Below are 144179 nucleotides of genomic sequence, written 5' to 3'. Positions count from 1 at the left end.
TTGAATGCACTGTATATCGATGTGTGCCCGATGCCGCCCCTCATCAAGTGCGCCTATAGGCTATTTAGTGTGGTCTCAATCAAATGATCCATAGCCTATAGGCTATATTAAGTGCATGCTGGGAGAGCAAAGTTATATTTATCCGAAAATTCACTTCCTTCCCGAGTCTTTTGCGCTGCTGGGATGGAGTAAATAAAACTACGCTGCATTACACACTGCAATGGATATTCCAACCCTGAGACCCGGCCTGTTCTGCTCTTACTGATCAAAACCTTTTTTTGTGCTGCCTAACCAATGACTGTGCTGTGTAGGCCTACGATGGCAGTTCAGGAGGAGAGTCAAAGGCTTCTTCCCAAAATAATTGTTGGTTTGGCTTAGTCCAAAAAATGCAAAATCGTGCGTGTGGACTAGCCTATATGTTCTGTTCAGTTTGAGAAGGAGAGCGCGAAGATGAGTTTTGCAATGGAGCCCTCTTTGTCTGGAGAACTAAATGAATGGTTCCAGCGCTGTAGGATCTGAAATCTATTACGCTTTGTTTCGGGACAAACCGTATCACTCGGAGTTCCAATGTGGCAATTGTTTACTTGCCGAGGATTATAGGCTTGAGGTGGCTTCCTTGATCACGCAGGTCGCCAGCCTACGTAAGAAACTGGGGAAAACACAGAGTGGAATGTTTACATTTTCTAATAAGCATATACCCATTAAGAAAATAACTTTAAAAACAGTTAAATCCCTGTGGATTGATGAGGAATTAAAAAATTGAGGGATGAGGCGAAAGGAACGGCAAATAAGTCTGGCTGCACAACCGATTGGCAAACTTACTGCAAATTGAGAAATCATGTGAATAAACTGAATAAAAAGAAGAAGAAACAACACTATGAAACAAGGATCAATGACAAAGAATGATAGTAAAAAGGTTTGGAGCACCTTAAATGACATTTTGGGAAAAAAGGCAAAATCAACTCCATCATTCACTGAATCAGATGGCTCATTAATCACAAAGCCAACTGATATTGCCAACTACTTTTAAAAAAAAAAATCATTGGCAAGATAAGCAAACTTAGGCATGACATGCCAGCAACAACTGCTGACACTACACATCCAAGTATATCTGACCATATTATGAAAGACAAGCATTGTAATTTTGAATTCCGTAAACTGAGTGTGGAAGAGGTGAAAAATTATTGTTGTCTATTCACAATGATAAGCCACCGGGGTCTGACAACTTGGATGGAAAATTGCTGAGGATAATAGCGGACGATATTGCCACTCCTATTTGCCATATTTTCTATTTAAACCTACTAGAATGTGTGTGCCCCCAGGCTTGGAGGGAAGCAAAAGTCATTCCGCTACCTAAGAATAGTAAAGCCCCCTTTACAGGCTCAAATAGCTGACCAATTAGCCTGTTACCAACCCTTAGTAAACTATTGGGGAAAATGGTATTTGACCAGATACAATGCTATTTTACTGTAAACAAATTGAAAACAACTTTCAGCATGCTTACAGAGAAGGGCATTCAACAAGCACAGCACTTACACAAATGACTGATGATTGGCTGAGAGAAATTGATGATAAAAAGATTGTGGGGGCTGTTTTGTTAGACTTCAGTGCAGCTTTTGACATTATCGATCATAGTCCGCTGCTGGAAAAACGTATGTGTTATGGCTTTACACCCCCGGTTATAATGTGGATGAAGAGTTACTTATCTAACAGAACACAGAGGGTGTTCTTTAATGGAAGCCTCTCAAACATAATCCAGGTAGAATCAGGAATTCCCCAGGGCAGCTGTCTAGGCCCCTCGCTTTTTCCATCTTTATTAACGACATGCCACTGGCTTTGAGTAAAGCCAGTGTGTCTATGTATGTGGATCTCAACACTATACATGTCAGCTACTACAGCAACTGAAATAACTGCAACAATTAACAAAGAGTTGCAGTTAGTTTCGGAATGGGTGGCAAGGAAAAGTTAGTCCTGAATATTTCCAAAACTAAAAGCATTGTATTTGGGTCAAATCATTCACTAAACCTTAAACCTCAACTACATCTCGTAATGACTAATGTGGAAATTGAGCAAGTTGAGGTGACTAAACTGCTTGGAGTAACCCTGGATAGTAGACTGTCATGGTCAAAGCATATTGATACAACAGTAGCTAAGATGGGGAGAAGAATGTCCATAATTAAGCGCTGCTCTGCCTTCTTAACAACACTATCAACAAGGAAGGTCCTACAGGTCCTAGTTTTGTCACACCTAGACTACTGTTCAGTAGTGTGGTCAGGTGCCACAAAGAGGGACTTGGGGAAATTGCATTTGGCTCAGAACAGGGCAGCACCCTTAAAAGTACACAGAGAGCTAACATTTTTCAAGTCCCTCTTTGCTAACAGTTTTCAACCAAGATACCGTTCGGTTGTATCTTGTATCTAAGACCGCACTCAACGAGCTGTATAAGGCCATAATTAAACAAGAAAATGCTCATCCAGAAGCGGCGCTCCTAGTGGCCGGGGACTTTAATGCAGGCAAACTTAAATCCGTTTGACCTCATTTCTACCAGCATGTCACATGTGCAACCAGAGGAAGAAAAACTCTCGACCACCTTTAGTCCACACACAGAGACGGGTACAAAGCTCTCCCTCACCCTCCATTTGGCAAATCTGACCATAAATCCATCCTCCTGATTCCTGCTTACAAGCAAAAACTAAAGCAGGAAGTACCAGTGACTCTCTCAATACGGAAGAGGTCAGATGACGCGGACGCTATGCTTCAGGACTGTTTTGCTAGTACAGACTGGAATATGTTCCGGGATTCATCCAATGGCATTGAGGAGTATACAACTTCAGTCACCGGCTTCATCAATAAGTGCATCGACAACGTCGTCCCCACAGCGACCGTACATACATATTCCAACCAGAAGCCATGGATTACAGGCAACATCCGCACCGCGCTAAAGGCTAGAGCTGCTGCTTTCAAGGAGCGGGACACTATGCCGGATGCTTATAAGAAATCCCTCTATGTCCTCAGATGAACCATCAAACAGGCAAAGCGTCAATACAGGACTAAGATTGAATCCTACTACACCGGCTCTGACGCTCGTCGGATGTGGCAGGGCTTGCAAACTATCACGGACTACAAAGGAAAACCCAGCCGCGAGTTGCCCAGTGACGCGAGACTACCAGACGGGCTAAATGCCTTTTATGCTCGCTTCGAGGCAAGCGACACAGAAGCATGTATGAGAGCACTAGCTGTTCCAGACGACTGTGTGATCACGTTCTCCATAGCCGATGTGAGCAAGACCTTTAAACAGGTCAACATTCACAAGGCTGCGGGGCCAGACGGATTACCAGGACGTGTACTCAGAGCATGTGCGAACCAACTGGCAAGTGTCTTTACTGATATTTTCAACCTCTCCCTGAACGAGTCTGTAATACCTATATGTTTCAAGGAGACCACCATAGTCCCTGTGCCCAAGAAAGCGAAGGTAACCTGCCTAAATGTTACCTTCGCGTAGCCATGAAGTGCTTTGAAAGGCTGGTCATGGCTCACACCAACACCATCATCCCAGAAACCCTAGACCCACTCCAATTTGCATACCGCCCCAACAGATCCGCAGATGACGCATTCTCAATCGCACACCACACTGCCCTTTCCCACCTGGACATATGGAACACCTATGTGAGAATGCTATTCATTGACTACAGCTCAGCGTTCAACACCATAGTGCCCACAAAGCTCATCACTAAGCTAAGGACCCTGGGAATAAACACCTCCCTCTGCAACTGGACTTCCTGACGGGCCGCCCCCAGGTGGTAAGGGTAGGCATACAACACATCTGCCACGCTGATCCTCAAAACGGGGGCCCCTCAGGGGTGCGTGCTTAGTCCCCTCCTGTACTCCCTGTTCACCCACAAATGCGTGGCCAAGAACGACTCCAACACCATCACTAAGTTTGCTGATGACACAATGGTGGTAGGCCTGATCACCGATAACGATGAGCAGACTATAGGGAGGAGGTCAGAGACCTGGCAGTGTGGTGCCAGGACAACAACCTCTCCCTCAACGTGAGCAAGACAAAGGAGATAATCGTGGACTACAGGAAAAGGAGGACCGAACACGCCCCCATTCATATCGACGGGGCCGTAGTGGAGCGGGTCGAGAGTTTCAAGTTCCTTGGTGTCCACATCACCAACAAACTATTATGGTCCAAACACACCAAGTAAGTCGTGAAGAGGGCACGACAATGCCTTTTCCCCCTCAGGAGACTGATAAGATTTGGCATCCTGACCGGTTGCATCACCGCCAGGTATTGCAACTGCTCGGCATCCGACCGTAAGGCGCTACAGAGGGTAGTGCGTACAGCCCAGTATATCACTGGGGCCAAGCTTCCTGCCATCCAAGACCTATATACTAGGCGGTTTCAGAGGAAGGCCCAAAAAATGGTCAAAGAGTCCAGTAACCCAAGTCATAGACTGTTCTCTCTGCTACCACGCGGCAAGCGGTACCAGATCGCCAAGTCTAGGTCCAGAAGGCTCCTTAACAGCTTCTACCCCCAAGCCATAAGACTGCTGAACAATTAATCTGCACATTGACTCGGTACTGGTACCCCCTGTATATAGCCTCATTATTGTTATTTTATTGTGTTACTTTTTATTTTTTACTTTAGTTTATTTGGTAAATATTTTCTTGACTCTATTTTCTTAAAACTGCATTGTTGGTTAAGGGCTTGTCAGTAAGCATTTCACGGTAAGGTCTACACCTGTTGCATCCTAAGTGTTCGGATTTTAAACACTAAACATTAGTCATCTCTCAGAGTGAAAAAGATGTGGGAGGGGCTGCATTATCATATTTCCCAGCATATTTTAATGCAGGTTGATTTTTAGAATAGTTGGTTTTAATATCTATGTTTCCTCATACAAATTGATTGATTAATTGATTTTGTACTAAACAAAGATAAATAATTTAAATTTTTCTAAACTCGTCCAATCTGTAAGGGGTTGACTTACTGCACACATTACTGAGATTGTTGTTCCAGTTTAGATGGTTTAGGTAGTCTTTTTTATTAAGTTTTTCACCATAGTAGTCATTCTGAGTGCAAGTTGTGGGAGATGCAATAGTCAAATTGTTGGATATCCTCCCTCTGGCTTGATTCTGATAGGAATTACTAATAACTTCACAAACCAGCGTGTTGTGACTTGCAGGTCTGATGTGGCTCATGAGCCAGGATTTTCAGACCACAATGTCGAGGATAGCTAGGCCATAACTAAAGGCCTTATGAAACATATACTACGTGGTTTTACTTTTAATTCACTTACAGGCACTTGGTGAAGGCTACAGATTAAGTAGTCTGTGAATGGAACAACTATGTTTCTGTCACTAACAAACACAGTCATGGGTGGGTATTTCTCACATTCACTTGAAAGGCATGCTGGAAAATATGCAAATAAGGCTTTACACACTACAGTAGTCTTTAAAACAGGGCTCTCTAACCCTGTTCCTGGAGAGCTACCGTCCTGTAGGTTTTCACTCCAACCCTAATCTAGGGTATCTAATAATTAGCTGGTTGATAAACTGAATCACGTTAGTTACAACTGGGGTTGGATTGAAAACCTACAGCACAGAAGCTCTCCAGGAACAGGGTTGGAGAGCCCTGGTTTAAAACCTAAACGCCTTATGCTGAATAAACATGTGTATGTGTTTAAAAAGTGTTACAGCAAATAAACATGTTCTTGTGTTTACAATCTAAACACTGTGATGCGTTTTCATTGAAATTCTACATTTTAGTCATTTAGCAGACGCTCTTATCCAGAGCGACTTACAGTTAGTGAGTGCATACATTTTCATACTGGCCCCCCGTGGGAAACGAACCCACAACCCTGGCGTTGCAAGCACCATGCTCTACCAACTGAGCTACAGGGGCCTATAATTCTAAATGCATTGATGTGTTTATAAAGTGTTACAGGAAAGTGTTTGGTTATGTGTTCAGTTCCTAAACACTTGGTTTTACAGTGTAGACCTAACTTTTAAAAGTACCATGCTCAGATTCATAATGACGTCTCAGATTGTATGATTTGCAAACAGGGACAGTTTAGTTGCAAACAAGACACACTGATTTGGCATTGGCAAAATATGATAACATGAACGCATAGGCCTATCTCTCTGTCCATTATTAGGCTTTCATTTCGATATTTGTGTCGTATTAACAGAGGTGTACTACTAGCCACCTAGCAATTTTTTGAAGTTGGCTTTAAATAGACCAGAGAGGTTCCCAATCTCCCAACATCATAACTAGCTACCAAGAAGCCATTTCAGGGTATCAGTCAAGTTAGAGTAGGGGTGGTGGATGGGTTAATCATTTTAAAATATATATAACAAAAGTTAGAGTAGCTAATTTTGTCAGGGTTGAGTGTAGTGGGAACGTGGAATCACACGCAGGACACAGAGATTAAAAAAACAGATGTCTTTAGTGAAGTCCGTAGAACACGCCAAACACGGCAACAGGCCACAGGCGAAACAAACGCACACTAGACTGTCCAAAGTAAGAGCGCACAACGTGCAGGACTCTCTTAAACAACACGAAATAAAGAGAGCACCAAACAGAGGACCAAACAACAACACGTGACAATAGAACAATTACACACAACACCTGACCAAACACAAGAGAACTAAATAGGGTGCCTAATGAACACTTAACAATAAACAGGTGTAACAAACAGACAAAACCAATCAAACATGAAACATCGAACGGTGGCAGCTAGTACTCCGGAGACGACGACCGCCGAAGCCTGCCCGAACAAGGAGAAGGAGCCGCCTCGGCCGAAACCGTGACAGTACCCCCCCCTTGACGCGCGGCTCCAGCCGTGCGCCGCCCCCGGCCTCGGGGACGACCAGGAGGACGCGGAGCAGGGCGCGTAGGATGACCACGATGGAACTCGGTCAGAAGAGACGGGTCTAGGATGTCCCTCCTCGGCACCCAGCACCGCTCCTCCGGGCCGTACCCCTCCCACTCCACGAGATATTGGAGACCCCCCATCCAGCGTCTCGAATCTAGGATGGCCCTAACAGTGTACGCCGGAGCCCCCTCGATGTCCAACGGGGGCGGAGGAGTCTCTTCTATCTCAAAGTCCTGGAGTGGACCAGCTACCACCGGCCTGAGGAGAGACACATGGAACGAGGGGTTAATATTTTTGTAATCAATGGGCAGTTGTAACCTGTAACACACCTCGTTCAATCTCCTCAGGACTTTAAAAGGCCCCACAAACGGCTGACCCAGCTTCCGGCAGGGCAGGCGGAGGGGCAGGTTTCTGGTTGAGAGCCAGACTCGATCTCCAGGTGCGTACACTGGCCCCTCACTGCGGTGGAGGTCGGCGCTCGTCTTCTGTCGACGGATGGCCCGCTGCAGATGGACGTGTGCAGCGTTCCACGTCTCCTCCGAGCGCCGCACCCACTCATCCGCCGCAGGGGCCTTGATCTGGCTCTCATGCCAAGGTGCCAGAACCGGCTGGTACCCTAACACACACTGGAAAGGGGTTAGTTTAGTGGAGGAGTGGCGGAGAGAGTTCTGTGCCATCTCGGCCCAGGGCACATATCTCGCCCACTCCTCCGGCCGGCCCTGGCAATATGACCTCAGAAACCTACCCACATCCTGGTTGACACGTTCGACCTGCCCATTACTCTCCGGGTGGTAACCCGAGGTAAGGCTCACCGAAACCCCCAACCGTTCCATAAACGCTCTCCAGACTCTGGAGGTAAACTGGGGGGCCTCGATCAGACACTATATCCTCGGGTACCCCGTGATGCCGGAAGACGTGAGTAAATAGAGCCTCAGCGGTCTGTAGGGGCAGTAGGAAGACCCGGCATGGGAAGGAGACGACAGGCCTTCGAGAACCGATCCACAACGACCAGGATGGTGGTATTCCCCTGTGAGGAGGGAAGGTCGGTAACAAAATCCACCGAGAGGTGAGACCAGGGTCGTTGTGGAACGGGCAGGGGTTGTAACTTACCCCTGGGCAAGTGTCTGGGCGCCTTACACTGGGCACACACTGAGCAGGAGGAGACATAAATCCTCACATCCCTGGCTAACGTTGGCCACCAGTACTTTGTACTAAGGCAGTGCACTGTCCGGCCAATACCTGGATGTCCAGATGAGGGTGACGTGTGAGCCCAATAAATAAGCCGATCCCGGACCTCGAGCGGGACGTACAGTGGGGGAAAAAAGTATTTAGTCAGCCACCAATTGTGCAAGTTCTCCCACTTAAAAAGATGAGAGAGGTCTGTAATTTTGATCATAGGTACACGTCAACTATGACAGACAAAATGAGAAACAAAAATCCAGAAAATCACATTGTAGGATTTTTTATGAATTTATTTGCAAATTATGGTGGAAAATAAGTATTTGGTCAATAACAAAAGTTTCTCAATACTTTGTTATATACCCTTTGTTGGCAATGACACAGGTCAAACGTTTTCTGTAAGTCTTCACAAGGTTTTCACACACTGTTGTTGGTATTTTGGCCCATGCAGATCTCCTCTAGAGCAGTGATGTTTTGGGGCTGTCGCTGGGCAACACAGACTTTCAACTCCCTCCAAAGATTTTCTATGGGGTTGAGATCTGGAGACTGGTTAGGCCACTCCAGGACCTTGAAATGCTTCTTACGAAGCCACTCCTTCGTTGCCCGGGCGGTGTGTTTGGGATCATTGTCATGCTGAAAGACCCAGCCACATTTCATCTTCAATGCCCTTGCTGATGGAAGGAGGTTTTCACTCAAAATCTCACGATACATGGCCCCATTCATTCTTTCCTTTACACGGATCAGTCGTCCTGGTCCCTTTGCAGAAAAACAGCCCCAAAGCATAATGTTTCCACCCCCATGCTTCACAGTAGGTATGGTGTTCTTTGGAGGCAACTCAGCATTCTTTGTCCTCCAAACACAACGAGTTGAGTTTTTACCAAAAAGTTATATTTTGGTTTCATCTGACATTCTCCCAATCCTCTTCTGGATCATCCAAATGCACTCTAGCAAACTTCATACGGGCCTGGACATGTACTGGCTTAAGCAAGGGGACACGTCTTGCACTGCAGGATTTGAGTCCCTGGCGGCGTAGTGTGATACTGATGGTAGGCTTTGTTACTTTGGTCCCAGCTCTCTGCAGGTCATTCACTAGGTCCCCCCGTGTGGTTCTGGGATTTTTTGCTCACCGTTGTTGTGATCATTTTGACCCCCACGGGGTGAGATCTTGCGTGGAGCCCCAGATCGAGGGAGATTATCTGTGGTCTTGTATGTCTTCCATTTCCTAATAATTGCTCCCACAGTTGATTTCTTCAAACCAAGCTGCTTACCTATTGCAGATTCAGTCTTCCCAGCCTGGTGCAGGTCTACAATTTTGTTTCTGGTGTCCTTTGACAGCTCTTTGGTCTTGGCCATAGTGGAGTTTGGAGTGTGACTGTTTGAGGTTGTGGACAGGTGTCTTTTATACTGATAACAAGTTCAAACAGGTGCCATTAATACAGGTAACGAGTGGAGGACAGAGGAGCCTCTTAAAGAATAAGTTACAGGTCTGTGAGAGCCAGAAATCTTGCTTGTTTGTAAGTGACCAAATACTTATTTTCCAGCATAATATGCAAATAAATTCATTACAAATCCTACAATTTGATTTTCTGGATATTTTTTTCTCAATTTGTCTGTCATAGTTGACGTGTACCTATGATGAAAATTACAGGCCTCTCTCATCTTTTTAAGTGGGAGAACCTGCACAATTGGTGACTGACTAAATACTTTTTTTCCCCACTGTACGTCCGACCCACCGGACACTGTGGAGGGCTAGGGTCGGTGCGTAATGCCCGCTCGATCTCCGCATCGACCTCCCATACCACCGGTGCAACCAGACAAGACTCAGGTAGTATGGGAGTGGGCTCCACGCACCTCTCCTCTGTGTCATACCGCCGAGACAGGGCATCTGCCTTCCCGTTCTGGGACCCAGGGATGTAAGTGATCTTAAACACAAACCGGGCTAGAAACATAGTCCACCGAGCCTGGCGAGGATTCAGTCTCCTAGCTGCTCGAATGTATTCCAGGTTACGGTGGTCAGTCAGAATGAGAAAAGGGTGTTGAGCCCCCTCAAGCCAATGCCTCCACACCTTTAGGGCCTGTACCACGGCTAACAGCTCCCTGTCCCCTACGTCATAATTCCGCTCCGCCGGAATGAGCTTTTTCGAATAAAAAGCACAGGGGCGGAGTTTAGGTGGTGTGCCGGACCGTTGTGAAAGAACAGCCCCGATACCGGCTTCAGACGCGTCCACCTCCACTTGGAATGGTAAAGTGGGATCCGGGTGCGCCAGCACTGGAGCCGAGGTAAACAGGTCCTTCAGTCTCCCAAAAGCCCTGTCCGCCTCAGCTGACCGCCGCAAGCGCACTGGACCCCCCTTCAGAAGGGACGTTATGGGAGCTGCCACCTGTCCAAAACCCCGGATAAACCTCCGGTAGTAATTCGCAAAACCCAAGAACTGCTGCACCTCTTTAACCGTGGTTGGGGTTTGCCAATTACGCACGGCTGACACACGGTCAACCTCCATCCTCACGCCTGACGCAGACAACTGATAACCCAAAAAGGAGACCGACTCCTCGAAGAACAGACATTTCTCGGCTTTGACATACAGGTCATGCTCCAACAATCTCCTCAATACTCTGCGCACCAGGGCTACATGCTCGGCCCGGGTAGAACTGTACACCAGAATATCGTCTATGTACACCACTTCTACCTGCGCCTGCATGTCCCGGAAAATCTCATCTACAAAGGATTGGAAGACTGATGGAGCATTCATTAACCCGTATGGCATGACGAGATACTCGTAATGACCGGAGGTAGTACTAAATGCTGTCTTCCATTCATCGCCCTCTCTAATGCGCACCAAGTTATATGCGCTCCTGAGGTCCAATTTTGTGAAGAACCGTGCCCCGTGTAATGACTCCGTCATAGTCGCAATCAGCGGGAGTGGATAACTATATTTCACAGTCACCTGATTGAGACCGCGGTAATCAATACACGGACGCAAACCTCCATCCTTTTTCTTCACAAAAAGAAGCTTGAGGACGCGGGTGAAGTGGAGGGCCGTATGTATCCCTGTCTCAGAGACTCGGCAATGTATGTCTCCATTGCCCTCTTCTCCTCCTGTGACAACGGATACACATGGCTCCGCGGGAGCGCAGCTCCTGCCTGGAGGTCTATCGCACAATCCCCCTGTCTATGAGGCGGCAACCGTGCCGCTCTTGTCTTGCTAAACACGAGTGCCAAATCCTCATACTCAGGTGGAATGTGCAGTGCGGGCATCTGGTTCGGACTCTCCACCGAGGTCGCCCCTACGGAAACACCCAGACATAGCCCCTCACACTGAGCAGACCACCCTTTAAGAGCCTTCTCTCGCCACGAAATAGTAGGATCATGGGTAATCAACCAGGGAAGCCCCAGTACCACCGGATACGCAGGAGAGTCGATCAGATAGAGCTGAATCGTCTCCTCATGACCCCCCTGCGTCTCCATCCTAAGTGGCGCTGTGACCTCCCCTAATCAACCCGGATCCTAACGGACGACTATCTAGGGTATGTACAGGGAAAGGATTATTAACCGGAAGGAGGGGAATCCCTAACTCTACACAGAATATGCGATCTACAAAATTCCCAGCTGCGCCTGAATCTACTAGCGCCTTATGCTGGGAACGAGGTGCAACCTGTGGAAAACAAACAGGTATAGTTATGTGTACGACAGAAAGCTCTGGGTAAGTGGGGCGCCTACTCACCTGGGAGGACTCCCCAATGTGTGGTCTGCCGTCTCCTCCACCAGGGGACCCTCCCCAGCACCTAGCCGCGGTGTGCCCTCCACGGCCACAGTTGGTGCAGGGGACCCTCCATTCCACCCTCCTTCTTCTCCTTCCTCTAGCGCCAGCACCTCCGAGCTCCATCGGGCTCGGCTCGGAGGCGCTGGAGGGTGGAATGGGCGACCCCCACCTGGGACGTCCGCGGGTAGCGAGCAGGGTGTCCAGCCGAATGGCCATGTCAACCAACTGGTCAAATGAGAGTGTAGTATCCCTGCACGCCAACTCCCTGCGGACGTCCTGCAACGGAAGTGGTCTATGAGGGCCCGCTCATTCCACCCTGCATCTGCCGCTAGAGTCCGGAACTCCAGCGCAAATTCCTGAGCGCTCCTCATCCCCTGCCGGAGATAGAATAGACGCTCCCCCGCCGCCTTCCCCTCTGGTGGATGGTCGAACACTGCACGGAAGCGGCGGGAGAACTCCGCATAGGTGATAGTGGCGGCGTCTATTCTCCTCCATTCGGCGTTGGCCCACTCCAACGCCTTGCCGGTGAGACAGGAGATGAGGGCGGAAACGCTCTCGTGTCCCGAGGGCGCCGGGTGTACGGTGGCAAGGTAGAGTTCAACTTGTAACAGGAACCCCTGACACCCGGCAGCGGTGCCGTCGTACGCCCTCGGGAGCGAGAGCCGAATCCCACTGGGTTCCGGTAGTTGGACGGGCGGGCTGACCGATGGTGATGGTGCGGTAGGTGGGGGTGTGGGTACCCCGCTGGTCTCCCATCGATGGAGGGTGTTCATCACTCGGTCCAGGGCGTGCCCGATTTGGTTGATACGATCCTCCTGACCACGAAGGCGCTCCTCCATGATCTCGGTGGGTGCAGGTGCTCCTGCTGATTCCATAAGATGGTGTGTAATTCTGTCAGGGTTGAGTGTAGTGGGAACGTGGAATCACACGCAGGACACAGAGATTCAAAAAACAGATGTCTTTAGTGAAGTCCGTAGAACACGCCAAACACGGCAACAGGCCACAGGCGAAACAAATGCACACTAGACTGTCCAAAGTAAGAGCGCACAACGTGCAGGACTCTCTTAAACAACACGAAATAAAGAGAGCACCAAACAGAGGACCAAACAACAACACGTGACAATAGAACAATTACACACAACACCTGACCAAACACAAGAGAACTAAATAGGGTGCCTAATGAACACTTAACAATAAACAGGTGTAACAAACAGACAAAACCAATCAAACATGAAACATCGAACGGTGGCAGCTAGTACTCCGGAGACGACGACCGCCGAAGCCTGCCCGAACAAGGAGAAGGAGCCGCCTCGGCCGAAACCGTGACAAATTTGTCAAACTATTTTAGCTGGCATGGCTGCTGGCAAGGTTGGTAGACTTTAGAAGAGCAAGCAATAATTAAATGTACTGAATATGATTCACATTGATTTCAATCTTTTCCACAGATTTTAGCAGAGATTCAGAGAAGCATATTTTGTTTCTTTAAAAAAAGAACCACCAGTCAGGAGGATACAGATACGTAGAAGAGATGGCGGCACTGAGGAGGGCGCGCGTCTTGCCAGTTCCTGCTCGACATTGCTTTTTTATGGCAATTTTTGCGTTATTTATAACTTTGAGTACGAGAGTGCGAACTTTGAATGTTCGTGCAATAATTTACTACGACTGACAAACACTTCTGGATCATGAATCGGAAGCTACACACTTATCTCTCAGCCTCCCAGAATACTACATTACAGTTATGCTAAAATGTTTATTCTGTTCTCCTGAGCCATTTACTTTATGTTCATATTCTTATCTTTTATTATTTATTATTGTTGTTGCATTTGTCGAAAAGGAACCTGCAAGTAAGCATCTCATTGGACGGTGTATACCATGTCTATCCTGTACATACAGACAACTAATAAAACTTGAAACTATAGACAGCTCAAGAGATATGCTTAGATATGCAGAAAAATCGACATATTTTTTTACATAGAATTAAGCATAATGATTATGGCTTTAGATTGCAGGAAAAAGCTGTTTCATGTGTTTGAAAAATGACATATTCTCCAGTTTCAGGACAGGGGACCTAAACCCCCACCGGACCACCCCCCTGCTATCCTCACGTACTTTGTGCCCCCTCAGATTTTTGGGGTGCATGATGCCCCTGGGTATAAAAAAATATTCTGCTAAGTTCTCCAGTCATGTGAAATGACCTAGAGTTGCAAGAAAGGTTTATAAAAGGCAATGTTTTCTCGGACCTTGGTGAACCAAAACATAGAAACACCGGGATTAATGAGGGACAACAATATGACAATGCCCCGGCCCTAACTGCATGAGTAGTAATTTAATAATAATCTTCTTGTCCCTCTTTTGTTTCTACCCTCTGTAGTGCCTTGCGGTCAGAGGCCGAGCAGTTTCCATACCAGGCGGTGATGCAACCAGTCAGGATGCTCTCGATGTTGCAGCTATAGAACTTCAGGATGTTATGAAGAATGATCAGATGAATTGCAATTAATTGCAAAGTCCCTCTTTGCCATGAAAATGAACTTAATCCCCCAAAAACATTTCCACTTCATCTCAGCCATGCCACAAAAGGACCAGCTGACATAATGTCAGTGATTCTCTCGTTAACACAGGTGAGACTGTTGTCGAGGACAAGGCTGGAGATCACTCTGTCATGCTGATTTTGTTAGAATAACAGACTGGAAGCTTTAAAAGGAGGGTGGTGCTTGGTGCCGTCATCATTGCTTTGCACAAAAAGGGCTTCACAGGCTGTATCCTTATTGCTGCTAGTAAGATTGCACCTAAATCAACCATTTATCGGATCATCAAGAACTTCAAGGAGAGAGGTTCAATTGTTGTGAAGAAGGCTTCAGGGCGCCCAAGAAAGTCCAGCAAGCGCCAGGACCATCTCCTAAAGTTGATTCAGCTGTGGGATCGGGGCACCACCAGTGCAGAGCTTGCTCAGGAATGGCAGCAGGCAGGTGTGAGTGCATCTGCACGCACAGTGAAGCGAAGACTTTTGGAGGATGGCCTGGTGTCAAGAAGGGCAGCGAGGAAGCCACTTCTCTCCAGGAAAAACATCAGGGACAGACTGATATTCTGCAAAAGGTACAGGGATTGGACTGCTGAGGACTGGGGTAAAGTCATTTTCTCTGATGGATCCCCTTTCTGATTGTTTGGGGCATCCGTAAAAAAGCTTGTCCAGAGAAGACAAGTTGAGCGCTACCATCAGTCCTGTGTCATGCCAACAGTAAAGCATCCTGAGACCATTCATGTGTGGGGTTGCTTCTCAGCCAAGGGAGTGGGCTCACTCACAATTTTGCCTAAGAACACAGCCATGAATAAAGAATGGTACCAACACATCCTCCGAGAGCAACTTCTCCCAACCATCCAAGAACAGTTTAGTGACGAACAATGCCTTTTCCAGCATGATGGAGCACCTTGCCATAAGGCAAAAGTGATAACTAAGTGGCTCGGGGAACAAAACATGGACATTTTGGGTCCATGTCCAGGAAACTCCCCAGACCTTAATCCCATTGAGAACTTGTGGTCAATCCTCAAGAGGCGGGTGGACAAATAAAAACCCACAAATTCGGACAAATTCCAAGCATTGATTATGCAAATCAGTCAGGATGTGGCTCAGAAGTTAATTGACAGCATGCCAGGGCGGATTGCAGAGGTCTTGAAAAAAAAGGGTCAACACTGCAAATATTGACTCTTTGCATAAACTTAATGTAATTGTCAATAAAAGCTGTTGACACTTATGGAATGCTTGTAATTATACTTCAGTATACCATAGTAACAACTGACAAAAATATCTAAAAACACTGAAGCAGCAAACTTTGTGAAGACCAATACTTGTGTCATTCTCAAAACCTTTAACCACGACTGTACATACAAAAATAAAAAAAATCTAAATAGGACCAGATAGGGGTTATTTGGCTTGTAACTATACTGGAACCCTTCCTTCTGCTATATATAACCCTTTTTTGAAGGTTCAATAAAGAACCGTGCTCATAAATGGAACCTGTACGGTGCTATAAAGAAACATTAAAAAAATATATTTAAAAAACATTACAAAAAAGAGTCCCTTTTGTAGAACCTTTTTTTATGGTTCTTTATAGAACCTTTATGGAGAATGGTTCTATGAAGAACCTTTCTCAATCTGAAAGGTCCTTTGTAGATCCTTTTGAAAAACCATACAATGTTTTTTATCTGGTCAGCCACATTATATTGTTAAAATTATATTATAAATTTATTGTTGTGTTAATTGACAAGTTAGATCAAGTGAGCTACCTCTGGAACAACTGGGTGTCCCTGAGGAGAGAATTGAGAACCAATGACTGATTTAGTCAACCATTCTCAATTGACCCAAGGCCATACACAATGACCATAGTAATATAAAACATGCAATGGCATAACACAACACATTAGATAAACTGGAATGACACTCTCACTCACGGTTGCAAAAAATTAGCTTTGAGAAAACCAAGCCACAAAATATTCTAATGAGCCGCCTCCCCTACATTTTAATGATCACTAAAAGAGCAAAGAACCCTTTTGTGAACTGCAAATAACAATTGAAGAGCTCAAAGGGTTCTTTGACTCATTATGGTTTCACATCACCCTTGCCAAAGAACCCTTGAGGCACCCTCATTTCGTTGTGTGTAGGGTTGCAACATTTTCATAACTTTCCCCAAATTGCCTGGTTTTCCAGAAATCCCGGTCGGAATATTCAGTGTTCCCGTTAATTCCCTCCTGATTCCAGGTTTCTTCCAACAGAGATTTCTGGAAACCCTGGGAATTAAAAAAAAAAGTGTTTTTATCCTTTTATTTCTAAAAAAGTGTATATATGTTTTTTACCCCTTTTTCGTGATATCCAATTGGTAGTTACAGTCTTGTCCCATCTCTGCAACTCCCGTATGGACTCGGGAGAGGCGAAGGTCGAGAGCCATGCGTCCCCCGAAACATGACCCCGCCAAGCCGCACTACTTCTTGACACACTGCCCGCTTAACCCGGAAGCCAGACGCACCAATGTGTCGGAGGAAACACCATACAGCTGGCGACTGAAGTCAGCGTGCATGCGCCCGGCTGCCACAAGGAGTCGCTAGAGCGTGATGGGACAAGGACATCCCAGCCGGCCAAACCCTCCCCTAACCCGGACGACGCTGGGCCAATTGTGTCTCACGGTCGCGGCCGGCTGCGACACAGCCCGGGATCGAACTCGGATCTGTAGTGATGCAGTGCTTTAGACTGCTGCCCCACTCGGGAGACCCCGAATTTTGGTAAAGTTAACAACATTTTACAACCATACAGACCTGGGGCAAAAATAGTTAATTAGCTACTCGAACAGAAATGGTTAGGCTATTATTTCCTTTGATATTCAAATACAGGTTTCAGGTCTGTATTTAAATCATTGTTAAAAGTAGTTACTTTCTGAGATCTGTATTAAAATAGTTTTTCTTAAGTAATTACTTTCTGGGATCTGTATTCAAATAGTTGTACACTCTTAGATAACAAGGTGCTATCTAGAACCTAAAAGGGTTATTTGGCTGTCCCCATAGGAGAACCCTTTAAAGAACCCATTTTGGTTCCAGGCAGAACCCTTTTGGGTTCCATGTACAACCCTTTCCACAGGATTCTCTGTAGCTCAGTAGGTAGCGCATGACACTTGAAATGCCAGGATAGGGTGTTCGATTCCAGGGACCACCCATGCGTAGAGAAGATATATGTACACAGTCGCTTTGGATAAAACTCTGCCAAATGGCATATATTATAACCAAAAAGGGTTATCCTATAGGGACAGCCATGGAACCCTTTTATCTAAGAGTGTAGTCACCTCCAAATGATAGTCAACTTTTTTCAAAAACATATTTACTTTCCACAAGGCATATTTTAAACTATAGTTATCACAGGTCTGATATGCTGCAGTATGATTACAGTATGATACAGTCTTCCATCAGTGAAGCGGTATCAATGGTTCTCTATACATTTATTAATCAGGTAAATTGCTTGAGTTGTGCATTTACCAAGACTTTATTCACAGTTACAGAGTGTTACTGAATACCATGGGCACCTGACACTAATTACTTGTTATTCTTGTTCAAGATCAAGCTGGAGCTCAGTTCACCTAACTGGTTCTCAAAAATGCACCTGTCAGTCTGACCTTGACGTGCAAATCACAAATCAGAATATCTCTCTTACATGCTGACCACACCGCCCGCGTTGAGTGCGCGATCATTGCAAAATAAAGGCGCTGCAAGTCCCACCTCTCCCATCTCCTCATTGGTTTTTAGGAGCATATACCCACGTGGATGATTGAAAGATTAACTGAGGTCCACACTCCAGTCCAGTTGGTGGTGGTAAAGTTAGTTGGTTAAAGTTGGTTGCCAACCGCCATATAAAGTCCACAGAAGAAGAAGAAGAAGAAGAAGAAGACTGAAAGAGGATAGATTACTAGAAACTAACTAGGTTTCCCCTTTTATCTGTGGATTAATTGTCGGAGTAGATAACACATGATTTAGTGTGACTCAAAATGGGTCAAAATTCTACAAAGATCTTGTGTATTTCAGCTAAAATAACAACCCAATGTTTATATCCCAGGACAAATTAGCTAGCAACAGCATGCCCATTAATGTTTCATGTGTTTAGACCTGTCCCCAAATTAATATAGTTGGTTCAGAGTTCGTTTTGATATTTCAACCTACGTGTCCGGATCGTGTCTGGTGTGGATGTACAAAATCAACATGCATGCAATGGCGCACGTGAACGCACGCGCATGCCCGGTCTAGTCAGCGTGTTAATGCCCCGGACTCACAAGGCTTGGCTTAATTGGCTGATGAGAAAGGGGGTGTAACCAATAAGGTAGTTCAGTTGCTGTGATTGGCCAATTTTGGAATAGTCTGATCTCCACTGTTAACTCTTGCACTGACTGTCCAGTAGTAAGGTGCAATTTGTTGGATTTTGACTAAACTTGTTCCGACTAAACTATGAATGTGTAGTCATATACTGTAATGTTTGAATGGTGTTAGTGGTGCAGATAAACTAGCCTTACCTTCAACAACCTCTGCAACAGCCTCTGCAACAGCCACTTCCACTTCCTCTGCGCTCTCAGCCACAACCTCGGCCTCAACAACTTCCTCAGAAACGGCTACAGGTGCAGCAACCACCTCAGAGACTACTTCAGCTGCGACCACTTCCTCAACAACCACCTCCGGTGCAGGTGCCTCAGCATCAACATCAGCAAAGGGAGCAGGTACTTCGACAGGAGCATCTTCTTCAATGGGAGCAGCTACTTCAACAGGAGCAGCTACTTCAACAGGAGTGGCTACTTCAACAGGAGCAGCTACTTCTTCAATAACTTCATCTGAAAAGGCTTCTTCATGGTAAATATGGGCATGGTTGTCTGCAACGCCGATGTCAAGGTGTCCCCCTTCCCCTGAGTCATCTCCAGGGAGTTCCTCTCCCATAACCTCCACCTCGGCCTCAGCCACCTCCTGGGCACCCACAGCCCCGAGGAGAGGGCTCTGGAATGAGCACAGGAGCACCAGCGTTAGGCCCACCATCCACTTCACAGCTACCATCTTGTAAGAATCAGGGGAAGAGCTTCTACCAGGGAAGAGCTTATTTGCCAAACCACAAAGGATGAGTAGGTTTGTCCTTTTTGTAACGTGTCACCAGAAAAAAACACACCTTTTCTAATTTCAAAACCGCGTAATCCATGGTAATATTTGTCATATTCCAGACAAAAAGTGTTGGGAAAACAGAGGACACAGTGAAACAGGGATGTGTGTGTGTGTGTGTGTGTGTGTGTGTGTGTGTGTGTGTGTGTGTGTGTGTGTGTGTGTGTGTGTGAGTGTGTGTGTGTGTGTGTGAGTGTGTGAGTGAGGGTGTGACAGGAGCACATTTCTGGGGGAATGCTTCTGATACACTTAAGCCTGTGTATTGGAGTAGGGGGGTAAATAGAGGGACGGAGAGAAGCAGAGAGATAGAGGGAGGGAGGAGAGAGACATATAGAAATAGTGGCCCAGCTATCAAATGAGAGAGAAGGGGAACAGAGACAGTTATGTCAAAAAAATATATACAGTGGGGAAAGAAAGTATTTAGTCAGCCACCAATTGTGCAAGTTCTCCCACTTAAAAAGATGAGAGAGGCCTGTAATTTTCATCATAGGTACACGTCAACTATGACAGACAAATTGAGTAAAAAAAATCCAGAAAATCACATTGTAGGATTTTTAATGAATTTATTTGCAAATTATGGTGGAAAATAAGTATTTGGTCACCTACAAACAAGCAAGATTTCTGGCTCTCACAGACCTGTAACTTCTTCTTTAAGAGGCTCCTCTGTCCTCCACTCGTTACCTGTATTAATGGCACCTGTTTGAACTTGTTATCAGTATAAAAGACACCTGTCCACAACCTCAAACAGTCACACTCCAAACTCTACTATGGCCAAGACCAAAGAGCTGTCAAAGGACACCAGAAACAAAATTGTAGACCTGCACCAGGCTGGGAAGACTGAATCTGCAATAGGTAAGCAGCTTGGTTTGAAGAAATCAACTGTGGGAGCAATTATTAGGAAATGGAAGACATACAAGACCACTGATAATCTCCCTCGATCTGGGGCGCCACGCAAGATCTCACCCGTAGAGTCAAAATGATCACAAGAACGGTGAGCAAACATCCTAGAACCACACGGGGGGACCTAGTGAATGACCTGCAGAGAGCTGGGACCAAAGTAACAAAGCCTACCATCAGTAACACACTACGCCGCCAGGGACTCAAATCCTGCAGTGCAAGACGTGTCCCCCTGCTTAAGCCAGTACATGTCCAGGCCCGTCTGAAGTTTGCTAGAGTGCATTTGGATGATCCAGAAGAGGATTGGGAGAATGTCATATGGTCAGATGAAACCAAAATAGAACTTTTTGGTAAAAACTCAACTCGTCGTGTTTGGAGGACAAAGAATGCTGAGTTGCATCCAAAGAACACCATACCTACTGTGAAGCATGGGGGTGGAAACATCATGCTTTGGGGCTGTTTTTCTGCAAAGGGACCATATGACTGATCTGTGTAAAGGAAAGAATGAATGGGGCCATGTCTCGTGAGATTTTGATTGAAAACCTCCTTCCATCAGCAAGGGCATTGAAGATGAATTGTTGCTGGGTCTTTCAGCATGACAATGATCCCAAACACACCGCCCGGGCAACGAAGGAGTGGCTTCGTAAGAAGCATTTCAAGGTCCTGGAGTGGCCTAGCCAGTCTCCAGATCTCAACCCCATAGAAAATCTTTGGAGGGAGTTGAAAGTCTGTGTTGCCCAGCGACAGCCCCAAAACATCACTGCTCTAGAGGAGATCTGCATGGAGGAATGGGCCAAAATACCAGCAACAGTGTGTGAAAACCTTGTGAAGACTTAAAGAAAACGTTTGACCTGTGTCATTGCCAACAAAGGGTATATAACAAAGTATTGAGAAACTTTTGTTGTTGACCAAATACTTATTTTCCACCATAATTTGCAAATAAATTATTAAAAATCCTACAATTTGATTATCTGGATTTTTTTCTCCACATTTTGTCTGTCATAGTTGACGTGAACCTATGATGACAATTACAGGCCTCTCTCATCTTTTTAAGTGGGAGAACTTGCACAATTGGTGGCTGACTAAATACTTTTTTCCCCACTGTATATAGATAATGAGAAGTGAGAAATGATGTAGAATTGCAGGAATTAGGTTTTAAATAGCTTTTAAATTACAATTGTAGATTTTTTACAAAAGGGGGGAGGCCCCTTCAATGTTCTTTCCCAGGGCCCCAGATTTGGTTAGTCTGTCCATGTGATAGAGGAATAAAAGGACATAAATAAACCAATTGAAAGTCAGAGTGAGAGAAAATGGGGGAATAGGGGAAAGTACAGTATGAACTGAATGTTAGATACAGAGACAGGTGACACACATTTATCTGAGGTATGAAGCGGGCTATTGTAAGGGGGGGTGGAGAGAAAGAGAGAAGGGGACATTCTAGACATGTGCAAAGTTGGTTACACTAGTTCTGTATGTTGACAGCTGACATTCCACTGACACATAGCTTGAACTGGACCTTTACATGTCTCTGGGGATTATGTACCAGAGGAGAAGGGAGACTTTTGACTTTTAAAAGCTTATTATTTAACCATTTATGGAACTCCCCTTTAATCAGAATCAGAATTACCTTTATTCGCCATGTACATCTACACATACCCAGAATTGTATACTTGGTGATATGGAGCTGCTGGCAATAGAGAACATACAGAGACAGGAATTTACAGAAAGATTATATACAAAATAGATACACATTTTACAGTGGAAATATATCTATATGCAGAGGTAGGGATGCTCCGTGACGTAGTGCAATGAAAGGTGCCTATGTACAGTGTATATACAGTGTTGTGCAGCGATGAACAGGGTGCAATTGCAGTATAGCGCAGTTATTATATTTGCAGTTCAAGGATGGCTTGATGCAGTGTGCAACACAGAGTGCATATTCCTTTAGTCTCTTTGGACCAGATGGCTGGTTGGTGAGAGGCACAGCACAGGGAAAGGAATTGTTCAGGTGGCGGGTGGTTTTGGTCATGATTGACCTGAACCATTTGCCAGAGGAGTTTTTGTAAAAGAACATAACAGCATGAAAATAATAATGATAAACTCCAGCAGCAAACATTACCAGTTCTAAATACTAGCACTAGCAGAGGAAGAAGAGAGAGAAGGGAGAGGGTGCTCCAGCTCTCTTGTTGCTTGTGACGCCAATTCTTTATATCAAATTGAATTGAGTGAGTGTGTGACAGAAAGAGAGTGAGGGGGGGCAGAGAGAGAGAGAGAGTGAGAGAGAGAGAAACAAAAGCCCAGTTTATACCTGGTGCTTACATGTGTTGACACCTCCGCTGGTCAGGCTGGTAGGATTGGAAGGGGGGTCTGTCGTCTATTAAATGTGGCCCTCAATAGCTGTTCAGTGTGTGACCTTTATAGAGCTCTGTGTGACTGAAACTCGGCATCCAGCTACACCTCTCCCCCTATAGCTCTCTCCCCCTCTAGCTCTCTAACCCTCTACCCCCTCTTCCTTTCCTCTCACTCATTTACAGGTCATCACTCCTTTCCATCAACTGCTCTTACAGTGACTAATACCCTTTTGTCTAGTTTTTCACTTGTCCTAAAAACTGTGTGATAAAAATGATGGATTGACAAAAAGAGTGAAGTAAAAATACATGTCCTGTATAGTTGGCTGTATAGTTGGCAGTCTGTAACCATGTAGCTCATTTCTATGTTTTGGTCACATCACTGCAGTTAGGGGTTATACTAATACTAAATGGTACTTCCTTACGGATCAACCTTACAGTATCATCACAATTTTACAACTGAGTATGGCATTTACTTAATTGAAGTACAAGATCAGAAGCTGCATAACATGATACACACGTGTGAGTCAGAGTATGCATGATGGAAAGACAGCGAGGCAACTTAATGCTTAGGAAATGTGACTACATGTTATACAGTATGTGTCGATCATGCTTTTCCACATGACCCATTTCAGCTGAGAAGTTAAAAAGCCTTCTATCCTTTTAATGGACAGAACATGGCTACAATTACATGTATCCCCAATAGTGTAACAATGGCCCTGTACACACTTGGGTTATACAACCCATTTGACGCAACTGTTGTTATACAACAGAGAGCTTTTCCGTAGTGGTGGTTGTGTCAAAATGTTTGTCCAGACAAACTCTGTTGTATCACAAAAATATCCATTGTGTCACAACTATTGTGTCAAATGCATTGTACATTAGTTGTATTACCTGAGTGTATATGGGGCCAACTAGTGGTCGGTAGAGGCCTGCACGGGCAGGAATTTTTAGCCCAAGCCCTACCCTACCAAGGCTCGATTGCTTCTGCCAAATTTAAAGCTCTACCCAAAACCCGAAATAACTTCCTCTGTTAGTAAATACATTAGCTGCTACTGTGTCTTTCACTCGCTCCCTGCGCAAAGGCCGCTTGCTCTGCATGCACTCTGCTCATGGCGGCTCTGAGTCGGTGAGTATCCATAACAACGGCTCCGCTTGGGCTGCTCTGCTCAAAACTGAGATTAGTATTTTCTGTTTAATAATTTTACATTTTAGTCATTTAGCAGACGCTCTTATCCAGAACGACTTACAGTTAGTGAGTGCATACATTTTCATACTGGCCCCCCGTGGGAATCGAACCCACAACCCTGGCGTTGCAAACGCCATGCTCTACCAACTGAGCTACACGGGACTACAATAATAATCTCTCATGTCTTATATTTGACGGGGTTGAAGCAATTCTGACACCATGTTATGATCTTAGTCAGATGACTGCACTGCGCAGCAGAGTACGAGCAAATTGCTCAGCTTCAAAATGTTAGTGATCAATTTAGTGATACCCAAGCCCTACACGTACCCTAGTTATTGATTAAAAAACAGGCCCTACCTGGCCCTAACCCAATTTTTTATGTCGGCCTGTCGGGCTCGGATCAGGTAGCAGAGCTCTAGTGGTCGGAAACAAAAGTAATACAGAAGTGACTATTAATAGTGGACCTGACTGCAAGCAGTTAAATTAATGAATAAGGAATACACCAATCTACGTCCTAAAATATGTGCGATACCTCTATAACACAAAATGTACAGTATAAACCTAGAAGTGGTCTAGATGCAGCAACAAATACCCAATATAAAACCATGTAAAACTTCAAAAAGTACAAAACTAATTGTGCAAAAGATTGTGTAAAATTCATAAGAGAGTGCTGCAAAAAAGTATATGATAAATATCTAGTATATCATGTTACACAACACACACACCACAAATTGTAACTTTAATAAAACATGCACTCTGTTCACCAAAGTTTCTTGACAGACATGGGCAAACGTGAGGGGGCGGGGCACGCATAGACAAGATGACGTATTGAATAGAAAGCGGTACAAAACACCTCAAGATAAAAACATAATATTCAAAATCAGTAAGTTAGACTAAATACAGTGGGGGAAAAAAGTATTTAGTCAGCCACCAATTGTGCAAGTTCTCCCACTTAAAAAGATGAGAGAGGCCTGTAATTTTCATCATAGGTACACGTCAACTATGACAGACAAAATGAGAAAAAAAAATCCAGAAAATCACATTGTAGGATTTTTAATGAATTTATTTGCAAATTATGGTGGAAAATAAGTATTTGGTCAATGACAAAAGTTTCTCAATACTTTGTTATATACCCTTTGTTGGCAATGACACAGGTCAAACGTTTTCTGTAAGTCTTCACAAGGTTTTCACACACTGTTGCTGGTATTTTGGCCCATTCCTCCATGCAGATGTCCTCTAGAGCAGTGATGTTTGGGGCTGTCGCTGGGCAACACAGACTTTCAACTCCCTCCAAAGATTTTCTATGGGGTTGAGATCTGGAGACTGGCTAGGCCACTCCAGGACCTTGAAATGCTTCTTACGAAGCCACTCCTTCGTTGCCCAGGAGGTGTGTTTGGGATCATTGTCATGCTGAAAGACCCAGCCACGTTTCATCTTCAATGCCCTTGCTGATGGAAGGAGGTTTTCACTCAAAATCTCACGATACATGGCCCCATTCATTCTTTCCTTTACACGGATCAGTCGTCCTGGTCCCTTTGCAGAAAAACAGCCCCAAAGCATGATGTTTCCACCCCCATGCTTCACAGTAGGTATGGTGTTCTTTGGATGCAACTCAGCATTCTTTGTCCTCCAAACACGACGAGTTGAGTTTTTACCAAAAAGTTCTATTTTGGTTTCATCTGACCATATGACATTCTCCCAATCCTCTTCTGGATCATCCAAATGCACTCTAGCAAACTTCAGACGGGCCTGGACATGTACTGGCTTACAGTCCCTGGCGGCGTCCCTGGCGGCGTAGTGTGTTACTGATGGTAGGCTTTGTTACTTTGGTCCCAGCTCTCTGCAGGTCATTCACTAGGTGTGGTTCTGGGATTTTTGCTCACCGTTCTTGTGATCATTTTGACCCCACGGGGTGAGATCTTGCGTGGAGCCCCAGATCGAGGGAGATTATCAGTGGTCTTGTATGTCTTCCATTTCCTAATAATTGCTCCCACAGTTGATTTCTTCAAACCAAGCTACTTACCTATTGCAGATTCAGTCTTCCCAGCCTGGTGCAGGTCTACAATTTTGTGCCATTAATACAGGTAACGAGTGGAGGACAGAGGAGCCTCTTAAAGAAGAAGTTACAGATCTGTGAGAGCCAGAAATCTTGCTTGTTTGTAGGTGACCAAATACTTATTTTCCACCATAATTTGCTAATAAATTCATTTTCTGGATTTTTTCTCCTCAATTTGTCTGTCATAGTTGACGTGTACCTATGATGAAAATTACAGGCCTCTCTCATCTTTTTAAGTGGGAGAACTTGCACAATTGGTGGCTGACTAAATACTTTTTTCCCCACTGTATTAGCATTTCATATATTCGCAGTTAATATAATTCAATCTGGATAATAACACAAAACAGATCATAAGGCTAGAGAAATATATCGACAAATATTACAACAACACACAACACCCAAACATGACTGAAGATAAGCGTGGAGAGCCGATTCCCAAAAGGAAACGCGACTCATCGACTGATACAGATGATATATGCTTTTCACCACTGGGTATGGCAAGTGTGGAAAGCGACCTGTTAATAAATGACGATAAATGACAAATTGGGCTTACTAGAATTGGTCAGTAAAGATGTAAAAGAGTTGAAAGCGAGTCTTCAAATGAGTGACGAAAAAGCTTTGGTAATGGAGAAAGAAACCAAAAAATTAAAAGTGACAGTCTCTAAAATGGAAACGGACGTTAGGGAACTAAAAAAGGAGAACAACCTTCTGAGAGAAGCCTTACTAGACATCCAAACTAGATCGATGAGGGAAAATCTAGTACTTACGGGTATTCAGGAAAAGGAGGGAGAAATAACAGAGAATATTATGAAGGACTTCCTGCATACAGCGCTACAAATCCCACTCGAGGCTGTCGATAAAATCCAACTCGAACGTGTACACCGTTTTGGAAAAAGAGGACAGAAAGATGAGCGCCCAACGTTGCCAAATTTGCTTTTTTTAAAGATAAAGCTATGGTGAAAAGCCTAGGAAAAAGACTTGCTGGCACGAAAATAGGCATGAATGATCAGTTCCCGAGGAAGATTGTAGAAAGGCGCAAAGTTCTGTATCCAATCTTCAAGGAAAACAGATTAAAAGGGAAACATGTTGCACTCGTGGTGGATAAACTATATATTGACAACCAAATGTTCAGAGACACAAAGACTACTCCATGGCTATTCTAAAAGTTGTAATAGAGGAGTCGAATATTGGAGCACCTGATACTAGCAATGATAGGGATTGTAATATTAAATAACATTTATAGTAAGTATAGTATTTTATAAAAGGATAAAACGTATAATACATCTTTAAATACAAATAATTAGAACATGGCTTTTTTGGCGAGAGGTTGTTGTGGTTGGTCCTGTGTTCTCTCTGGCGTCCTTTCCCCCTTGCGGCAGATGTGGGTGCGTTTGCACGCTCTGCCCATTTCTTCCGCAGTCAACCATGTGGTGTGCATTTTTGTGTTTGAAAAGGTGCGGCGTTAAGCGAGTGAGAGGGGAAATGGTTGCATATCCCAGAGCCGACCGGGGGTCTATGAGCAGGGGTAGTGAGAGAGAGCTTTCAATTTTGTGTAGATGAGGGATATACATTTTTAAATATAGTATACATCTAATCTAATTTTTCATTGTCCTATCATGATGGAAAGATCCCTAACCCTATAACCTGGACACCCACCTGACATAGATACACCAAAGAGAAGTTCCCATCTATTTTATGGACCTGCTGTGAGTATGCAGCCTAAACAGAGAAATAAATGCAGTCAGAAACCTACTTGAGCAGCACCGCCCCCTCAAGATTCTGAGCCTGCCTGGCAGGGTTGGTCCTACAAAGCCAGAGCCCCCTGATGGGAGAGCATAATATACAAGGAAATTCTCAAAGCTGCTAATGAGAACCTTGACGACCTTTTACCTAGCCGGTGGGGATTCCGGTGGAGTACGCCCACCCAGGTAGTGGCAGTGCTGGCAACACTGGCTGCAGTAACCCATGGGGAGGGGGTCACACTCGGACAATCAGAGAGGGGGTTTTATCATTGTGGCCCAGGTGGCACAAAATAATCAAAGGTCTGACCGCACGGAGAGGCTTGGGAAAATGGTTACAACAGGGGATCAGAGTGTTTGTGTCTCAGGTGAAGAGGGTGGATCTGATCTCCATTACCTAGGACTTGACATAGATTAAGTAGATTAATCAAATCTCACATTGTTATCAATTTCTGCTCAATCTGCATGCTTTCTCAATCAGCTTTAACTGTATGTGCACTCGTAAATCAGGTTATTTCTCGAGTTGGGCTCTGGGATATAACAGCCGTTGAGTATCTGATTTTATGGTGGATTGTGGAGGAGGGGGGTTGAGTGTGTTGGAGTATGTGAGTATGTGTGTGTGTGCTTGTCTGGCATCTGTTGTGGGGGGGGGGTGGGGATGTTGGGGGGGTGGGTATGGGATGGACCACAGGAATTATTTGCTAGGATAATAATTGCTTGTCAATGAATTAAATGTAATACAATGGCAATCCGGGTTATATGTTAGAATCCTACGCGTGAACTGCCGACATTATTACGCATATTAATTGATAATGATGGAAAATAGGATATGTATAATTTTTTTTAATAGTTTTATATATATATATATATAAGGTGAAAGCATTGGAAATGCTTTTGGCGGTTAATCTGCTTCTGTTTTGTGGGTGGCACTGTGTGCTGTTTTCAATGGATGGGTCCTGGCCTCTCGGGGCCTTAGGGATCCGGAGGGACGTGGGTGGGATGCTGATCACTGGGATGACGGCTCAACTTGGGATGGGGAGGGGCTTTAGCGGGGGAATTAGTGGAGAACAATTGAAGGGTTACTCTGTAGCAATGCAAATATCACGGTACAGCTATATGGACACTCAATCATTATGGTATTTTTTATTGGTAAATTTACAAACATATATAATGATAAATAGACTTGAAACTTGTATCTCATTATGGTGTATGGTGAAATAAGTATAGCCAGTTATAATTGTAATGGCTTAGCTGATAATAACAAAAGAAGAACAATATTTACATGGCTAAAGAGAAGGAATATAATATCTATTGTATACAGGAAACTCATTCAACAATTCGAGATGAAGTAGTGTGGAAAAAATAATGGGGGTGGGGGGATATACTTCTCCCATGGGCAAAGAAATTCAGGGGGGTGATGATATTAATTAATAGTAATTTCGATCCGAATGTGCAAATTGTCAAAATAGATACGCAAGGTAGATGGATTATTTTAAATATGTTATTGGACCATAAACAGAAATGGCTCATTAACCTTTACGGACCAAATAATGATGATCCACAATTCTTTGACAATATATATAATAAATGATCAACCCTGCAAGCAATTCAAGACAATATTATTATGGTGGGGGATTATAATACTGTTTTAAATAGCTCAATGGACCGTAAAGGAAATCACACCACAAACAATCACCCACATGCTCTTAAGGAAATTGTGAATGTCATGGATACATTAGAACTAGTAGATATATGGAGGCTTAAATATACTGATCTAGTGAAATATACATGGCGGAGACTGAATCAAGCTAGTCGTCTTGACTTCTTTCTTATCTCATTCTCGTTGGCACCAAAAGTAAAAAAAAAAGTGTTGATAGGGGACAGAATGCGGTCGGACCATCATATAATAGGCATATACATTACTCTTACTGAATTTCCACGTGGGCGAGGATATTGGAAATTTAATCAAAGCCTATTGGATGATAATTTATTTATAATTAGAACAAAGGAAATTATAACTGACTTTTTCCAACATAACATAGGTACAGCGAATCCCCTTATTGTATGGGACACCTTTAAATGTGCCTTTAGAGGCCATGCAATTCAGTACTCATCTCGAAAACAAAAGCAATTTAGGTCAAAATAGTTTATACTAAGAAAGGAAATAGAAAGTCTAACAGAACAGATAGATGGCAATAAAAACTTTAACATATAGGCTCATAATAAATTAGAGGAAAAACAAAAAGAAATGGAGAAACTTATTCAAGAAAGATCAAGTGTAATATATTATAAAAATACAGCAAACTGGATGGAATATGGGGAAAAATGCACAAAATTATTTTTTAATCTTCAACATAGGAATGCTACCAAAAAGAACTTAATGAAACTGGTTACAATTGATGGAGTCACCCATAATTCACCAAATGATATTTGAAGGAAGAAACAAAGTACTTTAAGCATATGTTTTCTTTTCAGTCGCCTCCATCTCCTCTAACTGAAGCTAATTGTAGAGATTTGTTTTCTATTGATAATGTCAAATTAACAGCCACACAGAAAGACTCATGTGAAGGTGAAATTACAGAGGAGGAACTTCTGGATGCAATTAAAGACTTTAAGTCTGGGAAAACTCCAGGGTTGGATGGCATACCAGTCGAGGTATACCAAACCTTTTTTGATATACTAAGAGGATCGTTATTAGCATGTTTTAACCACTCCTATGTAAATGGTAGATTATCTGACACTCAAGAAGTAGGTCCGATCTCATTATTACTGAAACAGGATACAAGTGGAAAATATAAAGATCCAGTCCATTTACAAAATTGGAGGCCCCTTACACTTCAGTGTTGTGATGCAAAAATCCTAGCAAAATGTATAGCGCATAGAATTAAAAAGGTATTGTCGGATATTATTCATTCTAATCAGACAGGTTTTTTACATGGAAGATACATTGGAGATAATATAAGGCAAGTATTGGAAACAATAGAACACTATGGAAAATATGGGAAACCAGGCCTGCTATTCATAGCAGACTTCGAAAAAGGCATTTGATAAAGTTCGACTGGGGTTTATATATAAATGCCTGGAGCATTTCAATTTTGGAGAATCTCTTATAAAATGGGTCAAAATCATGTATAGTAACCCTAGGTGTAAAATAGTAAATAATGGCTATTTCTCAGAAAGTTTTAAACTGTCAAGAGGAGTGAAACGAGGTTGTCCACTATCGGCATATCTATTTATTGTGGCCATCGAGATGTTAGCTATTAAAATCAGATCCAATAATAATATCAGAGGATTAGAAATCCAGGGCTTAAAAACAAAGGTGTCATTGTACGCTGATGATTCTTGTTTTCTTTTAAATCCACAACTAGAATCCCTCCACAGCCTCATAGAGGATCTAGATACATTTTCTAACCTCTCTGGATTACAACCAAATTATGACAAATGTACTATATTATGTATTGGATCACTAAAAAATACAATTTTTACATTACCATGTAGTTTACCAATAAAATGGTCTGATGGTGATGTGGATATACTCGGAATACATATCCCAAAGGAAATAAATGATCTCACTTCAATAAATTTTAATAGAAAGTTAGCAAAAATAGATAAGATTTTACTACCATGGAAAGGAAAATACCTGTCAATTTGTGGAAAATCACCCTGATTAACTCTTTAGTATTATCCCAGTTTACCTATTTTCTTATGGTCTTGCCTACGCCTAGCAAACAGTTTTTTAAATTATATGAGAAAAAAATATTCCATTTTATTTGGAACGGCAAGCCAGACAAAATTAAAAGGGCATATTTATAAAATGAATATGAATTCGGAGGACAGAAATGATTAAATATTAAAGCATTAGACCTATCACTAAAAGCTTCAGTCATACAAAAGTTATACTTAAATCCGAACTGGTTCTCAAGTAAATTAGTAAGATTGTCTCACCCTGTCATATCTGTCGTGGATGTGGTGGAGGAGTCAAGCGCAGGAAGCAGAGGTAGTCCAACAAGACTTTAATAATGTCCCAAAACAAGAGTACAAGCCCCGACCTCGAAAACACGGAGAGGTGAGGAACAATACGCACACGCGTAAAACACTCCAAAAGGGAAAAATGACACGGAAACACAAACACGTATCAAAACCACGGCGCAACGGACAACCACACACAACTACCCTAGAATAATGCATGGAACTTATAAGACAAGTAATCAACTCTAAAACAAACACAGGTGTGACAGACAGACAAAAGCAATGGAACACAGAAACATAGAGCGGTGGCAGCTAGTACTCCGGGGACGGCGAACGCCGAAGCCTGCCCGAACCAGGAGGAGGAGCAGCCTCGGCCGAAACCGTGACAGTACCCCCCCCTTGACGCGCGGCTCCAGCCGCGCGCCGACCCCGGCCTCGGGGACGGCCAGGAGGACACGGACCCGGGCGCGTGGGATGCCCATGGTGAAACTCCGTCAGGAGGGATGGATCTAGTATGTCCCTCCTGGGCACCCAGCACCGTTCCTCCGGACCGTACCCCTCCCACTCCACGAGATACTGGAGACCACTCCTCCGGCGTCTCGAGTCCAAGATGGTCCGGACTCTGTACGCCGGGACCCCCTCGATGTCCAAAGGGGGCGGAGGGGTCTCTCCTATCTCCTCCTCTTGGAGTGGGCCAGCTACCACCGGCCTGAGAAGAGACACATGGAACGAGGGGTTAATATTTTTATACTCTATAGGCAATTGTAATCTGTAACACACCTCGTTCAATCTTCTCAGGACTTTGAAGGGCCCCACAAACCGCCGACCCAGCTTCCGGCAGGGCAGGCGGAGGGGCAGGTTTCGAGTCGAGAGCCAGACTCGATCTCCCGGTGCGTACACCGGTGCCTCACTGCGGTGACGGTCGGCGCTCGCCTTTTGGTGACGGATGGCACGCTGCAGATGGACATGGGCAGCGTCCCACGTCTCCTCCGAGCGCCGAATCCACTCGTCCACCGCAGGGGCCTCGGTCTGGCTCTCGTGCCACGGTGCCAGGACCGGCTGATACCCTAAAATACACTGGAAAGGTGTTAATCCGGTGGAGGAGTGGCGGAGAGAGTTCTGGGCCATCTCTGCCCAGGGGATATAACTCGACCACTCCTCCGGCCGGTCCCGGCAGTAGGACCTCAAAAACCTACCCACATCCTGGTTCACACGTTCAACCTGCCCATTGCTCTCTGGGTGGTACCCCGAGGTAAGGCTAACCGAGACCCCCAGGCGTTCCATGAAAGCCCCCCAGACTCTGGAGGTGAACTGGGGACCTCGGTCAGACACAATATCCTCGGGGACCCCATAGTGCCGGAACACATGGGTAAAGAGAGCCTCAGCGGTTTGTAGGGCAGTAGGGAGACCCGGCATGGGAAGGAGACGACAGGCTTTAGAAAACCGATCCACAACGACCAATATGGTGGTATTCCCCTGGGAGGGAGGTAGGTCAGTTACGAAATCTACCGAGAGGTGGGACCATGGTCGTTGTGGAACGGGCAGGGGATGTAGCTTACCCCTGGGCAAATGTCTAGGCGCCTTATACTGGGCACACACAGAGCAGGAGGAGACATAAACCCTCACATCCCTAGCTAACGTTGGCCACCAGTATTTCATGCTAAGACAGTGCACGGTCCGGCCAATACCTGGATGTCCAGAGGAGGGTGATGTATGAGCCCAATAAATAAGACGATCGCGGACCTCGAGCGGAACGTACGTCCGCCCCACAGGACACTCGGGGGGAGTAGGGTCGGTACGCAGTGCCCGCTCGATTTCCGTATCGACCTCCCATACTACCGGAGCCACCAAACAAGATTCCGGCAATATGGAAGTAGGCTCGTTGGACCTCTCCTCCGTGTCATACCGCCGGGACAGTGCGTCTGCCTTAACATTCTGGGACCCTGGGATGTATGTGATTTTAAAGACAAACCTGGTTAGGAACATATTCCACCTAGCCTGACGAGGGTTCAATCTCCTAGCTGCCCGGATGTATTCCAGGTTACGGTGATCAGTCAGAATGAGAAAAGGGTGTTGAGCCCCCTCAAGCCAATGCCTCCACACCTTTAGGGCTTGGACTACGGCTAACAACTCCCTGTCCCCGACATCATAGTTACGCTCCGCCGAGCTGAGCTTCTTCGAGTAGAAAGCACAGGGGCGGAGTTTAGGTGGCGCGCCGGACCGCTGTGAGAGGACTGCCCCAATACCGGTCTCGGACGCGTCTACCTCAACCTGGAATGGTAAAGAGGGATCCGGATGCGCCAGCACCGGAGCCGAGGTGAACAGGTTCTTAAGCTTGATAAATGCCCTGTCCGCCTCAGCCGACCACCGCAAGCGAACCGGACCCCCCTTTAGCAGGGACGTAATGGGAGCTGCAACCTGTCCAAAACCCCGAATAAACCTCCGGTAGTAATTAGCAAAACCCAAGAACTGCTGCACCTCTTTTACAGTGGTTGGAGTTTGCCAATTACGCACGGCCGATACCCGGTCTACCTCTATCTCCACACCAGCTGAAGACAACCGATAACCCAAAAAGGAGACGGACTCCTGGAAGAACAGGCATTTCTCTGCCTTGACATACAGGTCATGCTCCAACAGTCGTCTCAATACTCGGCGCACCTGGGCTACATGCTCGGCTCGTGTAGAAGAGTACACCAGGATGTCGTCGATGTACACTACTACACCCTGCCCATGCATGTCCCGGAAAATCTCGTCAACAAAGGATTGGAAGACTGACGGAGCATTCATTAACCCGTATGGCATGACGAGATACTCGTAATGACCCGAGGTGGTGCTAAATGCTGTCTTCCATTCATCCCCCTCCCTAATGCGCACCAGATTGTACGCGCTCCTGAGATCCAACTTTGTGAAGAATCGCGCTCCGCGTAATGACTCCGTCATCGTCGCAATCAGTGGCAGTGGGTAGCTGTATTTAACTGTAATCTGATTGAGACTACGATAATCAATACACGGGCGCAATCCCCCGTCCTTCTTCTTCACAAAGAAGAAACTCGAGGAGACTGGGGAAGTAGAGGGCCGTATGTATCCCTGTGCCAAGGACTCGGCTATGTATGTCTCCATAGTCGCTGTCTCCTCTTGAGACAGGGGATACACATGACTCCGAGGAAGAGCCGCTCCTGTTTGGAGATTTATCGCACAGTCCCCCTGTCTATGAGGAGGTAGCCGTGCTGCCCTCGATTTGCTAAACACGAGTGCTAAATCCTCATACTCGGGGGGAATGCGCAGTGCGGGCACTTGGTTCGGACTCTCTACCGAGGTCGCCCCTACGGAAACACCTAGACATCTCCCTACACACTGAGCAGACCACTCCATAAGAGCCCTCTGTTGCCACGCTATAGTAGGATCATGGGTGCTTAACCAGGGAAGTCCCAACACCACGGGATACGCAGGAGAGTCAATCAGATAAAACTGAATGCTCTCCTCATGACCCCCCTGCGTCGTCATAGTCAGTGGTGCTGTGACCTCCCTGATCAGACCCGACCCCAACGGCCGGCTGTCTAGTGCGTGGACAGGAAATGGATTGTCTACCGGCAGAAGGGGAATCCTTAACCTATTACAAAATGCCCGATCAATAAAATTCCCAGCTGCGCCTGAATCTACTAGCGCCTTATGCTGGGAATGAGGTGCCACCTGTGGAAACCTCACAGGAATACTCATGTGACCAACAGAGAGCTCTGGGTGAGTGGGGCGTCTACTCACCTGAAATGACTCCCCAGTGCGTTGCCTGTTGTCACCTCCCCTAGGAGACCCTCCCCAGCACCTGGCCGCAGTGTGTCCTCCACGACCGCAGGTGGTGCAGTGGATGGCCCCCCTCGGGTTCCCCCTCCTCCTCTCTCTAGCGCCAGCACCCCCTAGCTCCATGGGAATCGGCTCGGGGGCGCTGGAGGGTGGACTGGACGACCCCCACTCGGGACGTCCGCGGGTAGCCAGCAGGGTATCCAGACGGATGGAAACGTCCACCAACTGGTCGAAGGTTAGGTTGGTGTCCCTGCAGGCCAGCTCCCTACGAACGTCCTCGCGTAGACTACATCGGTACTGGTCGATGAGGGCCCTCTCATTCCACCCCGCATCCGCTGCTAGTGTCCGGAACTCCAGTGAGAACTCCTGTGCGCTCCTCTTCCCCTGTCGGAGGTGGAATAGACGCTCTCCCGCCGCTTTCCCCTCAGGAGGATGATCGAAAACAGTCCGGAAGCGGCGAGAGAACTCCGCGTAGGTGATGGTAGCGGCGTCTATTCCCCTCCATTCAGCGTTGGCCCATTCCAACGCTTTGCCGGAGAGACAGGAGATGAGGGCGGAGACGCTCTCGTATCCCGAGGGCGCCGGGTGTATAGTGGCAAGGTACAGTTCTACCTGCAGGAGAAATCCCTGACACCCGGCTGCAGAACCGTCATATGCCCTCGGGAGTGAGAGCCGAATGCCACTGGGTTCCGGTACTGAGAGAGGAGGACTGGCCGTTGGTGATGTGATGTTGTAAAAGTCCTCAGTGTTCACCAAACGGCGCAGGGTGTTGGACACCTTGTCCATAGCGGTCCCGATTTGCTGGATCATGGCGTCCTGGAAATTTAGCCGTTCCAGCAGCGATTCGGGAGATGCCGCTGATCCTGCTGACTCCATGATGGTGTGTGGTTCTGTCATATCTGTCGTGGATGTGGTGGAGGAGTCAAGCGCAGGAAGCAGAGGTAGTCCAACAAGACTTTAATAATGTCCCAAAACAAGAGTACAAGCCCCGACCTCGAAAACACGGAGAGGTGAGGAACAATACGCACACGCGTAAAACACTCCAAAAGGGAAAAATGACACGGAAACACAAACACGTATCAAAACCACGGCGCAACGGACAACCACACACAACTACCCTAGAATAATGCATGGAACTTATAAGACAAGTAATCAACTCTAAAACAAACACAGGTGTGACAGACAGACAAAAGCAATGGAACACAGAAACATAGAGCGGTGGCAGCTAGTACTCCGGGGACGGCGAACGCCGAAGCCTGCCCGAACCAGGAGGAGGAGCAGCCTCGGCCGAAACCGTGACACACCCAATGTTCAAGAAAGGCCTTTTTCCCTTTATTCAGATTACAACAACTCATTTGCAGTTATTTGAAAAGGAAATCATCTCCCAAATATCAGTATTTCTAAAACAAGCCATAGAAAGTTGGTTGCAATTTCAATTTAATCCTCCAGAAACGACAGAACAAATAATGCAACAAATATTGTGGTTAAATTCAAATCTACTAATTGACAAAAAACCTTTATTTTTTGACAGAATGTTTAAAAAAGGTATAATCTTCGTAAATTATATCATCGGTAGGACTGGTGGAGTTATGTCGCACATGCAGCTAACAAAAACATATGGAAATGTCTGCTCTACCCAAAATTACAACCAAATAATTGCAGCCTTACCACAAAAGTGGAAGAGGAAAGTGGAAGGGGGAGAAAGTAAGGAACTTGTCTGTCGGCCTTGCATTAAAGAACAGAATTGGTTAAGGAAAACTGTGATAAATAAAAAAGTATATCAGTTTCACTTAAGGACCAAAGGATTGACAGCCGTCCCATATAGATTGCAAAATAGTTGGGAAGAGATCTTTGACGTACCGATCCCATGGCATAGTGTTTATGAACTGAAACGCAAAACGACACCGGATTCAAAAATTAGAATCTTTCAATTTAAATTATTATATAAAACTCTTGCTACCAATAGAATGTTATTTATATGGGGGATACAATCTTCCCAGCTCTGCAGATTTTGCTGTGAAGAGACAGAATCATTAGATCATTTGTTTTGGTTCTGTCCATTTGTAGCTTGTTTTTGGACACTAAAGGGTTCTTGGTCACCTCCATGACAAAGGCCCTTCTCCCCCGATTGCTCAGTTTGGCCGGGTGGCCAGCTTTAGGAAGAGTCTTGGAATGGCTAAAGGATTGCAATATTTACCTGGAGCTAACCTTGCAGATAGCTACTGGGTGATCTGAAAAGTCATAGTCAATCGATCAGTAATATAATAATACTTTTAGCAAAAATGTTTATTTTTAATTCACAATCTGTAGAAGCAATGAGAATAGAAAGGTTCAGAACTTTTGTAAAACATCACAGTACGGTTGAAATATATATGGCAAATAGAAATCCTATATGGATGGTGTTAAGAGATAGATGGGAGGTATTGAATAGAGTTGAAGGATGGGACTAATAACAAATAACAACAAATAATAACAAAGATAGCTAATAATGTAAGCATACTGTGTCCATAATAAGTACATAGGTTGTATGTTGGGAGCTTTTGGGAAAGAGCACAGTTAGAAAGATATGGCATATAGAAGCAAACCGGATGGACATCATGAAAATGATCGGAGAGGTTGAGAGTAGAAGAAGTTCAGGAGCAAAAAAATAAAGAATAATATATATATATATATATATATATATATATATATATATATAGAGAGAGAATTATTGTAAAATTAACTGTGTCCATAAGGTGTAGATAGTAAGTATAGACCGGAAGTAAAGGCCTGGGCATTGTTGTTCACTAATTTACTCCAAGTAGGGAAAGGATGGCGGGGTTGAAAAGTAATAAAGGGGAGTATATATATAAAAAACATGGGGGATTGGAAGTGATGCAGACCATTACATTGATAGAAGATACAATCTGCAATATTAAGCTGATCCATCCCCCCCCAAAAAAGATAAAAATAAAAAATAAAATAAAAGTTTCTTGACAGTGTATTTTCCAGTCCTTTCCCCTGGATCCAACTGTAGTCTTTGGGGAACCTTTTACAAATGAAATACACAACCTCAACGAATACAGACCATTTTAAAATGTCAACAAAAACAATTGGCAGCAGTTGAATACAGTGAAGACTTGTTGATAAAGAAGCAGCCGAAGCGGAAAGAAACAGCGTATCAACTTTTCCTTTCAGTGACCCTGAATGGCTTGGCATGTAAACAAAGACAGGATCAGATGGAAGCGGATGAGGAAGGGAATGGTTCTGGAGAATGAGAGAAAAACAGAGAAGGGACAATACATTTGATCTTTGATTCAAATTACTATAGACACTGACATTGTGCAAACCAGTCAAACGCAATCAGATAAAATACTTACAAAACAAATATCAATAACAAAAAGAACAGAATTGAATAAAATTGTATATACAGTGGGGAAAAAAAGTATTTAGTCAGCCACCAATTGTGCAAGTTCTCCCACTTAAAAAGATGAGAGAGGCCTGTAATTTTCATCATAGGTACACGTCAACTATGACAGACAAAATGAGAAAGAAAATTCCTGGAAATCACATTGTAGGATTTTTAATGAATTTATTTGCAAATTATGGTGGAAAATAAGTATTTGGTCACCTACAAACAAGCAAGATTTCTGGCTCTCACAGACCTGTAACTTCTTCTTTAAGAGGCTCCTCTGTCCTCCACTCGTTACCTGTATTAATGGCACCTGTTTGAACTTGTTATCAGTATAAAAGACACCTGTCCACAACCTCAAACAGTCACACTCCAAACTCCACTATGGCCAAGACCAAAGAGCTGTCAAAGGACACCAGAAACAAAATTGTAGACCTGCACCAGGCTGGGAAGACAATCTGCAATAGGTAAGCAGCTTGGTTTGAAGAAATCAACTGTGGGAGCAATTATTAGGAAACGGAAAACATACAAGACCACTGATAATCTCCCTCGATCTGGGGCTCCACGCAAGTTCTCACCCCGTGGGGTCAAAATGATCACAAGAACGGTGAGCAAAAATCCCAGAAACACACGGGGGGACCTAGTGAATGACCTGCAGAGAGCTGGGACCAAAGTAACAAAGCCTACCATCAGTAACACACTATGCCGCCAGGGACTCAAATCCTGCAGTGCCAGACGTGTCCCCCTGCTTAAGCCAGTACATGTCCAGGCCCGTCTGAAGTTTGCTAGAGTGCATTTGGATGATCCAGAAGAGGATTGGGAGAATGTCATATGGTCAGATGAAACCAAAATAGAACTTTTTGGTAAAAACTCAACTCGTCGTGTTTGGAGGACAAAGAATGCTGAGTTGCATCCAAAGAACACCATACCTACTGTGAAGCATGGGGGTGGAAACATCATGCTTTGGGGCTGTTTTTCTGCAAAGGGACCAGGACGACTGATCCGTGTAAAAGAAAGAATGAATGGGGCCATGTATCGTGAGATTTTGAGTGAAAACCTCCTTCCATCAGCAAAGGCATTGAAGATGAAACGTGGCTGGGTCTTTCAGCATGACAATGATCCCAAACACACCGCCCGGGCAACGAAGGAGTGGCTTCGTAAGAAGCATTTCAAGGTCCTGGAGTGGCCTAGCCAGTCTCCAGATCTCAACCCCATTGAAAATCTTTGGAGGGAGTTGAAAGTCCGTGTTGCCCAGCGACAGCCCCAAAACATCACTGCTCTAAAGGAGATCTGCATGGAGGAATGGGCCAAAATACCAGCAACAGTGTGTGAAAACCTTGTGAAAACTTACAGAAAACGTTTGACCTGTGTCATTGCCAACAAAGGGTATATAACAAAGTATTGAGAAACTTTTGTTATTGACCAAATAATTATTTTCCACCATAACTTGCAAATAAATTCATTAAAAATCCTACAATGTGATTTTCTGGATTTTTTTTTCTCATTTTGTCTGTCATAGCTGACGTGTACCTATGATGAAAATTACAGGCCTCTCTCATCTTTTTAAGTGGGAGAACTTGCACAATTGGTGGCTGACTAAATACTTTTTTTCCCCACTGTATATACTGATAAAAATATAAACGCAACATGTTACAGTTCATTTGAGGAAATCAGTCAATTGAAATAAATGCATTAGGCCCTAATCTATGGATTTCACATGACTGGGAATACAGATATGCATCTGTTGGTCACCGATAACTTTTAAAAAATGGGCCTCACAATGGGCCTTAGGATCTCGTCACGGTATTTTTGTGCATTCAAATTGCCATCGATAAAATGCAATTGGGTTTGTTGTAAGTAGCATATAGTGCCTTGCAAAAGTATTCATCCCCCTTGTCGTTTTTCCTATTTTGTTGGATTACAACCTGTAATTTAAATGAATTTTTATTTGGATTTCATGTAATGGACATACACAAAATAGTCCAAATTGGTGAAGTGAAATAACAAAAATAACTTGTTTCAAAAAATGATTACAAATAAATAGCGTAAAAGTGGTGCGTGCACATGTATTCACCCCTTTCGCAATGAAGCCCCTAAATAAGATCTGGTGCAACCAATTACCTTCAGAAGTCATATCATTAGTTAAAGTCCACCTGTGTGCAATCTAAGTGTCACATGATCTGTCACATGATCTCAGTATATATACATCTGTTCTGAAAGGGCCCAGAGTCTGCAACACCACTAAGCAAGGGGCACCACCAAGCAAGCGGCACCATGAAGACCAAGGAGCTCTCCAAACAGGTCAAGGACAAAGTTGTGGAGAAGTACAGATCAGGGTTGGGTTATAAAAGAATATCTGAAACTTTGAACATCCCACAGAGCACCATTAAATCCATTATTAAAAAATGGAAAGAATATGGCACCACAACAAACCTGCCAAGAGAGGGCCACCCACCAAAACTCACAGACCAGGCAAGGAGGACATTAATTAGAGAGGCAACAAACAGACCAAAGATAACCCTGAAGGAGCTGCAAAGCTCCACAGCGAAGATTGGAGTATCTGTCCGTAGGACCACTTTAAGCCGTACACTCCACAGAGCTGGGCTTTACAGAGGAGTGGCCAGAAAAAAGCTATTGCTTAAAGAAAAAATTGGCAAACACGTTTGGTGTTCATCAAAAGGCATGTGGGAAACGCCCCAAACATATGGAAGAAGGTACTCTGGTCAGATGAGACTAAAATTGAGCTTTTTGGCCATTAAGGAAAACGCTATGTCTGGCGCAAACCCAACACCTCTCATCACCCTGAGAACACCATCCCCACAGTGAAGCATGGTGGTGGCAACATCATGCTGTGGGGATGTTTTTCATCGGCAGGGACTAGGAAACTGGTCAGAATTGAAGGAATGATGGATGGCGCTAAATACAGGGAAACTCTTGAGGGAAACCTGTTTCAGTCTTCCAGAGATTTGAGACTTGGACAGAGGTTCACCTTCCAGCAGGACAATGACCCTAAGCATACTGCTAAAGCAACACTCGATTGGTTCCCGAGTGGCGCAGTGGTCTAAGGCACTGCATCGCAGTGCTAGCTGTGCCACTAGAGATCCTGGTTCGAGTCCAGGCTCTGTTGCAGCCGGCCGCGACCGGGAGACCCATGGGAGTGCACAATTGGTCCAGCGTTGTCCAAGGTAGGGGAGGGTTTGGCCGGCAGGGATGTGGGTTCGTTTCCCACGGGGCGCCAGTATGAACCAAAATAAATAAATACATGTATGCATCCACTAACTGTAAGTTGCTCTGGATAAGAGTGTCTGCTAAAATGTTTAAGGGGAAACATTGTCTTGGAATAGCCTAGTCAAAGCCCAGACCTCAAACCAATTGAGAATCTGTGGTATGACTTAAAGATACAACAGCGGAACCCATCCAACTTGAAGGAGCTTGCGCAGTTTTGCCTTGAAGAATGGGCAAAAATCCCAGTGGCTAGATGTGCCAAGCTTATAGAGACATACCCCAAGAGACTTGCAGCTGTAATTGCTGCAAAAGGTGGCTCTACAAAGTATTGACTTTGGGGGGGTGAATAGTTATGCACACTCAAGTTTTCTTTTTTTTGGGTCTTATTTCTTGTTTGTTTCACAATAAAACATATTGTGCATCTTCAAAGTGGTAGGCATGCTGTGTAAATCAAATGATACAAACCCACCAGAAAATCAATTTTAATTCCAGGTTGTAAGGCAACAAAATAGAAGAAATGCCAAGGGGGTTGAATACTTTCACAAGCCCACTGTACATCATTGGTATGTACTGGTTAAAAACTCTGGATAAGAGATTTAGCAGATGAATGAAACGTGTTTACTAATCATGTTCTCAGCATTAAGGTTGTGGGGACACAGTGCATTCAGAAAGTATTCAGACCCCTTGACTTTTTCCACATTTTGTTACATTACAGCATTATTCTAAAATTGATCAAATACATTTTTTTCCTCATCAATCTACACACAACACGCCATAATGAGAAAGCAAAAACAGGTTTTTAGACATTTTAGCAAAATATTTGTAAATAAGTAAGTATTCAGACCCTTTGCTATGAGACTCAAAATTGAGCTCAGGTGCATCCTGTTTTCATTGATCATCCTTGAGATGTTTCTACAACTTCATTGGAGTCCACCTGTGGTAAATTCAATTGATTGGATATGATTTGGAAAGGCACACACCTGTCTATATAAGGTCCCAAAGTTGACAGTGCATGTCAGAACAAAAACAAAGCTATGAGGTCAAAGGAATTGTCCGTAGAGCTACGAGACAGGATTGTGTCGAGGCATAGATCTGGGGAAGGGTACCAAAAAATGTCTGCAGCATTGAAGGTCCCCAATAACACAGTGGCTTCCATCATTCTTAAATGGAAGAAGTTTGGAACCACCAAGACTCTTCCTAAAGCTGGACACCCGGCCAAACTGAGCAATCGGGGGAGAAGGGCCTTTGTCATGGAGGTGACCAAGAACCCGATGGTCACTCTGACAGAGCTCCAGAGTTCCTCTGTGGAGATGGGAGAACGTTCCAGAAGGACATCCATCTCTGCAGCACTCCACCAATCAGGCCTTTATGGTAGAGTGGCCAGACGGAAGCCACTCCTCAATAAAAGGCACATGACAGCCCGCTTGGAGTTTGCCAAAAGGCACCTAAAGGACTCTCAGACAATGAGAAACAAGATTCTCTGGTCTGATGAAACCAAGATTGAACTCTTTGGCCTGAATGCCAAGCGTCATGTCTGGAGGAAACCTAGCACCATCCCTACGGTTAATAATGGTGGTGGCAGCATCATGCTGTGGGGATGTTTTTCAGCAGCAGGGACTGGGAGACTAGTCAGGATCAAGGGAAATATGAACGGAGCAAAGTACAGAGAGATCCTTGCTGGAAACCTGCTCCAGATGCACACAGATAAGACTACGCAGGATTGGCTTCGGGGCAAGTCTCTGAATGTCCTTGAGTGGCCCAGCCAGAGCCCGGACTTGAACCCGATCGAACAACACTGCAGAAAAGAATGGGAGAAACTCCCCAAATACAGGTATGCCAAGCTTGTAGCGTCATACCCAAGAAGAATCGAGGCTATAATCGCTGCCAATGGTGCTTCAGCAAAATACTGACTAAAGGTTCTGAATACTTATGTAAATGTGATATTTCCGTTTTTTTTATTTTAATACATTTGCAAACATTTCTAAAAACCTGTTTTGGCTTTGTTATTATGGGGTGTTGTGTGTAGATTGATGATGGGGAAAAAACAATTTAATCAATTTTAAAATAAGGCTGTAACGTAACAAAATGTGGAAAAAGTCAAGGGGTCTGAACACTTTCCGAATGCACTGTATATTGGGAGGTACCTCTAAGTGTTGGCGGGGGGCGAGTGGGTTTGACCATGTTGCTCTGTGAGAGGGCTTCCACTATCCAGCTGAGTGCACTGGAGCAATACTCCAACTGGGAAAGAAAGGGTTAAAAATATTATTATTATTAGTTTGAGAGTCAAGTTCAACTAAATATATTCCAGTGCAAGCTTGTTCTCTCACAACTGTGACTTACACAAATGTAGCTACCGTTAAGTTAACACCCCATTTTCAGGAATCCCTTTAACCGTCTTCATAAGAACCAACATAAGACAAGACTGAAAGCCATTTCCAATAACCTTCATGAGAGACAGCAACATCTCATAACGTTCATCTTGTCTATTGTTGACATAAGAAAAGGCAGATAAGAAGAAATGGCTTGTGAATCCATTGTGAATGTCACCCCTAGCCAAGAAGGCAGCTCCAGATAACCTGGATACCCGCCCACCTTTAACCACCACAGACACACACACATCTCCCAAAACCAGAAATGGTAGATGGTTGGGCATGGGGCTAGCAACCCCATCCCGTAAAACCTTTGTACTACAGCAACAAATAACAATCCTACAACTAGATGCTAAGATCTCCCAGAGTCCTAGACTTGTATGACCGCCATCAGTGAAAGCTGTCGTGACGTGACTTATATTAATGTGATGACTGTTATTTATCGAATCAACTAACTATGTTTAATTGTCACTCAATTAAATTAATAATGTAACAATTAACTCATTAGGAATTTGGGGCACCACGGAAGAAGTTGTTTAACGAGTTACCATCTCCCGAATTAAACTCTTAGAAGATATATATACAGTATGTTATATATCGATAACAGTCACTTATTAAATCATTACCTCATCAGTCTCATTCGGAGCGTCGCATAATCCTTGAACCTGCAAGAATCCTAACCTTATTGATGAATCAGCAATACACAAATTGGCTTAATTAAATAACTAAATAATAACACAGAATACAAACACACACACACGGTATAGGTTACTGATTACTAATGTAATACAATGAAAACAGGTCCCTAGTGGACTGGACTGACAATAGCATGACTGCTTGGTTAGGGGAATGAGGGGTGAATAGAAAGAGAGTGAAGGGGAGAGGCAGATATTCAACTTATTGTTGTTACATTTGGAAACCACCGCTCATTCGGATAAGAAATGCAAGGCATATTTAAGCGTAGCTGTCCTTGATTGTCGTCTCTCTGTTGAACCACTTTCTCAAAAAGGGTTTGAGTGTCCTATCCCACTTCGGTGAGACTCGGCTTGTCTTAGAGTGGAGTGTTCGTTAGAATAGATACTTCAGATGTACCAACGGTTGTCTGAGAGGGATTGTCCTTCCCAACTCGTGTCTTTAGTGAAAGTTCTGACAACTTTACATGTACAGCTGCAGACTGATATGATAAGGTCTAGTGCGTGGTCTTCTTCTCGTGTAGAGATTGAGAGTTTCAGAGTTTCTCCATTTCAAACGTATGGACTACCGTCTCACGTTTTCTGGTCTGTAGAGGTTCAACCATTTGTAACGTGAGATCGCGCTTCACGTCGGCTGATCTTTCTCATTCGAAGTTCTAACCATTCTAAATGTGCAGTCGCAATGCTCACATTTGCTGGTCTTTCTGGTCTAACCATTTTAAGCCATGTAGCCACAGCTCCACGCTTCCTGGTCTAAAGGTTGATTTCAAGGCTTTTTATGCCCTCTGGGTAAAAGTGTGTTTTCCATCGTGATAACACGATCTCTGATGTCACTCGTGGCGTGGCTAGTCACTGTACATAGTTTATATGAAAAACTATTATCTCATTAGAAGACTAAAATCACATTCCTATCTTCACCAAAATACTCTCATACTTAATCATATATTTTATACAACATTTAGATGTAAACTTGATAGATAGAATATGTACACTTTCCAAGTTACAGTTATTTCTTGATACCATCATTAATGACATAACAAAATAATAAACAATATGACATGATTATTCTTTAGATCCCCACTGACCATTCCAAACATTTGGAGGTCAGGAATAATGTTCCAATGTCCAATCTTTTGACGTTAGAGTTTTTAGGCGTCAAGAGTCTCTCTGTAACAAAGAGATTTATTTTTTCCCATACTAGAGACCAAAAGGAGTCCTTTTCTGCAAACTATTTATGACCGGCTGTTAAGTCATAAAACCATCCCAACTCCCCCTTCTCCTCTCCTGTGGGGGGGGGGTCTGGCTATCTGTCAGCCATTTGCCAAGCTGATCTGGCACCTTTGATCCTCACCAAGGGAGAGTCATGACAAAGCCTACGGGAAACTGGTGACGTGAAGATGGGAGCACTGAACACCAAAACTGCAATTTGGCTTATGGAATGTTCTAAAAATGTTTGAGTCTGGAAAGCTGGCACAGGTTACCTGGGAGCGAGTAAAGCCAGGTGGACTAGCTCTGGTTCCACAATAACCAGCACTGGAGGTGGTTCACAATGTGATTGCCTCTGCACTGTGGCATCGGTTGTCAGTTTTAGAGCCACCATCTGGCCTTCTGGCTAAGCTACAGGTGATTATTGTAGATATATTTTGGGATAAATATCATTGGGTTCCACAAAGTCTTTTGTATTTGTCAAAAGAGGAGGGGGGACAAGGGCTTGTACATCTTGCTAGTAGGGCTGCTGCTTTCCGGTTTCAGTTTATTCAAAGGTTGCTTTATGGACTGGAAATTGTGGTTTGGAGAGGGGTGGCAGGTCTTGTATTACAGCAGGTTGGGGGATTAGGTTTAAAGAAGGCTTTATTTTTGGTTGATAGTAGCCAGATTTCTAGGGAGGGAGTACCTCCGTTTTACAGAGGCCTTCTTAGGGTGTGGAGCATAATGAAAGTGTCCAGATGAACTTGTTATTTTTTCCTATTTTGTTGCATTACAACCTGTAATTTAAATGGATTTTTATTTGGATTTCATGTAATGGACATACACAAAGTTGTCCAAATTGGTGAAGTGAAATGAAAAAAATAACTTGTTTCAAAAAATTAGAACAAATAAATAACGGAAAAGTGGTGCGTGCATATGTATTCACCGCCTTTGCTATGAAGCCCATAAATAAGATCTGGTGCAACCAATTACCTTCAGAAGTCACATTTTTAGTTAAATAAAGTCCACCTGTGTGCAATCTAAGTATCACATGATCTGTCACATGATCTCAGTATATATACACCTGTTCTGAAAGGCCCCAGCATCTGCAACGCCACTAAGCAAGGGGCACCACCAAGCAAGTGGCACCATGAAGACCAAGGAGCTCTCCAAACAGGTCAGGGACAAAGTTTGGAGAAGTACAGATCAGTGTTAGGTTATAAAGAAATATCTGAAACTTTGAACATCCCACAGAGCACCATTAAATCCATTATAAAAAAATGGAAAGAATATGGCACCACAACAAACCTGCCAAGAGAGGGCCGCCCACCAAAACTCACGGACCAGGCAAGGAGGGCATTAATCAGAAAGGCAACAAAGAGACCAAAGATAACCCTGAAGTAGTCGCAAAGCTCCACAACAGAGATTGAAGTATCTGTCCATAGGACCACTTCAAGCCGTACATTTACACTTTACATTTTAGTCATTTAGCAGACGCTCTTATCCAGAGCAACTAACAGTTAGTGAGTGCATACATTTGCATACACTCCACAGAGCTGGGCTTTACATAAGAGTGGCCAGAAAAAAGCCATTGCTTAAAGAAAAAAATAAGCAAACACGTTTGGTGTTCGCCAAAAGCCATGTGGGAGACTCCCCAAACATATGGAAGAAGGTACTCTGGTCAGATTAGACTAAAATTGAGCTTTTTGGCCATCAAGGAAAACACTATGTCTGGCGCAAACCCAACACTTCTCATCACCCCTAGAACACCATCCCCACAGTGAAGCATGGTGGTGGCAGCATCATGCTGTGGGGATGTTTTTCATTGGCAGGGACTGGGAAACTGGTCAGAATTGAAGGAATGATGGATGGCGCTAAATACAGGGAAATTCTTGAGGGAAACCTGTTTCAGTCTTCCAGAGATTTGAGACTGGGACGGAGGTTCACCTTCCAGCAGGACAATGAACCTAAGCATACTGCTAAAGCAACACTCAAGTAGTTTAAAGGGGAAACATTTAAATGTCTTGGAATGGCCTAGTCAAAGCCCAGACCTCAATCTAATTGAGAATCTGTGGTATGACTTAAAGATTGCTGTACACCAGCGGAACCCATCCAACTTGAAGGAAGTGGAGCAGTTTTGCCTTGAAGAATGGGCAAAAATCCCAGTGGCTAGATGTGCCAAGCTTATAGAACCATACCCCAAGAGACTTGCAGCTGTAATTGCTACAAAAGGTGGCTCTACAAAGTATTGACTTTGGGGAAGTGAATAGTTATGCACGCTCAAGTTTTCCGGTTTTTTGTCTTATTGTTGTTGTTATTGTTGTTTCACAATAAAACATATTTTGCATCTTCAAAGTGGTAGCCATGTTGTGTAAAACAAATGATACAAACCCCCATAAAATCCATTTTATTTCCAGGTTGTAAGGCAACAAAATAGGAAAATGCCAAAGGGGGTGATTACTTTCGCAAGCCACTGTACCTTCCACACAACTTGTCTCTGGAGAATCATACACATCTTCTGGCCAAACACAATATTAAAGATCAACCTCCTTAGACAAACGAAGCAGGAAGCCATCGATGCCATACTCGATACGCTGCTGGAGCTGGATTGGACACGTCCTGATAAAGAGTACAGACTCTATCCCAAGAATAGCTGTCTATTGAACTTCAGAGGGCAGACGTAAGAGGGGGAGGCCCAAGACAACGTGGCGTAGAACAATGGAGACCAAGCTCCAACATCAGCAGAGCAGGGGCACGGTGGAGAAGATGGCCAGAGACAGACAGAAATGGAGTGCCGTTGTTTCTGCCCTATGCGCCAGCCGGCGTGACGGGGATAAGTGAAGTGACACACACACACACACACTCACACACACACACAATCCCCCCTTCCCTGATACATGTGTAAATATTGTTCTATAAATTGTGCCTTCCTGTATTATACTTGCGTACAAAAAAATATATACTGAGCTATTTACTTGCATTGTCGGGAAGGAACCTGCAAGTAAGCATTTCGTTGGACAGTGTACCATGTGTATCCTGTACATTCAACTAATAAAACTTGAAACTTGAAACACACACACACTTCCATTTCATATAAATAAATGGCTCAATTGGCATCACAAGCAACAATCACAAGCTAAAAAAGCTGGAGCAACCCTGCCCTTACTCTCTCTTTGTCTGCTGGTGGAAACAATCAAGCACACACATACTGAGACAGCTAATCTAAATCACACATACACACACATACACAGAATGTTGGAACACACTGTAAGCCTGACCTCCGATTCCAGAGCCCTCAGTCTGCGATCATGATCCCTTGTCTCAGCCATCTGTTTCAGCACACTGTCCACCCTGTCACACAGCAAACACATAGGTCCAAAATGATTTGCACCCTTGATAAAGATAAGCAAAAAATACTGTATAAAATAAAGAATACAAATACAGAACTATATTGTATGCAAAACATTTACACTAATACAATTGCTCAGAGAAAGAGATTTTGTTTAACAAGTAATAATTTGTTTTGCTCAAAAAGATAGGTGTCAAAATTATTGGAATCCCTGTTTTCAATACCTTTCAATACAGATGTAGGATCTTAATTTGATCACTTTTGTCGCTGCAAACTTGTAGTGTATTTGAGGTTTAAAAAGGCTTCTAAAGTTTGTAATTTCCACGTAGAAATGTGATTTGTCCTAACGAAAAATGTACCACTACAAAAATGTCCATTAATTATAATCCACATAATAACTCACATTTCCTGTTGCTGCAGGATAATTTTCCTTCTGTAGCAAACTGCCTTAAATTAAGATCCTACATCTTAAATTAAGATCCTACATCATAGTCCTGTGTAGCTCAGTTGGTAGAGCATGGTGCTTGCAACGCCAGGGTTGTGGGTTTGATTCCCACGGGGGACCAGTATGAAAAACTGTAAATTGCTCTGGATAAGAGTGTCTGCTAAATGACTAAAATGTAAATGTAACATCTGTACCTCAGCATGCCAGGCACACTGGACCCACTCCAAATTACCTACCCCACGGAAGATGCCATTTCCATCGCTATTCACATGCCCATAACACATCTGGACATGAGGAACACCTATGTGAGAATGCTGTTCAGCAGTCAACACTATTTTTCCCTCCAAGCTCGACACCAAGCTCAGAGCCCTGGGTCTGGACACCACCCTCTGCAACTGGATCCTGGACTTCCTGACAGGCAGACCACAGCCTAAGAGGATTGGCAACAACACCTCCTCCACACTGACTGTTAACACAGGGGCCCTCAAGGGGTGTGTCCTCAACCATCTGCTGTACTCCCTGTTCACCCACAACTCCATCATCAAGTTTGCTGATGACACCATGGTTAACCAGCAACGATGAGTCAGTCTATAGGGAGGAGGTAAAATAATTGGCATTGTGGTACCAGGACAACAACCTCTCCATCACCATCAGCAAAACAAAGGAGTTGATTGTTGACTTCAAGACGCAGAGGAGGGAACATGCCCCGATTCACATCAACGGGACTGCAGTAGAGATAGTCAGCAGTTTTAAATTCCTCGGCCTCCATATCCCCTAGGACTTGACACGGACCAACACCACCACCACTGTTGTGGCGGCTGAAGAAATGTGGCATGCCACCCCGGGTCCTCTCCGAATACTACAGCGGCACCATCGAGAGCGTCCTGACCGGTTGCATCACGGCCTGGTACGCCAATCTACAAGCCATCAGACCGCTAAACACTTGAACTGGACTGATCACCTGCTCTGATTCTCTGCACCTTAGCACACATGCATTCACACACACACACATTCATGCTACACACACATCACAACTGCTGCTACCAGACTTTTATTATGATTGCTAAATACTGCACAATTTAAAACATTTGCCCCCAATCCCTTCTTCCCCAAAACACATGTACAGTGCCCTCCACTATTATTGGCACCCCTGTTTAAGATGTGGTCGAGGACTTCCAAAAATGCTTCTTTTTTTTTAAACAACATAGAACCCAAATGCAAAAAAAGAGAAAAATCCAACCTTTTATTTAAGTACATTACTTTGGTGGTAAAAAAAAAATCACACATTTAGAAAAAAAAACTTGAAATCATGTGTCCCACAATTATTGGCACCCCTAACAATTCCGCTGAAAATTTTAATTGATTTTTTTAAATATATTTTTCTGTAGTTGCTAAAGTTGGTCAGGGTATCTAGGAACTTTTAATTAGTAATTCATGACTTCCTGTTTCCCTGGGGTATAAATATGACGTGACACAGAGGCCTAATTCTCTTACCCATTTGTCAACATGGCAAAGACAAGAGAACACACCATTCAAGTAAGGCAGATTTGTGTCGACCTTCATAAGTCAGGCAATGGCTACAAGAAAATAGCCACTCGCCTTAACTTGCCCGTATCTACAGTCAGAGGAATCATTAAGAAGTTTAAAACAACTGAAACAGTGACAAACAAGGCTGGAAGAGGTCCCAAGTTTATCTTGCCACAACGCACAGTGAGGAGGATGGTAAGAGAAGTAAAAAAAAGTCCTAAGCTCACTGTCACAGAATTGCATCAAAGAGTGGCATATTGGGGTCACAAAGTCTCCAAAACAACCATCAGACGCTATCTACATGCCAACAAGCTGTTTGGGAGGCATGCAAGGAAAAAGCCTTTTCTCATTAACACTCACAAACGTAAACGTCTGGAGTTTGCTAAGCGGCACTGGGACTTCAACTGGGATCGTGTGCTTTGGTCAGATGAGACTAAGATTGAGCTTTTTGGCAACAAACACTCTAAGTGGGTCTGGTGTAAAACAAAAGATGAGTATGCCGAAAAGCACCTCATGCCCACCGTGAAGTATGGTGGAGGATCTGTGATGCTGTGGGCCTGTTTCTCTTCCAAAGGCCCTGGGAACCTTGTTAGGGTGCATGGCATTATGAACGCTTTGAACTACCAGGACATTTTAAATAAACACCTGATGGCCTCTGCCAGAAAGCTGAAGATGGGTCGTCATTGGGTCTTTCAGCAGGATAATGATCCAAAACATGTGGCAAAATCTACACATAAATGGTTCAGCAGTCACAAACTCAAGGTCCTCCCATGGCCATCAACCCAATCGAAAACCTGTGGGGCGAGCTAAAGAGGAGAGTGCACTGGATGATCTAGAAAGATTGTGCAAAGAAGAATGGTCAAAGATCCCTCTCTCTGTGTTCTCCAATCTTGTGAAATGTTATAGGAGGAGATTAAGTGCTGTCTTGTTGGCAAAAGGGGGTTGTACAAAGTATTAACATCAGGGGTGCCAATAATTGTGGGACACATGATTTCAAGTTTTTTTTTTTCTAAATGTGTGATTTTTTTTTTTTACACCAAAGTAATGTACTTAAATAAAAGGTTGGATTTTTCTATTTTTTTGCATTTGGGTTCTATGATGTTTAAAAAAAAAAGGAGAATTTTTGGAAGTCCTCGACCACATCTTAAACAGGGGTGCCAATAATTGTGGAGGGCACTGTACATATTGGACTATAAATCCAATATTATACCTATCCTGGAAATCTGTCCTTTGGTCTGATGAGTCCAAATTTGAGATTTTTGGTTCCAACCGCCGTGTCTTTGTGAGACGCAGAGTAGGTGAACGGATGATCGCCACATGTGTGGTTCCCACCGTGAAGCATGGATTAGGAGGTGTGATGGTGTGGGGGTGCTTTGCTGGTGACACTGTCTGTGATTCATTTATAATTGAAGGCACACTTAACCAGCATGGCTACCACAGCATTCTGCAGCGATACGCCATCCCATCTGGTTTGCGCTTAGTGGGACTATCATTTGTTTTTCAACAGGACAATGACCCAAAGCACACCTCCAGGCTGTGTAAGGGCTATTTTACCAAGAAGGAGAGTGATGGAGTGCTGCATTAGATGACCTGGCCTCCACAATCACTCGACCTCAACCCAATTGAGATGGTTAGGGATGAGTTGGACCGCAGAGTGAAGCAAAAGCAGCCAACAAGTGCTCAGCATATGTGGGAACTCCTTCAAGACTGTTGGAAAAGCATTCCAGGTGACTACCTCATGAGTTGAGAGAATGCCAAGAGCTGTCATCAAGGCAAAGGGTGGCTACTTTGAATAATATTTTTTGGTTACTACATGATTCCATATGTGTTATTTCATAGTTTTCATGTCTTCACTATTATTCTACAATATAGAAAATAGTAAAAATAAAGAAAAATGAGTAGGAGTGTACCAAATTTTGACTGGTACTGTATACAATACATTTATATGTAGACTACTGTACATGTAACATGTAAATATAAATATATTCATAATATCCATAAATATCCACAATATCTAGAAAAGGCTGTAGTTAAATTGGTAGAGAAAAATGCTGAAAGAGAGATGGATCCAAACTGGAGGGTGGGTGTAAAGGTTGACTCACTTGACTGACATCCGTTTGAGCCTCTCAGAGTCACTCCCTCTCTGGATCTTGCTCTGGGCTGTCAGGAAGTTCTCCTTCTGAATGGCCTCCCATGTCATTAGCCTGTTAGCTGCTTTCCCCTTCAGCTCCAATACTAACAGAGGTGGAAAATGTGTTAGTCGTGCTGATGCTTAGCGTGAGGTAGGAAACACAGGAGGTTGCTGAGTGGAGAATGGCTCATAATAATGACTGGAACGGAGCAAATGAAAGGGATGTATTTGATACCATTCTACTTATTCCGCTCCAGCCATTACCACGAGCCCGTCCTCCCCATTTAAGGTGCCACCAACCTCCTGTGGTAGGAAACCAGTAGTTAGCATGTTAAACTCTCTGTCAGACACATAGGTTGTTGCCCAATAATCTCTCCTTTTTTATTTATTTATTTATGTATTTATTTATAGGGGACAATGCACATTAATCAGCATTAATATTACAATAATGCAACATCCATGTAAATGTGCAGGGGTTAGCCAAAAGCTAATTTGCACCTGTAGTCCCAGGGCAGGTAAAGGCAATTACACAGCCACAATACATATACACACTAAAACAATACAAAATACAAATACATTACATCCAATAATATATAATTCTAACAACAACAACAACTTCTTCGTAATGAAAACACTGTCGTCTTACATACAGTATGAGGAACCACAGATAACTAATGTGCACAGGTTTGGATAGATTTGAGCCATGTTTTCAATTTAAATGTAAAAGTACAATAATCAGTGCAGCTTTTCAAGTCCATGGGCATTACATTCTACTATATTGTAGCTCTAACAGATAATTTTCTGTGTCGAAAAGGGACAACGCAATCCCCTCTAGTTACTGCCCTTGTTATCCTGCAGGTGCTTTCCTTGAGCATGATATGTCGGCATAACGGTGGAGGGGCAAGACCATGCATGATCTTAAAGACAAGGCTTGCATCTATATACTGCTTAAAGCTATCCAGACTGAATAAATAATGTTTGTGATTGATGTGACAATGGTGGTAACTGTTTGGTTTGTTATCAAAAATCTTAAGTGTTTGTTTGTAGAGTGATTCAATTGGTTTCAGAATAGTAGCTCCTGCTTGTGAATATCTCAGATGTGAGAAGATCATAGCATGCATATATAGTTTGGCAGCCTCCAGAGGAAGGTAAGGTCTTATAAACCTAAATTTGGATAATCCAAACTTTACCGTGTTTACCACCTTCTTCACATGTTTCTTAAATTTCAAGTTGGAGTCCAAAATGACGCTGAGATACCTGAAGTTAGACACAACTTTCAGATTCTCCCCATTAACAAGAACAGCTCGTTGGGAAGAATCAATGGATTTGTTTGAGAAGTACATACAAACAGTCTTGTCGATATTTAAATGCAAACAAGAATCAGTAATCCATTTAGAAACGTGTATCATAGCTTCAGTTAACTTGTTAACAACTTGTCTGTTTGTGTACATACGTATCGTCTGCATACATTGGCATGTTAACTTGTGGGCAAGCAAGTGGGAGATCATTTATATAGATGGTAAACAGAAGGGGGCCTAATATTGACCCTTGTGGGACCCCAATGTTATAGTAAAAAGAGTCCGACTGAGTGTCCCCCAGACGAACCCTTTTGACTTCTGTTTCTCAGATAGGAATACATCCAACTAATGGCTTCAGTGGACACATTAAGGGAGGATAGTTTGGATAGGAGGACATGATTCACAGTTTCAAAGGCTTTTTTAAGATCCAACAAGACTGCGCCGACTTCACCACCTATATCAGTTTACCATACACAAAAAAAAAAAATATTATGCACGCATGACTGTAAGTCGTTTGGATAAAAGCGTCTGCTAAATGGCATATTATATTATATTATTATCAGTTTAGATTTAATGCACTCCAGAAAATAGCAATTGGCTGTTTCGGTAGAATGATTGGGGTGATCACCCAGATGATCAGCCACCCATCTTTCAGCTACCTTTGATAAGACTGGAAGAATGCTTATAGGTCGGTAATTTTCCACCAGTGTTGGGTCACCAGATTTTAAAACAGGTATCACTGCAGCATACTTCCAAGCATTGGGGAAAATCCCATATTTGATGGACAGATTGCCACTATTGTACATCTAGTTAATCAGAGAATATTTGTGTCTCTTCAGGAATACAGTGTCTAGACCAAACACATATTTTGTTCTAGAGCTCCTGAAGAAGCTAATAATACTGTCCACTGCTGACGCTGAGATTTCAGGAATTCTAAATATTGGTTTATTATTATCCATGGGAGTGAGAACTGTGGTCATTGAGCCAGTTCCCGGACAGACTCATCAAATTTTTTTTGTTAAAGGTGGTGGATATGAAATTGGAGTCTTCAATTAGAATCCCATTAACCTTTAATTCAGGATGTTTTTTGTGATTTTTCAGGTTGCATTGAAAATAGATTATCTGCAGATTGCTCATTCTCTTGAAAAGCCATGTTAGTGACAGAAGTTATGTTGACATACACAGAATGTCCTTCTCTGAACCAGATGATATAGGCTACACAAATATAGATTATTTAAATCATTCATCAATGATTTTGGTCTGGATGGCTAATTAGGGGGCCTTTTCTCCACTTCTCCAATTACATCCTGCATGTGACCTAACTCCAGACTCTGATGGGGACCTTGGGCCGCTTGGGTGTTTGTTGATTCCGGATTTTTCGAAGGAAGCCCAGCATTGATGTTTGGCTGCCTTCTTTTGTATTCCACAGAGAGTTGCAACACCTTCGGTGTCCCTTATTATCCTCAAAGTTTTCTATTAGGTTATGATTGTCACTGGTCTCAGTAGCCACTATCCCAGATTAATTTTTAGCATTTTTCCTCTTCTTCTTCTTGGAATGAGAAGTCATTGTTGTAGACTTTGGCTCACCAGGTACCAACTCCAATGTTTCATTCACTCCGTCTTTGTCCTTGAGAGCTGGGAAATTATGCTCTTCAACCTCAGTCTCACTTTCTGTCATTTCAGCTGAGTTCTGTGATACGTCAGCCCTACACTTGGGGACAGGATTGTTGTCATGCACATAGTGTGAAAAAGGTTCCTCTATGCACCTTATGTTGTCCAGTGTCGTAGGACTGTACTCTACCATCTCCTGACTGGAATGGATAGATATGCCACTGACATGGCCTCTCATCAGAAGATATGGCCTCCTGAAGTGTGTGCTTGATCACTTACCTTCACAGATTTGAAAGGAAATTACTGGTATATGCAAACTCCTAGTCTTTGCCTAAATACTGTTGAAGTAATATGGCTACAGGTTCATCTGCCTCACCTAAAGCCCATTCTTTTGGGAAGCTACTATAGACCACCAAGTGCTAACAGTCAGTATCTGGATAACATGTGTGAAATGCTTGATAATGTATGTGATTTTACATTTTAGTCATTTAGCAGACGCTCTTACCCAGAGCGACTTACAGTTAAGTGAGTGCATAATTATTTTTTTCATACTGGCCCCCTGGCCCCCCGTGGGAAACGAACCCACAACCCTAGCATTGCAAACGCCATGCTCTACCAACTGAGCTACCTCTCTGATATCAACAGAGAGGTATATTTTATGGGTGATTTAAATATTGACTGGCTTTGATCAAGCTGCCCACTCAAGAAAAAGCTTTAAACTGTAACCAGTGCCTGCAACCTGGTTCAGGTTATCAGTTAACCTACCAGGGTAGTTACAAACAGCACAGGAATGAAATCATCAACATGTATTGATCATATCTTTGCTAATGCTGCAGAAATTAGCTTGAAAGCAGTATCCAGATCCATCGCATATAGTGATCACAATATAGTAGCCATATCTAGGAAAAGCAAAGTTCCAAAGGCTGGGCCTAATTTAGTGTATAAGAGGTCATACAATACGTTTTTTAGTGATTCCTATGTTGTTGATGTAAATAATTTGTGTTGGTCGGTGGTGTGTAATGAGGAGCAAACAGACGCTGCACTTGACACATTTATGAAATTGCTTATTCCAGTTACTAATAAGCATGCACCCATTAAGAAAATGACTGTAAAAACTGTTCAATCCCAGTGGATTGATGAGGAATTGAAAAATGGTATGGTTGAGAGGGATGAGGCAAAACTAATGGCAAATAAGTCTGGCTGCACAACCGACTGGCAAACATATTGCAAATTGAGAAATCATGTGACTAAACTGAATAAAAATAAGATGAAACAAAGATAAATGACATAAACAAGTATAGTAAAAAGCTTTGGAGCACCTAAATGAAATTTTGGGAAAAAAGGCAAACTCAGCTCCATCGTTCATTGAATCAGATAGGCTCATTCATCACAAAACCGACTGATATTGCCAACTACTTTAATGATTTTTTCATTGACAAGATTAGCAAACATAGGCATGTCAGCAACAAACACTGACACTACACATCCAAGTATATCTGACCAAATTATGAAAGACAAGCATTGTCATTTTGAATTCCATAAACTGAGTGTGGAAGAGGTGAAAATATTATTGTTGTCTATCAACAATGACAAGCCACCGGGGTCTGACAACTTGGATGGAAATTTACAGAGGATAATAGCGGACGATATTGCCACTCCTATTTGCCATATTTTCAGTTTAAGCCTACTGTAAGTGTGTACCTCCAGGCCTGGAGGGAAGCAAAAGTCATTATGCTACCTAAGAATAGTAAAGCCCCCTTTACTGGCTCAAATAGCCTACCAATCAGCCTGTTACCAAACCTTTGTAAACTATTGGGGAAAATGGTGTTTGACCAGATACAATGCTATTTTACAGTAAACAGACTTCAAGCACACTTATAGGAAAGGACATTCAACAAGCACTGCACTTACACAAATGACTGATGATTTGCTGTGAAAAATTGATGATAAAAATATCATGGGGGCTGTTTTGTTAGACTTCAGTGCGGCTTTTGACATTATCGATCATAGTCAGCTGCTGGAAAAACGTATGAGTTATTGCTTTACACCCCCGACTATATTGTGGATAAAGAGTTACCTGTCTAACAGAACACAGAGGGTGTCATTTAATGGAAGCCTCTCCAACATAATCCAGGTAGAAACAGGAATTCCCCAGGGCAGCTGTCTAGGCCCCTTACTTTTTAAAATCTTTACTAACAACATGCCACTGGCTTTGAGTAAAGCCAGTGTGTCTATGTATGTGGCAGTGTGTCTATGTATGTGGATGACTCAACACTATACACGTCAGCTACTACAACGACTGAAATGACTGCAACACTTAACAAAGAGCTGCAGTTAATTTCAGAGTGGGTGGCAAGGAATAAGTTAGTCCTAAATATTTCAAAAATTAAAAGCATTGCATTTTGGACAAATCATTTACTAAACCCCAAACCTCAACTAAATCTTGTAATAAATAATGTGGAAATTGAGCAAGTTGAGGTGACTAAACTGCTTGGAGTAACCCTGGATTGTAAACTGTCATGGTCAAAACAAATGTATACAACAGTAGCTAGGATGGGGAGAAGTCTGTCCATAATAAAGCACTCCTCTACCTTCTTAATAGCACTATCAACAAGGCAGGTCCTACAGGCCCTAGTTTTGTCACACCTGGACTACTGTTCAGTCGTGTGGTCAGGTGCCATAAAAAGGGACTTAGGAAAATCCAATTGGCTCAGAAGAGGGCAGCACGGCTGGCCCTTGGATATACATAGAGAGCTAACATTAATAATATGCATGTCAATCTCTCCTGGCTCAAAGTGGAGGAGAGATTGACTTCATCACTACTTGTATTTATCAGAGGTATTCACATGTTGAATACACCGAGCTGTCTGTTTGAACTAATGGCGCACAGTTCGGACACTCATGCATACCCCAAATCCAGAAAATACTATGGGAGGCGCACAGTACTACATAGAGGCATGACTACAGGGAAATCTATTCCACATCAAGTAACTGATGGAAGCAGTAAAATTTGATTTAAAAAAGAGATAAAAACGACATCTTATGGAACAGCGGGGACTGTGAAGCAACACAAACATAGGCACAGACACGGGGCCTGAGGTCACACAGTGTGTTGTGCCTTGGCAGAACTAAGAAAAGATATAGCCCCTGGTTCTCCTCAGACTTGACTGCCCTTGACCAGCACAAAAACATCCTGTGGCGTACTGCATTAGCATCGAACAGCCCCCGCGATATGCAACTTTTCAGGGAAGTCAGGAACCAATATACACAATCAGTTAGGAAAGCAAAGGTTAGCTTTTTCAAACAGAAATTTGCATCCTGTAGCACTAACTCCAAAAAGTTGTGGGACACTGTAAAGTCCATGGAGAATAAGAGCACCTCCTCCCAACTGCCCACTGCACTGAGGCTAGGAAACACTGTCACCACCGATAAATCTACAATAATCGAGAATTTCAACAAGCATTTTGCTACGGCTGGCCATGCTTTCCACCTGGCTACCACTACCCTGGCCACCAGCTCTGCACCCTCCGCTGCAATTTGCCCATGCCCCCCGCTTCTCCTTCACACAAATTCAGACAGCTGATGTTCTGAAAGAGCTGAAAAATCTGGACCCCTACAAATCAGCTGGGCTAGACAATCTGGACCCTTTCTTTCTAAAATTAGCCACCAAAATTGTTGCAACCCCTATTACTAGCCTGTTCAACCTCTCTTTCGTAACGTCTGCCACGGTCAAAGGGGGTGACACTCTAGATCCAAACTGTTACAGACCTATATCCATCCTGCCCTGCCTTTCGAAAGTTTTTGAAAGGCAAGTTAACAAACAGATCACTGACCATTTCGAATCCCACCGTACCTTCTCCGCTATGCAATCCGGTTTCCGAGTCATGGGTGCACCTCAGCCACGCTCAAGGTCCTAAACGATATTATAACCGCGATCAATAAAAGACAGTACTGCGCAGCCGTCTTCATCGACCTGGCCAAGGCTTATTGGCAGACTAAATAGCCTTGGTTTCTCAAATGACTGCCTCGCCTGGTCCACCAACTACTTATCAGATAGAGTTCAATGTGTCAAATCGGAGGGCCTGTTGTCTGGACCCCTGGCAGTCTCTATGGGGGTGCCACAGGGTTCAATTCTCGGGCCGACTCTATTCTCTGTGTATATCAATGATGTCGCTCTTGCTACTGGTGACGCTCGGATCCACCTCTATGCGGACGACACCATTTTGTATACATCTGGCCCTTCATTGGACACTGTGTTAACAAACCTCCAAACGAGCTTCAACGCCATACAACACTCCTTCCGTAGCCTCCAACTGCTCTTAAACACTAGTAAAACTAAATGCATGCTCTTCATCCGAACGCTGCTTGCACCCGCCCACCCCACGTCTGACCTAGAGTATGTGGACAACTACAAATACCTAGGCGTCTGGTTAGTCTGTAAACTCTCCTTCCAGACTCACATTAAGCATCTCCAATCAAAAGTTAAATCTAGAATCAGCTTCCTATTTCGCAACAAAGCCTCCTTCACTCATGCTGCCAAACATGCCCTCGTAAAACTGACTATCCTACCGATCTTTGACTTCGGCGATGTCATTTACAAAATAGCCTCCAACACTCTACTCAGCAAATTGGATGTAGTCTATCACAGTGCCATCCGTTTTGTCTCCAAAGCCCCATATACTACACACCATTGTGACCTGTACGCTCTTGTTGGCTGGCCCTCACTACATATTCATTGCCAAACCCACTGGCTCCAGGTCATTTATAAATCACTGCTAGGCAAATCCCCGTCTTATCTTAGCTCACTGGTCACCATAGCAACACCCACCCGTAGTCTGCGCTCCAGCAGGTATATCTCACTGGTCATCCCCAAAGCCAACACCTCCTTTGGCCGCCATTCCTTCCAGTTCTCTGCTGCCAATGACTGGAACGAACTGCAAAAATCTCTGAAGCTGGAGACTCTTATCTCCCTCACTAACTTTAAGCATCAGTTGTCAGAGCAGCTTACCGATCACTGCACCTGCACACAGCCCATCCAACTACCTCATCCCCATATTGTTTTTTATTTTGCTAATTTGCACCCCAGTATCTCTATTTGCACATCATCTTTTTCACATCTATCATTCCAGTTTTAATACGAAATTGTAACTATTTTGCACTATGGCCTATTTATTGCCTTACCTCCATAATTTACTACTTCGCACACACTGTATATATATTTTATGTTGTATTTTTGACTTTATGTTTTGTTTACCCCATATGTAACTCTGTGTTGTTGTTTTTATCGCACTGCTTTGCTTTATCTTGGCCAAGTCGCAGTTGTAAATGAGAACTTGTTCTCAACTGGCTTACCTGGTTAAATAAAGGTGAAGAAAAAAAAAAAAAAACTTTAGGAGAGGGGACATATTTTTAAAGGGTCAATCAGAAGTCTAAACAATAACAAAGCGTTTGCCCCACCACTGTTTCGGTAAAAAGCTGAAGGATGGGGCTGGAGAAATGTAATCATTCTCAAATTCATAGACAGAGCTAAGGATTCAAGAACTGACCATCCATGATATCAAAAGTATCGTGTTAACCATGTTTTGAAGCTATACAGTGTTTGTTTACATTTACTTTGTTTATAAACATTGAAGTAAAACAAACATATTTTTGGTTCTGACTGTTAAACCAAGCTCATGAGGCATTTATAAGTTATATTCTTCAAGATTCAATGGGTACATATCATAAATGTATAAGTCCAAAAATTGATGTAGCAACTGCTAATTTCACCTTTAAGCAATTGAGATCCTATAGTGATAGTCAGGATATTAAAATTCCTTTTCAATTAATACCTGGGTTGAATTCTCACCAAAATGGAGGATCTTGACCGAGGGTACCTTGCGGATGTATCTCTTGATGAAGAGGTGAAAGTGGGAGAGGAAAATGAAAGGGGGAGCAAGGGAGGGCCGGGAGTGGTACTCCACAATCAGGTTGTAGCGCTGGAACTTCCAGTAGGTGTCACTCTGGACCTGCACCTTAGAGAATGTGTAACTGTGTGGAGAGGGGAAGAAGAGAAAGGATTCATAATTAACATAATGTGGTCCACAATGGACACAAGACGAGGCATTGTATTTAGCTGAAAATGATAGTAAAAATTTCAGTAAAAATTATGTTGACAGACTAGATTTTATAAGAGACTGAAGATTCAGGGAGGTGAGAGGGAAGGAGAGAGAGAGAGAGAGAGAGAGAGAGAGAGAGAGAGAGAGAGAGAGAGAGAGAGAGAGAGAGAGAGAGAGAGAGAGAGAGAGAGAGAGAGAGAGAGAGAGAGAGAGAGAGAGAGAGAGAGAGAGAGAGAGAGAAAGAAAGGAGAGAAGAAAGAAAGAAAGGAGAGAAGAAAGAAAGAAAGACAGACAGACAGAAAGATAGAGAAAAGGGGAAAAGAGAGTGTCCATCCTTTACCTGAACATGGCGATGAGTAGGTTGATGAGCAGGATGTTGGTGACCAGTAGGTAGATGACCAGTAATATGATCACTAGCCAGTTAGCATACTGGCTCCTGCAGGGCTCCGCGCCTCCCTCGATCAGCGTCACATTGTCAGTGCATTCCATGTCCCACTCCTTCCCCACTACAGACAGACAGACAGACGGGCATGCAGACAGACAGACAGACAGAGAGGGAGAGCGAGAGAGAGCGAGAGAGAGAGAGAGAGAGAGAGAGAGAGAGAAAGAGAGAGAGAGAGAGACAGACAGACAGATACAAACAATACGGAGGACAAGAGGGACAGAGGTTTACAGAGTTTTCCACTCTTATCTTATACTGATCTTATTGAAAAGTTTGGCAGCTTTGAGTTGGAAAGCATCACATACAGTGGGGAGAAAAATTATTTAGTCAGCCACCAATTGTGCAAGTTCTCCCACTTAAAAAGATGAGAGAGGTCTGTAATTTTCATCATAGGTACACGTCAACTATGACAGACAAAATGAGAAAATCACATTGTAGGATTTTTAATGAACTTATTTGCAAATTATGATGGAAAATAAGTATTTGGTCAATAACAAAAGTTTTTCAATACTTTGTTATATACTCTTTGTTGGCAATGACACAGGTCAAACGTTTTCTGTAAGTCTTCACAAGGTTTTCACACACTGTTGCTGGTATTTTGGCCCATTCCTCCATGCAGATCTCCTCTAGAGCAGTGATGTTTTGGGGCTGTCGCTGGGCAACACAGACTTTCAACTCCCTCCAAAGATTTTCTATGGGGTTGAGATCTGGAGACTGGCTAGGCCACTCCAGGACCTTGAAATGCTTCTTACGAAGCCACTCCTTCGTTGCCCGGGCGGTGTGTTTGGGATCATTGTCATGCTGAAAGACCCAGCCACGTTTCATCTTCAATGCCCTTGCTGATGGAAGGAGGTTTTCACTCAAAATCTCACGATACGAGGTGGGCGCTGTTGGAAGCCAAGGATGTAGCACGCGTCTCCCTATCGCTCCTGAGTTAGTGACCAAATTTATATATTTAACTTTGCAAAATTGCATACATTTCTGTTTGCCCAGGCGTCTGAAGAGACCCATAAACAACTCAGCTCAAGTTTAATAAATTTAAATTCGTAATGACATCAACCCGGCCAAAAACAGAGTCTGCAAGAGCAGGCCGCAACAAGCCTGCAACTTCTCCCGACTCACCCCCGCCACCGAACGCTGCCAATGCCGGCCCCACGGAAACACTGACTGTGGAGATGCTGCAATCCGTGATAGGCACCCTCAAAACCGACATTTTCGGAAAAATTGACTGTCTCTCTACCAATCTCAGGTCAGAGATATCAACGATCAAAGACGAGCTTAAAAAATCTATCGAGAGTATACAGAATAAGCTCGACGCACATGGGGTGACTTTATCGGATTTGGAGCGAGGTGCTACAGACCACAGCACTCGCATTAGCGAGCTAGAGGCTAACGTCGGCTCATTGACAACTAGGGTGGCATTCCTCGATAATAGATGCGAAGATATGGAAAGTAGAATGCGGAGGAACAACATTCGTCTACTGGGAATACCGGAGGGAGTGGAGGGCCCAAGGCCCACGGAGTACATGGCCCAGCTACTTCAGGAGCTGCTCGGGCTAGAGGAGAAGCCATTGCTAGACCGGGCTCACCGCACTCTGCGTAGCCGACCCAGGGATGGAGAACCCCCACGACCATTTGTCATCAGGGTGCATTTCTTTCACGTCCGCAACGACATACTGAGAAGATCGGGAGAAGCATCCCCTCTTCTACATAAGGGTAAAAGAGTCTCGATATTTGCGGACTACACAACAGCTGTGGCTAAGAGGCGGGCTAGCTTTGGAGCTGTGAAACGCCAACTACACGCCTGCCCGGGCGTGAAGTTCGGCCTCATCTACCCTGCGGTTTTGAGACTGACTTTACCGGACGGCTCCATGCACAGATTCGAGGACCCGGCTATAGCGGCAGATTTCATCAACAAGAACGTGAAAGCGGCTGTTGTACCGCATGGTGTGTAACAAATGGTTGGCTAGCTGGTCTTCCTAGCAGGCTAGTTAGCAGGCCGAATGGGTGACTAACGAAGCCATCTTTGCTGGGTTCATCGACATATGAATGTCATTCTCTTTTTTATCTCTTTATTTCCAGCCCAGGTTTGCCGCCTCTAATGCCAATATCTGGGGGTCTGCATGGCTGTTTCAGTTTGATCATTTACCATCTGCGTCGAGGTTAAACTTCTCTTAATCGAGGATAGTTTTCCTTAGACTCTGTTGGGGACCATTCTATCCATGTTTGGCTTACTCTAGTTAAATGGTCACTAATCTTAGGTAGCACAGAGTAAGAGTTATCATGCTTAGCTCTAAACTTTCTTTGTATTTAGGGTTTTGAAGCATCTCATTTGGGGAGATGCTTCGGCAAGGGCGGGTGTGAGGGAAGGGTTTGTTCACTCTCTATTTGTATATAGTTTGTATATGTTTTTTGTGCCTCTTCGCTTGTTTTTGTTTTTTACATTTGCGCTTTTAGGTTCAACTAAGATCTTCAGTTTACATTGTACCTTGTCCTTTACACATCCTCTCTCTCTCTTAAGATATGACTCAGCCTAGTGTAGCCCATACTGCTGGAGGGAATGGCTTTAATTTTCTTACTTGGAACTGCAGGGGCATAAATAACCCAGTTAAACGTAGTAAGGTGCTACACCATCTTCATCATTTGAAAGCTCACATCATCTTTCTCCAAGAAACTCATCTGAAGGTATCACAACACTCAAGTCTTAGGTGCAGATGGGTGGGTCAGGTGTTCCATTCCTCATTTCAGAGTAAGGCGAGAGGGGTGGCTATTTTACTTCACAGATCGGTACCTTTTACATGTTCTAAGGTGATCGCAGATCCCCATGGTAGATATATAATTGTCAGTGGTAGGCTGCTCAATACAAAGGTTCTTCTTGTTAATATCTATGCTCCTAATTGGGACAATGGTGATTTTTTCAAATCGGTTTTCTCTACACTCCCAGATATGTCCACCCATATGTTGATTTTAGGAGGTGACTTTAACTGTTGGTTAGACCCACAATTGGATCGATCCTCCACTAAACCTACCACCTTATCAACCTCAGCTAGAGTTGTTCGAACCTTTATGTCTGAATTCGCAATCTCAGATCCTTGGAGAATGGTTAATCCAGCTGGGAAAGCATACTCTTTTTTCTCATCGGTTCACCACACTTTTACGCGCATAGACTACTTCCTTGTTGATGACCGGCTCCTCCACTCCATATCTTCATGTTCATATAACCCAATTGTTGTATCTGACCACGCCCCTGTTACTATGGAAGTAGCTTTTCAAAATGTTGACAATCAGCGACCGCCTTGGCGACTAAAAACTCAACTGCTCAGTAATGAACACTTTGTCAATTTTGTTTTGAGTCAAATCGACTTTTTCATGATTACAAATAGAACCCCAAACATCTCTGCGTCTACTCTCTGGGAAACTTTGAAAGCTTATATCAGAGGTGAAATTATCTCCTACACCGCACATGAGAACAAATTGAAAAGGAATAGGTTATCTATGTTAACACGCTGTATTGCCCAATTAGATGACATTTATGCCGTTTCACCATCCCCGGATATTTATAAGGAACGTTTAACTCTGCAAGCAGAATTTGACACACTATTAACAGACCAGGTTACTGAAATGCTTGTCAAGTCTAGGAGCACTTACTATGAACAAGGAGATAAAGCCAGTAAATTATTAGCTCACAAGTTACGTCAACTATCATCATCATCTCAGATTACAAAAATTCGTACATCATCTGGGATATCATTAGATCCTGGGGGATCAATGAGGAGTTCAAGAGATTTTACCAGTCTCTATATACCTCTGAAAGTAAAGCGGATACACTGGAATTGGATGATTTCTTCCACTCACTTTCTGTGCCTTCGGTCGGCCGGGATTTGGTTAAAAAATTAGAGCAGCCGATCACTGTTGAAGAACTGTCTAACGCTGTCAAATCCCTTCAATCTGGGAGAAGCCCAGGGCCTGATGGCTACCCGACAGAGTTTTATAAAAAGTCTATCACCAAAATAGCCCCTATTCTAATTGAAATGTACAATGATGCATTTGTAAATGGTGCTCTCCCACATACTCTCACTCAAGCAACCATTTGTGTTATTCTTTAAAAAAACAAAGACCCTCTTGACTGTGCATCATACCGTCCAATTAGCTTGCTAAATGTGGACTATAAAATTCTAGCCAAAATTCTGGCAACGCGGCTAGAAACAGTCCTCCCATCAATTATCTCTCCGGATCAAACAGGATTTATAAAAAATAGACATTCATTCTTCAATCTCCGAAGATTATTTAATATTATATACAATCCTTCTATCGACAATACCTCTGAAGCCATTATATCCCTGGACGCGGAGAAAGCGTTTGATCGGGTGGAATGGAAATACCTTTTTACACTCTAAATAAATTTGGCTTTGGCTCCAAATTCATGACCTGGATAAAACTTCTGTACTCATCCCCCAAGCCTCTGTCAGGACTAATAACACTCAATCAGATCGCTTCCCTTTGCAAAGATCGACACGTCAGGGTTGCCCTTTAAGTCCCTTACTGTTTGCCCTCGCCATAGAGCCACTTGCAATAGCACTTCGCTCCAACCCCCTCATCAAAGGCATAGTCAGATACGGGCACGAACACAAACTGTCTTTATATGCAGATGATTTATTAATATACACATCCAATCTTTCTGTCTCTGTCCCTGCTGCCCTTGCCACTTTCGCATCCTTCGGTCACTTATCAGGGTATAAACTAAATCTCAGTAAAAGTGAATTGATGCCACTTAACATGGCTGCAAAAAAATCCCCTTTACATAACTTGCCATTTAAAATAGCTCACAGTAGTTTTATTTATCTCGGGGTACATGTCACAATTAGGTTTGAAAACCTTTTTCAAGCCAACTTTACTCCTCTCTTAACCCGTACTAAGGACGATTTGGAACGGTGGTCTTTGCTACACCTCTCCTTAGTTGCTAGAATTAACTCTATTAAAATGAATACTCTCCCTAAATTCTTATACCTCTATCAGTGCCTTCCAATATTTCTACCCAATACATTTTTCAAAAAGATCGACGGCCTAATTCTACCCTTTATATGGGACAAAAAGCCTCCTAGGATGCGAAAACAGCTCTTGCAGAGGCCCAAACCAGACGGCGGTCTAGCTCTACCAGATTTCAGATTCTATTATTGGGCCGCTAACCTTAGGATCATTCAGTACTGGTTGCAGAGCAGAGTGATATTCCCACCCCCAACTTGGCTGGAGATGGAGGCTGCCTCGTCTACACCGGCATCATTGTCTTCCCTCGCTCACTCCTCTATTACAGGCCCTTACTCCTCCTTCACCAATAATATATGTGTCAAAACAACATTGAAGATCTGGAATCAATTTAGACGCCACTTTGGGTTTCAAACAACCTCTTCCTTGGCTCCGGTAGCCTCAAACCCAGCTTTTCCCCCATCTATGATTGATGGTGCTTTCTCAACATGGTCTAATCTCGGTATTAAAAGATTCAGAGATCTGTATACTAACAATACATTTAGTACGTTTCAACAATTATCAGCTAAATTTGGCCTCCCCAGACATCATTTTTTTAGGTTCTTACAAGTCCGGAGTTATGTCCGCAGCATAGATCCAGGATTCCCCAACCTTTCTGGTGGAACACAGTTCGACACATTTCTCACCCCACTTCCTAATCAGAAAGGCACATTGTCAATAATCTATAGTCAAATTTGCTCACTACAAGCCATCTCATTAAACAATATCAAATCCTCTTGGGAGGAGGAACTGGGTGAGGAAATATCTGATGAACTATGGGAAGGGGCACTCAAAAGGGTACATAGCTCTTCTATTTGCGCTCGACACGGCCTCATCCAATGCAAACTCATTCATAGGGCCCACTGGACCAAAGCAAGACTATAAAAAATTTACAAGGATGTGAACCCTAATTGTGTTCGATGTAACCAGTCCCCTGCTAATCATGTGCACATGTTTTGGTGCTGCCCATCTCTTGTTGGTTTCTGGAAAGACATCTTTAACACACTCTCAGAATTAAGCGGCACACAGATCGAGCCAGACCCTCTCATTGCATTATTTGGAGTTTCCTTACCCACAATACAATTGACCAAAATGAATAAGGATGTAATTGCCTTTATCACGTTGTTAGCGAGACAATTAATTTTACTTAGATGGAAATCCTCTGCAGCCCCTTCTCATGCTCTTTGGATTAAATCTATTTTGAATTGCATAAAGTTGGAGAAAATAAAACAGACACTCAATGGGTCTGTAGACAAATTCTATGCAAAGTGGGCTCCCTTCTTTTCTTATGTTAAAAGAATACATTTCCCTGCAGTTCCAGAGTGATGTATATTTATATATTGGTGATGTAAGAAGCCTGGTATGTGCATATACGACATCTCGGATGTTAATAATAACTGTGCTAGCTGACCTATAACAACTGGATCAAAACAGATATTTTTCCTTTTTTTTTTTTTTGTGTTTTATCTTTTTTATGTATTTAATGTCTATTTTTTCTTTCATGTCTGTCTCTCTATGTTTTGCTGTATCGTTGTCTTCAAATTGTTGTTCCATATTCATACCAAATAACTTTCAAGTGCAATTATTTACTAAATGCTGGTACCAGTGGCGGCTCCTGAAAAAATTCTCAGGAGGGGCAATTTTTCTGATGATTTAGGTGACCTACACACATTTAAAAAAAGATATGTCCAGCAACAACATGAAGACAGGGGCAGCATATAAGTCAATACCAGAAGCATTTATTGACTGATCTCAAAAGTGTTGGCTTACCAGGGTTGGTGGAGCCCTCAGTTTCATCTTTGCCTCGCAAAGCTAACTCAAACACTCCGCAAAACTTCACACACTGGATTAGCCGGCTGAGGATGTGGCGGTTCTTGCTAATGTCGTAGTAAATATATTTGTTATAGTGAATATGGAATATGATATGTTGAGTAAAATGTTGTGCTAAGATCTATTTAGGTCAGGAGCTGGTTATAAGTTATGTTCCTATCCAATAACAATGGACAAAAGGGTCCTATCTTGTCAGCCTTGTCAGCAGGTGGCCAAGGACAACACCCACGCCATAGGCCTCTCAGTTCTTCCAACTCACGAGTTCTTGCTCTGAGGACACACACACACACAAACACACACACACACACACATCATCACTGTTAAACACACACACACACACACATCATCACTGTTAAACACACACACACACACACACACACACAAAAATCCCCTCTCTTAGGCTGAACATTTGAAGACAGAGAACCCGACTCAGAGCCAATGCAACAGTGACAGTAGCCTGGAGGGGACCTCGCCCAACTCATCAGGACCAATCAGAAGATCAGAACTACTAGATTGAACCTACTTCATTTATTGCATAAAATGTCTGCACACAATGTTTCGGGGCTCTCTTCAGATAATAATAATAATAATAATAATAATAATGCCATTTAGCAGACGCTTTTATCCAAAGCGACTTACAGTCATGCGTGCATACATTTTTGTGTATGGGTGGTCCCGGGGATCGAACCCACTACCTTGGCGTTACAAGCACCATGCTCTACCAGCTGAGCTACAGAAAGTGGATACTCATGGATGCGCATTGCAATTGTAAAATGTCAACACAATTGGAGACACCACGTCATTTTTGGAGACATGTTATTGACAGTAAACTATTGTAGATGCGACTGCTAACTAAATAAAACATTTTAGCTGGCTAGCTAATCATCTTAGCTAAATGTGGGGCAAACAATTCAGTTATTTACCGTTAATTTGAGGGATTGGGGTGAAAGAAATCGAGTTACATAGTGATACTTTACGATATACTGTATTGACAATATCGCAATATTTTAGCGCTAGTTGGCTGTACCTGCACCAAAACACCATTATTGTTCCTTCATAGCTTGTTCTCAATCTTTTCACATTGGGAGCCAATTTGTTTTCAGCACTTTTATTTCCATGACTGATCAAAACTCGTTCTCATGGCTTTCTGATCCCTCTGCAACAGACATATGGTGCGCAATAAAATCACAGTATCGAATCGCAATACGTATAGAATCATGAGACTCGCAATGCTGATGCATATATCTTATCGTGAGGTTCCTGGCAATTCCCAGCCCAAGTTCATTTGCCACAACAAATCTCTTCGCTAGCAAACGCAATGTGTCTCCAGCAATGTTTACTTTTTTGACGTTCTATGGCATCTCCACTTTCCAAGCATATATGACCACATGTAATATTTTGGTAAGTGATGCAAATAGTGAACTATGTAGGGCCAGGATGTAAAATATATGTAGCTGCAGCAATTTCTCTTATCTGATATGGTAAGTAATGGGGCTTGATTTATAGCTCCCTAAGAGTTTGACGAACGGGTCCGTGAACGCGATTGCAGATATCTTTACCTCTGAATAAACTGCCTTATATTATACAATTATCCACCTTGTCCAAAAGTCTCTACTTTTTCTCCGTTCTCCAGTAAACTTGTTTTATCAACAATAGTAAGGTTCAATGACACAGAAAGCAGTTCAATGTCGGGGTACAGTCGCTCTCTTACCAGGATCGCGGTCCGCTCTGACCAGGGTGAAGGTGGCCGGCTCCACCTCTCTGCCAGCAGCGTTTTCATTATTTAGTCCGTTCGTAGCGGGTATGTACACGATCAACAAGATCAGTCCAAAACCGAAGATCAGTCCAAAGCAGAATGTTTGCAGAATGTTTGTAAACTAAGTCTACAAATTAAAAACATAAAATAACGCCACACTGCAGGTCGCAACATAGACGCTGATAGCCGCCATTGTCTTAGTTACGTTCAACGTTACGTCACGTATGACGAAAGCGCGTAAGTGCATGCACACAGACACCCATAGAGAATGTATTGAAAGCTTTGAAATGTGAAAAAAATAGATTTTACATGACAGGCTATGAGAGACTTCTGGCCGATTTTCAACCTGACTGAAATCGCCCAAAAAACGGGCGGGGCCATTTGAAGCACGACTTTAGCCTGATTTGACATTTAGTGGCTGGCAGATCAGACGTGAACACTGATAACTGCTGTTGCCGTGATATAATTTTTTATAAATTTATAAAAAAAAATTATAATTTTTATTTTATTTTATTTTTTTATAATTGATTAGAAAAAAAATCCCTTCCTTTTCCCGTTTGGCAGTGCGTCGCCCATATCGCCCTATTGAACAAGCCGTCCCTGGCTGGTACTGAAAATTCAATAAACAAAGTAAAAAAAAAAAAATAATAAAAAAAAAATCTCACGATACATTGAGTTCATCCAAATGCACTCTAGCAAACTTCAGACGGGCCTGGACATGTACTGGTTTAAGCAGGGGGACACGTCTGGCACTGCAGGATTTGAGTCCCTGGCGGCGTAGTGTGTTACTGATGGTAGGCTTTGTTACTTTGGTCCCAGCTCTCTGCAGGTCATTCACTAGGTCCCCCCGTGTGGTTCTGGGATTTTTGCTCACCGTTCTTGTGATCATTTTGACCCCACGGGGTGAGATCTTGCATGGAGCCCCAGATCGAGGGAGATTATCAGTGGTCTTGTATGTCTTCCATTTCCTAATAATTGCTCCCACAGTTGATTTCTTCAAACCAAGCTGCTTACCTATTGCAGATTCAGTCTTCCCAGCCTGGTGCAGGTCTACAATTTTGTTTCTGGTGTCCTTTGACAGCTCTTTGGTCTTGGCCATAGTGGAGTTTGGAGTGTGACTGTTTGAGGTTGTGGACAGGTGTCTTTTATACTGATAACAAGTACAAACAGGTGCCATTAATACAGGTAACGAGTGGAGGACAGAGGAGCCTCTTAAAGAAGAAGTTACAGATCTGTGAGAGCCAGAAATCTTGCTTGTTTGCAGGTGACCAAATACTTATTTTCCACCATAATTTGCAAATAAATTCATTAAAAATCCTACAATGTGATTTTCTGGATTATTTTTTTCTCAATTTGTCTGTCATAGTTGACGTGTACCTATGATAAAAATTACAGGCCTCTCTCATCTTTTTAAGTGGGAGAACTTGCACAATTGGTGGCTGACTAAATACTTTTTTCCCCCACTGTATAATTTGTACGGGCGTTACACACATAATACCATCTATTTCCTCCACTGGGATCTGTCCAAATATGTGCAGGTATGGCCTGTAGAACAGGCGCCGGAAGATCCAGGCGGGGCGGGGGTCATAGGAGTACAGCAGCGCTTGATTGGCCACCCCGTATGCCATAAGCCACACCCCCAGGAAGAAGAGGAAGAAGAAGATATCCTTCATCTATAGGAGAGCAAAACATATAACATGGATTACAGTGGAGGCTCCTCAGAGGAGGAAGGGGAGGACCATCCTCCTCAGTGACATTTCATAAAAATACAAATAGTGAAACACAAAAAAAGTTATCCTTTTTAGATAAAACTATACTAAATATATTCATGTCACCAAATAATTGATTAAAACACACAGTTTTGTAATGAAGGTCTATAGTAACTTCAACAGCACTCTCTGGGGTAGCACCATGGTGTAGCCGGAGGACAGCTAGCTTCTGTCCTCCTCTGGGTACATTGACTTCAATACAAAACCTAGGAGGCTCGTAGGCTTTTGCAGTATGAACTGACATGTTGTCCATCCAATCATAGGATTACGATCAGAAAATGAACTTAGTGTGTTGTTTTGGGGTTGTGCCGCAAAGCATTATGAGGGCGTTCTATGTGTTGAGAATCTTGGGGAGTTGGTGACATTATTGGTAGAGATTGAAAAGTTATAGTTGAGCATTTTTTGGATATTATTCAATTCAAATTAGTTTCTTCAAATTACAGGAGACGGAGGAGGTAGATTATAAATTGTTTTCTTGATTTTAGAACTTTATTTTTGTGTCCAGTTAGTGCAATTTATTTTAATTTGCCTTGCTAACTTCAGTAGCAAGTAGCAGTAGCTAGCTACCAGCTCGAGCGTGCAGTTTTCACCGCCAACACTACTGCAAATTTTGTTGACTTTTTGTAGAAGAACCACTTTCATTCTCTGGGGTACACTGCCTGAGATCAGTTTCATGAAGAAGGATGAAAAGGTGAGGCCGTTCAATACCAATTGGTATCAAAAGTATAGCTGGTTAACAGGGAGCCTTTCATCAAGCCGCCTGTATTACTGGCTTTGCCTGCTTTTTGAAAGTCTTGGGCGAAAGGGGGGTACAGTGACCTGAAGAACGAAGGTCTGTGTATTCAAACTGCGCAACACAACGAGAAAGTAAGAAGAAACAGGGATGTTCTCAAGCGGCTTATCAACACCACTGCGTTTTGGCATGCAATAATTGGTTTTTAGAGGACACAACGAGAGGGAAAGTTCCGCTAACAAGTGCAACTACTAGGAGCTTGCAGCGGTACTTGCTGCTTTACTTGCTGAACATATGGAACTTTGTACTGTCTTTTCTGGGATGTCGAAATCAATTCAGAATGATTTGATAGCTTCCATCCCATCATCTATTAAAAGTTAGATTAAAGAGAGAGGTTGATGCAGCGCATTTTTTCGAGCACGCTCAAGTAGGCTTTCCACTTTCCTCCTGTTTTTCTTTAGCAAAGATGATAACACATAATCACTCCGGACAGACACAAGCAAAAACTAATTACATAAATGTTGCAGCAGCCTAGGCTACACCTAACCCTTAGAGATCTGACATGTTGTATGGGATGAAAACGAGAAAAATTTTCAGTCTGATCAACTGTAGGCTACTAATAAGAGCAGCTGCATACAGCCTATGTGCGCTGACCATTTGGTCAGGGTAACTAATTGGTAATATTATGTATTTATAGTCCATTGTGTGTCAGGAGAAAATGTGAATGTGATCAAATTTGGTTTATATTCAAAATTGGGCTGGAGACGGAGGAGGTAGATTATAAATTGTTTTCTTGATTTTAGAACTTTATTTTTGTGTCCAGTTAGTGCAATTTATTTCAATTTGCCTTGCTAACTTCAGTAGCAAGTAGCAGTAGCTAGCTACCAGCTCGAGCGTGCAGTTTTCACCGCCAACACTACTGCAAATTTTGTTGACTTTTTGTAGAAGAACCACTTTCATTCTCTGGGGTACACTGCCTGAGATCAGTTTCATGAAGAAGGATGAAAAGGTGAGGCCGTTCAATACCAATTGGTATCAAAAGTATAGCTGGTTAACAGGGAGCCTTTCATCAAGCCGCCTGTATTACTGGCTTTGCCTGCTTTTTGAAAGTCTTGGGCGAAAGGGGGGTACAGTGACCTGAAGAACGAAGGTCTGTGTATTCAAACTGCGCAACACAACGAGAAAGTAAGAAGAAACAGGGATGTTCTCAAGCGGCTTATCAACACCACTGCGTTTTTGGCATGCAATAATTGGTTTTTAGAGGACACAACGAGAGGGAAAGTTCCGCTAACAAGTGCAACTACTAGGAGCTTGCAGCGGTACTTGCTGCTTTACTTGCTGAACATATGGAACTTTGTACTGTCTTTTCTGGGATGTCGAAATCAATTCAGAATGATTTGATAGCTTCCATCCCATCATCTATTAAAAGTTAGATTAAAGAGAGAGGTTGATGCAGCGCATTTTTTCGAGCGCGCTCAAGTAGGCTTTCCACTTTCCTCCTGTTTTTATTTAGCAAAGATGATAACACATAATCACTCCGGACAGACACAAGCAAAAACTAATTACATAAATGTTGCAGCAGCCTAGGCTACACCTAACCCTTAGAGATCTGACATGTTGTATGGGATGAAAACGAGAAAAAATGTCAGTCTGATCAACTGTAGGCTACTAATAAGAGCAGCTGCATACAGCCTATGTGCGCTGACCATTTGGTCAGGGTAACTAATTGGTAATATTATGTATTTATAGTCCATTGTGTGTCAGGAGAAAATGTGAATGTGATCAAATTTGGTTTATATTCAAAATTGGGCTGGCTAGGCTGCCAATACGTTTTCAATCCAAAATTATTAACTGGAATTACTCAATCAACATAATAGTGATGACAGATTTTTTATAAGGCCTACAGTTGCATAGGTCTGCATGATGCAAACATGCATAAAGCAAGCTCAGCCCTGTTAGTTAAATTGTCTATTAGTTGTTGTCTCTGTGTCTGGGTAGAGGAAATCCCCCTCCTAATCTAGTCTAAATATAATTCCTAAGAACAAGTATAAGGTTGCTGCAGATTGACAGGGTTTTCATCCCCCCAGGGCCAGGAGTTTTTTTTGTTTTTTAAAACCATGTGACCTGATTAGGAAAAACCTGTCCCATCATAGCCCTTATAAAACCTTTTTACAACTGATTAATCAGATAAGGAAAAACTCCAGGCCCCAGGGGGTATACATTTCCCCACCACTCTGCTTGCGGTTGTCAGTTATCGTCAGGTATGTGGATGATCAGGGCTTTATTCAGGAACTTTTGCGCAGTCTGTTTGACTTTGTGAGTTTAACTTCATGGAGAAACTTGTTGTTCAAACCTACGACGGCGCAGCTGTAAAGGAATGTATCTGCTATTTGCATTTACAGCTAAGTCCCCTCCTGTTCTCTGATTAAGAGGTGATGACAGCTCCACTCCACTACCATTGTCAACTCTCTCCTGACATGAACTGAAGCCACATCTCATGTGCCCACTCATTTACTGGCACATTGAATGTTTCCTCTCCAAGCACTGTGAGTCCCCCTATCAATTTTCTCTTATTACTGTATGTAGTCAATCACATACACAAACACAATCACATTATTAGACATCAATGATTTTACTCCTTGCCTGGACTAACTCATTCTTTGCTCTTTAGTCTAACTGTGTAGTGTGTTGTGTTATAGTTTTTTTGTCTTCCCAGTCAAATTCTGTCCTGCACTGAAGTCAAGCCTCTGAACAACTCAACTCATGCCTCATACCCTCATTCAATCATTGCTGCGATCCCTTCCCAACACTGTGTAAGTAGCCCTCTCATTCCCATTCCCCATAATATTGTACTATACATTTCTTTATTGAATGCTTTAGGTTAAAATAATTAGTCTTTGACGATTTTTGAAAGACACTTTGTCGTCTCCGTGCATTCCACGCCTATACGGTGGGTCTCCCATCCTCCTAAATGTTTCAAGTCACTTGCCTCCACTGATGGATTACGCCAAGACATTGCATTACAGTGCATTTGAAAGTATTCAGACCCCTTCCCTTTTTCCACATTTTGTTATGTTACAGTATTATTCTAAAATGGATTAAATAAATACAAATCTTATTAATGTACACACAATACCAGACATTTTTGCAAATGTATTAAAAATAAAAAAACAGAAATACCTTATTTACATAAGTATTCAGACCCTTTGCTATGAGACTCGAAATTGAGCTCAGGTGCATCCTGTTTCCATTGATCATCCTTGAGATGTTTCTACAACTTGATTGGAGTCCACCTGTGGTCAATTCAATTGATTGGACATGATTTGGAAAGGCACACACCTGTCTATAAGGTCCCACAGTTGACAGTGCATTTCAGAGCAAAAAACCAAGCCATGAGGTCGAAGTAATTGTTTGTAGAGCTCCGAGACAGGATTATGTCGAGGCACAGATCTGGGGAAGGGTACCAAAACATTTATGTAGAATTGAAGGTCCCCAAAAACACAGTGGCCTCCATCAATCTTAAATGGAAGAAGTTTGAAACCACCAAGACTCTTCCTAGAGCTGGTCGCCCGGCCAAACTGAGCAATCGTGGGAGAAGGGCCTTGGTCAGGGAGGTGACCAAGAACCCGATGGTCACTCTGAAAGCACTCCAGAGTTCATCTGTGGAGATGGGAGAACCTTCCAGAAGGACAACCATCTCTGCAGCACTCCACCAATCAGTCCTTTATGTAGACTGGCCAGACGGAAGCCACTCCTCAGTAAAAGGCAAATGACAGCCCGCTTGGAGCTTGCCAAAAGGCATCTAAAGGACTCTCAGACCATGAGAAACAAGATTACCTGGTCTGATGAAACCAAGATTGAACTCTTTGGCCTGAATGCCAAGTGTCACATCTGGAGGAAACCTGGCACCATCCCTATGGTGAAGCATGGTGGCAGCAGCATCATGCTGTGGGGATGTTTTTCAGAGGCAGGGACTGGGAGTCAGGATATAGGGAAAGATGAACAGAGCAAAGTACAGAGAGATCCTTGATGGAAACCTGCTCCAGAGCGCTCAGGACCTCAGACTGGGGCGAATGTTCACCTTCCAACAGGACAACGACTCTAAGCACACAGTCAAGACAACGCAGGAGTGGCTTCGGGACAAGTCTCTGAATGTCCTTGAGTGGACCAGCCAGAGCCCGGACTTGAACCTGATCAAACATCTCTGGAAAGACCTGAAAATGTAGCGTCATACCCAAGAAGACTCGAGGCTGTAATCGCTGCCAAAGGGCCTTCAACAAAGTACTGAGTAAAGGGTCTGAATACTTATGTAAATGTTACATTTCAGTTTTTTATTTTATTTACATTTGCACAAATGTCTACAAACCTATTTTTGCTTCGTCATTATGGGGTATTGTGTGTAGATTGATGAGGGGGAAAACAATTTAATCAATTTTAGAATAAGGCTGTAACGTAAGAAAATGTGGAAAAAGTCCATGCTTATGCATAAGCTCTAAATAAGCTCTGTTGGGTTCTAGCTTGAAATATACTTATTCATGTTACCATACTATAACTTATTGATTACTTTACATGTATAAGGAATGTATATGTTGGGGTCAATGGAGGGTGGATAAGAACCAGGTGTATGGAAAGTTACTGAGTGAGACAAGGGGGAGCGCAGAAAGTTTATATTCTGTCAAAACATGTGTACTACAAACATTACCAAAGCCTTTCTCTCAGATAACAGGAATACAGGAAAGCTGTATTCACTGACCACCTTCCGGAGACACTTGAAACCCTACCTCTTTAAGGAGTACCTGGAATAGTATAAAAGTAATCCTTCTACCCCTCTCTCCCCCACCCCCCCATAAAAATAATAAAAAAATAATGAAAAAAAAGTGGTTGTCCCACTGGCTATCATAAGTTGAATGCACCAATTTGTAAGTCGCTCTGGATAAGAGCGTCTGCTAAATGATGTAAATGTATGATGGTCCCACAGTGTTAAATGAGAAAAGCGCAACGTTTCGACCCAACAAGGGTCTTTGCCAAGACCATTAAAGACTTAGGGAGCATCATACCAGTGTGCAAATTTATACGTTATCCTCTTGGATAAAACACCTGGGAAAGGTTTTTATCAATGTGCTTATTTTCACATCTCCAACCACTAATTGGACACGTTAGCTTTCCATTCCAAAAATGTTTTTTCTTATAACTGAACCCAGCCGTAGTCATGTCTCATTTTGTTGCTTCAGTAAGTCTTACCATCTTGCCGACGATGATGATCTTTGGCCCCAGTTGTTTGTGAATGGCGAAGATGTGGATGAGACGAAGGGTGAAGACCATGTAGTCCACACACAGGACTGCTCGGCCAAACTCATAGGACCACTGGAACATCCTGACATGCACACAAATGCATACATACACACAAACGCACAAAGAAACACATACAGACACAGTGACACACACAAACAAACACATACGTACAGTATGCACATGCACACAAACGCACGCACACAAGCACACACACACACACAGTAGAGCAAATGTAAGTGTATTCTATAAATAATGGGGCCAATGTGTGACATTGGGATCAACATTTCTAAATAATTTGAAAACTAAAATGAAAAGGATTTTCATGCAGTTCCACATGTGTACTTAGAGGAATAAAAGTGAATATATGCAAATTCCCCCATAACCACCTATACAACAGCATAGGCCTAGGACTATACATCCTTTAAGCAGGGTTCATACAGACATTGGCAAGTCAAATTCAAAGACTTTCAGGGACTTTTTCAAGCACTTAATTGTAATTTTCAAAGACCTCAATGTTATACATTTGTATAATTTATATACTTGTACATATAGGGCCTAAAATAGAACCCCGCCCCCCTCCCCCCAAAAAGCATGCAAAAAGTGTTTTTAAAAAAGTAGGCCATTACCACTTTAAGAATAATGCTTTTTTTGGGGCCTTGCCCAATTTCAATTGATATTGAAAGGCGGCAGGTAGCTTAGTGGGTAAGAGCGTTGTGCCAGTAACCGAAAGGTTGCTGGTTCTAATCCCTGAGCCGACTAGGTGAAAAATCTGTCAGTGCCCTTGAGCAAGGCACTTAACCCTAATTGCTCCTGTAAGTCGCTCTGGATAAGAGCGTCTGCTAAAAATGTGAAATTATTATTACATTCTATGTGAGAATAATGTGGACATTGCCTGACTAAATAGATTGGATGCATGCATGATGATTTTTCTGTAGCCTATGTGGCAGACGCAGGCACACATAATAAATCCATGAATAGCGGTAGCATTAATCTCACCATTTGAATCCCACCTTATTTCCTGGATCAGATGTGTGAAAATGAGAGCATTTCGTATTATTCTGTACATAAATCCGAGACACTCCATTTACAATAGTATATGTTATGTTTGGTATGGTATGTATTCATTTGTGGATGTTCATCGCCCATTTCGTATGTTACGTATTATAATTCGTATTATATGTAACAAATTTGCTAAAAGTACAATATATACAAATTTGCTAAATGTACAATGTTACGAATTTGCAAAGCGTATTATATGTTATGAATTCTAGCTAGTTGGCTAAGGTAAGGCTAGGGGTTAGGGTTAAGGTTAGGAGTTAGGTTAAAGGGTTAAGGTTAGGGGAAGGGTTAGCTAAAAGGGTTAAGGTTAGGGTTAGCTAACATGGTAAGTAGTTGAAAGTAGCTAAAAAGTAGTAAGTTGCTAATTAGCTAAAATGCTCAAGTTGTCCGTGATGAGATTCAAACTCGCAACCTTTTGGGTTCGTGTTATACGCCCACCCATCCACCCCGACCAACCACTCTATAAGTAACCATTTGTCCAGCCTGGTCTCATAGACTAGACATAACATAGTAAACAAAAATCCGGGACACTCAAATTAGTAGGATATGTTAAGTTTGGTATGGTTACATAAGACAGATGGTTACTTAAGGCAAAAAAGTAGGGTGGATGGGTGGACGTATAACGTGAACGTCTAGCAACCCAAAGGTTGCAAGTTTAAATCTCATCACGGACAACTTTAGCAACTTTTCAACTACTTACTACTTTTTAGCTACTTTGCAACTACTTAGCATGTTAGCTAACCCCTTCCCCAAACCCTAACCTTAACCCATTTAGCTAACCCTTCCCCTAACCTTAACCTTAACCCTTCCCCTAACCTTAACCCTTTAACCTAACTCCTAAACTTAACCCTAACCTTAATCCTAACCCCTAACCTAGCTAACGTTAGCCAGCTAGCTAGAATTCGTAACATATCAAACGCTCTGCAAAATCATTGCATATTGTACGTTTTGCTAATTCATAACATCTAATACGAATTGTAATTCGTAATATATCATACGAAAAGGGAGATGGGCAACCACAAATTAAAACGTAACATATCATACTAAATGGAGTGTCCCAGATTTATTTACAGAATAATATGAAAAGCTCTGAGACCAGGTTGATCTGTCTTATGTAACCATACCAAATGTAACATATCAGCTGGATCCAACAAGTATTATGCATAATTTTGAAGAACCACGTTAATGACAGTATCGATTTAGGTTTTCAGTATCAAGGTAAGGTGACTCTTTCTGTTAGAAACATTCGATTTTGCAATCACATTTATTATGTTGGATTTGTGTGCCCATGAAAACTGTTTTCACCCCATAACATAAGGAGACACTGCATTTCTGAGATCTCTATACAAAAAACTGCCTGACAGCTTGATCCAGGATTCTTACAGGGTTCAAGTTCAATGTCTAATTTAACTGATTAATGCTTAATATATGATATAACGACAACTTACACTGCCACAAATGAAAGAACAGAAAAGTAATGTTTTAAAGGGTTAAACATACAGTGGCTTGCGAAAGTATTCACCCCCATGGTATTTTTCCTATTTTGTTGCCTTACAACCTGGAATTAAAATAGATTTTTGGGGGGTTTGTATCATTTGATTTACACAACATGCCTACCACTTTGACGATGCTAAATACATGTTTTTGTGAAACAAACAAGAAATAAGACAAAAAAACAGAACTTGTGGTAGGCATACTTTGTAGAGCCACCTTTTGCAGCAATTACAGCTGCAAGTCTCTTGGGGTATGTCTCTATAAGCTTGGCACATCTAGCCACTGGGATTCTTGCCCATTCTTCAAGGAAAAACTGCTGCAGCTCCTTCAAGTTGGATGGGTTCCGCTGGTGTACAGCAATCTTTAAGTCATACCACAGATTCTCAATTGGATTGAGGTCTGGCCTTTGACTAGGCCATTCCAAGACATTTAAATGTTTCCCCTTAAACCACTCGAGTGTTGCTTTAGCAGTATGCTTAGGGTCATTGTCCTGCTGGAGGTGAACCTCCGTCCCAGTCTCAAATCTCTGGAAGACTGAAACAGGTTTCCCTCAAGAATTTCCCTGTATTTAGCGCCATCCATGCTTCACTGTGGGGATGGTGTTCTCGGGGTGATGAGATGTGTTGGGTTTGCGCCAGACATAGCGTTTTCCTAGATGGCCAAAAAGCTCAATTTTAGTCTCATCTGACCAGAGTACCTTCTTCCATATGTTTGGGGAGTCTCCCACATGCCTTTTGGCAAACACCAAACGTGTTTGCTTATTTTTTTCTTTAAACAATGGCTTTTTTTCTGGCCACTCTTCCGTAAAGCCCAGCTCTGTGGAGTATACGTCTTAAAGTGGCCGTATGGACAGATACACCAATCTCCGCTGTGGAGCTTTGCAGCTCCTGCAGGGTTATCTTTGGTCTCTTTGTTGCCTCTCTGATTAATGCCCTCCTTGCCTGGTCCGTGAGTTTTGGTGGGCGGCCCTCTCTTGGCAGGTTTCTTGTGGTGCCATATTGTTTCAATTTTTTTATAATGGATTTAATGGTGCTCCATGGGATGATCAAAGTTTGGGATATTTTTTTATAATCCAACCCTGATCTGTACTTCTCCACTTTGTCCCTGACCTGTTTGGAGAGTTGCTTGGTCTTCATGGTGCCACTTGCTTGGTGGTGCCCCTTGCTTAGTGGTGTTGCAGACTCTGGGGCCTTTCAGAACAGATGTATGTACAGTGGGGAAAAAAAGTATTTAGTCAGCCACCAATTGTGCAAGTTCTCCCACTTAAAAAGATGAGAGAGGCCTGTAATTTTCATCATAGGTACACGTCAACTATGACAGACAAAATGAGAAAAATAAATCCAGAAAATCACATTGTAGGATTTTTAATGAATTTATTTGCAAATTATGGTGGAAAATAAGTATTTGGTCAATAACAAAAGTTTCTCAATACTTTGTTATATACCCTTTGTTGGCAATGACACAGGTCAAACGTTTTCTGTAAGTCTTCACAAGGTTTTCACACACTGTTGCTGCTATTTTGGCCCATTCCTCCATGCAGATCTCCTCTAGAGCAGTGATGTTTTGGGGCTGTCGCTGGGCAACACAGACTTTCAACTCCCTCCAAAGATTTTCTATGGGGTTAAGATCTGGAGACTGGCTAGGCCACTCCAGGACCTTGAAATGCTTCTTACGAAGCCACTCCTTCGTTGCCCGGGCGGTGTGTTTGGGATCATTGTCATGCTGAAAGACCCAGCCACGTTTCATCTTCAATGCCCTTGCTGATGGAAGGAGGTTTTCACTCAAAATCTCACAATACATGGCCCCATTCATTCTTTCCTTTACACGGATCAGTCGTCCTGGTCCCTTTGCAGAAAAACAGCCCCAAAGCATGATGTTTCCACCCCCATGCTTCACAGTAGGTATGGTGTTCTTTGGATGCAATTCATCATTCTTTGTCCTCCAAACACGACGAGTTGAGTCTATCTATCTATCTAGTAAAAGTTCTATTTTGGTTTCATCTGACCATATGACATTCTCCCAATCCTCTTCTGGATCATCCAAATGCACTCTAGAAAACTTCAGACGGGCCTAGACATGTACTGGCTTAAGCAGGGGGACACGTCTGGCACTGCAGGATTTGAGTCCCTGGCGGCGTAGTGTGTGTTACTGATGGTAGGCTTTGTTACTTTGGTCCCAGCTCTCTGCAGGTCATTCACTAGGTCCCCCCGTGTGGTTCTGGGATTTTTGCTCACCGTTCTTGTGATCATTTTGACCCCACGGGGTGAGATCTTGCGTGGAGCCCCAGATCGAGGGAGATTATCAGTGGTCTTGTATGTCTTCCGTTTCTTAATAATTGCTCCCACAGTTGATTTCTTCAAACTAAGCTGCTTACCTATTGCAGATTCAGTCTTCCCAGCCTGGTGCAGGTCTACAATTTGATTTCTGGTGTCCTTTGACAGCTCTTTGGTCTTGGCCATAGTGGAGTTTGGAGTGTGACTGTTTGAGGTTGTGGACAGGTGTCTTTTATTACATTTACATTTGACATTTTAGTCATTTAGCAGACGCTCTTATCCAGAGCGACTTACAGGAGCAAGTAGGGTTAAGTGCCTTGCTCAAGGGCACATCGACAGATTTTTCACCTAGTCGGCTCGGGGATTAGAACCAGCGACCTTTCGGTTACTGGCACAACGCTCTTAACCACTAAGCTACCTGCCGCCCAAGTTCAAACAGGTGCCATTAATACAGGTAACGAGTGGAGGACAGAGGAGCCTCTTAAAGAAGAAGTTACAGGTCTGTGAGAGCCAGAAATCTTGCTTGTTTGTAGGTGACCAAATACTTATTTTCCACCATAATTTGCAAATAAATTCATAAAAAATCCTACAATGTGATTTTCTGGATTTTTTTTCCTCAATTTGTCTGTCATAGTTGATGTGTACCTATGATGAAAATTACAGGCCTGTCTCATTTTTTAAGTGGGAGAACTTGCACAATTGGTGGCTGACTAAATACTTTTTTCCCCCACTGTATACTGAGATCATGTGACAGATCATATGACACTTAGATTGCACACAGGTGGACTTTATTTAACTAATTATGTGACTTCTGAAGGTAATTGGTTGCACCAGATCTAATTTAGGGGCTTCATAGCAAAGGGGGTGAATACATATGCATGCATCACTTTTCTGTTATTTATTTTTTTTAATTTTTTGAAACAAGTTATTTTTTTCATTTCACTTCACCAATTTGGACTATTTTGTGTATGTCCATTACATGAAATCCAAATAAAAATCCATTTAAATTACAGGTTGTAATGCAACAAAATAGGAAAAATGCCAAGGGGGATGAATACTTTTGCAAGGCACTGTAGGTTTTAAATCAACTCATGAATTTTATTGAATATAGCTATGATCCCCCTTATATCTTCATGTAATAACATTAAGAAAAAAAAAGAGATTATTATCAATGACTTATCAACAGCTGTAACAAGTTGTCCAGTGTAGGAAATTCTAACTGGTACCCTAGTTTATAGAAAGACCCATTACTATAATATGATATATACATAATATGCCTACATGTAAATCACACATGATAGTGCTGATAAAGAAATGAAGTCATAAAGACTAAAACTGGTCTAGCCACCTCATTATTAACATAAGAAAACAGATTGACCCCTGAGTCGTATTCATTAGGCACCAAATGGAAGAAACCTACCTGAACAATCTGAACTTGTCAAATAAGTTACGTTTTCCATGGCAAAGTGTTTTGCTAAGTTTTGCTACGGTGTGAACTAATGAATATCACCCTGTTCAGACGATAAGAGTGGTGCTTAATTCCAAATATGCCAAGGCACTCCTGTAAAGCTGAAAATAATGGATAGGTGTAAGCAATGATGGAAATTCCACCTAGCTTATCAAAGGTGAAGGTAAAGCAATTATTATATTGCTTCAACCTAACCATTCTTCTAATATCTGCAGGAGTGTCTAGGGAGTGTTAGCTGGATTCAGCATTCATAGCACACTGAACCATGTGGGAGTATAATTTGGTCCCAAGGACAAAAGCACCCTCATCAATGTCCACATGCGGAAAAGTTGGGCCCGTTTTAGGGTAGGAGTGCTGATCAAGGATCAGGTCCACCCCGTCCATATAATCTTAATCATTATGGTCTAAAAGGCTAAACTGATCCTATAATCAGCACTCTTATTCATTGTGAATACAGGCCTGTTTATGTGCACTAGGAATAAGAGGGGGATAATTGTGTGGCTCCCTTTGTATGTTTTTTTTCCATGATCAGAGAATGATACCTTGACGGATGACAACAAACTCATAACTCCCAGTTTATGGTCCTCTGTAGCTCAACTGGTAGAGCACGGCGCTTATAACGCCAAGGTAGTGGGTTCGATCCCCGGGACCACCCATACACAAAAATGTATGCACGCATGACTGTAAGTCGCTTTGGATAAAAGCGTCTGCTAAATGGCATATTATTATATTGTTAGACATTGGCCCTGTTCATATACCTTAAAAATGCATCCTTCCTTCGTCTTTTCCTTTAGGTAACCTGACCTATAAGGGAGAGGATAAGTTCAAACATGGTGTCCACCCCATTGTGTTTACAAATCAGCGATTTCCTCAAGGAAAGAATGAAGGAAGGGTGTATTTTTTTAAGTATTCAAACAGGGCCTATATCTCTGGACTATCGCTGCTGTGAAATCTTGTTGCCCACCTGCAGGTGAGGCCTATGATGAAGAGTATGACGGCGGTGAGGACACACTTGTTCCAAACGTCCTGGACATACTTCCTCATTCTCTGATGCCACGTCATGCTGCCCATTAAGAACGTCTGGGATAAGAGATGACATGGGGTCAATCAAACACTGTTACCTCCAGTAAGAACATATAGTTACTGTAAGTAAGTCCCAGTCATCCAGGGTGAGGGTAGATAGCTAATTGCTAATCGATATTGCTAGTTAGCTAAATTAAGTCTTACAACCATTAAAAGTGCCATAAAGAGTTAATAATGTATAAACATGACATATTTAGACACTGTACACATGACAATACACCCGTATATAAGTTAGGGTTAGGGTTTTTGCCTCTGAAGTCAACTGCAGGCCATTTTCTTATGCAGGGGCAATAACAATGCAGTATATCCTGGTTCTAGGGACGCAATCCTGATCCTGGAGTTTTTGCCCTAGCACTAAGACACCTGATTCAACTAAAGGCTTGATGATGAGTTGATTAGTTGAATCAAGTGTGTTAGTGCTGCAAGGGCAAAAACAATCCAGGACCAGGATTGAGAAACACTTCCTTCAGTCATCTTTCTCTTCCCACCTCTCGGATCTCCTCACAGACGATTGTGAACACCCAGAAGTACAACACACACTCGGCGATAGCGGGGCCTCGCGGGGGCGGCGGCTTAAAGTCCACCAATAGCACGTAGGCAAACAGCAGGAGGAACAGGAAGTACATCAGAACGTTGCCTAAAAAGGAAGTGACGGGTGCGAACCAAAACTGCCGCCATCGGGATACCACAAAAGGCCTTTTAGGTGGGGTGTTGGGCCTGCCTAAAGAACCAGAGAAAGGTGTACATATAAATACGGAACTACTGCACAACCATTTACATAAAGCAATAATGTACACATACATTTATATCCAGTACTACTGTACCATTACAAAACCAATAGACCTGTTTCAGGTATATAACAGACTCTTAAGACTAGAACTTTAGAACAACTTAAAGCATTCATGAAGCACAAAATCAATAATAGCTTGATGCAGAATGTTGAAACCTGCTAGACAACATTCTGAACTGAAGCATGCTGAAGAAATGTAGCAATTATTAACCTATGACTTGATGGGTTTGTATGGCTTGGTAGATTTGCAGTGTATGGAGCTCTATGAGTGAGAGGGAAATTGGAGAAAATAGAGAAATGGAGATATGAGAGAATGTAATATTTTACTCACCTTTTAGAGGATATCTGGGACTATTAGGACCCTGTGTATGATGTTCACTGAAGTAAAAATATAAGATTGCAATGAGGCATTACATTGATGTCCATTCAAATAGTCAGTGTTTTCCACAAGCACATGGAGTAGCCAGCCAAAATGAAAAATTTGCCTATTTGTCCACCGGGCTACAGATTTTTGCAGAACAAGCTGTATTTTGCTGTCCTTTGGTACATTCTAATGGCTTGATTCCATCCGAAATATACAGCGAAAAATTGAATACTTTTTGAGTTTACCTCCCAGATTGGAAAAATCAGTTGTGGTATTGTGTTTAAATTACTGAAACTGTGTTAATACAGTGTATTGTTAGGGTTTTATTTTTCTTCGGGACAATTACACACGTTTTTATGCAGAATACACACCAGAATGGCTTTCCAAGAGGTGTTGAGTGTTCCTGAGTGGTGTAGTCTCAGTCCTGACTTAAATCTGCTTAAAAATCAGAGACAAGGTTTCGTCGCTGCCCATCAATGATCCCCAACCAAATTTACTGAGGCTGAGCAATTTCGGCATAAACGTTGGATATATGTTGCCCTAAGACTTGTGCAAAGTTGGTAGAATCTATAACTTTCTTTCAGGTTGTGTAGATCTGTAGGAAGAAAATATATTTTAGATGTAATTTTAAGGCAGCAAAATGTGAAAAAAAGTTCACGGGATGTACACTTTCTATAGGCACGGTATATCAAAAATATAAACTACATCTTTAGTTTACTTGTCCCGATGCGATACCATGGACATATACCTGCGTTGTAAAATTTATGAATGGCAAGGATATATGAGAACGACTTTATTCAGTCAGTTTGACAACTTTTAGAAACTAGTCAAGCTTGCTGTTCATCAATCAAAGCACAGTAAAAAGCATATGTGCCACCACTACATGGCTGCATATGAAACACGACAGGGTTTGAACGTGAACTTTTTTATCAATGGCCCGGTCAGGCCAGTAGGCCAAAAACTTACTGGCCCAAACAGAATTTCTACTGTCCCGGACATGGTGTAGTTCTTAAATGCATTCGGGTCATGCAAAGCCTATAGGTTGGCATGCTTTCTCTCTATATTCAGCTATTAATAGGCTACATTTGGTTATTATGATATGTATTAAAAAGCTGTGTAATATAATTTAGCAATGCAAGTCATTACTCTATTCTTTAGAATTGCATTGTATTAATTGCATACATTTTTGTTTATAAAGCATGTAATTCTGAGAAGATTTGAAAATAGGATGCTGCCCCTTTCAATACACACTTTCCAAAATATATATTGACATGGCTACAGTAGGCTAGCCAAGCCGAATGCTAGGTGTTTTTTTTGTAGCTTTCTTTTTGCAGACTATCAACAGTAGCCAGCATATTGCTAGTACGTTCACCATTGAAGGTTTACTTTTGTATATCACTTTATCTCAAATAAATAAACGAGTAGATTGATAGGCGCTTCTTTTTGCTCTGGACAGCTTGCGTGTGCTGTGTGAAGGCATCAACTTCTGTACTTCTCAAGAAATTGTGACTCACGTGAGCGTGGTGGTGCTTGAATGAACGTCCAATCATATTGCTCAAATACAAATAGCATGTCGGGCCAGTGGCTGACGAGATCCACGGGCCCGACATGTTTTTACTGGCCCCAGGCCAGTGGGCCATCGTTAATGTTAGACCCTGCACGCAAAACAAAATAAGTGAATGTGCCAGAAAACAATAGCCTAATTGGATTTCGACTCATCGTTACCACATTATATGGGACGTACAAATTCACTCACATTATATGGGATGTGCAAATTCATGCTCTCTCCTCCAGGTACGGAGGCGGGACAGACAGCCAACTGGGCACAGATGTCAATTCAACGTCTATTCCATGTTGGTTCAACATAATTTCCTTGAAATGACGTGGACACGAAATTGATTAAACCAGTGTGTGCCCAGTGAGAGCAGACTGTCAAACCAGCAGTGTTTCCTTGTAATTGCTCACTTTGTGACTGACAAGCGCCTGTCCTGTCAATAGATCGCTATTAGATGCATATTGTTCATTCTAGTGGGAGAGGGCTCCGCAGAGCTTTTTCTGACTAGCGAAATGCTAGTAGCCTAATTAATTTAAGTGGAAAAAGTAGCTGGTTGAAAATGAGTCTGTAATCAGCTGTATAGCCGACAGCCGGCACTAGTGGAAAACACTGTATACTTGCATAGTAACAAATGGTATAGTAGGTATATGCACATGCAAACACATAACAGGTGCACAAAACACAGAGAAGAAAGCAAACATGTAGTGAGACATACAGTATGTACAAAATTTAACACACACACAACAATATAATTGGGTTTTTAGAGGGAAAGTTACATGTGCTTGATGTCAGAGAAGGAGAAAATTGTCTCTCCATAAAGGCTGTCATTGTCTCTACCCTGCGCAACCTCATCAGGCTTCCCCGGCTCCTCCAGTTCCCTGTGAAAGACAGAGTTGAAAGTATAAATAACTTTGAAACTAAGGTACTGAGGGCCAAATCCTAACCATTGACATCAATGCATGATTTACGTAATCAGCGACTTAATCCCGCACATTGCTAGTGATAATAGGGAGGGGCAGAAAGAAAAGCACACAGAGAGGAAGAGTTTTCCAAACACAAATGGAGATTCTCGATTGAGCATGTTTTTAATCTGGGTCAGAAAAGAACAGCCCAGAGTGCACAGAGAACAGACACTCCCAGACAGAGGTGGATGTGGAGGAGGTACTAAAGGTACCTGAAGGAGATGAGCTGGGTGTACATCAGAACGGGACAGAAGAAGGTGAGGAGGAGTTTCCACACCTCCGTGCTCCTCTTCATATCCCCCCACCAGATCTGAGACAGGAGAGACTGGAGGGGAGGCAAGAGATGTCTAGGTTTGCAATTGATTCAATCTATTGTAGCCTATGATATCATGTTATGCTCCTGCATGCAACTTCAAATGTACATGGTTACATTCTATGCACATCTGGAGAATCCCAGACACAGTGAAATATGATTACAGACGGTGAAAAGAATACGCAGGTTGAATTGTTTTGTTTAATTAGAAGGCAGAATAGCCCAGCCAAGTAGACAGACAGACAGACAGACAGACAGACAGACCTGCACTCCATCATGGCTGAAGAAGAGGCGGGCGTCGGCGGCCATGCCCATCTTTAGACAGGTGGTCCCTCCCCACACGGGAGACTTCCTGATCAGCAGGGTGAAGGAGCGACTCTCACTGCTCTGGTAACACTTACTGAATACATCTACAGGGACAGATTTAAAGGCCTACAATATTTTAGCGATGCAGCTCCAGTTTTGGACGTACATAAAATCCCCTCCATGATGTAGGCTACAGAACCTCGGTGAATATCGGTGAACCTTTTTAGAAGTTATTTTCCTGTAACAATTGTTTGTTTTCCATTTCATATGTTCAAAACCCAAGCCCTCTGTAGGCTATCTGTCACGATCGTTTACGAATGAGAAGGACCAAGGCGCAGCGTGATAAGCATACATGTTTATTTAACGAATAAACACCCCGACAAAACAACAAACGAAACGTGAAGTCCAAGGTAGCATACACACAACATACCTTACACGGAACAAGATCCCACAACTAACAGGTGCCAAAAGGCTGCCTAAGTATGGTCCCCAATCAGAGACAACGAGCTACAGCTGCCTCTGATTGGGAACTACCCTGGCCAACATAGATCTAAACGATCTAGAAACTAACATAGACAAACCCAACACAGAAAATACACACCCTGACTCAACCAATACAAGTCCCTAGAGTCAGGGCGTGACAGTACCCCCCCAAAGGTGCGGACTCTGACCGCGCCACATAAACCTAACAGGGTAGGGGCCGGGTGGGCATTCCGCCTCGGAGGCGGATCCGGCTCCGGAGTGGAGCCACTGGCCAGAGCTGGACTGGACCCCGGTGGAGCGGATTGCTCTGGCTCCGGAGTGGAGCCGCTGACCGGAGCTGGACCAGGCACCGGTGGAACAGGCACGGGCCGTGCCGGACTGGACACACGCACCACTGGCTTGGTGCGGGGAGCAGGAACGGGCCGGACTGGGCTGACGACGCGCATCCCTGGCTTGGTGCGGGGAGCAGGAACGGGCCGTACCGGACTGGCGACGCGCACCACTGGCCTGGTGCGGGGAGCAGGAACAGGCCGGGCCGGGCTGGCGACGCACACCACTGGCTTGGTGCGAGGGACAGTAACAGGTCAGACCGGGCTGGCGACGCGCACCACTGGCTTGGTGCACGGGGCAGGAACAGGCCGGGCCGGGCTGGCGACGCGCACCACTGACTTGGTGCGAGGGACAGGAACAGGCCGGACCGGGCTAGCGATGCGCACCACTGGCTTGATGCGAGGAGCAGGAACGGGCCGAACCATACTGGGAACACCCACCACTGGCTTAGTGCGGGAATCAGGAACGGGCCGGACCGGACTGGCGACACGCACCACTTGATTGGTGCGAGGAGCGGGACTGGGTTCCTTCATTAACCCAACATGAATCACCGTCCTGGTGAGAACATCTGTGGCGCGCATGCAATGCAACTTCTGGAGAAGTGTGTATGCGATCTGTAAGATGGTTCCAATGTTTATAAAACATTATATTTGGGAGCAGTATAAAGGTGAGTAGACATTCCCCCTTTCTCTTTATATTGGATCTTTACCCAGCTCCTGTGAAAAGTTTGGATATATAAGTTGCCTTGTCTGTATTATACGCCCACGGGGAACAATTATGGTGCCTCTAACTGTATTTAGCCTATTTAAAACAAGTTTTTGTTTTGTTTTTATTAGAATTTGATTAGAATGATATACTGTCTTTTTAGGCCTTATCAATTGCCTAGTGAATTTAATCTTGCTCATTGACTACGTTTGGCATGTCCACAGACTGCAATTTACAGTAGGCCTAGCCCATATATCAGTGTGACTGCTATAGCATATTTTTAACAATGTATTTCCGTATTGAAGCAATGCAATTAGAACATTGTGGACTGCAAACATGTTCAATATATTTTGCAAATATGGGGCAGGCTATTTAACGAACAAGGCAATAACGGACTAACATTCGAATTGGAGTTGATGACAACGCAATACATGAAAGACCGTAAATACACAACTTGAAGCAACCACATATTTAGCCATGGAGCAGGTTCTGATTGGCCAGTGAGGGGCCAAGCCGTATAGTTTATTCATCAAAACCCAGCCCTTTCGCGCCACCGCCAGCAACTGCGTCCATAATTATGATTGTGAAAATAGCAACAATATTTCTGGCACAGCCCCGAACCTATAGCGCTACCACCAGTGCTTTGATTAACCATTGCGTTAGGGTTGTTAAAATAGAGCCCCTGGTCTCCGGCGGGGAGTCGCATGTGAGATGAGAGCGAGGAGTGTTACCACTACACCAGGCTCTGCACTGTTTTCCGCTTTTCAACCTTTATATGGACGAAATGACATAACAACCTCTCCATTATCACTTTTCATGTTTCTATTCCAAATGTTTATCCTCTCGTCTCACCGTGAGCCAGGTTCTCGAACCTTTGCGCTAGCTCCTTCATGGCCAGCTTGGTCTCCGTCTGGCTCTCCAGCTTGGACAGCTCCCGTAGGATCTTACAGCCGCTCAGAGCACTGAGGACCGACTCGCCTGCCATCTCCCAGAAGAAGACGGCCATGTCGTTGCGGTTCTGCAGCACAGCCCAGACGAAGAGACTAGCCCAGGGAAAGAGACAGCGCTTGTCCCGGTACACACAGTTGCCCCGCAACAACTTACTCACACGCTGAGAGAAAGGGAGAGGGGGATGGGAGAGAGAGAGAGGGGGAGAGAGAGATGGGGGGAGGGTGAGGAAGAGAGAGAGAGAGAGAGAGAGAGAGAGAGAGAGAGAGAGAGAGAGAGAGAGAGAGAGAGAGAGAGAGAGAGAGAGAGAGAGAGAGAGAGAGAGAGAGAGAGAGATTCCAATAAAGAATTTAAATATCTTGGACCAAATATGCCATTTAATTTACACGTATCAAAATACAAAGCCCACAAAGAGTGAATACAAGGAGAAAATGGGGGGAAATGAAGAAAAATATAAACTATGCAAAACGAAAGAAAGAGAGAGGAAAATCTATGTAATTGAGAGTACACCTTGAGAGCCTTTCTCTGGGAGGTGATGTTCTCCAGTTCCAGTGGTGCGTGGTAAAATGGCTGACACACATCCCCCATCAAGTCCTCCAGGACTCTTGACACCTGAGAATAAAGGGAGAGAGGACAAGGTGGTGGACAAGATGGAGGGGTAAGATAATATGACAAGAAAAGGAGAATGAGGAAGGATGGATAAATCATATTAAAAGCATGCAGATGTTTTGTCATGTCCATTTCAAATAACAGCAAGTGCTGTTTTCACACAGCCATGATCCACAACTAAGCATTTCCAAATCTAACAGAAAAATCTAACCCCCCAGAACTAGATTAAAATAGTATTCCTTTTCATTCACCTGAATGAGCTTGCCTGGTGCAATGGAACCCAAAAGTGCAAACCCAACCAAAGTACACTACATGATCAAAAGTGGACACCTGCTCATCGAACATCTCATTCCAAAATCATGGGCAGTAATATGGAGTTGGTCCCGCCTTTGCTGCTATAACAGCCTGCACTCTTCTGGGAAGGCTTTTCACTAGATGTTGGAACATTGCTGCAGGGACTTGTTTCCATTCAGCCAAGAGCATTAGTGAGGTCAGGCACTGATGTTGGGCGATTAGGCCTGGCTGACAGTCGGCGTTACAATTCATCCCAAAGGTGTTCGATGGGGTTGAGGTCAGGGCTCTGTGCAGGCCAGTCAAGTTCTTCCACACCGATCTCGACAAACCATTTCTGTATGGGCCTTGCCCAAACTGTTGCCACAAAGTTGGAAGCACAGAATCGTCTATAATGTCATTGTATGCTGTAACTAAGGGGCCTGAACCATGAAAAACAGCCCCTTCCAGAAGGACAACCATCTCTGCAGCACTCCACCAATCAGGCCTTTATGGTAGAGTGGCCAGACAGAAGCCACTCCTCAGTAAAAGGCACATGACAGCACGCTTGGAGTTTGCCAAAAGGCACCTAAAGAATCTCAGAACATGAGAAACAAGATTATCTGGTCTGATGAAACCAAGATTGAACTCTTTGGCCTGAATACCAAGTGTCACGTCTGGAGGAAACATGGCACAATCCCTACGGTGTAGTATGGTGGTGGTAGCACCATGCTGTGGGGATATTTTTCAGCGGCAGGGACTGGCAGACTAGGCAGGATCAAGGGAAAGATGAACGGAGCAAAGTACAGAGAGATCATTGATGAAAACTTGCTCCAGAGCGCTCAGGACCTCAGACTGGGTCGAAGGTTCACCTTCCAACAGGACAACGACCCTAAGCACACAGCGAACACAATGCAGGAGTGGCTTCGGGACAAGTCTCTGAATGTCCTTGAGTGGCCCAGCCAGAGCCCGGACTTGAACCCGATCTAACATCTCTGGAGAGACCTGAAAATAGCTGTGCAGCGACGCTCCCCATCCAACCTAACAGAGCTTGAGAGGATCTGCAGAGCAGAACTGGAGAAACTCCCCAAATACAGGTGTGCCAAGCTTGTAGCGTCATACCCAAGAAGAATCAAGGCTGTAATCGCTGCCAAAGCTGCTTCAGCAAAGTACTGACTAAAGGGTCTGAATACTTACTTGCAAAAAAATTCTTACAACCTGTTTTTGCTTTTTCATTATGGGGTATTGTGTATTTAACTAGGCAAGACAGTTAAGAACAAATTCTTATTTACAATGACGGCCTACACCGGCCAAACCTGGACGACGCTGGGCCAATTGTGCACCGCCCTATGGGACTCCCAATCACGGCCGGTTGTGATACAGCCTGGAATCGAACCAGGGGGTCTGTAGTGACGCCTCAAGCACTGAGATGCAGTGCCTTAGACTGCTGCGCCACTCGGGAGGGAAAAAACGATTTAATCAATTTTAGAATAAGGCTGTAACGTAACAAAAGTCAAGGGGTCTGAATACTTTCCGAATGCACTGTATGCACTGTACTTGAAATTAGTACATTTAATAAACATTTCCTAAAAACACGAATCTCTTACCTCAAACAAACTGAACTTATTTGCAGGCCGCAGGCCCCCCGGCGACCCACCGGACCCTTTGGCGGGAGAGACATCCAGCAGAATGGCCTGCGAACCTGTCATACCCTGGCGCTCCCCTAGGCGGCGCTGCAGCAGGGCGTAGGCTAGAGAGCTGTCGGCCACCGAGCGGTAGAGGCTCTCCAGCCGCCCGTAGGTCAGGTAGTCCAGGATGTTTAGTCCGTTCTCGGTGAAGAGGCGCACAAATTGTGGCTTGTCATTGACCAGCGCGTCCGTCATGGAGTCCTGCAGGTCCTGGTACTGCAGGGGAGTTAGGGAGGTTGAGAGGTCAAAGGTGAGAGGTAACACAAAACAAAAATTATTGTTTCTTATTGTATAAGTACAGGTAGTCCCTTGCTTGTTTTCTTCCACGTGGTGCCTATGGGCAGCAGGTAGCCTAGTGGTTTGAGCGTTGGGCCAGTAATGGAAAGGTTGCTAGTTCGAATCACCAAGGTGAAGAATCTGTTGATGTGCCCTTGAGCAAGGCCCTTAACCCTGATTGCTCCAGGGTTGCCGTTGATAATGGCAGACCCTGGCTGTGAGCTCACTCTCAGGGGGATTTGGGATATGCAAAAAAAACATTTCCAATACACGCTTGTACATGTGTGACATAGGACAAATATAAACACTCTCCTATGTTCACTAATGAGCACAGCAGTCTACCAATACAGTGTCATGGGAGCTACCTTACTGTGCATGAGATGTTCATGACCTCTACACTCACTTAGAACAGCCTCAATTAATTTGGCATGGAAAGCGTTCCACAGGGATGTTGACTCCAATGCTTCCCACGGTTGGCTGAATGTCCTTTGGGTGGTGGACCATTCTTGATACACACAGGAAACTGTTGAGCATGAAAAACCCAGCAGTGTTGCAGTTCTTGACACAACCCGGTGTGCCTGGCACCTACTACCAAACCCTGTTCAAAGGCACTTAAAACGTTTGTCTTGCCCATTCATCCTCTGAATGGCAAACATACTCAATCCATGTCTCAATTGTCTCCCCTTCATCTACACTGACTGAAGTGGATTTAACAAGTGACATCAATAAGGGATCATAGGATTTACCTGGTTAGTCTATGTCATGGAAAGAGCAGGTGTTCTTAATGTTTTGTATACTCAGTGTATATCTAAACCTACAATGAAATGGCACATCAATTTGAATCTGAATCTGATGGAATAGGTCTTTGACAGCTGCTGTATAGATGGAACAGGCTGGGTCTCCCAAAGCCTTTGTGGCTAAAGTAGTGTATTATTTCTCTCGACGACCCAGACTCATGCCACTTTGCTCACACACAGAAGATCAACAGTCACACATCAATTCTATAGTTGTTAATCTCTTGTGGCTGTAAGAGAGAAATCATTTACTACTAAATTCTCTGTGGAGAAAATAACGTACTACTTTAGCCATGAAAGCATTGAGAAACCCTGTCCCGATTTGATCCCCTCCATTTCCCAATCCTCCTAGACCTTAAACATTTGTAGAGATGTTTATGCAATATGGTAAAAAGTCTACCTGCCCTCTGATAGGCTTGGTGGAATTTTCACCATAGTGCCTAGGGCCTACGGCAGGGATCATCAACTAGATTCAGCCGCGGGCCGATTTTTGTCTTGAGCGGATGGTCGGGTGGACGGAATATAATTACAAATAATATGTAGATGGCAAATTGACCACAAGAAGCCCAAACAGATATAATGTTTGACTAAAATATAATCATTTCAAACTTGGCTTACATTTGTATACGATCACGTTTCTCTCTATTATGCATGGGAATACCTGGGAACAGATTTCTTAAATTAATATCACTTGGAGCTGATTTCCTGGTGTTTTTAGTCTATTATTTCCCAAAAAAAGCTTGGGGAATACGGCTGTGTGCTGCCAGTTGGGGAATCCTGGCCTAGGGTCTAGGTGTTGATTGGGCACATGAGTGTCTCACCCTCCAGTGGATGTCTCCATTGAAGAGCTCACTCTTGGCGATGTCCACTCTGTTCCAGGTAACAGCCAGCTTCAGCTCTTCAGTGTAGGGGCTGGCTTCACTCGACACACGCTGCTTACTCGCTGACACAAACACACACGTGCATAGAGACACACGCATAGACACAGACAGACACACACACACACATGTCTTGACTTGAGGATAGTGTACACATACATCACCTTCACCATAATGTCAGACTAAGATGTATATTATAATGTCAGACACCATAATTCACTTGAACACCTAACATCTTTAGTTCAAATACAAATAGAGATCACTTCCTGTTCCGGTCGCATGGAGTGAGCACGGAATGCTGAGAAGATCACTGAGAAAACTAAGAAACCGCACTGTCGGCGCAATGGCGGGCACCGAATCGGGTTCGCAAGCTGCAGTGAGAGAAAATGAGCTGAATGAATCCGAACTGCCTATCCCCATCTGTTATTTCATATATGAAGAGATAGGCACAGCCATAGACAACAAGCTCCAAACAAGTCTGGAAACAATTAAGACATCAGTCGCCGAATGCAACGAGAAGATAGCCGTAGTCGAAGAAGCCATTTCTAATGTGGATGGCAGGGTGACTGAACTTGAAGAATCCCACACTTCTCTCCTTGAGGAAAACACCAAACTTCGCGACAAGCTTGAAGTTTTGGAAATGCACAATCGTAAATGTAATCTTCGTGTCACAGGATTTGATAACGACATTGAACAGGGAAATCCAATGGCTTACATGACAGCTTTCTTCACAGAACTGTTCCAGGCTGAGGAACTTCCCAGTGAACCAGCCGTGGAGAACACACATCAAATTGGATCAAAACCATCTTGGCATGCTGACAGACCCCGTGTGATGATCGTGAGGATGCAGCGCTACCAGGTCAAACACGCAATCATACAGTGGTCATACAGATGATTGTGGACTACAGGAAAAGAAGGACCGAGTACGCCCCCATTCTCATCGACGGGGCTGTAGAGGAGCAGGTTGAGAGCTTCCAGTTCCTTGGTGTCCACATCACCAACAAACTATCATTGTCCAAACACACCAAGACAATCGTGAAGAGGGCACGACAAAGCCTGTTCCCCCTCAGGAGACTGAAAAGATTTGGCATGGGTCCTCAGATCCTCAAAAAAGTTATACAGCTGCACCATCGAGAGCATCCTGACTGGTTGCATCACTGCCTGGTATGGCAACTGCTCGGCCTCCGACCGCAAGGCACAGAGGGTAGTGCGTACGGCCAGTACATCACTGGGGCCAAGCTTCCTGCCATCCAGGACCTCTATACCACGCAGTGTCAGCAGAAGGCCCTAAAAATGGTTTACTTAACACTTATTTTTCTTAAAACTGCATTGTTGGTTAATGGCTTGTAAGTAAGCATTTCACTGTAAGGTCTACACCTGTTGTATTCGGCGCATGTGACAAATAAAATTTGATTTGGTCAAGGAAGAAAGGAGATATTAACTTTCATGGGATGAAGTTAAAGATATTTCCCAACATGACTGCTGATATGATAAGGTATTTTGATAGGCTCTTCTAGTTAATTTACCTAGCAGATAAGAGTCAACCAAAAATATGATTACAGATAATCACAATATGATAGGATTCATGGACATACTGTATATTGTTTACTGATTTAAATCGTGGACTGATTTTTGGGCCTAGGGCGAAGCCTTGTAGGCTACACCCTTTTTATTTATTTTATTTATTTTTATTTCACCTTTATTTAACCAGGTAAGCCAGTTGAGAACAAGTTCTCATTTACAACTGCGACCTGGCCAAGATAAAGCAAAGCAGTGCGATAAAAACAACACAGAGTTACATATGGGGTAAAAAAAACATAAAGTCAAAAATACAACAGAAAATATATATACAGTGTGTGCAAATGTAGCAAGTTATGGAGGTAAGGCAATAAATAGGCTATAGTGCAAAATAATTACAATAGTATTAACACTGGAATGCTAGATGTGCAAGAGATTATGTGCAAATAGAGATACTGGGGTGCAAAAGAGCTAAATAAATAACAATATAGGGATGAGGTAGTTGGGTGGGCTAATTTCAGATGGGCTGTGTACAGGTGCAGTGATCGGTAAGGTGCTCTGACAACTGATGCTTAAAGTTAGTGAGGGAGATAAGAGTCTCCAGCTTCAGAGATTTTTGCAATTCGTTCCAGTCATTGGCAGCAGAGAACTGGAAGGAATGGCGGCCAAAGGAGGTGTTGGCTTTGGGAATGACCAGTGAGATATACCTGCTGGAGCGCAGACTACGGGTGGGTGCTGCTATGGTGACCAATGAGCTAAGATAAGGCGGGGATTTGCCTAGCAGTGATTTATAGATGGCCTGGAGCCAGTGGGTTTGACGACGAACATGTAGTGAGGACCAGCCAACAAGAGCGTACAGGTCACAGTGGTGGGTAGTGTATGGGGCTTTGGAGACAAAACGGATGGCACTGTGATAGACTACATCCAATTTGCTGAGTAGAGTGTTGGAGGCTATTTTGTAAATGACATCGCCGAAGTCAAGGATCGGTAGGATAGTCAGTTTTACGAGGGCATGTTTGGCAGCATGAGTGAAGGAGGCTTTGTTGCGAAATAGGAAGCCAATTCTAGATTTAACTTTGGATTAGAGATTCTTTATGTGAGTCTGGAAGGAGAGTTTACAGTCTAACCAGACACCTAGGTATTTGTAGTTGTCCACATACTCTAGGTCAGACCCGTCGAGAGTGGTGATTCTAGTCGGGTGGGCGGGTGCCAGCAGCGTTCGATTGAAAAGCATGCATTTAGTTTTACTAGTGTTTAAGAGCAGTTGGAGGCTACTGAAGGAGTGTTGTATGGCATTGAAGCTCGTTTGGAGGTTTGTTAACACAGTGTCCAATGAAGGGCCAGATGTATACAAAATGGTGTCGTCTGCGTAGAGGTGGATCTGAGAGTCACCAGCAGCAAGAGCGACATCATTGATATACACGGAGAAAAGTGTCGGCCCAAGAATTGAACCCTGTGGCACCCCCATAGAGACTGCCATAGGTCCAGACAACAGGCCCTCCGATTTGACACACTGAACTCTATCTGAGAAGTAGTTGGTGAACCAGGCGAGGCAGTCATTTGAGAAACCAAGGCTATTTAGTCTGCCAATAAGAATGTGGTGGTTGACAGAGTCGAAAGCCTTGGCCAAGTCGATGAAGACGGCTGCACAGTACTGTCTATTATCAATCGCGGTTATAATATCGTTTAGGACCTTGAGCTTGGCTGAAGTGCACCCATGACCAGCTCGGAAACCGGATTGCATAGCGGAGAAGGTACGGTGGTATTCGAAATGGTCGGTGATCTGTTTGTTAACTTGGCTTTCAAATACTTTCGAAAGGCAGGGCAGGATGGATATAGGTCTGTAGCAGTTTGGATCTAGAGTGTCACCCCCTTTGAAGAGGGGGGATGACCGTGGCAGCTTTCCAATCTCTGGGGATCTCAGACGTTATGAAAGAGAGGTTGAACAGACTAGTAATAGGGGTTGCGACAATTTCGGCGGCTAGTTTTAGAAAGAAAGGGTCCAGATTGTCTAGCCAAGCTGATTTGTAGGGGTCCAGATTTTGCAGCTCTTTCAAAACGTCAGCTGTCTGAATTTGTGTGAAGGAGAAGCGGGGGGCATGGGCAAGTTGCAGCGGAGGGTGCAGAGTTGGTGGCCGGGGTAGTGGTAGCCAGATGGAAAGCATGGCCAGCTGTAGCAAAATGCTTGTTGAAATTCTCGATTATTGTAGATTTATCGGTGGTGATAGTGTTTCCTAGCCTCAGTGCAGTGGGCAACTGGGAGGAAGTGCTCTTATTCTCCATGGACTTTACAGTGTCCCAAAACTTTTTGGAGTTAGTGCTACAGGATGCAAATTTCTGTTTGAAAAAGTTAGCCATTGCTTTCCTGACTGCTTGTGTATATTGGTTCCTAACTTCCCTGAAAAGTTGCATATCGCGGGGGCTATTTGATGCTAATGCAGTACGCCACAGGATGTTTTTGTGCTGGTCAAGGGCAGTCAAGTCTGAGGAGAACCAGGGGCTATATCGGTTCTTAGTTCTGTATTTTTTGAATGGGGCATGTTTATTTAAGATTGAGAGGAAATTACTTTTAAGGAACAACCAGGCATCCTCTACTGACGGAATGAGATCTATATCCATCCAGGATACCTGGGCCAGGTCAATTAGGAAGGCCTGCTCGCTAAAGTGTTTTAGGGAGCGTTTGACAGTGATGAGGAGTGGTCGTTTGACCGCGGACCCGTTACGGACGCAGGCAATAAGGCAGTGATCGCTGAGATCCTGGTTGAAGACAGCTGAGGTGTATTTAGAGGGTATGTTAGTCAGGATGATATCTATGAGGGTACCCATGTTACCCTAACCAAATCCAACCATGAATTATGCTTAGCCAACTAAACAGGCATGAATCATAAGTAATTTGCCCAACAAACAGTAATTTTAAAGGTCCTTTCTTTTTTTTATAACATGATCTATGCTCATTTGGTTAAAATGCAGATCTACGTTTCTCCTTTCATTGAGAGCATTATGAAAGTATTGTCCCGCTGCCCCTTTCTTTAGGCAATATTTTTCACCAATAGGCCTATCCCGTAATTTGTAGTAGGACCTACATGCAGAATGGATATTTCTGACCAAAATGTGTGAAAACAAACTACGTAATTAATTAAATAACTGGACTATTATAGATTAGGCTATTGCCGGTACGATAGTAGGCTATTGTAGCATTTCCCTATCCTTATATTTCTTTTTCGATATCACAAAACATGTATTCAGACCCCTTGACTTTTAACACATTTTGTTCCATTACAGCCTTATTCTAAAATGGATTCTAAAAAAATTCCCCTCATCAATCTACACACAATACCCCATAATGACAAAGCAAAAACAGGTTTTTAGAATTTTTTGAAAATGTATTAAATATAAAACATGGAAATATGACATTTACATAAGTATTCAGACCGTTTACTCAGTAAACGCACCTTTGGCAGCGATTACAGCCTCGAGTCTTCTTGGCTAAGACACTACAAGCTTGGCACACCTGTATTTGGGGAGTTTCTCCCATTCTTCTCTGCAGATCCTCAAGCTCTGTCAGGTTGGATGGGGAGCATTGCTGCATAGCTATTTTCAGGTCTCTCCAGAGATGTTCGATCAGGTTAAAATACGGGCTCTGGCTGTGCCACTCAAGGACATTCAGAGACTTGTCCTGAAGTGTCACGGTTTCGGCCGAGGCTGCTCCTCCTCCTGGTTCGGGCAGGCTTCGGCGGTCGTCGTCTCTGGAGTACTAGCTGCCACCGTTCTATGTTTCTATGTTTGATTGGTTTTGTCTGTTTGTTACACCTGTTCCTTGTTAGTGTTCATTATGCGTCCTATTTAGTTCTCTTGTGTTTGGTCAGGTGTTGTGTGTAATTGTTCGATGTCACGTGTTGTATTTCGTTCGTTGTTCTGTTCTCTCTGTATTCGTTTTGTTAGAGAGAGTCCCGCATGTTGTGCGCTTTTGATTTTGGTACATACCAGTGTGCGTAATTGTTCGCCTGTGGCCTGTTGCTGTGGTTGGCTTGTTTCCTTGGACTTCACTAAAGACATCTATTTTCGAACCTCTGTGTGTCCTGCGTGTGATTCCACGTTACCTCTACACTCAACCCTGACATAATTACACACCATCTCAATGGAATCAGCAGGAGCAACCGCACCCACGGAGATCATCGAGGAGCGCCTTCGTGGACAGGAGGACAGGATTAACCAAATCGGGCACGCCCTGGACAGAGTGATGAACACCCTCCATCGATGGGAGACAAGCGGAGTACCCACACCTCCACCTACCACACCATCACCATCGGTCAGCCCGCCTGTCCAACTTCCGGAACCCAGTGGGATTCGGCTCTCGCTCCCGAGGGCGTACGACGGCACCGCTGCCGGGTGTCAGGGGTTCCTGTTGCAAGTTGAACTCTACCTCGCCACCGTACACCCGGCGCCCTCGGGACACGAGAGCGTTTCCGCCCTAATCTCCTGTCTCACCGGCAAGGCGTTGGAGTGGGCCAATGCCGAATGGAGGAGAATAGACGCCGCAACTATCACCTATGCGGAGTTCTCCCGCCGCTTCCGTGCAGTGTTTGACCATCCACCGGAGGGGAAGGCGGCGGGGGAGCGTCTATTCTACCTCCGGCAGGGGATGAGGAGCGCTCAGGAGTTTGCACTGGAGTTCCGGACTCTAGCGGCAGATGCAGGGTGGAATGAGCGGGCACTCATAGACCACTTCCGCTGCAGCCTCCGGGAGGACGTCCGCAGAGAGTTGGCGTGCAGGGATACCACGCTATCATTTGACCAATTGGTTGACATGGCCATTCGGCTGGACACCCTGCTCGCTACCCGCGGGCGTCCCGGGTGGGGGTCGCCCATTCCACCCTCCAGCACCTCCGAGCCGAGCCCTATGGAGCTCGGAGGTGCTGGCGCTAGAGGACGGAGGAGAAGGAGCCCGAGGGGGGCCGTCCCCTGCACCAACTGTGGCCGTGGAGGGCACACCGCGGCTAGGTGCTGGGGAGGGTCTCCTGGTGGAGGAGAAGACAGGCCACACATTGGGGAGTCCTCCCAGGTGAGTAGGCGCCCCACTTACCCAGAGCTTTCTGTCGTCACAGTGCCACTTAGGATGGAGACGCAGGGGGGTCATGAGGAGACGATTCAGCTCTATCTGATCGACTCTCCTGCGTATCCGGTGGTGCTGGGACTTCCCTGGTTGATTACACATGATCCTACTATTCCGTGGCGAGAGAGGGCTCTTAAGGGGTGGTCTGCTCAGTGTGAGGGGCTATGTCTGGGTGTTTCCGTAGGGGTGACCTCGGTGGAGAGTCCGAACCAAATGCCCGCACTGCACATTCCCCCCGAGTATGAGGATTTAGCACTCGTGTTTAGCAAGACTAGAGCGGCGCGGTTGCCACCTCATAGACAGGGGGACTGTGCGATAGACCTCCAGGCAGGAGCTGCGCTCCCGCGGAGCCATGTGTATCCTTTGTCACAGGAGGAGAAGAGGGCGATGGAGACATACATTGCCGAGTCTCTGAGACAGGGATACATACGGCCCTCCACTTCACCCGCGTCCTCGAGCTTCTTTTTTGTGAAGAAAAAGGATGGAGGTTTGCGCCCGTGTATTGATTACCGCGGTCTCAATCAGATTACTGTGAAATATAGTTATCCACTCCCTCTGATTGCGACTATGACGGAGTCATTACACGGGGCACGGTTCTTTACAAAATTGGACCTCAGGAGCGCATATAACTTGGTGCGCATTAGAGAGGGCGATGAATGGAAGACAGCATTTAGTACTACCTCCGGTCATTACGAGTATCTCGTCATGCCATACGGGTTAATGAATGCTCCATCAGTCTTCCAATCCTTTGTAGATGAGATTTTCCGGGACATGCAGGGGCAGGGAGTAGTCGTGTACATAGACGATATTCTGGTGTACAGTTCTACCCGAGCCGAACATGTAGCCCTGGTGCGCCGAGTATTGTGGAGGCTGTTGAAGCATGACCTGTATGTCAAAGCAGAGAAATGTCTGTTCTTCCAGGAGTCGGTCTCCTTTTTGGGTTATCAGTTGTCTGCGTCAGGGGTGAGGATGGAGGTTGACCGTGTGTCAGCCGTGCATAATTGGCAAACCCCAACCACGGTTAAAGAGGTGCAGCAGTTCTTGGGTTTTGCGAATTACTACCGGAGGTTTATCCGGGGTTTTGGACAGGTGGCAGCTCCCATAACGTCCCTTCTGAAGGGGGGTCCGGTGCGCTTGCGGTGGTCAGCTGAGGCGGACAGGGCTTTTGGGAGACTGAAGGACCTGTTTACCTCGGCTCCAGTGCTGGCGCACCCGGATCCCGCTTTACCATTCCAAGTGGAGGTGGACGCGTCTGAAGCCGGTATCGGGGCCATTCTCTCACAACGGTCCGGCACACCACCTAAACTCCGCCCCTGTGCCTTTTATTCGAAAAAGCTCAGTCCGGCGGAGCGTAATTATGACGTAGGGGACAGGGAGCTGTTAGCCGTGGTACAAGCCCTAAAGGTGTGGAGGCATTGGCTTGAGGGGGCTCAACACCCTTTTCTCATTTTGACTGACCACCGTAACCTGGAATACATTCGGGCAGCTAGGAGACTGAATCCTCGCCAGGCTCGGTGGACTATGTTTCTAGCCCGGTTCGTGTTTAAGATCACTTACATCCCTGGGTCCCAGAACGGGAAGGCAGATGCCCTGTCTCGGCGGTATGACACGGAGTAGAGGTCCGTTGAGCCCACTCCCATACTACCTAAGTCTTGTCTGGTTGCACCGGTGGTATGGGAGGTCGATGCGGAGATCGAGCGGGCGTTACGCACCGACCCTAGCCCTCCACAGTGTCCGGTGGGTCGGACGTACGTCCCGCTCGAGGTCCGGGATCGACTCATTTATTGGGCTCACACGTCACCCTCCTCTGGGCATCCAGGTATTGGCCGGACAGTGCACTGCCTTAGCACAAAGTACTGGTGGCCAACGTTAGCCAGGGATGTGAGGATGTATGTCTCCTCCTGCTCGGTGTGTGCCCAGTGTAAGGCGCCCAGACACTTGCCCAGGGGTAAGTTACAACCCCTGCCCGTTCCACAACGACCCTGGTCTCACCTCTCGGTGGATTTTGTTACAGACCTTCCCCCCTCACAGGGGAATACCACCATCCTGGTCGTTGTGGATCGGTTCTCGAAGGCCTGTCGTCTCCTTCCCATGCCGGGTCTGCCTACTGCCCTACAGACCGCTGAGGCTTTATTTACCCACGTCTTCCGGCATTACGGGGTACCCGAGGATATAGTGTCTGATCGAGGCCCCCAGTTTACCTCCAGAGTCTGGAGAGCGTTTATGGAACGGTTGGGGGTTTTGGTGAGCCATACCTCGGGTTACCACCCGGAGAGTAATGGGCAGGTCGAACGTGTCAACCAGGATGTGGGTAGGTTTCTGAGGTCGTATTGCCAGGGCCGGCCGGAGGAGTGGGCGAGATATGTTCCCTGGGCCGAGATGGCACAGAACTCTCTCCGCCACTCCTCCACTAAACTAACCCCTTTCCAGTGTGTGTTGGGGTACCAGCCGGTTCTGGCACCTTGGCATGAGAGCCAGATCGAGGCCCCTGCGGTGGATGAGTGGGTGCGGCGCTCGGAGGAGACGTGGAACGCTGCCCACATCCATCTGCAGCGAGCCATCCGTCGACATAAGATGAGCGCTGATCTCCACCGCAGTGAGGGGCCAGTGTACGCACCTGGAGATCGAGTCTGGCTCTCAACCAGAAACCTGCCCCTCCGCCTGCCCTGCCGGAAGCTGGGTCGGCGGTTTGTGGGGCCTTTTAAAGTCCTGAGGAGATTGAACGAGGTGTGTTACAGGTTACAACTGCCCATTGATTACAGGAGAATTAACCCCTCGTTCCATGTGTCTCTCCTCAGGCCGGTGGTAGCTGGTCCACTCCAGGACTATGAGATAGAAGAGACTCCTCCGCCCCCATTGGACATCGAGGGGGCTCCGGCGTACACTGTTCGGTCCATCCTAGATTCGAGACGCCGGATGGGGGGTCTCCAATATCTCGTGGAGTGGGAGGGGTACGGCCCGGAGGAGCGGTGCTGGGTGCCGAGGAGAGACATCCTAGACCCGTCTCTTCTGACCGAGTTCCATCGTGGTCATCCTACGCGCCCTGCTCCGCGTCTTCCTGGTCGTCCACGAGGCCGGGGTCGGCGCACGGCTGGAGCCGCGCGTCAAGGGGGGGGTACTGTCACGGTTTCGGCCGAGGCTGCTCCTCCTCCTGGTTCGGGCAGGCTTCGGCGGTCGTCGTCTCCGGAGTACTAGCTGCCACCGTTCTATGTTTCTATGTTTGATTGGTTTTGTCTGTTTGTTACACCTGTTCCTTGTTAGTGTTCATTATGCGTCCTATTTAGTTATCTTGTGTTTGGTCAGGTGTTGTGTGTAATTGTTCGATGTCACGTGTTGTATTTCGTTCGTTGTTCTGTTCTCTCTGTATTCGTTTTGTTAGAGAGAGTCCCGCATGTTGTGCGCTTTTGATTTTGGTACTTACCAGTGTGCGTAATTGTTCGCCTGTGGCCTGTTGCCGTGGTTGGCTTGTTTCCTTGGACTTCACTAAAGACATCTATTTTCGAACCTCTGTGTGTCCTGCGTGTGATTCCACGTTACCTCTACAGTCAATCCTGACATGAAGCCACTCCTGCGTTGTCTTAGCTGTGTGCTTAGGGTCGTTGTCCTGTTGGAAGGTGTACTTTCGCCCCAGTCTGAGGTCCTGAGCGCCCTGGAGCATGTTTTCATCAAGGATCTCTCTGTACTTTGCTCCATTCATCTTTCCCTCGAGCCTGACTAGACTCCCAGTCCCTGTCGCTGAAAAACATCCCCACAGCATGATGCTGCCACCAAGATGCTTCACCGTAGGGATGGTACCAGGTTTCCTCCAGACGTGATGATAGGCATTCAGGCCAAAGAGTTCAATCTTGGTTTCATCAAACCAGAGAATCTTGTTTCTCATGGTCTGAGAGTCTAGAAGTTCCTCCTCTGTAATTAGTCCTTCACGTGAGTCTTTCTGTACAGCTGTTAATGGAGATGGAGAAGACTGAAATGAAAACATATTCTTAGAGTACTGTCACGACTCCCTCCGAAATTGCCTCATCTCCTTGTTCGGGCAGGCTTTCGGCTTTCGTCGTCACCGGCCTTCTAGCCAATGCCGCTGCTCTTTTCATCATTCCATTTGTTTTGGCTTGGTTTTCACACACACCTGGTACATATCCCCTCATCAGTCTCTGTATAATTATTCCCTCTGCTCCCCCATGTCTTTGTGTGTTATTGTTCCATGCGGAGGTGTCGCTAGCTCGTGTTGAGCATTATGTTACTTTTATCACCGGGATTTTCACCCGTGTGTTTTGTTTTCCAGGAATGCATTTAAGTCGCACTGTATTTTGTTTACGCATTGCTGCGGACTGCTGTATTGGCCAAATAACCCTATGCTTTGATTCACACCTCCTGCGCCTGGCTCCGTCCTACTCACCTCGTTACAAGTACTTTGCTTCCTAGTTCAAAATATTGTTTGGTGAATCATGGATGACAAAATTATTTTGGTAGCAGTTCTACAGTGAGGGAAAAAAGTATTTGATCCCCTGCTGATTTTGTAAGTTTGCCCACTGACAAAGCCATGGTCAGCCTATCATTTTAATGGTAAGTTTATTTGAACAGTGAGAGACAGAATAACAACAACAAAATCCAGAAAAATGCATGTCAAAAATGTTATAAATTGATTTGCATTTTAATGAGGGAAATAAGTATTTGACCCCTCTGCAAAACATGACTTAGTACTTGGTGGCAAAACCCTTGTTGGCAATCACAGAGGTCAGACGTTTCTTGTAGTTGGCCACCAGGTATGCACACATCTCAGGAGGGATTTTGTCCCACTCCTCTTTGCAGATCTTCTCCAAGTCATTAAGGTTTTGAGGCTGATGTTTGGCAACTCGAACCTTCAGCTCCCTCCACAGATTTTCTATGGGATTAAGGTCTGGGGACTGGCTAGGCCTCTCCAGGACCTTAATGTGCTTCTTCTTGAGCCACTCCTTTGTTGCCTTGGCCGTGTGTTTTGGGTCATTGTCATGCTGGAATACCCATCCACGACCCATTTTCAATGCCCTGGCTAAGGGAAGGAGGTTCTCACCCAAGATTTGACGGTACATGGCCCCGTCCATCGTCCCTTTGATACGATAAATTGTCCTGTCCCCTTAGCAGAAAAACACCCCCAAAGCATAATGTTTCCACCTCCATGTTTGACGGTGGGGATGGTGTTCTTGGGGTCATAGGCAGCATTCCTCCTCCTCCAAACACGGCGAGTTGAGTTGATGGCAAAGAGCTCGATTTTGGTCTCATCTGACCACAACACTTTCACCCAGTTCTCCTCTGAATCATTCAGATGTTCATTGGCAAACTTCAGACGGGCCTGTATGTGTGCTTTCTTGAGCAGGGGGACCTTGCGGGCGCTGCAGGATTTCAGTCCTTCACGGCGTAGTGTGTTACCAATTGTTTTCTTGGTGACTATGGTCCCAGCTGCCTTGAGATCATTGACAAGATCCTCCCGTTCTGGGCTGATTCCTCACCGTTCTCATGATCATTGCAACTCCACAAGGTGAGAACTTACATGAAGCCCCAGGCCAAGGGAGATTGACAGTTATTTTGTGTTTCTTCCATTTGCGAATAATCTCACCAACTGTTGTCACCTTCTCACCAAGCTGCTTGGCGATGGTCTTGTAGCCCATTTCAGCCTTGTGTAGGTCTACAATCTTTTCCCTGACATCCTTGGAGAGCTCTTTGGTCTTGGCCATGGTGGAGAGTTTGGAATCTGATTGATTGATTGCTTCGGTGGACAGGTGTCTTTTATACAGGTAAAAAACTGAGATTAGGAGCACTCCCTTTAAGAGTGTGCTCCTAATCTCAGCTCGTTACCTGTATAAAAGACACCTGGGAGCCAGACATCTTTCTGATTGAGAGGGGGTCAAATACTTATTTCCCTCATTAACATGCAAATCAATTTATAACATTTTTTACATGCGTTTTTCTGGATTTTTTTGTTGTTATTCTGTCTCTCACTGTTCAAATAAACCTACCATTAAAATTATAGACTGATCATGTCTTTGTCAGTGGGCAAACGTACAAAATCAGCAGGGGATCAAATACTTTTTTCCCTCACTGTATGTTGAAGATTTAAAAAATAATTTATATTTTCCTAATATTCCATTCAGTTAACTTTATTTTTATAATATATTACAGTTTATCTTTCTTGAAGAAGTTCCTCCTTTTTCTCTAAATTATTCTGTGCCTCTATGTTACAGTTTTTATTGCTCTCTATCTGTACTGTTAGTTCCTCTATTTCCTTTGTTAAGATGAACTCTTTTACCTAAATAGTTTTTGTTTTAAAGATGAGTATTGAATTGTGTGGCCTCTGAAGGCACATTTAAAAAGTGTCCCATACAGTAAGGGATCAGCTGAACCTAGGCTATGTAGGAAAAAGTTAATTATAAATGATTCCATCTTGGTTAAAAACAAGTTGTCATCCAGTGGGATTTGATTAAATTTCCAATATCTTCGCCCTCGCGGAAATTCCGGAAGAGTAATGTGTATACCAATTATCCGACCGCATTCTGTCCCCTATCAACACTCTTTTAACTTTTGGTGCCAGCGGAAATGACATAAGAAAATAATCAAGACGACTAGCTTGATTGAGCCTCAGCCATGTATATCTCACTAGGTCAGGATATTTAAGCCACCATATATCCACTAGTTCCAATATATCCATAATATTCGTGATTTCCTTAAGTGCATGAGGGTGATAGTTTGTAGTGTGATTTCCTTTAAGGTCCATTGAGGTACTTAAAACCGTATCATACTGTATATACAGGGGGGTACCGGTGCAGAGTCAATGTGCGGGGGCACCGGCTAGTAGAGGTAGTTGAAGTAATATGTACATGTGGGTAGAGTTAAAGTGACTATGCATAAATAATTAACAGAGTAGCAGCAGCGTAAAAAGATGGGGTGGGGGGGCAGTGCAAATAGTCCGGGTAGCCATGATTAGCTGTTCAGGAGTCTTATGGCTTGGGGGTAGAAGCTGTTGAGAAGTCTTTTGGACCTAGACTTGGCACTCCGGTACCGCTTGCCGTGCGGTAGCAGAGAGAACAGTCTATGACTAGGGTGGCTGGAGTCTTTGACAATTTAGAGGGCCTTCCTCTGACACCGCCTGGTATAGAGGTCCTGGATGGTAGGAAGCTTGGCCCCAGTGATGTACTGGGTCGTACGCACTACCTTCTGTAGTGCCTTGCGGTCGGAGGCCGAGCAGTTGCCATACCAGGCGGTGATGCAACCAGTCAGGATGCTCTCGATGGTGCAGCTGTATAATATTTTGAGGATCTGAGGACCCATGCCGAATCTTTTCAGTCTCTTGAGGGGGAATAGGCTTTGTCGTGCCCTCTTCACGACTGTCTTGGTGTGTTTGGACCATGATAGTTCGTTGGTGATGTGGACACCTAGGAACTTGAAGCTCTCAACCTGTTCCACTACAGCCCCGTCGATGAGAATGGGGGCGTGCTCAGTCCTCTTTTTTTTCCTGTAGTCCACAATCATCTCCTTTGTCTTGGTCACGTTGAGGGAGAGGTTGTTATCCTGGCTCCACACGGCCAGGTCTCTGACCTCCTCCCTATAGGCTGTCTCATCGTTGTCTGTGATCAGGCCTACCACTGTTGTGTCGTCGGCAAACTTAATGATGGTGTTGGAGTCGTGCCTGGCCATGCAGTCATGGGTGAACAGGGAGCACAGGAGGGGACTGAGCACGCACCCCTGAGGGGCCCCCGTGTTGAGGATCAGTGTGGCAGATGTGTTGTTACCTACCCTTACCACATGGGGGCGGCCCGTCAGGAAGTCCAGGATCCAGGATCCAGTTGCAGAGGGAGGTGTTTAGTCCCAGGATCCTTAGCTTAGTGATGAGCTTTGAGGGCACTATGGTGTTGAATGCTGAGCCGTAGTCAATGAATAGCATTCTCACGTAGGTGTTCCTCTTGTCCAGGTGGGAAAGAGCAGTGTGGAGTGCAATAGAGATTGCATCATCTGTGGATCTGTTGGGGCGGTATGCAAATTGGAGTGGGTCTAGGGTTTCTGGGATAATGGTGTTGATGTGAGCCATGACCAGCCTTTCAAAGCACTTCATGGCTACAGACGTCAGTGCTACGGGTCGGTAGTCATTTAGGCAGGTTATCTTAGTGTCCTTGGGCACGGGGACTATGGTGGTCTGCTTGAAACATGTTGGTATTACAGACTCAGTCAGGGACATGTTGAAAATGTCAGTGAAGACACTTGCCAGTTGGTCAGCACATGCTCGGAGTACACGTCCTGGTAATCCGTCTGGCCCTGCGGCCTTGTGAATGTTGACCTGCTTAAAAGTCTTACTCACATCGGCTACGGAGAGCGTGATCACATAGTCGTATAGAACAGCTGGTGCTCTCATTCATGCTTCAGTGTTGCTTGCCTCGAAGCGAGCATAGAGGTGGTTTAGCTCGTCTGGTAGGCTTGTGTCACTGGGAAGCTTGCGGCTGTACTTCCCTTTGTAGTATGTAATAGTTTTCAAGCCATGCCACATCCGACGAGCGTCAGAGCCGGTGTAGTACGATTAAATCTTAGTCCTGTAATGACTCTTTGCCTGTTTGATGGTTTGTCGGAGGGCATAGCGGAATTTCTTATAAGCGTCCGGGTTAGAGTCCCGCTCCTTGAAAGCGGCAGCTCTACCCTTTAGCTCAGTGCGGATGTTTCCTGTAATCCATGGCTTCTGGTTGGGGTATGTACGTACGGTCACTGTGGGGACGACATCATCGATGCACTTATTGATGAAGCCAGTGACTGATGTGGTGTGCTCCTCAATGCTATCTGAAGAATCCCGGAACATGTTCCAGTCTGTGCTAGCAAAACAGTCCTGTAGCTTAGCATCTGCGTCATCTGACCACTTTTTTATTAACCAAGTCACTGGTGCTTCCTGCTTTAGTTTTTGGTGCGAGATGCAGGCACGAGGTATACCGGTATATCTATGTTTAGATCTAGGTTGCTATTTCTACGTTTGGCCGGGTGTGATTCCCAATCAGAGGCAGCTGTCGCTCGTTGTCTCTGATTGGGGATCATACTTAGGCAGCCAGTTTTCCTGTCTGGGTTGTGGGATCTTGTTTGTGTTTCGGTGAGTTTGGCTTGTTTGTGTATAGCCTTCCGACGTCACGTTTCGTTGACTTTCGTTGTTTTGTCAGTGTGTATTCAGTTAATAAACATGTTCGCATACCACGCTGCACCTTGGTCTGACCCGTCTCTCAACGATCGTAACAGAAGATCCCACCAAAAATGGACCAAGCAGCGTGCCCAGGAGCAGACACCCTGGACACAGGTGAGGAAGTCATTTTGGACTTGGGAGGAGATATTGGCTGGTGGAGGACCTTGGGCGAAGGAGGAAGCCTAGGCAGGAGAGGAACACAAAAGGCGCCGGCCGAGGAGGAAGCCCGAGAGACAGCCCCAATAAAAAATGATTGGGGGGCTAAAAGGTTGGTAGGGGATCGATAAAGAAGAGCCCCGACCACTGCACTCGTGGGGGCTCAGGGAGGAGTCCTCACTGGAGGAGGACTGGGCACGGAGAGTAAAAGACTGGTACAGTCGGAGATCTCTAACGTCAGTTCCCAGTCCGGTATACCTCGTGCCTGCATCTCGCACCAAGCTAGTGGTGCGTGTTCCCAGTCCGGCCCGGCCCGTACCTGCTCCCCGCACCAAGCCAATGGTGCGTGTTCCCAGTCCAGTACGGCCCGTCCCTGCTCCTCGCACCAAACAAGTGGTGTATGTTCCCAGTCCAGTACGGCCCGTCCCTGCTCCTCGCACCAAACCAGTGGTGCGTGTCGCCAGCCCGGTACGCCCCGTCCCTGCTCCTCGCACCAAACCAGTGGTGCATGTTCCCAGTCCAGTACGGCCCGTCCCTGCTCCTCGCACCAGACCAGTGGTGCGTGTCTCCAGTCCGGCCCGGCCCGTTCCTGCTCCTCGCACCAGACCAGTGGTCCAGCTCCGGTCGGTTGTTCCACTCCGGAGCCAGAGCAGTCCGCTCCACCAGTGCCTTGTTCAGCTCCGGTCAACGGTTCCACTCCGGAGCCAGAGCAGTCCACTCCACCGGTGCCTGATCCAGCTCCGGTCGGTTGCTCCACTCCGGAGCCAGAGCATTCCGCTCCACCGGTGCCCAAGCCAGCTCCGGTCAGCGGCTCCACTCCGGAGTCAGAGCATTCCGCTCCACCGGGGTCCAGTCCAGCTCCGGTCAACGGCTCCACTCCGGAGCCAGAGCAGTCCGCTCCACCGGTGCCCAAGCCAGCTCCGGTCAGCAGCTCCACTCCAGAGCCAGAGCAGTCCGCTCCACCGGGATCCGGTTCAGCTCCGGTCAGCGGCTCCACTCCGGGTCCAGAAGTCAGCCCCTCTCTAGGTTCGGAGTTTCCCACACCAGGGTCCAGACAGGGATCGGTGCATCGTGGGAGGACTGAGAGGGGAAGCTCCGCGTTGAGGTCCAGACCGGTCCAGGGGTGCAACGCGGAGTCAGTAAGGGAGGAGACGTCACGCCCGGAGCCGGAGCCGCCACCGAGGCTGGAAGCCCACCAGAACCCTCCCCTGTTAAGTCAGGTTTGTGCGGCCGGAGTCCGCACCTTTGGGGGAGGGTACTGTCACGCCCTGACCTATAGAACTCTAGTTAGTTTGGTCAGGGTGTGCATGTTTAGTTCGATGTTGTGGTAGATCTATGTTTAGATCTAGGTTGCTATTTCTACGTTTGGCCGGGTGTGATTCCCAATCAGAGGCAGCTGTCGCTCGTTGTCTCTGATTGGGGATCATACTTAGGCAGCCAGTTTTCCTGCCTGGGTTGTGGGATCTTGTTTGTGTTTCGGTGAGTTTGGCTTGTTTGTGTATAGCCTTCCGACATCACGTTTCGTTGACTTTTGTTGTTTTGTCAGTGTGTATTCAGATAATAAACATGTTCGCATACCACGCTGCACCTTGGTCTGACCCGTCTCTCAACGATCGTGACAGGAACAAATGTGTCTGCTTGTATATTTAGCAATGAATCCGCTGATAGAGCCATTGGACGTCTTTCAGAGATCTTCCTATCGAACAAGGACAACCATATCTACACCCACAAAAATGAATAGTGCGATCAGTATAACATACACTACTGGTCAAACGTTTTAGAACACCTACTCATCAAAGAGTTTTTCTTTATTTTTACTATTTTCTACATTGTAGAATAATAGTGAAGACATCAAAACTATGAAATAACACATATGGAATCATGTAGTAACCAAAAAAGTATTAAACAAATGAAAATATATTTTATATTGAGATTCTTCAAATAGCCACCCTTTGCCTTGATGACATGGCTTTAGAAGCTTCTGATGTCATGGCTTTAGAAGCTTCTGATAGGCTAACTGACATCATTTGAGTCAATTGGAGGTGTACCTGTGGATGTATTTCAAGGAAGGAAAATTATGTGGATATATTGAAGCAACATCTCAAGACATCAGTCAGGAAGTTAAAGCTTGGTCACAAATGGGTCTTCCAAATGGACAATGACCCCAAGCATACTTCCAAAGTTGTGGCAAAATGGCTTAAGGACAACAAAGTCAAGGTATTGGAGTGGCCATCACAAAGTCCTGACCTCAATCCTATAGAAAATATGTGGGCAGAACTGAAAAAGCGTGTGCGAGCAAGGATGCCTACAAACCTGACTCAGTTACACCAGCTCTGTCAGGAGGAATGGGCCAAAATTCACCCAACTTATTGTGGGAAGCTTGTGGAAGGCTACCCAAAACGTTTGACCCAAGTTAAACAATTTAAAGGCAATGCTACCGAATACTAATTGAGTGTATGTAAACTTCTGACCCACTGGGAATGTGATGAAAGATATAAAAGCTGAAATAAATCATTCTCTCTACTATTATTCTGACGTTTCACATTCTTAGAATAAAGTGGTGATCCTAACTGACCTAAGACAGGGAAGTTTTACTAGGATTAAATGTCAGGAATTGTGTTTAAATGTATTTGGCTAAGGTGTATGTAAACTTCCGACTTCAACTGTATATATATATATATATCTTACCAATGGAAAGAAAATATGTTGTTCCTATAAAACTCACAAGCTACAGTTTAAAATTATACATAAGTTACAAACTACACCAGTTGTCAGAAATAAATATGACCATGCATGTTCTGGGGAATGTCCCAAATGTAAGCAGCACAAAGTATGTATATACATCTTATCTAGTACTGTCCCATTGTTTAAGATTTCTGGAAAGAGGTGGAAAGGGACATCTCAAATATTTTGGCCTCTCCAGTTGGTTTACAGCCTCTCCAATGCGTTCTGGGTCTACACTCGGCAAACCCTGCACTGAAATGTCATTTTAAAAATCTTTGCTCTAATGTGGTACGCGGCTAGATTAACAATTCTTCAATTCTTCAATTCTTCAATGACACGAAAACAAAAAAAATCCTGGTGGCTCAGAAACCTGTTGTGGTTGTTTCCTGGAAAGACTGACACGTTTTTGCATACAGTGCCTTCGGAAAGTATTCCGACCCCTTGTCTTTTTCCATATTTTGTTATGTTATAGGCTTATTCTAAAATGTATTAAATTGTTTTTTTTCCCCGTCATCAATCTACACACAATACCCCATAATGACAAAGAAACAGTAAAAAAAAAAATACATTGCTAATTTATAACAAATACAATAATAATAGTACATTTACATAAGAATTCAGACCCTTTACTCAGTACTTTGTTGAAGCACCTTTGGCAGAGATTACAGCATCGAGTCTTCTTGGGTATGACGTTACAAGCTTGGCACACCTGTATATGGGGAGTTTCTCCCATTCTTCTCTGCATATCCTCTCAAGCTCTGTCAGGTTGGATGGGGAGCGTTGCTGCACAGCTATTTTCAGGTCTCTCCAGAGATGTTTGATTGGGTTCAAGCCCGGGCTCAGAGTCTTGTCCCAAAGCCACTCCTGCGTTGTCTTGGCTCTGTGCTTAGGGACGTTGTCCTGTTGGAAGGTGAACATTCGCCCCAGTCTGAGGTCCTGAGCGCTCTGGAGCAGGTTTTCATCAAGGATCTCTCTGTACTTTGCTCCGTTCATCTTTCCCTCGATCCTGATTAGTCTCCCAGTCCCTGCCGCTGAAAAACATCCCCACAGCATGATGCTGCCACCAACATGCTTCACCGTAGGGATTGTGCCAGGTTTCCTCCAGATGTGGCACAAAGAGTTAAATCTTGTTTTCCATGGTCTGAAAGTCTTTAGGTGCCTTTTGGCAAACTAAGCGGGCTGTCATGTGCCTTTTACTGAGGAGTGGCTTCCATCTGGCCACTCTACTATAACGGCCTGATTGGTGGAGTGCTGCAGAGATGATTGTCCTTCTGGAAGGTTCTCCCATCTCCACAGTGGAACTCTAGAGCTCTGTCAGAGTGACCATCGGGTTCTTGGTCACCTCCCTGACCAAGGCCCTTCTCTCCCGATTGCTCAGTTTGGCCGGGCGGCCAGCTCTAGGAAGAGTCTTCGTGGTTACAAACTTATTCCATTTAAGAATGATGGAAGCCACTGTGTTCTTGGGTACTTTCAATGCTGCAGAATTGTTTTGGTACCCTTCCCCAGATCTGTGCCTCGACAATATCCTGTCTCGGAGCTCTAATGACAATTCCTTCGACCTCATGGCTTGGTTTCTGGGCTGACATGCACTGTCAACTGTGGGACCTTTCCAAATCATGAGCAATCAATTGAATTTACCACAGGTGGACTCCAATCAAGTTGTAGAAACATCTCAAGGATGATCAATGGAAACAGGATGCACCTGAGCTCAATTTTGAGTCTCATAGCAAAGGGTCTGAATACTTATGTGAATAAGATATTTATGTTATTATTTTTAATACATTTGCAAAAATGTCTAAAAATCTGTTTTCGCTTTGTCATTATGGTGTATCGTGTGTAGATCGATGAGGATTCTTAAAAAAAAAATGCATTTTAGGATAAGGCTGTAACGTAACAAAATGAGGAAAAAGTCAAGGGGACTGAGTACTTTCAGAAGGCACTGTATCTGGAGCCCTGTAGTTCGGTTTATAGGAGATGAGTGTGCAAATATACTATTGAAGGGGATTGACAACCCATAACCCACCAAGCATCTGGGTGTTGCTGTTTGTACCATTGGAATCCAATACTTCTAATAATTTGTTTGGGTGGGAAGGGGAATAGGGAGAGGGATGGGAAAGGGAAGGGATATACATCTTTATCATCGAAGAACAATTGTTAAAAAAGATAACTGTAAAATGCAGTGACATTATTTTCTCATTTGCCTATTCTAGCTTGTTTTACTCTTGGAAGACATGGACATCGCTGGGTTTTTCTGTTCATTTTTTTGTCACCATGATGAAATCGGGGAGGGGACTGTGTATTTGTCTCTGTCTTTTTGCTTGTATGTATTTTGGACATGTTCATTGCTCTTTGTTATTGTTGGTTTTGTCTGTATGGAAAATGCTGAATAAAATGTTCAAAAATAAAATAAAATAAAAATAGAGGACTGGTTTGGAATTATGTCCTGCATCAGCTTATACAGTATGGATCAGCGGTGTGAACCGTGGATACATATGGGCTGAAGCCAAATTATCCCACTGCAATGTTTGCATTTGCGAAACGGGGGTGATACGGTGTATCATACCTCTAACCAAGGCTTTGAGCAGGACCGTGTCAAAGTCGTCTGGTCCCTCCTGCTCTCCATGGTAGACAGTGATCAGATCCCTATTCTGGTAGATGCTCAGAACCTGTGGACATGGGAGAGTGAGGAGAGATGCTGAGGTGTAGGTGAAAATAGTATGATGACCAGTTTGGCAAACTGTTCTAGGACAATATTTGAGAGGCTCTTTATTGTGGTCAGGCTTTTCAATGTCAATTGAAATAAATATGTTGAAAACCTATCCAATCCTTTCACCTGTTTGTGGTAATGAGGGAAAGGAGATGAAGAGAGGAAGCCGTCAAAGAGTATTTATTACAAGACAATGCTTAGTGGAGAAAATTATCCTTTGCAGCAAAAGGCTGCTCCACATTCTCCCCTGCTCTTACCCGTTCTACCAGTTTGTCCATCTCTGTTTCGGACGGAAAGTGCTTTCTAACCCTCTCGGCCACTCTGTCTTTAAGGTCCACACTAGGTCCCGCCTCCCCCTCCCCCTCAGTGGAGGACAGCAAAGGGGGCGTAGACGATAGGCTCTCCAGGATGTCACTCACGAGGTCGGCCACACCCCCTGACCCAGCCAGCACCAGCCAGGGCATGGAGTTCCTCAGAGAGAGATCCAACCGCTGAAAAGGAGAGCGAGAGAGTAAGAGAGGACGGAGGAGGGAAGTATGGGAGGGAGGAGTGAGGGTGATATACAAGCCTTGCAATATACACAGATAGCAATGAGCAACTAATGGATTGATTATCAAAAAGAGTTAGTAAATAAAAATACTCAGACTATAAGAAATTAAATCATGTGATTGTACCTCCAGCATGGTTGTCTCTCCAGATATCAGCATGCACAGGACGGGGATGTCAATGCTTCCACTGCCTGACAGACAGACATTCAGAAATTATTACAACTTCCAACAAAAACAACTAAGTAACAGCTTGAAATTTCTCAAAAGTTTCTGTGACTATTTGTGGCAGGTAGTGCAGCTAAACCAAGAAAGCACTAGTGTAATTACAGGGTTCCTACAAAGATATATGAGAAACATAATTTGAAGAATACCAACGTTTTTAGCGCAATGCATTTTGTTAATGTGTGTTACTGTACTAAGAGTTAATCGTCTAAGATTACCTTTTCAACTCTGTGTGCCTGCATTTACATGTTGATAAGCTCATTGAAAAGACATGATGTGACATGTAATGGCTAGTCCGGCATGCTCTCCTACACTTGGCAGAATAACTAGACTACAGTGAGGGAAAAAAGTATTTGATCCCCTGCTGATTTTGTACGTTTGCCCACTGACAAAGAAATGATCAGTCTATAAATTTAAAGGTAGGTTTATTTGAACAGTGAGAGACAGAATAACAACAAAAACATCCAGAAAAACACATGTCAAAAATGTTATAAATTGATTTGCATTTTAATGAGGGAAATTAGTATTTGACCCCTCTGCAAAACATTACTTAGTGGCAAATCCCTTGTTGGCAATCACAGAGGTCAGACATTTCTTGTAGTTGGCCACCAGGTTTGCACACATCTTAGGAGGGATTTTGTTCCACTCCTCTTTGCAGATCTTCTCCAAGTCATTAAGGTTTCGAGGCTGACGTTTGGCAACTCGAACCTTCAGCTCCCTCCACATATTTTCTATGGGATTAAGGTCTGGAGACTGGCTAGGCCACTCCAGGACCTTAATGTGCTTCTTCTTGAGCCACTCCTTTGTTGCCTTGGCCGTGTGTTTTGGGTCATTGTCATGCTGGAATACCCATCCATGACCCATTTTCAATGCCCTGGCTGAGGGAAGGAGGTTCTCACCCAAGATTTGACGGTACATGGCCCCGTCCATCGTCTCTTTGATGCGGTGAAGTTGTCCTGTCCCCTTAGCAGAAAAACACCCCCAAAGCATATTGTTTCCACCTCCATGTTTTACGGGGGGATGGTGTTCTTGGGGTCATAGGCAGCATTCCTCCTCCTCCAAACGCAGCGAGTTGAGTTGATGCCAAAGAGCTCGATTTTGGTCTCATCTGACCACAACACTTTCACCCAGTTCTCCTCTGAATCATTCAGATGTTCATTGGCAAACTTCAGACGGGCCTGTATATGTGCTTTCTTGAGCAGGGGGACCTTGCGGGCGCTGCAGGATTTCAGTCCTTCACGGCGTAGTGTGTTAACAATTGTTTTCTTGGTGACTATGGTCCCAGCTGCCTTGAGATCATTGACAAGATCCTCCTGTGTAGTTCTGGGCTGATTCCTCACCATTCTCATGATCATTGCAACTCCACGAGGTGAGATCTTGCATGGAGCCCCAGGCCGAGGGAGATTGACAGTTATTTTGTGTTTCTTCCATTTGCAAATAATCGCACCAACTGTTGTCACCTTCTCACCAAGCTGCTTGGTCTTGTAGCCCATTCCAGCCTTGTGTTGGTCTACAATCTTGTCCCTGACATCCTTGGAGAGCTCTTTGGTCTTGGCCATGGTGGAGAGTTTGGAATCTGATTGATTGATTGCTTCTGTGGACAGGTGTCTTTTATACAGGTAACAAGCTGAGATTAGGAGCACTCCCTTTAAGAGTGTGCTCCTAATCTCAGCTCGTTACCTGTATAAAAGACACCTGGGAGACAGAAATCTTTCTGATTGAGAGGGGGTCAAATACTTATTTCCCTCATTAAAATGCAAATCAATTCATAACATTTTTGACATGCGTTTTTCTGGATTTTTTTATTGTTATTCTGTCTCTCACTGTTCAAATAAACCTACCATTAAAATGATAGACTAATCATTTCTTTGTCAGTGGGCAAACGTACAAAATCAGCAGGGGATCAAATACTTTTTCCCTCACTGTATGGCATGGCTGATGTCCAACAGATGCATTTGTAGTAAAATCTTACTATCATGCATGCAGTGCTTTACTATCGCCACAAGATAGCATAGTGCACTCTCAAGATGTCAACCTGAAAATGCAATAGCTATTCTAGGCATTTCAGCACCCAACTAGTTGACGTCAGAGGTCATAGGTTATTATAACAGCATGGAATGGTTATAATGCCATGGATATTTTAAAAAAAAAGTTACAATATATATATATTTTTTTGGGGGGGGGGTGGGGGGAGAACCCCTGTGGTAACGCAAGATTAATCATCCTCTAAAATTCAAATCAATACTAGTATAAGTAATATGGTAATAGCTTGTTGTTGCCACCTGACAGCTTTAACCTATCCAGTTCAACCAGAACCACGACAGCAGGGCAACAGAGACAAAAGGAGGCCCTGTTCGAATACTTTCAAATGCCTCTCCCTTCCTTGAGGTGATCACTGATTTAACATGATTGTCTAGTCATGCTGATGAGTGATTACTTCAAGAAAGGGAGGATGAAAGGATTCAAACTGGGCCTCCTTTTGTCTCTGTTGCCCTGCTGCTGTGTTTCTGGTAGAACTGGATAGGGTGAAGCCATGCAGTCAGGTGGCAACATTTACATTTACGTCATTTAGCAGGCGCTCTTATCCAGAGCGATTTACAGGAGCAATTAGGGTTAAGTGCCTTGCTCAAGGGCACATCGACAGATTTTTCACCTAGTCAGCTCGGGGATTAGAACCAGCGACCTTTCGGTTACTGGCACAACGCTCTTAACCACTAAGTTACCTGCCGCCCAACAAGCAACAACAAGCTAGTCCCATATACAGTGGGGGGAAAAAGTATTTAGTCAGCCACCAATTGTACAAGTTCTCCCACTTAAAAAGATGAGAGAGGCCTGTAATTTTCATCATAGGTACACGTCAACTATGACAGACAAATTGAGAATTTTTTTTCCAGAAAATCACATTGTAGGATTTTTTATGAATTTATTTGCAAATTATGGTGGAAAATAAGTATTTGGTCACCTACAAACAAGCAAGATTTCTGGCTCTCACAGACCTGTAACTTCTTCTTTAAGAGGCTCCTCTGTCCTCCACTCGTTACCTGTATTAATGGCACCTGTTTGAACTTGTTATCAGTATACAAGACACCTGTCCACAACCTCAAACAGTCACACTCCAAAAACCACTATGGCCAAGACCAAAGAGCTGTCAAAGGACACCAGAAACAAAATTGTAGACCTGCACCAGGCTGGGAAGACTGAATCTGCAATAGGTAAGCAGCTTGGTTTGAAGAAATCAACTGTGGGAGCAATTATTAGGAAATGGAAGACATACAAGACCACTGATAATCTCCCTCGATCTGGAGCTCCACGCAAGATCTCACCCCGTGGGGTCAAAATGATCACAAGAACGGTGAGCAAAAATCCCAGAACCACACGGGGGGACCTAGTGAATGACCTGCAGAGAGCTGGGACCAAAGTAACAAAGCCTACCATCAGTAACACACTACGCTGCCAGGGACTCAAATCCTGCAGTGCCAGACGTGTCCCCCTGCTTAAGCCAGTACATGTCCAGGCCCGTCTGAAGTTTGCTAGAGTGCATTTGGATGATCCAGAAGAGGATTGGGAGAATGTCATATGGTCAGATGAAACCAAAATATAACTTTTTGGTAAAAACTCAACTCGTCGTGTTTGGAGGACAAAGAATGCTGAGTTGCATCCAAAGAACACCATACCTACTGTGATGCATGGGGGTGGAAAAATCATGCTTTGGGGCTGTTTTTCTGCAAAGGGACCAGGACGACTGATCCGTGTAAAGGAAAGAATGAATGGGGCCATGTATCGTGAGATTTTGAGTGAAAACCTCCTTCCATCAGCAAGGGCATTGAAGATGAAACGTGGCTGGGTCTTTCAGCATGACAATGATCCCAAACACACCGCCCGGGCAACGAAGGAGTGGCTTCGTTAGAAGCATTTCAAGGTCTTGGAGTGGCCTAGCCAGTCTCCAGATCTCAACCCCATAGAACATTTTTTGAGGGAGTTGAAAGACTGTGTTGCCCAGCGACAGCCCCAAAACATCACTGCTCTAGAGGAGATCTGCATGGAGGAATGGGCCAAAATACCAGCAACAGTGTGTGAAAACCTTGTGAAGACTTACAGAAAACGTTTGACCTGTGTCATTGCCAACAAAGGGTATATAACAAAGTATTGAGAAACTTTTGTTATTGACCAAATACTTATTTTCCACCATCATTTGCAAATAAATTCATTAAAAATCCTACAATGTGATTTTCTGGATTTTCTTTTCTCATTTTGTCTGTCATAGTTGACGTGTACCTATGATGAAAATTACAGGCCTCTCTCATCTTTTTAAGTGGGAGAACTTGCACAATTGGTGGCTGACTAAATACTTTTTTTCCCCACTGTACTACTATGGATTCGAATAAAGATGCCCTCCACCGGAAGTAGTGCCCTTATTTCTCACATGGTTTACCTGAGGCATGTGCTTTTGTTTAGCCTGAATTAGAACAGAGACTAAATTGAAGTATTTGAATCCAATGTCTCTCACCCCAGATGCCTGTGCGCTGATGGGAAATGTAATCCTCCAGCCGGGCCCTGAAGCTTGCCTCGCCCCCTCTGCGGCCTACACTCCCATCATCCACCAGAAGGAAGGCCTGGTAGTTGTTGTCCAGGCAGCATGAGTCACGGGACGTGTTCTGGAAGTAGTACCTAGCAGGGAAGCTACCCTGAGAGAGGGGGAAACTAGACATGGTCAGAACGTGAGTGATTTTCATACTATTGAGCCAAACCGAGCCAAGACATCCACCATAATTTCTACCATAGTTTCTGGAACCATACTGAAAACGACAATGTGGAAAGGAAATATCTGAGTTTGCACAGTTTGGTTCGGCACGATAGCGTGCGTGCGTGCGTGCGTGCGTGCGTTACCTGTGGATTGACCAGCTGCTGGCGGTTGTGGACCAGGCCCCAGGGAGCGATGCCCAGAGCCACCACCTTGGTCAGGGAGACAGAGGCGGCAGCGGTGGCATGGTCCCTTACCGCCTCCCCTACACACCTCCCCACACCCTCACGCAAGCCTCCCGTCAGTATCCACGCTCCTGTAGTAGTAGGTGTGTGTGTGTGTGTGAGAGAGAGAGAGAGAGAGAGAGAGAGAGAGAGAGAGAAAATAAATAAATAAATAAATAAATAAATAAATAATATCATGAGGTGTTATTACATGATCAAGTATATGTCCAGTTCAAAGTGGTAAGATGGTTTTACATTGACAAGTAATGATGGTTACTTGGAGCAACTATGATTCAAGAGAAATAGCTAATAAAGTTAACAGACAATTCTGTCATTGTCAGTTGCTTGCTAGGAAAACAACTGAGTAGGCCTAATGTTGTAGATTTTGTAGAATGGTGAGACCACTTTTATAGAGACTAAATGCTACAAAATCAAAAGTCATGGCAACTCACTCACTCATTATCACTGGTTCTTTATTCATAATTTTCTATATTTAATTCAGGATTATTGATTGTCTAAATACATCTGTCCTCTCCTCGCCCCTCTCCTTATTGAGCCAATTACTCTCTCTTTACTCCCACTCTTAAGTTCAATGTTATTTGTGCTTGCATCAGCAATAGCTTTTAACCTAGATAATGGTGGGTGTCGTATGTGAAGCTGGAGTGGGGGAGTGGTAGTAGTGGGAGTAGAGCTTCTCCATGAAATGCTAAAAACCAGAGCAACTCACATAAAGGAATGTTATATGTCGCGTAACATAGGAGGCTGAGACATAGCAAAGGTGGAAAGATTTAATAAATAAACACACTTACTAATAAACTAGATGGAGCTGAATACCTAGAGATATGAACTCCTTGGTAGGGGACAACTTGAAAGATCTTTAATCATGTCAATAAGGGAGAGAGGGGAATGCATGATGTTTACATTGTATTAGAACATGTTATGGTTTGTGACGTTCTGGCTCCGGGACTCTTAGTTGTGAGCCAGGGTTGTCATTTTCTTTTGGGTGTATTTCTATGTGGGATCTAGTTGTTTCATTTCTATGTTTGGGTTTTATGTTGATTAGTCATATGACTCCCAATCGGAGGTAACGAGTGTCAGCTGTCGGCTCGTTATCTCTGATTGGGAGCCATATTTATACTGTGTGGTTTCACCTTGGTTTTGTGGGTTTTTGTTTCCTTGTTGCTGTTAGTCTATATCAGTATTGGACTTCACTTTCGTCAATTTTGGTTTGTTGTTTTTGATCGTGGTTTCTTATTAATAAAGTCTACGATGTTCGCTCAACACGCTGCGCTTTGGTCTCCTCCTTTCGACGATCGTGACAGAAAAACCCACCACAAAAGGACCAAGCAGCGCGTCCAGGAGCAAAGGGTCTGGACATGGGAGGAGGCGCCGGGTCAGGAGAGAACGTTGGTGGATGTCCTCCTCGGCTGGGGACATATTACCCAGGAGGAGGCCGTCCGGTACCGGAGGGCGATGAAGGGGGAGAACCTGGCAGGAGAGGAGCAACGGCATCGGCAGGGCCATCGTCGGAAGGACGGGAGGCAACCCCAAAAAGTTTTTTGGGGGGGGCACATGGCTTGGGCGGCTGGGCAGCAGGAGGCTGCCACAGGGAGAAAAGGAGAGAAGGCTAACGGAGTACGGGAGCCATTGGCGAGTAGAGGGAGGGAAGTGTTTGTGGCACGGCGTGAAGGACTGATGTGTGTTGCCAGTCCGGTCCGGCCCGTTCCTGATCCTCGGTTGAGGCCAGTGGTGTGTGTTCCCGGTACGGACCGGCCTGTTCCTACTCCAAGCACCAGGTCCACGGTGTGCTACGCCAGCCCGACCCGGCCTGTTCCGGCCACTCGCACCAGGGATACGGTGCGCGTCGCCAGCCCAGCCCGGCCTGTTCCTACTCCACGCACCAGGGATACGGTGCGCTTCGCCAGCCCGGCCCGGCCTGTTCCGGCCACTCGCACCAGGGATACGGTGCGCGTCGCCAGCTCAGCCCGGCCTGTTCCTACTCCACGCACCAGGGATACGGTGCGCTTCGCCAGCCCGGCCCGGCCTGTTCCGGCCACTCGCACCAGGGATACGGTGCGCGTCGCCAGCCCAGCCCGGCCTGTTCCTACTCCACGCACCAGGGATACGGTGCGCTTCGCCAGCCCGGCCCGGCCTGTTCCGGCCTCTCGCACCAGGGATACGGTGCGCGTCGCCAGCCCAGCCCGGCCTGTTCCTGCTCTCCGCACTAGGCCTTATGTGCGTCCCCAGGGTCCAGCATGCCCTGTTGCTGCTCTCCGCACTAGGCCTTATGTGCGTCCCCAGGGCCAAGCATGCCCTGTTGCTGCTTCCCGCACTAGCCCTGAGATGCGTGTCCTCAGCCCGGTACCTCCAGTTCCGGCACCACGCATCAGGCCTACGGTGCGTCCCCAGGGCCAAGCATGCCCTGTTGCTTCTCCCCGCACTAGCCCTGAGATGCGTGTCCTCAGCCCGGTACCTCCAGTTCCGGCACCACGCACCAGGCCTACGGTGCGCCTCAGACGGCCAGAGTCTGCCGTCTGCCCAACGGGGCCTGAACTGTCCGTCTGCCCAACGCCGTCTGAACTGCCCGTCTGCCCAACGGCGCCTGAACTGCCCGTCTGCCCAACGGCGCCTGAACTGCCCGTCTGCCCAACGCCGTCTGAACTGCCCGTCTGCCCAACGGCGCCTGAACTGCCCGTCTGCCCAACGCCGTCTGAACTGCCCGTCTGCCCAACGCCGTCTGAACTGTCCGTCTGCCCAACGCCGTCTGAACTGCCCGTCTGTACTGAGCCTGCAAAGCCGCCCGTCTGCCATGAGCCTTCAGAGCCGTCCGCCAGACCGGAGCCGCTAGAGCTCTCCGCCAGACAGGATCAGCCAGAGCCTTCCGCCAGACAGGATCAGCCAGAGCCTTCCGCCAGACAGGATCAGCCAGAGCCTTCCGCCAGACAGGATCAGCCAGAGCCTTCCGCCAGACAGGATCAGCCAGAGCCTTCCGCCAGACAGGAGCAGCCAGAGCCTTCCGCCAGACGGGATCAGCCAGAGCCTTCCGCCAGCCATGAGTGGCCAGATCCGTCAGCCAGCCATGAGCAGCCAGATCCGTCAGCCAGCCAGAGCAGCCAGATCCGTCAGCCAGCCGCGAGCCGTCCAGCCAGGATCCGCCAGAGCCGTCCAGCCAGGATCCGCCAGAGCCGTCCAGCCAGGATCCGCCAGAGCCAGCCAGCCAGGATCCGCCATTTAGTCAGGTGCTGCCCCTTAGTCCAGTGCTGCCCCTTAGTCCAGTGCTGCCCCCTTAGTCCGGTGCTGTCCCTTAGCCTGGTGCTGCCTCTTAGTCCGGTGCTGCCCATTAATCCAGGTGGGTTTAAGTGGAGGGTGGTCATTGGGAGGAGGTTAAGAAAGCGGGTAGTAACTATAGTGGGGTGGTGGTCAAGCCCGGAGCCGGAACCGCCTCCGGGGAGCAACACCCACCCAGCCCTCCCCTATTGTGGGGTTGTGAGGCGCGGTCGCAGTCCGCGCCTTTAGGGGGGGGTACTGTGACGTTCTGGCTCCGGGACTCTTAGTTGTGAGCCAGGGTTGTCATTTTCTTTTGGGTGTATTTCTATGTGGGATCTAGTTGTTTCATTTCTATGTTTGGGTTTTATGTTGATTAGTCATATGACTCCCAATCGGAGGTAACGAGTGTCAGCTGTCGGCTCGTTATCTCTGATTGGGAGCCATATTTATACTGTGTGGTTTCACCTTGGTTTTGTGGGTTTTTGTTTCCTTGTTGCTGTTAGTCTATATCAGTATTGGACTTCACTTTCGTCAATTTTGGTTTGTTGTTTTTGATCGTGGTTTCTTATTAATAAAGTCTACGATGTTCGCTCAACACGCTGCGCTTTGGTCTCCTCCTTTCGACGATCGTGACATGGTTAGACATCAGGGATCCTATGGAAAGGAGTAGGGCAACAGTCTGGTACAAGTCAACAGGGCAGCCGTGAGTTGGGGAGGACTGAGGAATTTGGGCCGAGGTCAGGTCAGATGAAGCGAGAAAGAACAGGCATCACTAAAGTCCTGTCTAGCAACAGAGAAGTATTGGCTGTCCAGAGGTGTAAGGAGGAGACTCAGCATAGGAGGAAGCCATAAATATATGTGCTTATGTAAATATGTTTTTGTCTTTTCAGCTGTTTGACCCTCTGGGTGAATAAACTTGGTTGGAGCTTTCCGTAGTAGTCCGTGCATTTTTACTGGTTATTTGTCAGAACCTAACACATGCAATTGTATTATCTCTTGAAAGACCCCTCTCCTTCCTATGGAAATGACAGGTTAGAGAGCAAGGTTTTCCAAATATTTAGTCATCCTAGTATATTCAAAGGGTCACAGGAAAATTCAAAAAGGCTCATAAAGGTGGGTCACAGCTTGTAAAACTTTGGTAACCAAAGGGTCAGAGAGTGTAGAGGGCGGGACAGCTGTGAACAGTAGTGGATTGCTACGATTCCCCATCACCCCTCGGGGTACGGGACTAATTTGGAGTACAATGACCATTTCCTCTCTCCTGAAGTGACAAGGCCACGGGCCCGCACCAGCTACTTGACGTTACCCAGAAGTATTTAGTCAGCCACCAATTGTGCAAGTTCTCCCACTTAAAAAGATGAGAGAGGCCTGTAATTTTCATCATAGGTACACGCCAACTATGACAGACAAATTGAGATTTTTTTTCTCCAGAAAATCACATTGTAGGATTTTTAATGAATTTATTTGCAAATTATGGTGGAAAATAAGTATTTGGTCAATAACAAAAGTTTCTCAATACTTTGTTATATACCCTTTGTAGGCAATGACACAGGTCAAACATTTTCTGTAAGTCTTCACAAGGTTTTCACACACTGTTGCTGGTATTTTGGCCCATTCCTCCATGCAGATCTCCTCTAGAGCAGTGATGTTTTGGGGCTGTCGCTGGGCAACACGGACTTTCAACTCCCTCCAAAGATTTTCTATGGGGTTGAGATCTGGAGACTGGCTAGGCCACTCCAGGACCTTGAAATGCTTCTTACGAAGCCACTCCTTCGTTGCCCGGGCAGTGTGTTTGGGATCATTGTCATGCTGAAAGACCCAGCCACGTTTCATCTTCAATGCCCTTGCTGATGGAAGGAGGTTTTCACTCAAAATCTCACGATACATGGCCCCATTCATTCTTTCCTTTACACGGATCAGTCGTCCTGGTCCCTTTGCAGAAAAACAGCCCCAAAGCATGATGTTTCCACCCCCATGCTTCACAGTAGGTATGGTGTTCTTTGGATGCAACTCAGCATTCATTGTCCTCCAAACACGACGAGTTGAGTTTTTACCAAAAAGTTCTATTTTGGTTTCATCTGACCATATGACATTCTCCCAATCCTCTTCTGGATCATCCAAATGCACTCTAGCAAACTTCAGACAGGCCTGGACATGTACTGGCTTAAGCAGGGAGACACGTCTGGCACTGCAGGATTTGAGTCCCAAGCGGCGTAGTGTGTTACTGATGGTAGGCTTTGTTACTTTGGTCCAGCTCTCTGCAGGTCATTCACTAGGTCCCCCCGTGTGGTTCTGGGATTTTTGCTCACCGTTCTTGTAATCATTTTGACCCCACGGGGTGAGATCTTGCGTGGAGCCCCAGATCGAGGGAGATTATCAGTGGTCTTGTATGTCTGCCATTTCCTAATAATTGCTCCCACAGTTGATTTCTTCAAACCAAGCTGTTAACCTATTGCCGATTCAGTCTTCCCAGCCTGGTGCAGGTCTACAATTTTGTTTCTGGTGTCCTTTGACAGCTCTTTGGTCTTGGCCATAGTGGAGTTTGGAGTGTGACTGTTTGAGGTTGTGGACAGGTGTCTGTTATACTGATAACAAGTTCAAACAGGTGCCATTAATACAGGTAACGAGAGACAGAGGAGCCTCTTAAAGAAGAAGTTACAGGTCTGTGAGAGCCAGAAATCTTGCTTGTTTGTAGGTGACCAAATACTTATTTTCCACCATAATTTGCAAATAAATTCATTAAAAATCCTACAATGTGATTTTCTGGAGAAAAAAAATCTCAATTTGTCTGTCATAGTTGACGTGTACCTATGATGGAAATTACAGGCCTCTCTCATCTTTTTAAGTGGGAGAACTTGCACAATTGGTGGCTGACTAAATACTTTTTTTTCCCCACTGTAAGAGTTCAAGAGAAAACAATAAATATGCTCACAGTCAATGTGGAATTTGCACAGAGAGAGAGTTTTATAGTGGTTGTGCAAGGCAGAGGTCATACAGTAGTGTGAGAATTGTCCTCCTCAGTTCTTAGTGTCTTTCCTGTTGCTATAAGTACGCACTTACAGAAATAAACTGTTGCAGTTCCTCAATCTGTTCCTTTTTTTTGTGGCTAAGTTTACAAATCAGCAAATGTTATGACTTAGTAAAACCGAGAGTTTCAGAATTAGCCTAAAATCCCAGTGCCTTGCAAAAGTATTCATCACCCTTGGCGTTTTTCCTATTTTGTTGCATTACAACCTGTAATTTAAATTGATTTTTATTTGGATTTCATGTAATGGACATACACAAAATAGTCAAAATTGGTGAAGTGTAATGAAAAAAATAACATGTTTAAAAAAATAATACAAAATAAATAACGGAAAAGTGGTGCGTGCATATGTATTCACCCCCTTTGCAATGAAGCCCCTAAATAAGATCTGGTGCAACCAATTACCTTCAAAAGTCACGTAATTAGTTAAATAAAGTCCACCTGTGTGCAATCTAAGTGTCATATGATCTGTCATGACCTGTTCTGAAAGGCCCCAGAGTCTGCAACACCACTAAGCAAGGGGCACCACCAAGCAAGCTGCACCATGAAGTCTAAGGAGCTCTCCAAACAGGTCAGGGACAAAGTTGTGGAGAAGTACAGCTCAGGGTTGGGTTATAAAAAAATATCAGAAACTTTGAACATCCCACGGAGCACCATTAAATCCATTATTAAAAAATGGAAAGAATATGCCAAGAAAAGACCGCCCACCAAAACTCACACAGGCAAGGAGGGCATTAATCATAGGCAACAAAGAGACCAAAGATAACCCTGAAGGAGCTGCTAAGCTCCACAGCGGATATTGGAGTATCTGTCCATAGGACCACTTTAAGCCGTACACTCCACAGAGCTGGGCTTTATGGAAGAGTGGCAAGAAAAAAGCCATTGCTTCAAGAAACAAATAAGCAAACACATTTGATGTTCGCCAAAAGGCATGTGAGAGACTCCCCAAACATGGAAGAAGGTACTCTGGTCCGATGAGACTAAAATTGAGCTTTTTGGCCATCAAGGAAAACGCTATGTCTGGCGCAAACCCAACACCTCTCATCACCCCGAGAACAACATCCCCACAGTGAAGCATGGTGGTGGCAGCATCATGTTGTGGGGATGTTTTTCATCGGCAGGGACTGGGAAACTGGTCAGAATTGAAGGAATGATGGATGGCGCTAAATACAGGGAATTTCTTGAGGGAAACCTGTTTCAGTCTTCCAGAGATTTGAGACTGGGACGGAGGTTCACCTTCCAGCAGGACAATGACCCTAAGCATACTGCTAAAGCAACACTTGAGTGGTTTAAGGGGAAACATTTAAATGTCTTGGAATGGTCTAGTCAGGGGGGGTGAATAGTTATGCACGTTCAAGTTTTCTTTTTTTTTTGTCTTATTTGTTGTTTGTTTCACAATAAAAAATATTTTGCATCTTCAAATTGGTAGGCATATTGTGTAAATCAAATGATACAAACCCCCCCAAAAAATCCATTTTAATTCCAGGTTGTAAGGCAACAAAATAGGAAAAATGCCAAGGGGGGTGAATACTTTCCAAGCCACTGTATTGTCCTTGATGGTCACAATATATTACAGTTAATGGATTTCATAAAAATAAAAATAGTGAGACATTAAAAAGGTTATCCTTTTTAGATAAAAATATATTAATGTCACCAAATAATTTATTAAAACACACTGTTTTGCCATGAAGGTCTACAGCAGCCTCAACAGCACTCTGTAGGGTAGCACCATGTTGTAGCTGGAGGACAGCTAGTTTCCGTCCTCCTCTGGGTACATTGACCTAGCAGGCTCATGGTTCTAACTCCCTTCCATAGACTTACACAGTAATTAAATTAAATCAAATCAAATGTTATTGGCCACATGCGCCGAATACAACAGGTGCAGACATTACAGTGAAATGCTTACTTACAGCCCTTAACCAACAGAGCATTTATTTTTAATAAAAAAGTGAAATAAAACAACAACAAAAAAGTGTTGAGAAAAAAAAGAGCAGAAGTAAAATAAAATAACAGTAGGGAGGCTATATATACAGGGGGGTACCGGTGCAGAGTCAATGTGCGGGAGCACCGGCTAGTTGAGGTAGTTGAAGTTATATGTACATGTGGGTAGAGTTAAAGTGACTATGCATAAATAATTAACAGAGTAGCAGCAGCGTAAAAAGATGGGGTGGGGCGGCAGTGCAAATACTCCGGGTAGCCATGATTAGCTGTTCAGGAGTCTTATGGCTTGGGGGTAGAAGCTGTTGAGAAGTCTTTTGGACCTAGACTTGGCACTCCGGTACCGCTTGCCGTGCGGTAGCAGAGAGAACAGTCTATGACTAGGGTGGCTGGAGTCTTTGACAATTTTGAGGGCCTTCCTCTGACACCGCCTGGTATAGAGGTCCTGGATGGCAGGAAGCTTGGCCCCAGTGATGTACTGGGCCGTACGCACTACCCTCTGTAGTGGTCGGAGGCCAAGCAGTTGCCATACCAGGCGGTGATGCAACCAGTCAGGATGCTCTCGATGGTGCAGCTGTAGAATTTTTTGAGGATCTGAGGACCCATGCCGAATATTTTCAGTCTCCTGAGGGGGAATAGGCTTTGTCGTGCCCTCTTCACGACTGTCTTGGTGTGTTTGGACCATGATAGTTCGTTGGTGATGTGGACACCAAGGAACTTGAAGCTCTCAACCTGTTCCACTACAGCCCCGTCGATGAGAATGGGGGCGTGCTCAGTCCTCTTTTTTTTCCTGTAGTCCACAATCATCTCCTTTGTCTTGGTCACGTTGAGGGAGAGGTTGTTATCCTGGCACCACACGGCCAGGTCTCTGACCTCCTCCCTATAGGCTGTCTCATCGTTGTCGGTGATCAGGCCTACCACTGTTGTGTCGTCGGCAAACTTAATGATGGTGTTGGAGTCGTGCCTGGCCATGCAGTCATGGGTGAACAGGGAGTACAGGAGGGGACTGAGCACGCACCCCTGAGGGGTCCCTGTGTTGAGGATCAGTGTGGCAGATGTGTTGTTACCTACCCTTACCACCTGGGGGCGGCCCGTCAGGAAGTCCAGGATCCAGTTGCAGAGGGAGGTTTTTAGTCCCAGGATCCTTAGCTTAGTGATGAGCTTTGAGGGCACTATGGTGTTGAATGCTGAGCTGTAGTCAATGAATAGCATTCTCACGTAGGTGTTCCTCTTGTCCAGGTGGGAAAGGGCAGTGTGGAGTGCAATAGAGATTGCATCATCTGTGGATCTGTTGGGGTGGTATGCAAATTGGAGTGGGTCTAGGGTTTCTGGGATAATGGTGTTGATGTGAGCCATGACCAGCCTTTCAAAGCACTTCATGGCTACAGACGTCAGTGCTACGGGTCGGTAGTCATTGAGGCAGGTTATCTTAGTGTCCTTGGGCACGGGGACTATGGTGGTCTGCTTGAAACATGTTGGTATTACAGACTCAGTCAGGGACATGTTGAAAATGTCAGTGAAGACACTTGCCAGTTGGTCAGCACATGCTCGGAGTATACGTCCTGGTAATCCGTCTGGCCCTGCGGCCTTGTGAAGGTTGACCTGCTTAAAAGTCTTACTCACATCGGCTACGGAGAGCGTGATCACATAGTCATCCGGAACAGCTGGTGCTCTCATGCATGCTTCAGTGTTGCTTGCCTCGAAGCGAGCATAGAAGTGGTTTAGCTCGTCTGGTAGGCTTGTGTCACTGGGAAGCTCGCGGCTGTGCTTCCCTTTGTAGTCTGTAATAGTTTTCAAGCCCTGCCACATCCGACGAGCGTCAGAGCCGGTGTAGTACGATTCAATCTTAGTCCTGTATTGACTCTTTGCCTGTTTGATGGTTCGTCGGAGGGCATAGCGGGATTTCTTATAAGCGTCTGGGTTAGAGTCCCGCTCCTTGAAAGTGGCAGCTCTACCCTTTACCTCAGTGCGGATGTTTCCTGTAATCCATGGCTTCTGGTTGGGGTATGTACGTACGGTCACTGTGGGGACGACATCATCGATGCACTTATTGATGAAGCCAGTGACTGATGTGGTGTACTCCTCAATGCTATCTGAAGAATCCCGGAACATGTTCCAGTCTGTGCTAGCAAAACAGTCCTGTAGCTTAGCATCTGCGTCATCTGACCACTTTTTTATTAACCGAGTCACTGGTGCTTCCTGCTTTAGTTTTTGCTTATAAGCCGGAATCAGGAGGATAGAGTTATGGTCAGATTTGCCAACTGGAGGGCGAGGGAGAGCTTTGTATGCGTCTCTGTGTTTGGAGTAAAGGTGGTCTAGAGATTTTTTTCCTCTGGTTGCACATTTAACATGCTGGTAGAAATTAGGTAGAACGGATTTAAGTTTCCCTGCATTAAAGTCCCCGGCCACTTGGAGCGCTGCCTCTGGATTAGCGTTTTCCTGTTGACTTATGGCCTTATACAGCTCATTCAGTGCAATCTTAATGCCAGCATTGGTTTGTGGTGGTAAATAGACGGCTATGAAAAATATAGATGAAAACTCTCTTGGTAAATAGTGTGGTCTACAGCTTATCATAAGATACTCTACCTCAGGCGAGCAGAACCTCGAGACTTCCTTAGTATTTGATTTTGTGCACCAGCTGTTGTTTACAAATATACACAGACCGCCACCCCTTGTCTTACCGGAGTCAGCCGTTCTATCCTGCCGATGTAGCGTATAGCCCGCTAGCTGTATGTTATCCATGTCGCTGCGTTCAGCCACGACTCGGTGAAACATAAGATATTACAGTTTTTAATGTCCCGTTGGTAGGATAACCGTAATCTTAGGTCATCCAATTTGTTTTCCAATGATTGAAGATTGGCTAATAGGATTGATGGGAGCGGCAGTTTACTCGCTCGCCGTCGGATCCTTACAAGGAACCCCGACCTACGTCCACGATATCTCTGTCTCTTCCTCATGCGAATGACGGGGATTTGGGCCTTGTCGGGTCTGTAGGATATCCTTCGCGGCAGCCTCGTTGAAGATAAATTATTTGTCCAATACGAGGTGAGTAATCGCTGTCCTGATATCCAGAAGCTCTTTTTGCTTATAAGAGACGTTATGTACAAAATAAATTACAAATAATGCGGAAAAACACACATAATAGTACAATTGGTTAGAGGGCTGTAAAACGGCAGCCATCTACTCCGGCGCGATTTATATATAATTATGACAACTTCTGGAGGACGTCTTCCAACCTTTCAGAGCTCTTGCAGCATGAACTCTCCTGAGTGGCGCAGTGGTCTAAGGCACTGCATCGCAGTGCTAGCTGTGCCACTAGAGATCCTGGTTCGAATCCAGGCTCTGTCGTAGCCGGCCGCGACCGGGAGACCCATGGGGCGGCGCACAATTGGCCCAGGGTAGAGGAGGGAATGGCCGGCAGGGATGTAGCTCAGTTGGTAGAGCATGGCGTTTGCAATGCCAGGGTTGTGGGTTTGATTCCCACGGGGGGGCAGTATGAAAATAAAAAAATTATGTATGCACTCACTAACTGTAAGTTGCCCTGGATAAGAGCATCTGCTAAATGACTAAAATGTAAATTAACTGACATGGTGTCCACCCAATCAAAGGATCAGAGAATGAATCTAGTACTGAAAGCATAAGCTACAGCTAGCTAGCACTGCAGTGCATAAAATGTGGTGAGTAGTTGACTCAAAGAGAGAGAAAGACAATACTTGAACAGTTTTGAACAAATCAATTTCTTCAAAAATGAAGGAGAAGAAAGAGAGAGAGAGAGAGCTACCTTTCGTTGTATTTTTTTCCCACCTCACTTACTTAGGTAGTGAATGTAGCTAGCTAGTTTACCCTACTCAAACACCTGGCTCAAACAGAGAGGGGTGCTATGTTAGCTAGCTGGCTTTGGCTATCCAACACTGGAACTCTTACAAGTCAAGGTAAGCTTCTGGTTTTATTAATTTAATGCCACCGGGGCCCGCCGGTTTAACTGCTGAACTGCTTGCTGACAGTACACTGTACGGCTATGACGTTAACTAATATGGTGACAACAACGTAGGCTGTGTGTAGCGGTTAGCGGTTATGATATGAAGGTTTAGCTTGGGAAGTTTTTTTTGCCTGGTCACAGACAGCTGATGTGTTGTGCACTGAAGTCCACAAGTGAAGGGAAAATGTGAGAGGAGGAGATCGCATAGATGCGAGAAGGAATTATACAACATAAAAGTGATCATGCTGTTTGTATTTGGCTGCTATGAAAGTGAACTGTGTTTGCGTGTGATCAGGGCTGTATTCATTCCACCGATTCTGTTGAATAACGGGGATAAACGGAAGCAAACGGAACGAAACGGGGATAAACATACCTGAATTCATCCAGCAGAAACTCTCGTTTGCAACTGTTGGACTAATGATTACACCCTAGATCAGCTAGATGCAGGCAAGAGTGTAGAAGGCGGTATTGAATGTGTCACTGTCTGTCACCTTGATTACAAAAACATGTCTCTCGAACTGTGCTCCTACGTTGTAAACTTTCATTCATAGGCTAGGTTGTAGCAACCTCATGACGTGTACAGGGAAAATTAGAGTATCATGTAGTAGCCTAAACCTGTCGACGTTACATTGAGCTGGCTGAATGGAATAAAAAAAGGAAAAATAAATTGTCCTCATCTTAAACGGCACCGACCGACACTGATTACAGTATATAAATAAACTCACCTACTCATTATGATTTACAATAGCGGACGTGCACAAAGGTGGCGGCCTCCATGGACTTACCTCGTTTGATAAGTTTGCTGTATTGTAGCTTTCTCACCGTTACTGTCTTTTTATATCTGTATTTAGCACAGTATACATGATCCCAATTGAACAATGTTTTGCGCCATAGTTTAAAACTCTGTACATAGTGCTAAAACAATGACGTCATATCTGTATTCTGCCATCTTTATGCACATGCATGTTGAGAAAGTGCCATTGAGTAGGGAGAGGAGGCGGTTCCATCAGTACCTGTGCTCTGGGAGGCTTTGACCAATCCCTGCCTCAGGACCTCCCGTACCCACGTCTTGACCTTTGCCCTCCCCTCCCCGCCCACCACTGACACCACCAGGTTGGGCGGAGGTAGCCCCCAGTGGGTCGTCAACAGGGTGTAGACGATGGCAGGAGGGGTGTCCCACGAGAGACGCAGGAACTAGGAGAGAGAGAGAAAGAACGGTAAATGTCAATAGTAGACAGTCTATACTATAATATAGTATAAAGTATATAGTATAGTATACTCTCTTCATCTCCTTCCCTTCATCTGCACTAATGTAAAAGATCTGTGTCTCTGCTCTCTCATTACTACCAGAAAGCCATAGTGATGATGATTAATCAATTCAGGGACAAAAGGAATGTTGACAGGGGAAAGAAAGGTCTATGAAAGGTGGAAGCAGCAGAGTGAGAAACAGTCAGACACAGACAGACAAGTACATACATAGCAAGAGAAAGCAAACAGATCTAGATAGCGGGAGAGGGAGAAGCATACAGACAGACAGACAGACAGACAGACACACACACACACTCACAAACACCTACTTTGCTGTGTCTCTTGCTGGCGCCGGCAAACTCCAGCTCTCCGAAAGCGTCGGTGGGGTACTCGGAGGAATGCTGGGAGCTGTCCCAGTGGCTGACGATGGCTGTGCTGAAATAATCCCCCAGAGCCACTGACTCATGTGTGTCCCGCGTACCCCCACACTGACACAGCCTGCCATTACTAAGGGAGAGGGAATGGGACAATCAGCAGCAGCATAGGAAAAGATTCCATACGCACATCCAATGTTTTTGGCAGGTGCTCAATATAAACAAATAGAGTGTAGTGTGCAGAGTCTCTTTATAATATACAATAATTATCAGCATCATCATTATAGTCAGCACCATCATCATTACATTGATCATTTACATTATAAGCATAACCATCATAATTTTCTTCATCATTACCATATTCAAGCTTTACACAGTTATTGGCCTCCTGAGCTTGCATTGTTTTGCGCAATAGGTGAAAAATTAGAAATGTTAATAAAACAAATGTAGAGAATGTGGGAAACTGGGAATGCAATTAGACTTTACCTGAAAGAATCCTCTACGAAAGTTGTGCACACTCGTTTCTTGATAATTTTGGGTATCCAGCTCTGAAATTATAATTAGGAGAAGGTTAGTTTATAACCATCAAGATTTATGATATTTGATTGATTCAAGATCCAAAATACACATGATTTGGTGCGTTATGGCAGGGGTTCTGTTTCCACTCTGAGACTTTCAAAAACTCTGGGGCCCCACTAGATTAAGAGTAGGCCTAACTGTTAGGCCTTATGCAATATTAATTGCAAAATATGACACTGTTTTTTATATTTCAACCCCTGTCAAACTGTGCTCATCCATTACATGTGAAAAATATTGGTCTTGCTGCTGTTTTCTATTTGTACGTTTTCTCCAGCTTTTTCTGGGACACCTTGAAACCTCACCGAGGCCCCCAAAGGTTGAGAGTAATAGGTGCTTTGAAATAAGTGCCATGTAGTGTTGCAAAACTACAGGTAATTTACCAAAGTTACCAGAATTTTCTGTAATTTCAGTAATTAACAGGTAATCTATGGCAATATATGGTAACTTTGGTAATTTATACTTGAATAACAATTTTTTTAATGTATTAACATATTCATTTTTTTCTTCATATTTATATATGTGTCCATATTGTCCATGTCATCAGTTTCTAGTGGATAGACCATATTGTTCAAGAGAAAATAATTAATGAAAAAAACATCTAATCAACAATGGCATAATTTTCAATAAACTCTGCCACCAGCTTCCCACCCATTTGCCATATTATTACTCCTACACAGCAAATAGCCCAGTCTTACCTAGTGTTGATCTTCAGTGTAACATTTCTAGTGTTGATTCAGGTATTAAAAACCATCATTTTCATATTTCCCAGCATGCTCTATTGCAGGTAGATTTTTTTGTTTAAATATCTATGTTTTTGCATTGATTGATTAATTAATCTTATGCTACTCAAATATAAATAACATACAGTTTGTTAAACTAATCCAACATGTTACTTGGACTTTTTGCACCCGTTACTGAAATGGTTGTTCCAGTTTAGATGCTTTAGGTAGTCTCATATCTTAATCTCCCCAATCCGGCCGTCATTCTGAATGCAGGTTGCGGGGAAATAAAAATTCAAAATGTTGGATATCACCACTCTGGCTGAATTCCAATAGAAATTACACATCACTTTGCAAGCCAGCATAATGTGACTTGCAGTCCTGATGTTACCTGTACACCATGAGTTTCAGGCCACTGTAAAGGGGTAAAACTAGGCCCTCAACATAAGGCCTTATAAAATATGTGTTGTATTGTGTTAAAGAATTTAAGTTTAATGATAATATATTTGCTTAGGTTCACACTTGGTGAAGGCCACAGGACTGAAATGGAAAATGGGTATTTTTCTCCCTGCTCTGCTGATGAGAATTTTTCTCAGCTCATTCAGGAGTAATACAGGCCTAGTGCACTAATTTGGTGCGGGGGAAACATTTTAAATATATATATATATATATATATATATATATATATATATATATATATATATATATATATATTTATTTTCTAATTGTGATTGATCAGGGGGTGCTGCAGTACTACTTCCAGAGGCTATACTCGAAAGGCAAGGCACTCTGGGAAATATGCAAATAAGGCTTTACACTAAGTAGTGTGTTAATTTAACATTGAAAGGTGTGGACCCCTATAGACACTGGACCAGTGTTAAATCAGACCAGTGGTAGATGTAACACTCTCAGTGTTGATTTAACACTGGGGAATTTGCTGTGTATCTAAAAACCCATGTTTATGCAGCATGTTTACTTTTGGCGATGCTTGGAACACAGTGAAAGTGTTACAAAATGACAATGCATAAATGCCCACTGAGATTTAAAACTTGATCAATTGTAAGATAATGTGATACCAGGAGGAATAGCCTACATATATTTTACAAACGAATAATACCCTAAATATGTTGTTATCCCACATTCTACAGTAGTGTATAGCTAGGCTACTCTTAAGACAAGTTTCAAAATGTTGATTGAAGCGGTGTTGAAAGCTTCACGCTGCCGCGCCACCCACGCATTCAAAGATCCACCGCACGCTCAGCCTTTTTCAATCGTAGCCTAGTCCCCACATAATAAATACCCCACATGAACTGCTCCCACGTAAAATCATGCGGTAAATCAATACCGTATAGTACAGTAAACTTTAGTTTACAACGGAATACAATTTCTCACAACTTTTTGAAGCATTCCCACCTCATCTTTCTCCGTCTTTGACATTTCGCCGCCGCCTTCTCCTTCCGCATCGCTCATCTCAAATATCTGTCGTTTTATTCAAGTAAAGCTATGAACCGATAGGTCATCCATTTGTTTGAAACTTTTCTAAATGAGTGGCCATGTGTTGAGGGTTCAGAATTGAGTATGAAAATCCAGTTTCGTTGTGGTTACATTCGGCGACGTGTCCGTGCTAGGTAGGTGTGGTTAGAATCATGAAAAGGTATATAGAAGGAAATCTGAAAAAATATGTATAGCGAAAATGGGGGAACACCAATGCAGCCTATGAATAACAAGTCAAGTCTAGACAGATACTTAAGGCATGTGCAGGACTTGACAAACGGTAGATTGAGCCGAAATTGTAAAATAAGGGAAAGTCAAACCACAACCAAACACAATTCTACAGACATTTATATTATAATTTTATTTTACAATACATTTAAATATAGACGCATCTCTCTTTGTACAAAACCTTTGATTATATTTGTCATTCACACACACAATAATCTCCTGGGTGCAGAGCACTGTTAAAGTGATAACCTCAAAAGTAGTCATGTTGAGATGAGTCCACGCCCCACTCCATCTGTTGTGTAGATCCAGTTATGCCTCAATCCCAAATCAATGAGAAAGATAAGACACAAGACTGTCCCTTTAGTTCCCATTCCTTTTGGATTGAAACATATAGCTGAACATGGACCCCTCTCAACATCGGACTGACAAACTTTGATTTTGGAGCAAAACATTTTGATGAATGTACCAGTCCATCGGTGAGCACACTCAAGTGGTGGGATAATAACGTTGTTATAATGTAATAATGCAGATAATAAAGTTGAATATGCTCCAAACTCTCCACCTTTAACAGTTCATAATATACTGAACAAAAATATAAATGCACCATGTAAAGTGTTGGTCCCATGTTTCATGAGCTGAAATAAAATATCCCAGAAATGTTCCATATGCACAAAAAGCTTATTTCTCTCGAATTCTGTGCACACATTTGTTTACATTCCTGTTAGTGAGCATTTATCTGTTGCCAAGACAATCCATCCACCTGACAGGTGTGGCATATCAAGAAGCTGATTAAACAGCATGATCATTACACAGGTGCACCTTGTGCTGGGGACAGTAAAAGGCCACTCTAAAATGTGCTGTTTTGTCACACAATACACATCTGATCACATGGTTTTTCATACCGTGTGTAGCAAAATGTGAGATCCCATTGATTTCACTGTGGTTCCAGTGCTTTCTTCGATTCCAAGCTGCTTTCAAACACCGACCTCTACTGGATTTTGTACTAAAAGTTTCACCTGACTGGTAGCTTAGCAGGTAGAGTAGGGAACTATGGAACATTTAGTGATGTGAGGGTATGTGGTCAAATTGTCTTATGTGAAACCACACTTTCTGCACTGTTGTATGTCTAAAAATCACACGCTGCTATTTATTGCTGGCCGGCAGAGGTCCCTAATGTGCATTGTGAACAGATAACGAAGCTCTGAGTATTGAACAGTTTTTCAGCATAATATGGTGAAAGTGCCAAAGCCTCGGTTTCCTGTCACTAGCAGAGTGATGTGTAATTCTTATTGGAATCCAGCCAGAGTGAGTTTATTCAACAATTGGACATTTCAATCCAGTGACGATTTTAGCATGTAAATCTTGGTGGGGCAAACAACAACAAAAAAATGTGGGATGCATTCCAGCAAAGCCACTACACAACACAACACAACACAACACAGCACAGCACAACACTAAACAATACATGAATTGCACTATAACGGTGACAAACGTTAGGGCCTACATAAAGCTGTCCCAACAGCAGAGTCCCAACAGCAGTCCCAACATCTTACCACTGCAACACCTGGCTATCAGCGGAGCCTTGTCTGGCAGCGAAACATTTCATTCATCCTCATTTACTGCCTTTTAATAAAACATAGCTGATATGTCTGACTTGCTTAAACAAATGTGGTTCTACTGACAATTGAGATGTACAAACTATGGCATAAGGGGACGACAAGCAGATAAGAGGCAATCCGTAATTTCGATTAAGACATTAATGAGCGAGCTAAGACGGACGTAGTCAATATAACTATTTGTTCAGCACTTTTGAAATACAGTGTTCTCCCTGTACACCAAGTCAGAACAGCAGGATAAATAAAGGGGGCATATAAGCAGACAATGAAAACA

The 144179-nt window shown here is 44.3% G+C and overlaps 1 protein-coding gene across 2 annotated transcripts; it reads right to left on the bottom strand.

Moving 5' to 3' along the window:
* Nucleotides 1-38380: 38380 nt before the first annotated feature.
* LOC121572036 (transient receptor potential cation channel subfamily M member 4) lies at nucleotides 38381-142185 on the bottom strand. Of its 2 annotated transcripts, XM_041883902.2 has the most exons (27): nucleotides 141981-142185; nucleotides 139756-139817; nucleotides 139225-139402; nucleotides 138661-138841; nucleotides 125361-125530; nucleotides 124981-125158; nucleotides 120378-120442; nucleotides 119961-120194; nucleotides 119560-119662; nucleotides 98245-98366; nucleotides 96273-96569; nucleotides 94297-94398; nucleotides 93691-93949; nucleotides 91279-91424; nucleotides 90914-91026; nucleotides 90516-90617; nucleotides 88152-88198; nucleotides 87519-87751; nucleotides 86912-87027; nucleotides 79603-79735; nucleotides 73358-73532; nucleotides 63150-63315; nucleotides 62560-62741; nucleotides 53774-53906; nucleotides 49629-49701; nucleotides 44246-44339; nucleotides 38381-38731 (listed from the first exon to the last, which is right to left on the bottom strand). In XM_041883902.2, the coding sequence occupies exons 1-27, from the start codon at nucleotides 142035-142037 to the stop codon at nucleotides 38700-38702; spliced, it is 3753 nt and encodes a 1250-aa protein (XP_041739836.1). In that variant the 5' UTR covers nucleotides 142038-142185; the 3' UTR covers nucleotides 38381-38699. The 2 variants fall into 2 exon arrangements, with proteins under 2 accessions (XP_041739836.1, XP_041739841.1); XM_041883907.1 differs by lacking the exons at nucleotides 38381-38731; nucleotides 44246-44339; nucleotides 49629-49701; nucleotides 53774-53906; nucleotides 62560-62741 and having other exon boundaries at nucleotides 63192-63315; nucleotides 73351-73532.
* Nucleotides 142186-144179: the final 1994 nt, after the last annotated feature.

The sequence above is a fragment of the Coregonus clupeaformis genome, chromosome 1, assembly GCF_020615455.1.
Source record: "Coregonus clupeaformis isolate EN_2021a chromosome 1, ASM2061545v1, whole genome shotgun sequence".
NCBI lineage: Eukaryota > Metazoa > Chordata > Actinopteri > Salmoniformes > Salmonidae > Coregonus > Coregonus clupeaformis.
The sequence above is the reverse complement of the archived record's forward strand: the minus strand, read 5'-3'. Positions and strand labels throughout refer to the sequence as shown.

Excerpts from the sequence above, each read along its gene's own strand:
- LOC121572036 (XM_041883902.2), bottom strand. The coding sequence starts at position 142,037 with ATGAGCGATGCGGAAGGAGAAGGCGGCGGCGAAATGTCAAAGACGGAG. Across the intron at positions 98,367-119,559 it reads GCTCAAAGCCTTGGTTAGAG|CGAGTAAGCAGCGTGTGTCG; the intron begins GTATGATACACC and ends TGTTTGTGTCAG. Across the intron at positions 94,399-96,272 it reads ATAAGTTCAGTTTGTTTGAG|GTGTCAAGAGTCCTGGAGGA; the intron begins GTAAGAGATTCG and ends CTTTATTCTCAG.